Source organism: Urocitellus parryii, chromosome 5 (assembly GCF_045843805.1).
Source record: "Urocitellus parryii isolate mUroPar1 chromosome 5, mUroPar1.hap1, whole genome shotgun sequence".
Lineage (NCBI taxonomy): Eukaryota > Metazoa > Chordata > Mammalia > Rodentia > Sciuridae > Urocitellus > Urocitellus parryii.
In genome coordinates, this window is record NC_135535.1 from 42,239,036 (window position 1) to 42,353,787 (window position 114,752).

At 35.8% G+C, this 114,752-nt stretch overlaps 2 protein-coding genes across 2 annotated transcripts; both read right to left on the bottom strand.

The window, feature by feature from the left end:
- Positions 1 to 19,212: 19,212 nt before the first annotated feature.
- Positions 19,213 to 70,094, bottom strand: Glipr1l2 (GLIPR1 like 2). Its single transcript, XM_026409349.1, has 6 exons — positions 69,861 to 70,094; positions 55,120 to 55,365; positions 52,274 to 52,377; positions 26,076 to 26,161; positions 19,604 to 19,630; positions 19,213 to 19,520 (listed from the first exon to the last, which is right to left on the bottom strand). The coding sequence occupies exons 1-6, from the start codon at positions 70,092 to 70,094 to the stop codon at positions 19,213 to 19,215; spliced, it is 1,005 nt and encodes a 334-aa protein (XP_026265134.1).
- A 15,802-nt stretch (positions 70,095 to 85,896) lies between these two features.
- Glipr1l1 (GLIPR1 like 1) lies at positions 85,897 to 108,777 on the bottom strand. Its single transcript, XM_026409348.2, has 5 exons — positions 108,610 to 108,777; positions 99,968 to 100,213; positions 96,354 to 96,454; positions 92,902 to 92,990; positions 85,897 to 85,979 (listed from the first exon to the last, which is right to left on the bottom strand). The coding sequence occupies exons 1-5, from the start codon at positions 108,775 to 108,777 to the stop codon at positions 85,897 to 85,899; spliced, it is 687 nt and encodes a 228-aa protein (XP_026265133.2).
- Positions 108,778 to 114,752: the final 5,975 nt, after the last annotated feature.

The window sequence follows — 114,752 nt, forward strand, 5'->3', positions numbered from 1 at the left end:
TGAGGCGAGTAGTGCTGAACTACATGGTTTCCCAACATGTTATCAGCCACCATAAACTACTGGGAGGGTCATCTGGCATCCCAGGTATTTCCCTGTCTGATTGGTGGCTGCTAGGAGGGTTGCTATGGGTCCCTACCTAGCCTGACTGAGTCAGCAGATCTCTCCTGTTATTTGTAGATAAATAACTCAGCAGGTTGGGTATGTGCCTAGAAGTGCTCTGTGGATCTTTCCAAGGACAAGGGTCATTCCCCCTTCCTTGGACAGGCTTTGCTCTGAGGTAGAGGCTGGTTTTTCAGCAGCATCCAAAGTTATTTGAGACATAAAATCAAAGTCAACCAAGACAAAAGACATTATGTTCTTGTGAACAAGTAAGTTGTTCCTGATACTTGTAACCAAGGAGACTATAACTTATAACTTTACTAACAGATATAGAGGTGTGCAAGTCACATTTTGATTTAAAATATAAATATCAGGAAAAAATTGACCTAAAATATATACTACTTATTATATTTTTTAAAAGGATGCTGTTTCTATTGAGCTTTTAGGATATGCTGATACTAAATCACTAATAAACATGATTGACATAGGCCTGTATAGCAGTGAAGTCTAGAAAGACACTTGAAACAAGGAAGACAGTCTTGAACCATAAGCTATTTCATTTTCAGTTTCACAGTTTTGAGGTTGTTTTCAGAGAGAGAGAGAGAGAAGATAGATTAGTTGCACAAAAACTTATCTACAGTGACTTAATCACAATGAGGAATAGCTGTTCTAAAGATAGTTTCAAAGATAGCAAAAGGAACCCAGACCAGTGAAGCAACAATTTCTGATGTTATCTGTATTTCAAGCTCTCTCACTATTCTTGCTGCATTATCATTAGAATGTGGCCTTCACACTCACGGTTTTTACCTCCTGGTCAGAAGACAGGAGTTTCATCTATGTTTTCACATCCACACTTCAGACATAAAGGAGGAAGGAAGGCACGTTTCTTATATTTGAGTGAGGATACATTGGGGATAGCTACCTTCTGCTTCGTGTAGTAGGTAGAAAAATGGAGTCATTTCAGGAAAAGTTTTTCAGAGAGATATTGGGATCTGTGGCCAAGGGATATATTATAGATTGAACTGTGTTCCTCCAAAAGGTATGTTAAAACCCTAACCCATTGTAACTGGGAATGTTTGGAAATGGGGCCCTTGCAGATGTAATCAAGTGTAGATGTAATCAAGTGAACACATGGTCATTATAATGGACTTTGTCCAGTTTGACTAGTGACCTTATAAAAAGAGGAGTCTAGATACAGAGAAGAGAATGCTGTGTGAAGACATGGAGTCCTCAGCAGGAGAGTGGAGGCAGAGGTTGGAGTTATGCTTCCTTAGGCCAAGGAATTCCTGGGACTACCAGGAGTTGGAAGATTTGAGATGCATTCCTCTTAATGAACATAGTTCAGCAAAGATCTTAATATTGAAGTTCTAGCCTCCAGAAATGGGAGAGAATGAACTTGTTTTTAGCCACTCAATTTATGTTCCTTTGCTACAGTAACCCTAGAAATCGAATACAGTATCTAGCCTGGTATTTGGGGTGTTAATTCCTCAGTGCTATAAGTTTAGAGGACAGCAACAGAACAGAATCTCTTTTTCCTTGGATGTCATCCTGGGAAGTTAGCAAAATAAACATTACTATCACTCTCAAGGAATCAGAGTAGAAATAGTACACCCAAGCATAGAGGTTTTTAAAAAAGATTAAGTGTTTTCTTCATTGTATTTATAAAAATACTATTTTTTTTGCTTTTAAGTTATGCAATCATAAGTTGTATCATATTAAAGCTGAAATTATAAACTACTTTTAAATTATTTAATAAATGTTACATGCTTAAGAAAATTGATTTTTATTGTTTTGTTTTTAAGTATAAACAATAAATTTAGTTTTAAAATAGATGCAGATAGTATACCTTTTATGCAAAGACTCCCTTTAACATTAAATAACCTATTGTTGATACCATTAAGTATTATTTAAGTCCTAATAATTTTATATAAATAAAATTAAGCTGGAATCAAATGTATGCATATGTATGTGCTGTGTGGTTAGAGTACAGGAATGTGTCATGACAAGGGGAGGAGGGGCACGAATAGGAAAGTGGGGGAGAAGGCCTCCAGGAAGAAAAGGAAAAGCAGTGGATGAAAAGAAGCTGAGAGGCAGAGAAAAAATAGGGTCCCACAGAGGAAAGCAATTAGGCTGAGGGTGTAGCTCAGCAGTAGACTGCTTGCTAGCATGCTCAAGGGCCTAGGTTTGATACACACACACACACACACACACACACACACACACACACACACACACGAAAAGAAAGAAAGAAAAGCGACAGTCCATAAATAAATTGAAAAATATAAAGCCAGTTTCCTGAATTGGAGAATTGCATTAAGAAGTGTCAGTTTTGTGAAAGTACAATACCTGTAACAACAGGGCTAATTTAAAATGCTAACAGGGAAACTTGTGGCTTGTGGTTCTGCATGTAAGGAGTGTGGAAGTCGCCACTCCATCCTAATGACAAGGAAAAAGCTGAACAGACTGAAAAATCAGCAGCTCTTTTTGGATCCACAAAAGAGGAAAGGACACAGAGTAATCTGTCTCCCCCAGGTTGAAGAGACAGGCAAATAAAGGGACTGAATTCACTTGTGCAGAGAATCATGAAGAGAAGCTGCAGCAGGAACCAATGCCAGGGTTGGAAAACCTGAATTGTAACTGATAAATTGCTGGAGGCTCATTGTGAACAAATCCAAGTTAAGTTTCAGGGAAAGCCCAGTCCCTGGAGGCACTTCCCGTTTTCTGAGTTTTACCTCCAGGAGATCTACCAGGTCCTCACGGTAAATACCAGAGGAAAATCCCCTCTCATGTTTCTGGCAGGGGGGGAGTAAAACAACTGTTTTAAAATATCCCAGATCACTCAGGTTTTCTTAGTAAGGTCTGCCCTCAGCAGAGACTATTTAACCAAAGCCTTGCCTCCTGTGGTTTTATCACATCCCAGCTGACCTGGGAGAAGGAGAATACCCAATTTGAGCTCACTCTAGCCATTCCTTCCCCTGTGAGAGGGGAGCGGAACCCAAAGGTGCCTGGGAAATTCACAGTACTGACTGAAAGACTGAGACCTAATCAGCTGACAGAACAATTCCCTTCCATTGTCACCTTATTACCCCATTACTAATGGCCTATTTATAGGCTTTCCTTTTACCCAGTACTTAAAGTTATGTCTGGCTATCAGAAAAAAAAAAATTGCAAGGCATACTAATAGGTAAACAAACAACACACACAGGCGCTACACACACACACACACACACACACACACACAAATTTGAAGAGGCAAAACAAGATCAGAACCAGGTATGGAAGGGATATAGGGATTAATGTGCTAAAAGCACTAAAGAATAGACTGCATGTAAGACAGATGAGAAATGGAATCAGAGAGATAGAAATCTATAAAAAGGAGCCAAAACAAAAAGCTAGAGATGAAAAAAACTGTTGCATATATGAAGAATGCCTTGGCTTGACTTATTAGGAGACTGGGTCACAGCTGAGGAAAGACAGTATCAGTAACCTTGAGGGTATATCCAACAGAAATCTCCAAAGCTGGAAAGCAAAGAGAACAAAGACTGTAGAGAACAGAATAGACTATCCAAGGACCATAGGATAACTGCAAAAGTTACAAATATGTGGAAGAAAACCAGGAGAAGAAGAAAAAGATAAACAGAAAAAAATATTTGAAATGATAATGACTGAAAATTTCCTCCAAATTAATGTTAGACATCACATCACAGAGCAAAGTCATAGAGGAGATGGGGATTTCTGACCAGGTGACCAAAAAATAAAATAAAATAAAATAAAAAATAAAAGAAGAAGAAGAAGAAGAAGAAGAAGAAGAAGAAGAAGAAGAAGAAGAAGAAGACGACGACGACGACTAGGCCAAGGATTTAGCAAAGGAAAGCCTTAAATTGGGAAGTTCTACCTTAAGGAGAGGGGAGACTGCACTGAGGGAGAGGGAGATCAGACTGCTCCTGGACATGAAAGGGGACAAATCTTTTTAACAGGTTTTTGGGGTAGGCTAGGATCTGGTTGATCATTATCTCCTGATTTTGATTTTGCCTGATGGCTATAAAGAAGTCCTTATTGCTCAAGGGGGTCATCTGGTTCCCAGGAGCTGATTGCTTTTGCCTAGGCCGCAACCTTAGTTCCTATTAGAGGGTGACTGCTGAGCAATCTCATCAAGGGATGATCTGCCTGCAGCCTCCCCTGTATCTGGAAGCTGAAGGCCAATGGCTGAAGGCTTCCAGGGGTGGCTCCCAGGGCTCTGGAGCAGGACTCTGTAAAAGCAGCAGTCCCTGGAAATGTCCTGCAAATCTTGAAAAATACCTCATTGTACTCTAATTAGTGTCCTCAGTCTCTAAGGGGGATGAGTTAGGTTAGGTATACTGAAGGCTAATAAACCTTGTATTGTAATGCCAGATTCGTGGGACCCCAGCAGACCTCCAGGAGTCGAATCCGATGCAATCACACAAGAGTCTTTATTGCAAGCTTGAGCCTGGACTCACAACGGTTCCTGACGCAGTGGTCCCCGGGAGTGAGTCCTGGTCCTTTGTTCAGCGAGATTTTATAGGTTTTTGGGGATACTCTCTGTGTCACAACATCACACAAGAAATCATTTCACACCATGAGAAAGTCAAACAACAACTCTTAACATTAATTAGCACATTCACTGGCGGGAACAAGTTGGGTAGGGGTGAGTGGTTAGTACAAGAGGGGGATTTGTTTGAACTGATTGGTTTAATCCATGAGGGGTGTAGTGCTAAACTACTATGGTTTCCCAACATGTTATCAACCACCATAAACTACTGGGGGGTCATCTGGCATCCCAGGTATTTTCCCTGTCCCATGCTGATTGGTGGTTTGTAGGGGCTTGCTATGGGTCCTCACCTAGCCTAGCTGCGTCAGGGACACGTGGCACCGCAGATCTCTCCTGTTATTTGCAGACAAACAATTCAGCAGGGTGGTATGTGCCTAGGAGTGCTCTGTGGGTTTTTCCAAGGATAAGGGTCACGCCTCCTTCCTTGGACAGGCTTTGCTCTGAGGTAGAGGCTGGTTTCTCAAAAATGGAGTCACATCAGTTTCTCAGTATTATGTGTTTTAGCTGAACACTCCTTAAATGATTAACATGCCTAAATACAGAGCTGAGCAGTAAACTGACCCAAGGTTTAAGGTAATAAAGGCAACAGATACAAAAAGAAGGCAGAGATGCCAAGCTTTTATCCTGCTTTTAGTTACCCCAGTTGAGTATCTGCAGACTCAAGTGAAGAGGCTGTGCTTTTTAGTAAAGGCAACTTCTTTAAGCCCCTGTTATAATTGGGGGCTTGGGCTAATCCAGCTTTTATGGTACTTTGAATTGGTAATAGGTCATGATTCAACACATCAGGAGTGTACCTACCCTTTGTCCCTGTGGTGGTTCCTGTCCCTGTGGTGGTCCCTGACTATCTCACAGGAAACTCACAAAATACTAAGTAGGATAAATGCCACTAAAACAAAACAGAAAACTACTAAAGTAACTAGATCTAGGCATATCATTCTACACTAAAGAAAATCATAGATAAAACACAAATCCTAAAAGAAACCCTTATAAAAAGTATTTCCTCTATGAAGGAGAAAAGACACAAATATTATCTGACTTCTCAGAAACCATGCAAGCAAGAAGAGAGTAGAGTAAAATAAAATATCAGGAGGAAAAAACACTAGCCTAGATTCTGTACCTTGTAAAATTTTGTTTTCAAAAGTGGAGGAGAAAAAGTCTTGATTAGAGAAATAAGTATTTGTTAAAAATAGATATGTCTTGCAAAAAATGTTTAAAGCTCTTCAGAGAGAAGGAAAATAATATAGGTAAAAATCTCAGGTCTGTTTTGTGGATGTGGCTCAGGGGTGGAGTGTTTTCCCAGCATGCATGAGGCCTTGGGCTCAATCCCCACCACAAAACAAAACCATAAAATACTTTTCAGATCTTCACAAAGGAAAAAAAAACACCTCATTAATGTATTTGGTTATGTATGCTTATATATATATTTCTTATGTGCACATATTACATATGCTTATATGTGAGTGAAATGAATGACAATAATGATCGAAGGTGTGGGAGACAAAAATTAGGATTATTTTGTAATAAGGTAATCATTACCTATGAAGCAATGTAGAATTACTGAAAATGACTTGGGGGGCTGGGGATGTGGCTCAAGCGGTAGCGCGCTCGCCTGGCATGCGTGCGGCCCGGGTTCGATTCTCAGCGCCACATACAAAGATGTTGTGTCCTCCAATGACTAAAAAATAAATATTAAAAATTCTCTCTCTCTCTCTTTCTCTCTCTCCCTCTCTCTTAAAAAAAAAAATAAAATGACTTGGATTAGTGGCAAATGTATATTTCAAACTCTAGGGCAACCAGTAAAAAAGTAAGAATATGTATAATTTATATGCTAAGAAAAGAGAGAAAGTGAAATCACAAAATTGCTCATTTGAAAGCACAAAAGGCAAAAAATTAGTTAAAGACAAAAAACAAGAACAAATGTGTCATATCTAAGCAGGGCTGGTCCTTAGGCATTTTTACCTTTGTATATTCCTTCTGCTATAAAAATATTTAAAAATTATTTAACTGAAAGTTAAAAAAATGAATATAAACCATGATGAATTCATGATTGTGTTTATTATTATATACTCATATTTCTTATTTTAAAATAAATTAAAGCATTTTCATGGGTCCCTAAAGTATTTATGGGCTCTAGGTTCTTGCCTATCCTGCCTATGGCATGGTATAAACACTAGGCTGAATATAGACACTCAGCTTAAGGAGAGAGTAGCCAGTCACAGATAAAACCAAAAAGAGGTGGAGTACACTAGTTATAGTTCTCCAGAAAGACAGAACCAACAGGACACCAATGGATAGATAAAGGATTTATTAGGAGAATCAGTTCATGTGATAATGGATACTGAGAAGTCCCTTGATAAACAGTTTGCAAGTTGGAGAGCCAGAAAATCTGAGAGCCTAGCTAAGCCCAAGTCTAAGGGCCTCAGAACCAGCCAATCTGATGGTGTAATTTTCAGTCCAAGGCTGAAGATCTGAGAAGTGAAAGGACTGCTGGTACAAGTTCTGGAGTGCAACAGCTAGGGAACCTGGAGTTCTAATGTCCTAGCACAGGAAAAGAAGGTGTCCCAGCACCAGGAGAGAAAGAATGGACCTTCCTCTGCATTTTGGTTCTGTTAGGATTCCCAGTTTATTAGATAGTGCCTAATTATGAACATTTGATTACATTTTTCCCAGTATTATCAATATTTCTAGCTAGCCACAGGGATTAGTTCTGTAGGTCGATTGACTAAAAATGTTCAGGTTTAGATTTTCCAAGTTTAGCTCACGACACTGCATCCTCCCACCCTTGGTCAAGATACAAAAACAGAAACTCTTCATAGGCTCTCATTTCGCTGCTCTTTCTTAATTATGTCTTTGATCAGTTTCTTTTTGATCTTTTCTTATGTTTCCTAGATCAATGAACATTACACTTTGTTTTGACAAGATCATAGTTATCATATAGGATTAGAGATCCTCTGCAAAAGCCAGGCCATTTGCCTAGGCTGAAAATGTGGTAATAAAGCAAAATGCTTTCAGATTCTTTCCATGGTGTATAGGACCTTGTTATACATTTCAGTTCTTTGATAACTTCCAAACCATGTCAAGTTTCTTGCATTTATGCCTGGCTATTTTGTCAGCAAACTTTTTTCCCTTGAGTTCTTAGTTGGGGAGGGAATCAAAATATTGATTATATAACCTACAATTCCCACTTTTATTTCTAAATTGCAGATATACCATTTGGAACTGATTAAATTTACAATGCTCATTCATTATTCTCCATATAGGACAGCCTCTTATCCTAGTCCACAGCAATAAACCATGCTACCGTTGAATCATTGCTGGAGTCTTCTAGATCCTTCTTCCTAAAGAAGATGCAGACATATGGAATAAGAATGCTAAAAACACATTCTCATGTTCTCTACTATTTAGGGATAAAATGTAGTTGCCTGATTCTGTCACCACTAACCTTTTTCCCATCTGTACCTTTCTTTATAAATGTTTGCCATATCAGAAAAGACAGCCTGCCATGTCAGAAAAGACATCAGAGATTTATAAATAAAAGGATTGGAAGATCAGAATTAAGAGGGTCTAAAACAATGGCATATGGATGGAGATATGTGAGTGGGGATGATGTATTTTTATAGGTTAGTGCATATTATAATTTAGATGAGGAGTCTTTCAAAGGCTTCTATATTAATGCAGAAATGTGAAACTTATTAGATTGCAAAAGCTATAAGCAAATCAGTGTATTCTAGTTCAAATGGACTGGGTGGCAACAGTGGGCAAGTGGGGCATGGCTGAAGGAGGTGGGTTCATGGTAGCATGACCTGGAAAAGTGCATCTTCCCTGTTCTCCATTCCCTCTTCCCCGGTTCTGTACCCTTCCATGAGTCGAGCAGTTTTTCTTCCACTGGGCCCTTCCTCATGACATGCTGCCTCAGCTTGGGCCCAGAGCAATGGTGTTGTTTATCTGTAAACAATTTTAGAAGTCTGATTTAGAGACTTCTAAAACTGTGAGCCCCAAATAAACTTTTCTTCCTTTAAGTTATTCTTTTTAGGTATGTTGGTCACAGCAATGAAAAGCTAATAAAAACAGAAATTGGTGCTGGTTGGGGCTGTTGAGACTAACCTGATCATGTGGTTCAGAAGCTTTTGGAAATGGTTTTCAAGAGGAATTTAGAAAAGCTTAAAAATTCAGGCTGGAGAGCCTTGAAGTGTTGTAGGTAGAGTTTAATGGATGCTATTGTGGAAGCTCAGAAGATCACAATGATGATGGGAATGTGGACTGTGCTCATGAGGATTCAGAGAAAATTGAGAACTCTGTTGGGAATTGGACTAGAGGTTATTCATGTTATATTCTGGAAAAGCACTTGATTACATTTTGGCCATGTTAAAATGTATGAGTCCCCACAGTTTTCCCCCTGTGAGGCTGAATTTAAAAGTGATGGACTAATTAAAATGGTGGAGGAAATTTCAAGGCAGCAGAGTATTCAGTCAGTGGCACGGATATTGTTGGCAGCTTTTGGGCAGGCTTACTGTGAAAACTGGAGCAAAAAGTAGAGCTAAAGGATTTAAGAATTTTCAGTTTGGCCAAAAAATTACATTTAATTCTGAGGCCAAGGACAGTATGCTTGGATTATAACCCTTAAAGAGATATTAAGTACTTTACAAAGACACAATAGGAAATGCCTTGGAGGCATCTCAGGCATTTCCAAGAACATGCTCACTGAAGCCTAAAAGATGTAAAAGAAAAAGATCTCTTTGAGAAGAGGTCCTGGGGGCCCCTGCTCACCCAGTGTGGGGGGCTGTGCCTAGGAAGTTGTTTCACCATGCTAAGCTATGTGGGCACTTTGAAGCTATTGCAGCCATGATTCTAGAGGGCCCAGGTATTGCATGAACTTGTAGAAGACCTTGGTACCATACACATGATGCCAGTCTTGCAGGAATGCAGGGTGTTCAGGGTGTTCAGTGGTCATGGAGTTTTCCACTGAAATTTGAAAGTAAGGCCTGTGAGGTCAGGCAAAGTATAGTAGTGCAAGAGTCCACACAGATTTCCCCTAAGAGGCTGATGCATGACACTTTGCAGAAGAAGCCAAGGCTGGAATGGAGACCCTAGGAATTAAGAGAGTAATATGAACTGTCTGCCATGAAAAGCTGCTGCCTGTGGAGAAAGCCAGATTAAAAGCAAGCTTATCCATGCTGAAACCAGTAAAGGCAAAATGTTAGGGCTGCTCAAACCCTTTGGAAATAAAATTTCACCACCATATGTCCTGGATGCTGTACAAAGTTACAGTAGGAGCTAAGGGACCAGTTTGCCTGGCTGGGGTTTGGACTTGCTTTGTCCCCATCCCTTCTTTCTCTGCCCCTGTTCCTCCCTTTTGGAATGGAAATGTTTATTCTGTATATTGGACATATGTAACTTGCTTTTGATTTTTAAAGGGGTTCATGGTCAAGAGTTTGCCTTGGGTCTCAGAGGAGACTTTGAACTTGGGCAATGCTAAAACTATTTAAGACTATGGTACTCTTAGAGATGAACTAAATTAATTTTTCTTTGTGATATAGACATGAGATTTTGGGGAACTGGGGCAGAATGTTATAATTTGGATATGAGATATCCCTTTAAAGATCCTGTATTAACAAAGGAGTGTGAAATAATTGGATTGTGAGGATCATCCCATCCTCATTTGAATGGTAACTATAGACAGGTGGGACAAGGCTGAAGGAGGTAAGTTACTGGGGTGTGTGTGCCCTGGAAGGATGCATATTTCCTGAGGCCCCCCTTTCCCTCCTCTGCTTGCTAATCCCACCATGAGCTGAAGCAACTTTTCCTCCACTGGACCCTTTTCCTATGATGTGCTGTCTCATAGGGAAAATACAGATAGGAGTTTGAATTTATACATTCTTCTATAAATTACCCGTCCTTGGTGCCAGAGCAATGGGGTTGGCCTTTAAAACGATGAATGCCAAATAAACTTTTCCTCCTTCAATTTGTTCTTGTAGGGTATTTTTGTCACAGAGATGAAAAGCTAATTAAAACAGTACCCAATAGAAACACTGAACAATCAAGTAGTCAAAATGACACAACCACTTGACACTAGACCAGTCTTTATCCTTTGGTCACTCAGAATTTGTGTGATGGGCATATGAAATGCATGAAAATTAACTACAGGCCCATTTGCATGGACTCCCGGTTATCAAGGCTGAACATGTACAGCCTGTCAACAATGGAGAAGAATGTTGCGTTCCCAAATAGCACTATTCTTTGAGGATACTAACTAGCATTTGTTGGCAAATTTAGTACATTGAGTCCTTTGCATCTGGGAAAAGTCAATACTTCTTTTTTATAGGTATAGACACCTATTCTGGGTATGAATTTGACTTTTCTGCTCTCAGACTCAGGGTCTGATCCAGAGGCGCAGAAGACCACACACTAGCATCCAATCAGACATTTCACTTCACAGTGAAGGCATTTCAGGAGAAGAGCCTGACTGTGGAATCCACCGATTTTATTACACATAATACCATGTAGAGATTCTTGGCCTGATAAAGCTTTGGGGCAGTTTCTTAAGGGGCAGTTAAAATTGTAGAGTAAATGCAATATCCTCATGATATGTCTTCAACAGGAACAATATATGAGAGTAGGAACGGAGGGTTTGAAGCAAGAGTGGCCTGATTACCATCATTCCCACTGACCACCTACTCTGCAGACGTTGTGGTTCTGCTCCCCAAACTAGCATATTCTTGCCAGAAGACATAGAGACATAGTAAGAGTTTCTTTAAACTATAAGTTATAGCTAGATATTAAATATATAATATGTATACATATACATATTATATATAAAACATATCTTTCTGTACTGGTTAATGCTAATCTGAGGAAATTAGTCACCAATGCTGCACTGTTCCAACTTGTGTGAGACAGGTTAGTGATTATGGTTTTCCTCTATTGATTCTATTTATGTAGTCTATCAAGTCTGCTTAATAAAGAGTTATAACATTAGTACTTCCTAGATTTAGTTTTTTTTTTTTTAGACATTCCAATACTTCCCGAATTCCCAGCCAGTTGCCATTTTCAGTTTGTTAGTGGGCTTGTGCTTCTGTAAATTCACTTTTTCAGGACAAATTTGATTTCTGCCATGAAAGGAAAGGAAAAGGTACTATTCAGTGTCCCCACCTCCACAACTCCGCAATGTGCCTCCGCAGATCACCTTGGTATTTCTGAAACGTTATGTTGAACGACAACATAATGGTCATCAGAAGAGGTTCATGGGTGTGCTCAATGAATACAGGTTCTATTCCCTCTAGAGTCAAAGTTTCTCCCCATTTTCTTTGGCCTATTCCATATGAACATTCTGTACTTATGCCTATTCTTCCCTGGCCTTCTGCTGTGTGGTTTCCATTATAACTCAGCACTCTTGCTAATTTTTGTGGAAAATTGAGGTTTCCCATAGCAAACCAAACAAGCTTCACCTTTATATGATTTTAAGAAATTGAGATCAGAGGAGAAGCCGGCGTCGGCCGCTGGGGTGCAGACCGGAGGAGGCACAGAACACAAGGGCTTTGCTTGCAGGTCACCAGATTGAGCTCTGGACAAACACAAGGTCTCCCCAGCACCCCCGACCTCACCAAACACCCTACTAGGGAAACAGACGGAACCCATCTTGGAAAAACCCATCAACCCTTAAAACCCATCAACCGGTGGGCATGGCTACCAGCATGGTTCTGCAGCTGATCAGGTACCCAGTTTCCAAATCCCCCATCCTTAGCTGCGATAACTCAAAATTTTTCCCACAAGCTTTTGGAGGGTGCAGCTATCAATGCAAAACAATAACTGTACAGGCACCTAGTTTCCATCTCAGAGACTAAGAATAGGGAGGCTATAGGTGGAAGCTCAAGTCCTCTCACACTGGCTATATCCACCACCCTGAATGTTGAGACTCAAGCTAGGAATAGACAATGCCACCTACTGGAAGAAAAGAAAACAGAGTTCTGAGAGACTTTTTTTTTTTTTTGCTTTCTTTTCTTCTCTCTCTCTTCTCATCCATTCATCCATTCTCCTCTACCCTTCCCCCTCTGGTCCTCACAACCTCAACATATGTGAAACCAAGAACTTTGCATGAAATAGGACTTCAACAACTGAATCACCAGAATAATATAATATGGAGGAATTGCATATGCCCCACCTCCCCCCTTTTTTTCTTATTTTCTTTTTCCCTCTCTCTTTTTTCTCTTTCTTTCCTTGTTATTTTTTTCCCTTCTTACTCCCTCTATCCCCTTTCAACCCCCTAACTTTTACTATTTATATGTAGGGTAATTTTCTAAATACAGATAGGAGTTTGAATTTATACATTCTTCTATAAATTGCCTGTCTATTGGTTAGAGTTCTCTTCCAAAGTTGCTAAGTTAGACTAACCCCATACCCTCACTCCTTTCATCCTAGGTCAAAAATTCAGTTCTCTATATGCCACCAGAAATGGCATGCCTTTTATGAAACTAATGACTATATTTTTAAATAATAATTGAAGCTAACATCTGTAGACATAGAGTCTAACTATAAATGTATTAGTAATGAAAACTTGTGCTTAGATGATGTACTATTGATATTGGGAACTGTTAACATTGTCTTTTTCCACAAAAGAGAGATTTTGGAACTATACAAGAGCAATATAAATACATAGGGGGAAAATCATTAAAACAACAGTTTCACAAAGCTGGAAAAAAATGTGAGCAGTACGAAAAGACAAGGAAAGAAAGGACCACAAACAATGAAGTCAATTCAACATTAGAAGAGGTAATATCTACAGCAGATGAAATGTCAGATAAAGAGTTCAGGATATACATGCTTCAGATGATCTGGAGTCTCAAGGAAGACATTATATAGCAAATTCAGACAATGAAAGATCACTTTGACAATGAATTACATAAACAAATCCAAGAAGCAAGAGATCAACTCTTCAGGGAGATAGAGGTTATACAAAAAAAAAAAAAAAAAAAAACCACAGAAATCCTGGAAATGAAGGAAATAATAAACCAAATTAAAAACTCAAATGAGAGTATTACCAGCAGAGTAGAACACTTAGAAGATAGAACATCAGACAATGAAGACAAAGTATATCAACTTGAAAAGAATGTAGACAGCTCAGTGAGACTGATAAGAAACCATGAGCAGAACATCCAAGAAATATGGGATAACATAAAGAGACCAAACTTAAGAGTTATTGGGATACAGGAAAGTATAGAGGTCTAAACCAAAGGAAAGAGAAATCTGTTCAATGAAACAATATTAGAAAACTTCCCAGACCTGAAGAATGAAACAGAAATCCAAATCCTAGAAGCCTATAGGACGCCAAATGTGCAAAATTACAAGAGATCCACACCAAGACACATTATAATGAAGATGCCCAACATACAAAATAAGGAGAGAATTTTAAAAGCCACAAGAGAAAGGAAGCAGATTACATTTAGGGGTAAACCAATCAGGTAAATGGCTGGTCTATCAACACAGACTCTGAAAGATAGAAGATCCTGGAACAACATATTTCAAACGCTGAAAGATATTGGGTTCCAACCAAGAATCTTGTATCCAGAGAAATTAAGCTTCATGATTGAAGATAATAAACAAAAGTTAAAAGAATTTGCAGCTAGAAAACCAGCGCTTCAAAACATCTTTGGAAAAACATTACATGAAGAGGAAATGAAAAATAACAATGAAAACCAACAGTAGGAGGTAGTACAGTAAAGGAAAAACTAATCAAAGAGGAAAAACAAATCATGTTAAATAACAAAAATAAACAAATATGGCTGGAAGTACAAACCATATCTCAATAGTAACCCTAAATGTTAATGGCTTAAACTCACCAATCAAAAGACATAGGCTAGTAGACTGGATTAAAAAAAATATCCAACAATATGCTGTCTACAGGAGACTCATCTGATAGGAAAAGACATACACAAACTGAAGGTGAAAGGTTGGGAAAAATCATACCACTCACACGGACCTTGGAAGCAAGCAGGGGTGTCCATACTCATATCAAATAAAATAGACTTCAAGCCAAAGTTAATCAAAAGGGATAAAGAAGGACACTACATACTGCTCAAGGGAACCATACACCAACAAGACTTGACAATCATTAATATATATGCCCCAAACAATAGTGTAGCTACATTCATCAAACAAACTCTTCTCAAGTTCAAGAGTCAAATAGACCACAACACAATAATCATGGAAGATTTTAGCACACCTCTTTCACCACTGGACAGATCTTCCAAACAAAAGTTGAATAAAGAAACTATAGAACTCAATAATACAATTAATAACTTACACTTAATTGACATATATAGAATATACCACCCAATATCAAGCGGATACATTTTTTTTCCTCAGCAGCACATGGATCCTTCTCAAAAATAGACCATACATTATGTCACAGGGCAACTCTTAGCAAATACAATGGATGCATTTTATCTGATCATAATGGAATGAAATTGGAAATCAATTAAAAAAATAAGGAAGAAAAATTCCTATATCACATAGAGAATGTACAATATGGTACTGAATGAACAATGGGTTACAGACGACATCAAAGAGGAAATTAAAAAATTCTTAGAGGTAAATGAAAACTCAGACATAACATATCAAAATCTCTGGGACACTATGAAAGCAGTACTAAGAGGAAAATTCATTTCATGGAGTTCATCCCTTAAAAGAAGAAAAAGCCAACAAATAAATGACCTCACACTGCATCTCAAAGCACTAGAAAAAGAAGAAAAAATCATCAGCAAATGCAGTATAAGGCAAAAAATAATTAAAATCAGAGCTGAAATCAATGAAATCGAAACAAAAGAAACAATTGAAAAAAAGAAATTACATTTTTTTTTGGTGCTGGAGGTGAAACCAGGGTGCTCTGCCATTGAGGTATATGCAGAATCCTTTTTATTTTTTAAGACAAGGTCTCAAAAAATAAGTTGCTGAGGCAGTCCTTGAAATTGCAATCTTCCTGCCTTTGCCTCCCAAGTCACTGAGATTACAGGCATGAACCATTGCACTTGGCTCATATTTGACTATTTAAATGGAAGATTGAAAACATCATTGGATCACTAATATTTTGTCAATATTTATTGGTATACTTGTTTAAGCCCATAGCTAAATCAAAGGCCAGCAGCAAACTAACATGGTAACCCAATATCATCTCTGTACCCTTTATTATACCCAAGTTCTCCCCCATAAACATTTATCCATATTTAGTATGGAGTCCTTGTACCATTTCCATTTTCTGCCACTCTGTACTACTGCCATCTTGACAATATAAATAGACAAGGCACTAATACTCCAGAACATCAGATAGGCTTTACTTATGCAAAGGACACAAAAGAACTTTAGGACATAGACAAATCAGCAACATTATCCAAGACCATGAGAGTACAAACAGGAGTACTAAATGGTAATACTAAACCTCACCAGCAGACATGTGTTTGTAGATGTGAAAGTATAAATGAAAGAATGACTAGAAGCATGTCTGTCTTTCTCTAAGCCTAATCATATGCTAGAACTTTTTTGCCCATAATTTAGTATAGACTCTTGCTAAAGTTGACATCACCTGGTCCAGGAGTACCTCGAAAGTCTCAAGAGTTCTACAATGCAAACTAGAATAGATATTACTTTAAGGCATGAACCAAATGCTCATCCACTATACCATACTATCTGGGCCAGAATAACCTGGTCAATGTACGTTCCTGAACTTAATGCTATGGAAGCAGAATACGGGTTATTTCCCCAAACTCTCTGAGATTCATATTAATAATCTCTTAGGCTCACTGAAGGGGGTCAATGAATAACTTTTATAATAAAAATAAAAATTACAAACTAAAGTTCTAAGTACATGGGCATGTGGGTTTAGAAAGATTTACATATATTATCAGAACACCAACTTGGGAAACAAAACCTAAGAGGACACTCTGTTCCTTTAACCATGTGGTGACATGAAGGATATCCATAAATTGGAGTTTTAGTGCCATTATTTTTCATATTATTTCAGAATAATAAAAAAATTTCATGAAAATAACTATATATTAAGAATGGCCCATCATTTGAGTCAGTTATAGAAATCCAACTCAAAATAATTAAGGAAAAAGGAAAATTTACTGGATGATTAACCTATTAGTGTATTGTTGAAAACAAAATAGTTAGTGTGAAAAGTTATAAAACTAGGTCTTAGGACAACAACCTTTCACTGCTACTCTCTATTTGTATTTTATTCTTTTTTCCATGTGTCATGCTAAATAGCCTCAGAAACTTACATATTAAAACTTCAGGGCTGGGGATGTGGCTCAACTGGTAGCGCGCTCGCCTGGAGTGCGTGCGGCCCGGGTTCGATTCCCAGTACCACATACCAACAAAGATGTTGTGTCCGCCGAGAACTAAAAAATAAATATTAAAAATAAAAAAAATTCTCTTCTCTCTTTCTCTTTTTCTCTCTCTATCTTTAAAAAAAAAAAAAAAAAAAAAAAAAAAAAAAAAAAAAAACTTCAGCTACCAATGAAGACCTGCCTTGAATGTCTGCCTGCATCTCTAAAGACAATAATTGACCTCAACTGTGGTCAGTGAACCATTCCAGAACTAGGAAAAAGCAATCACAATAACAGGATGATTGTATGCATGGAAACCATACGAGAATGGGATGGAGAAGGAAAGGGAATGTGAAATAGGATGGAACAATTTCCTGAAGTTTAAGGAAATGTGACACTATAACCAAAGTATATATAATTTATACATCTTCAGGATGTAAATAAGACTGTAGCAGAACTGTTAACTCAGCACTACTGACATTTTGGACTGACCAATTCTTCATTGTTGGGTAATGTCCTGTGCATTTCAGGATGTTTAGCAGCATTCCTAGTTTTTACCCAGTAGTTACCTGCAACACCTCCCTGGTCATGATAATATAAACATTTTCAGTTATTGACAAATGTCAGGAGTTGTTCCCAGTTAAGAACTATTGACCTATAGCTAAGGGTAGTACTCTACAAAGTTACCTGAAGAATAAGTAGAAAATTAGATACAGAAGGTTTAAATTTAGATAGATAGGGCTGGGGATATGGCTCAAGTGGTAGCGCGCTTGCCTGGCATGCGTGCAGCCGGGGTTTGATCCTCAGCACCACATACAAACAAAGATGTTGTGTCCACCGAAAACTAAAAAAAAAAAAAAAAAAAAAAATATTAAAATTCTCTTTCTCTCTCTCTCTCTCTCTCTCTTTTTTAAAAAAAACAAATTAAGCCCCCTCTTTCCTCATTTAAAAAAAATTTAGATAGATATATAACATATTGGCCATATGTGTGAATCAAACATGGTGTCATAAAAATTTAAACTTATAAAATGGATCAAAATGTTTTAAATTAATTTGTTATTGGTCTTGGGTTAAACAATTTCATGAACCCAAGATTTCTCATTTTAAAAATGGAGGAGATAACAGCTATGCAGAATGGTTCTGAATATTAAATAGTCATGTGAAAGCATTTTGGAAGCTATTAAGTCGAATACAAGTAATAAATAATAATGACAATAATAATAAATACAAACATGATAGAGAACCAGCCCCATTTCTCTATCTAAGAACCTAGGACTTTTTCTCAGGATGCAGTATATGAAAAGAGGTGACTTTACAGAAACAAAATTATTCTAAAATGCAGAGCTCTTGAAAAACAAGCAATGTAAATGTGACAAAAAAAAAAAAAAAGCCCAGAAGCTCTCAAATTTATTAGCATTTCCAGTGGTAAGTAGTTAACTTATTTTAGTTCATAAACTTATGAACTTTTGTTAAACATACTGAATTGATAGAAGTAAATAGTTTAAATGTGTTTATTTTATCATATAAATTTGGAAGCAGTCATATTGCTCAATCACAACTAATTAAAATATTGGTTTTTTTTAGTCTTTGGTGACAAAAATTACAGCAAGTCTTCAATGAAATATTAAACATGAAGTACAAATAATAAATTTATCTCCTAACAGGTTGTGCAGGTACTACTTAAGTTATTCCAAAAAGATACATCACAAAGATAAATGTTTGATGCCTTAATACCACATGGAGAATAACAGTACCACCAATAACAACTATGATAGTAATAATTAAAACAAACAAGCAAATATTTATTAAATAGCTATTCTGAATTTAGAAGGGTCCTGAGAACCTTATTAAATATTGTCTAATACTTGAGAAATTTATTAACCCATTTAAAACAGAGATAGAGACATATTTAGAAAACATAAATTCCCTCCTTTAACAGGACACTGTAGTGAAATCTTAAGATTAATTAGGTTAATCAAATCTCTTCTTAGTTCCTATTATCACATATTTATCTGTACAAAGTATCTAAGAGCTTGTCTTAGTACTTCCTCTACAATACACGTTTTGGGGTTGCTTTTTTGTTGTTGTTTTTCAAATTTAAATTTGTTGAATAGTATAAAAAATATAGCAATAGTGGCTTGTATATTTTCTTTCTTTTTAAATCTCAGGGTTTTAAATTTTCTTTTTTGCTTTTTAAAATGTTATAGTTTTGGCTTATGTTAATTATAATTCATCTCCCTCTTCCTCCTCTTCTTCCTTTTCTTCTTCCTCTTCTTTTTCACCTTCATATTTCATTTTATCTTCTTCTTTCTCTGCCTTTCTTCCTCCTTTTCCTTTCTCTATTATAGATAATTCAGGAGTAAATACCATCTGTTGTTCCAATAAAATATTTGGAAAATAAGGCTGCACTATCAAAACAATTATGACACACATAATAAAAAACAGCAGTCTCAGTAATAAAACAAATATGCAGAGTGGATCACATATAATTGGCCGGGGAACTTCCCAACTTGGATACCAGAATTGGTAATCTGTAAATAGAGAAGCAATTGAAAGCTGTGTTTCAAGTAAAATAGTTGAATTGTTCAAAGAAGTAAAGAACAAAAATACATACATATAGCTCGGTCCCGATCTGCATTACCTAGAAAGAAAAAGAAAGTCTATAAAGAATTACATAAAATTTTTCTTTCTCTATAATGTAAGCATTTCTTCAATAATAGTGCTACCATTCTCTTAGTTTTCAGGCAACATGCCATCATTCTTGATGTTCCCTTTCCAACCAGCAGCCAATCATAAATCACCAATATTCTCATTTACTAAAAGTCACCCTGTTCTGGTAGAGAGTATAGAAATACAGGAGTGAGGAGAAATGAATTCTAGTGTTAACTCTAAATCATTGTTTCACCTTATATAGGTTCCTTCTATGAATTTACTCATTTTTATCACTTAGTTCTTATTTTCAGACACTTTCAGTTGTTCTTTATTTCTGAGAAGGCAAAGTCAACACCACTCTACATCCTGGCATCCTTCTTTTTCCTCTCTCTCTCCTGCTTTCTCCCTCTCTTTTGAATCTATCTACCTCACTAGATCATAATGTTATCAGGAAATAAATTCTTTTTGTTTGCTCACCTCAGCAGAGAGAGTCAAACAATTACTCCTGAATTCCACTAGGAAAAAAAAAGGAAAGATAAATGAGTTCATACATATAAAAAACCCAAAGTCAACTGGACATGGTGGTACATGTCTGTAATACAGTGATTTGGGGGGCTGAGGCACGAGGATTGCAAGTTTCAAGTCAGCCTCAGCAATTTAGCAAGACCCAATCAAAAAACAAAAGTTCAAAATCAATGATATCAACTAGAGCTTCATCTCTACCCCTTGGGGAAAATTTAGAATTTATTTTTTAAGTACCTTAGAGATAAACTGACTTTATGTAGAATCTTTGAAATATTTTAGCATATTTTACTTCATATTTTATGTAATGGTTTTTACATTGATTTCTTTCTATAAAGCATCTTTCACCATATGATCTGTATTTTTTCTTCATTCTGTGTATTAATATTTATTGATACTTTAGTATGACAGTAAAGTAATAGCACATTTCCCTTTGCATCTTATTTCACTTCTCATCATTAATATCTGAATCATAATGTGAATTATAATTACACATAATCATAAGCCTCGCTGTGATATATTCATACCTGTACAGAGTATAAATTTGTCTAATTCATTCTTTTATACTTCCCCTTACCCTCTTTTCTGTCCTCCCCCTAGTCCCCATCCTCTCCATTACTGTTATACCTTTTATTCATTTTTTATTAAATTATTTGTTTATTCTAATTTGTTCTACATGGATGGCAGAATGCAATTCATTTCATATTACACATATACAGCACAATTTTTCAAGTCACTGGTTGTACACAAAGTATTTTCACACCATTCGTATCTTCATACTCATTCCACTGTCATTCCTACTCCCTTGCCCCCTGCTTTCTCTTCCCTCCCCTTTGCCCTATCTAAAGTTCCTCCATTCCTCCCATGCTCCCGCCCCCCATCACCATTATGAGTCAGCATCCTCATTGGCTTACTTCACTCAGCATTATATTCTCCAACTCCATTCATTTACCTGCAAATGCCTATGATTTTATTATCTTTTAATGCTGAGTAATATTCCATTGTGAATATATACCAAAGTTTCCTGGTCTATTCATCTACTGAAGGGCATCTAGGTTGGTTCCACAATTTAGCTATTGTAATTTGTGCCGTTATAAACATTGATGTGGCTGTGACCCTGTAATATGCTGTTTTTAAATCCTTTAGGTATAAACCAAAGAGTGGGATAGCTGGGTCAAAAGGTGGTTCCATTCCCAGCTTTCCAAAGAACCTCCATACTGCTTTCCAGTTTGGCTGCACAAATTTGCAGTCCCATCAGCAAGGTATGAGTGTGCCTTTCCCCCCACATCATCGCCAAAACTTATTGTTGTTTGTATTCTTGATTGCTCCCATTCTGACTGGAATGAGATGAAATCTTAGTTTTGATTTGCATTTCTCTAATTGTTAGAGATATTAAACATTTTTTCATGTTTGTTGACTGATTGTATATACTCTTCTGAGAAGTGTCTGTGCAGTTCCTTGGCCCACTTATTGATTGGGTTATTTGTTTTTTGGGGTGTTAAAGTTTTTGAATGCTTTATATATCCTAGAGATTTGTGCTCTATCTGATGTGCTTGTGGTAAAGAGTTGTTCCCATTCTGTAGGTTCTCTATTCACCTCACAGATTATTTCTTTTGCTGAGAAAAAGCTTCTTAGTTTGAATCCATCCCATTTATTGATTCTTTTTTTTTTTTTAAAGAGAAAGAGAAAGGAGAGAGAGAGAGAGAGGGGAGAGAGAGAATTTTTTTAATATTTTTTTTTTTAGTTTTTGGAGGACACAACATCTTTGTTTGTATGTGGTGCTGAGGATCGAACCCGGGCTGCACGCATGCCAGGCGAGCGCGCTACCGCTTGAGCCACATCCCCAGCCCGCATTTATTGATTCTTTGTTTTAATTCTTGTGCTATAGGAGTCTTATTAAGGAAGTTGGGGCCTAATATGACAGGATGGAGATTTGAGCCTACTTTTTCTTCCATTAGGTGCAAGGTCTCTAGTTTAATTCCTAGGTCCTTGATCCACTTTGAGTTGATTTTTGTGCATGGTGAGAGATAGAGGTTTAATTTCATTTTATTACATGTGGATTTCCAGTTTTCCCAGCACCATTTGTTGAAGAGGCTATCTTTTCTCCAATGTACATTTTTGGCACTTTTGTCTAATATAAGATAACTGTAGATATGTGGGTTAGTCTCTGTGTCCTCTATTCTGTACCATTGGTTTCCCCTACCCTCTCCTCGATTTTGGTGCCAATACCATCTGTTTTTTGTTACTATTGCTCTGTAGTATAGTTTAAGGTCTGCAATAGTAATGCTACCACCTTCACTCTTCTTGCTAAGGATTGCTTTGGCTATTCTGGGTCTCTTATTTTTCCACATGAATTTCATAACTGCTTTTTCTATTTCTGTGAGGAATGTCGTTGGGATTTTGATTGGGATTGCATTGAATCTGGATAGTGCTTTTGGTGGTATGGTTACTTTGACAATATTAATTCTGCCTATCTAAGAACAAGGTAGATCTTTCTATCTTGTAAGGTCTTCTTAAATTTCTTTCTTTAGCATGCTGTAGTTTTCATTGTAGAGGTCTTTTACCTCTTTCGTTGAGTTTATTCCAAAGTATTTTTTTTTGAAGCTATTATAATGGGGTGGTTTTCCTAGTTTCTCTAAGAATTTTTTAATCTCCTCCTTGATGTCTTTTGCAACCCATTGTTCATTCAATAGCATATTATTAGTCTCCAGGTGTAGGAGTAATTTTTATTTTTATTTTGTCATTGATTTCTAATTTTATTCCATTATGATCTGATAAAATGCAGGGTAGTATCTCTACTTCTTTGTATTTGCTAATAGTAGCTTTGTGGCCTAATAGATGGTCTATTTTGGAAAAGGATCCATGTACTGTTGAGAAGAAAGTGTATTTGCTCATTGATGGATAATATACTCTATATGTCAGTTAAGTCTAATTTATTAATTATAGTATTGAGTTCTATAGTTTCTTTGCTTAGCTTTTGTTTAGAAGATCTATCCAGTGGTGAAAGAGGTGTGTTAAATTCACCCAGAATTATTGTGTTGTGGTCTATTTGACTCTTGAATTTGAGAAGAGTTTGATTGATGAAAGTAGATGCTTCATTGTTTGGGGCACATAAATTTATAATTGTTATGTCTTGTTGATGTATAATTCCTTTAAGCAGCATAAAATGTCCATCTTTATCCATTTTGATTAACTTTGGCTTGAAGTCTACTTTATTTGATATGAGGATGGAAACCCCCACTTGTTTACGTAGACCATGTGAATGGTATATTTTATCCCAACCTTTCACCTGCAGTCTGTGGGCATCTTTTCCAATGAAATGAGTCTCTTGAAGGCAGCAGTCTTTTTTAAAAATCCAATCTACCAGCCTAAATCTTTCGATTGGTGAGTTTAGGCCATTAACATTCAGGGTTATTGTTGATACATGATCTATATTACTGGTCATTTTTGTTTATTTTGGTATTTAGCTTGACTTAGTTTCTCCTTTGGTTGTCTTTTCCTTTATTGTAGTTCTTCCCTTTGCAGAATTTCATTGTTGTTTTTCATTTCATTCTCATGGAATATTTTGCCAAGAATATTCTGTAGTGTAGGCTTTCTTGATGTAAATTCTTTTAGCTTTTGTTTATTATGGAAGGTCTTTAGTTCATCATCAAATTTGAACCTTAAATTTTCTGGATATAAAACTATTGGTATGCATCCATTATCATTTAGAGATTGGTATATGTTGTTCCAGGATCTCCTTGCTTTGAGAGTCTGAGTTGAAAAAAATCTGAGATCTGAATTGGTCTTCCTTTATAGGTAATCTGATGTTTCTCTCTTGCAACTTTTAAAATTCTATCCTTATTCTGTATCCTAGGCATTTTCATTATAAATATGTCTTGGTGTTGATCTGTTGTAATTTTGTACAATTGGTGTCCTATAGGCCTCATGTATTTGATTTTCCAATTCATTCTTTATGCTTGGGAAATTTTCTGATATTATTTCATTGAAGAGATTGTGCATTCATTTGGCTTGAATCTCTGAACCTTCATCTATTCCAATAAATCTTAAATTTGGACTTTTGATGGTATCCGATAATTCTTGTATATTCTGTTCATGGTTTCTTACCATTTTCACTGTGAGGTCAACTCTATCTTCAAGATTGTATATTTTGTCTTCATTGTCTAAGGTCCTGTCTTCCAAGTGATCTAATCTGTTGGTGATTCTATCTGTTGAGTTTTTTAATTGGCTTATTGTTTCTTTCATTGCAAGGATTTCTGTTTTTTTTTTTCCCAGTATCTTTCTTTCTTGAAGTAATATCTTGCAACCTTTATTTGCTCTCTTATCTCTTTGTTGGTGTGATTGACGGTCGCCTGTATTTGTTCTCTTATCTCTTGTTGGAGTGATGGATTTTTGCCTGTATCTGCTCACTTAGGTCATTTTTAAATTTCCAAATCATTTTAGTTATGTACATTCTGAACTCCTTCTCTGACATTTCACCTACTGTGCTATCTACTGCTTCTATTGTTATAGTATCTTGGTTTGTTTCGGGCACATTCCTCCCTTGTTTTTTCATGATGTCTATGTGTCTTCCTCTCTTGCAGTATAGATCGGAGGTATTCCAGCTTCTACCTATTGTCTTATAGTGTCCCTATAGGTTACTAATACCTTACTTTTAAGGGAGAGATCAATATTACAGCACTCAATATACCCAATGTGCAGCCATATATCAGTTAGCTTCTATTTTTACATTTACATTTTTTTTTGCATCAAATGAGATGATCATATTTTTTTTGTTTTTCCTTCTATTTTTGTGGTGAACAACATTTCTTATTTTTCATGTTGAAGTATTCTTGCATTCATGGGATGAAATCAATTGATAATGATGTACATTTTTCTTAATGTGTTTTACAATATGAACTGCTAACATTTTATTGAGGAATTTTGCAATGAAAAAGCATTTATGTTCTTCAGAGATGCTGATTGGTAGTTTTCTTTCCTTAAGGTATCCTTATCTGCTTTTGGTATCATGGTGAGACTGGTTTCATTGAATGAATTTGGTAGTCTTTTCCTCTTTTCTATTTTATAGAATAATTTGAGGAGAATTGACATTAGTTCTCCTTTAGTGGTCTAGTAAAATCTGAGAATTCCTTAGGTTTTCTTTGTTGGAAGGCTTTTTATTACTACTTTAATTTCATTGCATTTTATTGGTGATGAAGAGGAAGAGCAAGATTTTCCATCTTGATTCAAGTAAAGCAAAGGCAGAAATATTTGGGTGTGCTCATCCCAATAGTGACAGTGTTGTTACATTAAAACTGCCCTCTAGTTTCTCTTTGTTTTTGCTTTTTTTTTTTTTGCACAAAAGCATAATATGCTCTGAATTTATCCCCACCACTTTATTTTAAGCCTTGTATAATCTAACTATAAATATACCATCGGAATATATGCTTTTATGTTTGAAAAAAACAATAAAAAGTGTAATCAAATACATTTTCTACTTTTTATTCTCTGAACATTTTTGGAATTCCAGGTTTTTTTGTGGGGTGGGACAATGAGAAAAATCTATTAAATATTTATTACTTTACTTTTTTTATGTTGACAAATATTTTGGGATATTCTTTTGTTTAACACAGTCATTGTCAAACTGTGAAGCATTTTCAAGGTTTAGCTTTTATTTATCAGTCCTTATTCCTAACATTCTGGTATGTTCTTAGGGGAAGAAATAGAAGCAAAGCTCTGAAGAAAAGGCTCTACAGTTTAGAAAAATCTAAAGATACTGTTTCAATCCTCCTTTGATAATATGATAATAGCATTAGAATAATAAGAATAATATTAACTTCACAAAAAAACTAGTGTGCAGTCACTTCACTTTTCTTGTCCTAAGCATTATGGATGTTTTTCTTTTCATTTTAAAGTTATTTTCTTTATCTTACTGCATAGAAAATCTGTGCATTTGTCACGGTTGCCACAACGAGTACAAAATACTCCTGGTTCATAAGGCCTTCTTGACAGAGCTCCTCTACAAAAAAGCAGAAAATTGTTAGGAAAAGACTCAATTTTTACATGTTATTTAAATACTATAGTTACCAATTTTAATTAGTCTTAAGCAGTTATTTGATTAAGAAAGTGGACTCAAAGAAGTACTTATATTAGAGATGCAATCTTCCCCTTTTTCCAACCCCACACACAGTCTCTTCTGAAATGAAATCCCATTTCCCTGAAACAGAGTATCCTAATTTAAATATAAGAGTTCAAAAATAAGGATGTTAAAGTTTCTTTCATTTTTGTAGCAAAATACATCCTTTCCAAATGGATGCTATAGAATATTTTACGATTAATTACTTTTTGGTTGGTACAAATGTATATAAAATTCTATAGAAATGATATGTTAATTACATAAAGAGTTTTTAAAAATCCTGAAATGCCTGTTGTCCCAAAGATCCATGTATTACTGCATGTATTACTTTGGAATCCATGTGAAAAATACATATACATAAAATAAACAAGCAAATGAATTTAAGTGGTATTTTACAAAGTTGAATTAATCCATTGTTTACAGCTAAAGAGCCAAGTAAGAATGGTTACATCAATTACCTAGAATTAAAGAAGGAAAAGGGAAGTGTACATAAAATCCTAGGATACAAAAGAAAAACTATATAGGTGAAAGATAACTCTGAGTGGCAGGGGTGGGTCACTAGTACTTGCCATTTAAACAAGATTGCATATATACCTAGAAGGCAATTGGAAGTTATAAAAATAAACATTAGGCATATAGGTTCCTGGTTAGGCACTATAGGTCATCTAGGATAGCCAAACACAACAAACACATATTTAGAAATCTGAATATCAAATCTCAGAACCGTATCTTATTTAATCAAGATGGTTTTGCTTATACCCAGTAAGATATCTGATACCTGAAAATTGCAACTGTTCCATCAAGGACATCCAGAGGTTTGTGATTATTTGCAGGCCTTATATCACTTCTATAATTTCATTGTTCTATTCAAGGAGAATATATATTTTATTTAGAACCTACCCAGAGCACCAGTCTTCCAGAAACTGAAGAATTAATCTAGTCAACTTTACTACACCTTATTCTAGTTTTATTGCTCTAATCCTTTCTCACTGAAGCAGATGCCTCCAACATAACAGCAAAGTTTATCCTCCCCAAGACCTCTGGGATGGGGGACCTCTGCCTTTGTACCTATGAAAAATTCTAGTCACTATAAAGATACACACTACACAATAATACTAGTCCTTTTTTAAATTTTTTACTTTTTGGAGGGAGGTACCAGGGATTGACTCAGGGGCACTCGACCACTGAGACACCTCCCCAGCTCTATTTCATATTTTATTTAGAGACAGGGTCTCACCAAGTTGATTAGTGCCTCACTTTTGTGGCTTTGAACTTGCAATCCTCCTGCCTCAGCCTCCCAAGCCACTGGGCTAGTCCTCTTTTTTAAAGTTCAATTTTCATAATCATTATTTAAGTATATGTCAGGCTAATATTCTTCTATGTCAATCTCCCTCTAGTTCTGAGATTCAAAAAAGTTTCACCTAAATCAATTCAAGTCTGAATATACTATACAACTCTCAACTACAATTGGAATGGCTGGACTGGATTAGGAGGAAACTATAGATAGATCTAAGTATCTGAATCTAGCAAAGTCCACTGAAGTTTCATAGTTGCCTTAATAGTGCTGTAAGAAATATGAAATATTTTGTCTTTGGGCATTTGCCATTTTCAAAGAAGCAGCCAATGGGTCATAGAAAGCAAGTCCAGATGCTGAACATAGCCCACTGGAACTTTTACAAGCCTTCTAGCTTCAATACTTTGCTGCCTATAGGGACATGGGCTTAGGTGACCTAACAAATGTCTAATCCTATTTCTGACCCCAAGTCCATTGAAAGACCACTGTTTAAAACTTTTTAATAGATACACAGTCTTCTGAAAAGATGCAGTCTAGGGGTGGTGGAAACTTTCTTTGCCTTTACTAGATCCATATCTGCTACTACCTTGTTCATCAAGCAGGTAACCCAGGTCTCTATTCAAAGTAAAGAAAGTATGAATTTTGTTGTTTTCTGCTTCAAATTATCCATGCATATGTAAAGCTATTTTACTTTACACACATTTCTGTTAAACTCCCTCATTCACAGTAGCAAAATATGTTACTGCAGTCCATTTACTGAGTGGTATTAAAAGCTGCTAGTTTTGAGTGGCTTAGAACAAGAAAAGATCTATAACAGATCTGGGCTGCCATGCAAGTTGCTCTGCTACTTGGTCTACATATTCCAGCAGGCCTAATAGATACTTGTGGGCTCAAACCCATTGCTAGTACCCAAATATGCATTAGGATCCTCCAGAGAAACATAATTAATAGATTGTGTGTACACACATGAGAGAGAGAGTAGAGGGGGGGAGAGAATTTTAAGGATTTGGCTTCCACAATTGTAGGGGCTGACGAGTCCAAAATCAGAAGGGCAGGCCAGTGGCAGGAGACAAGTACTGATGTTGTAGTCTTGAGTCTGAAGGGGGAACATCTGGATGCAATTTTCATTCTCAGATTTTTCTTTCATAAGCCAATATGGAAAAGTTTATATTGAACTTTAAATAAACTCAGAGTTTAAATTGAACATATGAGGGTCACCCATATTATAAATGATAATCTGGTTTATTTAAAGTCTACTGATTTAAATATTAATCACATCTAAAGTATACCTTTACAGCTATATCTAGACTAGTTTGGACAAACACTGGGCATCATATCCTAGTTTAGTTGATATATAAAATTAATTATCACCTCAGCTTTTTAAAAAAAATGGCGAATTTTACTTTGTCTGGCAGTTGAATTACTGGCAATTACCCTTAATTCAGTTGAGGCCTGGTTTTAGGACTAGATAGTTCTACATCAGTGTTTACCTTATTCCTACCATGGTCTTTACTTTTAGGCAATGGTTCTTAATCCTAGGGCATGGTTTTTCTGAAATAAATGTTCAGAGTTTTAGCCATGATCTCTCCATTTTACCTGGTCTCAATCGCAACTCGGTTTCTCAGCACTGTTCAGCCTCTGCAATCTGTGTGGGTATTCAGCCTCTGAATATCTGTTCCCTAATAATCCTTCCAGAATATTACCTTGGGATGTGTAGGTTAGTATTTGGCCCACAGAGAAATTTTACAGAGACTTCAGGGTTTCTTCTTTGTAGCCCTTTTCTTTTTGGTATCCTGAGTCTAAATATCCAGGCATCAAAGACACTGGTGTTTCTTTTACTCAGAAAAATATATATATTTTGCTTGAAATACATCTCTTTGGTTAAAGGTAAGGTAAATTCTTAGGGAGAAAAAAAAAGAGAAAATATGGAGTTCCCACTGAGTTATTATCTATTTGTAAATATTCTAGTCTTATATTGGTTGTTTTCTAATGCTTGAAAACAGTTTTTTTTTTATGTTTTCTCCAGTCTTTATGGGTTATTTTAAGCAGAATACTGATTTTTATCCAGCTTAAAAAATACTCAGAAAAAAATAGGTCACATATTTAAAAGTTAAAAATTAATTTCTAGAAGAAAATCTAATGTGATTAAAAAGAGTAAAAATATTTTGTGAAAGTATATCTAAGAATGACACAAATCTCAAAACCCATGAAAAATATTGACATATTTTTATCCACAGTAAAATTATTCTATTTGACAAAATAAATTGCATCATAAAGTCAAATGTTAAGCATTATACTGGTAAAATATTCATAAATTATATTACAAAAAGAGGTAATTTTCTTGACCTATAAAGCACTCCTATAATTTAAAAGTATCGGACACCTTCACATAAAAGTATTGATTATACAGGAACAGTCAGGTCTTGGTAAATGAAATCCAAATTTTTTGAAATGTACAAAATGATAACTGAATTCCCCTGAAATAAAGATTGTGAGAGGACAGGTCCTCAGAGGGCCTAGCCAACTCAACTTTCCTTCCCACTTTTGGTTCTCAGAATAACTGCAGAATGTGCAGACAAGGTAGTGTTCCCAGATAAAGAGGAACCGTTTGGAACAGCCCAAGCTAGAATAGATTATTTTGCAATGCTTGAGTTCGGTGAGTCAAGATGCGTCCATAGTATAAACCGGACAGAGTGTTCAGCTGTGGTGTGACATGAGGCATTCACAGATAAGATACCATCCTCCCTAAGTGACTTTCCTGAGTCTTGGGAGACCACCTTACTAGGATCCTAGACTTCTGTTTTTACCTCCTGACTATCTGTAAGTAATACCTTTTCTTTGCTTGACTTCTTGTGTGACAGTTCGGTCTCACTGAATTCATACAAGTGGTAGAGAACCTTCATAGAGATGATAATTAGAAATATAATGAGCCAGGCATGGTGGAGCATGTCTGGAATCCCAGTGACTTGGGAGGCTAAGGCAAAAGGATCTCAAGTTTGAGATTAAAAAAAGGGCTGGGGATTATATTCAGTGGTGAAGTACCCTTGGGTTCAATCTCCAGTAACCTACCCCTCAAAAGTATACTGACTTCCTAATTGTACATAGCTAAATGTGTGAGAATACATTATCTTAACAAGGGAGTTGAGAAATAAGTCCTCTCTTACATGAAATATAAGAAGTATTATAATACAAAAAATGGTGTAACAATAATGAATAGATATTTAGTAATATTTATCAAAATTTAAAATTTTGTTTTTGACCTAGCAATTCCGTGACTGTGAATTACAAATATTTTGCTGAGAATTACATATCTATCTGGATAATTGTAGAAACATCTTTTGTAATAAAAATAATAAAACAGCCTAATTGTTCCTTAAAAGGAAAATATTGCTTAAATACATTTTTGTACATACATTAAAAAAACACTATGCAAATATTAAAAAGAATTCAGAAAGTTTTTGCACTCAAATGACAAAACTTCCAAAGGATATCTTCAAAAAATTAAGTAACCTCAGAGTAAGTGTAGTGTATTCCTGTTTGAATTACTGAAAAGCACACACAGAGACAGATATGATTTGGCATATACAGACAGAATATACCTTTTAGGATGAAATACTGGGGAGGGTAAAAGAAGACAGAATGGGAATGTTACTTCTTTCTTGATACCTTTGAAATTTCCCTCATAAATATATATCTTATATTAGACATATTTTATTAAAATGACTGAAAATTATAATCCACATAAAGCAATGAGAAAGAGGCCATACTGTATGAGATCCTAAAGTCCAGCAAAAATTGTAGTTGGAGGAAAACATGAATCTTTAAATATATTCAATAATTAAAGAATGCTGTATATCTTAAAAAAAAACAGCAACATATAACAGCCTCTTTACACACACACCTCTCCAAGAAAACCATTAGAAAGGCTGAATAGGTCAAAATAATAAAACTGAAACAAAAGAAGAAGGAATGCTGAATACATTCCAAAATATCTTATTCTTAAAGATCAATAAAATAGGTTAAACCTTGATGAGCCCTATTTTAAGAAAAGATGAAAAATATTCATTATTAAGAATTTTTCCACATTTTCATTTTGTATAATTCTTTCCTGCCTCTTTTCAGATAGAACTTGCTCTTTTAATTCTATCCCCTCTCTCAAAATATCAATGGCTTTCTTTAGTTTAAAATGTGCATTAGCAACCAACAAAATAGCTTTTACTCAACTCTTATACATACTTCTTTTCTTTTTCCTCTCCTGGCAAACATCATAGAATGTTTTAAATTGGCCAATTTTTTTTTCAAATTCAAGTTATGAGCCATTAGTAGGTTATAAATCAAATCTAGTGTTTCACAAAAACATTAATTTAAAATACAAAAGAGATTAGAATATTGTACTTAGCCATGAATAAAGTATTATTTCATATAATTTGTTTTATCACACATAATAAGGTTTGTTTCATAAATCTTTTATTTTTTCAGTTATCTACTGTGTTTTTTAAGTTTAAGATGAACATCTTTTCATATTGTAACTTTATTTAAAGTTATCATGTCTTCAAATTACAATTGACTGGACAATGAATGTGATATAGATATCGCTGTCATAGCTCTTCACATAGCCCCTATTTAAATGGGCAATATGAATTGTTTTCAATTTATTTATATTTGAACTATTGTTCAAAATATATAAATGATATGTATTGAATCATAAATTGTCTGTGCAGAAGAGCTTGGAAACAGAACAGCCTATATATCATAAAAGGGACTGACAAGAAAGTGAGTCTGAATGTTATTAAAAACTCTGCTTATATAGTCCTGGTTTCTCTCTTACCACACTAGCCTCTCCTCATACACCTTTGCTGGTGCCTCTAACTGAGGTTGAGATATTGTAGTCATGTAGGGCTAGTTCTTAAGTCTCTTCTGTTTTATTTTTCTTACTTTCTCATAACTGATCTCATTTCCAACTCAGGGTCTTTGTACCTGTAGTACTCTTTACTTAGTAAACTGTCCCAGAATTCGTATGTCTATTTCCTTCTCATGACTAATTTACATTTCTTGCATTTATTTCTCCGTGTAATGGGTTAGAAACAGAATACTTGGTCTTCCTTCAAACTTTGGTCTTCTGAAAGTATTCCCTCTCGTAGTTAATGGCATCATCATTCATCCAGTTGCTAAGACTAATGGCATAAGTTTCCTTCCTTGAATATTCTATTTCACTCAGCCCCCAAATCAAATTCACCAGGAAGTATATTAATTCCATATTTAAAGAATATTCTGAATCTGACCTTTCCTCATCATTTTCATGCTAGGTAAGTAGAATTAATGTCATAGTACAGAATGGGTGTCAGGTAGTAGAAATGTCTGCTATATAGAGTGTCTGCTATGTGCTTTCATTCTGAGGCATGGGGTTGTTTTCATCTTATGGCTTTGTTACCCTCTAGAATATCTGAATTCTCTATCAGATCTGTTGCATCCAGCCAGCAGATGAGGAAAGACCAAGAGAGTGAAAGATCAAGTAGAAAGTTTTTAAAGGCCAGACATGGAAAATGGTCTAGTTTCTATTGAGCCAAAACTCACTGTTTGGCCCTATAGAAAACATATTTTAGGTATGTTCTCAGGAAGTAAATAGAATGGTGTACTTTTAAAAGTGATTTCTTTCATGTGTTGTTTGTTAAGAATGCAAAATTTAGATTTACTGGCCCTACATATTTCTTTTTTTTTCAAATCTATTTTGACTTATTTCCTTCCTCTCTGTGTTATAAAGGAATTTTTCAAGTATCTTTGACTCATATTTTCTGTATGGTTGAATAGGTTTTATTTTTCCATTCTGTATTAATTTTCTGGCTACTTTAAAATATCACTGGGTGATTTAAAACAACAGATATTCATGCTCTTGTAGTTTTGGAGACCTAAAGTCCAAAATCAAGGTGTTAGCATGATTGTGCTCCCTCCAAAGTCTCTACAGAGGAATCTGTGCCTTGACTTTCCAACTTCCAATGGCTTTTGGACCCTCTTTGCTTATGGATCCCTGACATCAATCTTTTCCTCTTGAATCTTTTCCTGTTAACATTGTCTCCTCCTCTTCTGGTTGCTAGTGCTAAATCTCCCTCCCCCTCTCTTTTATAAAGATTCATGTGATGGCATTTATTGCTCACCTGCTTAATCTAGGAAAAGATACTCATCTTAATCATGTCTTTGCTCATAAGAAAGAAGAGAAAATAGAAGTAAAAAGTTAACATAAGAGTATAAGAGAGAACAACAGAGATTGGCTATTAGCAGAGAAAAGAGAGAGAATCAAGGGAAACAGATAAGTGAAAGAAAAATATATCAAGTAAAAATTTTAAAAATTGCAAAATTAAAAATAAAATTAAAAAGCATACAAAACAAAACTGAAAAATACGAATCAAATATTCTATCTATTTGTGAATATTTGTGAGTCCCTATCTATTGAACTATGATCTATGAAAAATAGCTAGCTTCAAAAGTGCTGGAAATGAGAAAAAACAAATATGAATATGTATAAGTGTCCATGAATGATTTAGGTTACAATTAAACAAGAAAAAAGAGAAAAAAAGACAAGAAAAAGAAAGAAAACAAAAAGAAAAATTAAAAGAAAAAAAGATTTTGATGAAAAGTTAAAGAATTGTTGCCTTTGGAGTTCAAAAGATTCTCAGCTTCCCTTCTCAGCAGTGTTAGGTAGGATGATCTGGAGTTTGATGCCTGCCCCACCCTCAGGGTGGAGTTGCTTGAGTGAGAGAGGAAATCCTGTAGGCAGAACTCCTGGAGGTTTACACTTGAGTAGGCTCTAGGTTCTTTGTTGAATGGCAATTGGTCTGGAAATTTTAAATCAGCCCACCTCCAGGGCCCTGCAGTTGCCAGTCCATGCAGGAAGACTGTACTCTAGGGATCTCCCCGATCTCCCCCTGGGGTCCACTTGTGCAGAGGAGGAGCCAATTCTTTGTCTGCTCTTCACCTGTGGACTCCACATTTCCTGTCTCTTGGGTTTAGTCTCCAAACTCAATCTCTTCCACCCCCACTCTTTCAGGTACCTGACCAGCTGGGAGGGTCTCTCTTATGATGGAAAAATCAGACCTGACTATACAATGAAATGATAAGAGCGTTATGATGAAGAACCAATACTTGGGAAAAGGATTGATACCCCTCCCCTTCTGCCAGCCTTTCTTTGGGAAGCCTGTGAGTCCCTATCTATTGAACTATAAATAACTGTCACTAGGATTCCAACTACTCCTTCTTTAAATGAAAACACACCTGTTCCAGGCTTTCAAGGCCAGATATTCAACAGATACCTGTAAAAAGAGTCACTTCTTCTAATACTTTGTAACTTTCTGAACTCTGTAGGAATGTAGCTACATAATTAATTGCTAGGCCAATTAACTGCTGTCTAAACTATAGCCTTATAGGCTTAGTTTTTAGAAATATAGCTCTTAGGGGGATAAAATCAAGTTATCTTGAGTTACTATTGATCATGGTAAAGGCCACTTCATGATAACACTCACAATTGTTTTACTGACTTTGTTCTGCGCCTGTGAACTACTTATTGTAATATTTCTGTACATGGTCTTTGGTCACGTAGGCCAAAAACTTAATCCCATCAATGTTGTAATGGTTAAAAAATTATGTCATTTTCCTATAAAAACCCCATGTGACCTCAGCTTGGGGCCCACAAGTTTAGAACACTATCTCATCTGGGTCCAATTGCATAAATAATACTGAATTCTCTGACCTTCCAAATAAGTGGTGCTTAGTCTCTTTGCTGAGCACGATTTACATAACACTCCCAGCTAGTCCTGCAAGTGGCCAGATTGGAGTGTGAAGAGGAGAGCCAGATGGTTTTCCATGATCACCATTGCTTTTTGTAAACTGCTCTCCACATTTCTCCTGGTCATTAAGTCTTGCAGTGTAGGTTTGATAGGCCTGTATTTTGAGCCAAACTAAGGTTTGCCAGGAAATGGCTCCTCTAGCAGCCAGCCCCAATTCTGTAGCTGCAAAGCGGTTCCTTCCTCTGTCCTCTGCAGGAAGCAGGCAGAGGTGTAGCTTCTTTCCACACAAGGATATTGTGCAGCATTCCTTTCAGTTTAGTTGGGCAACGTCTTTGGTTTCTGATTTCTTGGTAACCAGACATGCCTAAGTCCTTCTAAAAAGGCAGGTTCCCTTATCTCTCCACTTTGCTCTGGTTGGTGACTCTGGCAGCAGCAGTAGCAGTACTGCTCGGGATTTCTTTCTTATTTTATTATATCCAATGTCCTGAGTTCCAGATCTGCTTTGAGTATCCAGTATTAAATCTCTGTAAAGTCTTCTCCCTTTTTTTCATCCACCTTGCTGAGAAGCTGCCTATCTGTTTTCTTGGTTTCACACCATGGAGCAGCAGAGAAAGCAACCTTCCCTATTCCCCAGTTGGTTTTATTAAAAGCTGAGAGTTTACTTTGGCTGGTCACAGAAGGGAAAACATGTCTTTGAAGTATGAAAAAAAAAGAATGCTTTTGCTGAGTTGAAGATGTGTCATGGAATAAAGATTGCCTTTAAAAGATGAGTGCAAGGCCTGGCTGAGAGACAGCAAGGAAATGGGAACAGTATCACATAACCACATAAAACTGAATTCTACTAACAGAGCTTGGAAGCAGATTTTTTTCATGATAGCCTCCAACTTGGAGTTCAGCTGACACACTGATTTTGGCCTTTGAAGTATGAAGTAGAGAATTCAGGTACACTGTGCCTGGATATATGACCTACAGAACTGTAATTATAAGTGAATGCTGTTTTAAACACTGTATTTTTTTATTTATTTTTTATTGGTTGTTCAAAACATTACAAAGCTCTTGACATATCATATTTCATACATTAGATTCAAGTGGGTTATGAACTCCCATTTTTACCCCAAATACAGATTGCAGAATCACATCGGTTACACATCCACATTTTTACATAATGCCATATTAGTAACTGTTGTATTCTGCTACCTTTCCTATCCTCTACTATCCCCCCTCCCCTCCCATCTTCTCTCTCTACCCCATCTACTGTAATTTATTTCTCTCCTTGTTTTTTTCCCATTCCCCTCACAACCTCTTATATGTAATTTTGTATAACAATGAGGGTCTCCTTCCATTTCCATGCAATTTCCCTTCTCTCTCCCTTTCCCTCCCACCTCATGTCTCTGTTAATGTTAATCTTTTTCTCCTGCTCTTCCTCCCTGCTCTGTTCTTAGTTGCTCTCATTATATCAAAGAAGACATTTGGCATTTGTTTTTTAGGGATTGGCTAGCTTCACTTAGCATAATCTGCTCTAATGCCATCCATTTCCCTGCAAATTCCATGATTTTGTCATTTTTTAGTGCTGCATAATACTCCATTGTTAAACACTGTATTTGTGGTAGTCCAATATGCAACAATAGAAAATCAATCCACATGCTGGAACCCTAATCTAAGCTACAGCAGTATTTGTCCTGTAGTATAGAAATAGCCTCCTAATTGTGCTTTTTGTACCCTTATTTCCCTATACTTCATTCTTTATACAACAATCAGGATAATCTTTTTTATTCAGAACATTTTTTTTATTTGAGGCATTAATTAGTATAATGTTCAATGGCATGATGATGATGATGATGATGATGACAATGGCGGCAACAATGAAGATGTCAGTTTTCTAATGGGTATTTTTGTTGAATGTTCATGTAATATCTCCTAATTTCTTAACTAGAAAATCAAATAAATATTGTTTTATGTTCAGATATCTAACTGATTTTAATTTCAATATTTGCATTAGATGATTATAGTTTACTTCTTTATTAATTTAGTGAAAAAAATCACAAAGCATTTTATTCTAATTAAACAATTGCATATTTTTAAACATTTTACTTTGGAGAATTCTGTGAAACTGTTTCCCAATGTAATTTGTGAAGCACTATCTTTTAATTAATTCTTTTTAGTTATACATAGCATTAGGAATCATTTTGACATAATTATAAAATATGGAATATAATTTGTTCTAATTCAGTCCCTAATACTCCTCCTTTCTTTTCCCTTCCCCCTGTTCCCTTCCCTCTATTAACCTTTCTGCTCTTAGAGTTTTTTTTTTAATTAATGTCTTGTGAATATACATAAAAGTGAGATTTACTGTGGCATATTCATATGTATCTTAGGAAAATTATGTCAGATTCATTCCATGTTTTCCCCTTATCCTGTCCATCCTCCTTCCCTGAAATCCCTTTTCACTTTTCCACTTTCTTCTATTTTGATGGAACTCCCCCACCATTTTCTTTTCTTGCCTACCTTATTTTGGATTAGCTTCTACATATAAGAGAAAATATTCAAACTGATTTTCTGGGTCTGGTTTATTTAACTTAACATGATGGTCTCCATCAGCAAATGCCATAATTTCCTTCATCTTTATGGTTAAGTAATACTCCATTATGTAAATATACCACATTTTCTTTATCTATTAATGTTTTGAAGGACACCTTGGTTGGTTCCATAACTTGGCTATTGTGAATTGTACTGCTACAAACATTTCTGTAGCTGTATATTTACAGTATGATGGTTTTAGATAGTTTGGATATATACCAAGGAGCAGGATAGCTGGGTCACATGGTGGTTCCAATACTAATATTTAGAAGAATCTCCATACTCCATCAACAATGTATGAGTGTTCCTTTTCCCCACATCCTCAGCAATATGTATTATTCATATTCTTGCTAATTATCTTTCTGACTGTAATGAGATGAAATCTCAATGTAGTTTTGATTTGCAGTTCCTGGATTGCTAGAGATGTTGAAAATTTTTTCATATTTTATTGATCATTTGTATTTCTTCTTTACAGAAATATGTGTTTAGTTCTTTTGCCCATTTTTTGTTTTTTAAAATTTTTTGGTGTTAAGTGTTTTGAGTTCTAGAAATACACTGCTCCTGAAGATCAGGTGACAATGATTTTCTCCCATTCCATAGGCTCTCTTTTCGTGCTCTTATTTCTTTTGCTGTGCAAAAGTTTTTCATTTGATGCCATCTCACTTATTTTTATTTTTTTCAATTATAGATGGACACAAAACCTTATTTATTTATTTCTATGTGGTTCTGAGGATTGAACCCAGTCCCTGACACATGGCTAAGTAAGTGCTCTACCATTGAGCTACAACCCCCATCCCCACTTATTGATTTTTGGTTTTGTTTCTTGTACTTATTTTAAGTCTTCTTAAGAAAGTCACATTCTGTGCCAACATGTTGGAGTGTTTGTTTGGTCTATATTTTTTTCTAGTAGTTGCAGAGTTTCTGACCTAATTCCTAGGTATCTGATACACTTAGAGTTCAGTTTTGTGCTAGTTGACACATAGGGCTCAAGTATCATTCTTCTACTTATAGATTTCCAGTTTTTCCAGCACCATTTGTTCAAAAGGCTATCTTTTCTCCCATATATATCTGTGGAATCTTTGTCTAGTGTCAGATGACAGTATCCATGTGGGTTTGTCTCTGTGTCTTCTATTCAATTGGTCTTCGTGTCTGTTTTAGTGCCAGTACCATGCTATTTTGTTAACTATAGCTCTATAGAATAATATGAAGTCTGATGTTGTGATGCCTCTAGCATTGCTCATTTTGCACAGGATTGTTCTAGGTATTCTGGGTCTCACTTTTGCAAATGAATTTTACAACTGTTTTTTCTACTACTGAGAAGAATATCATTAGTATTTTGATGGAATTGTACTGAATCTATATACTACTTTTGGTAGTATAGCAATTTTGACAATAGTAAATGCCTATCCACGAATATGAGCTATTTCTGTCTTCTAAGGTCTTCTTCAGGTTCTTTTCCAGAATTCTATGGTTTTCATTGTAGAGTTCCTTCACTTCCTTTGTTAGACTAATTCTCAAGTATTTTATCTTTTGAAGTTATTGTGAATGGGATAGTTTTCCTAATTTCTTTTTCAACAGATTTGTTGTTGGAGTACAGGAAAGCAATTGATTTATGTATGTTGATCTTGTATCTGCTACTTTACTATATTTGTTTATTAGCTCTAGAAGTCCTCTGGTGGAGTTTTTGGGGTCTTCTAAATATAATATCAAGTCGCCAGCAAACAGAGAGACTTTAGTTTTTGTTTTCTTCCTAATTGTATCCCTTTAATCTCCATTTCATGCCTAATTCCTCTGGCTAGATTTTCAAGGACTATGTTGAACAGGAGTTGCAACATTTGTCTTGTTCCTGTTGTTAGAGGAAATGTTTTCAGTTTTGCTCCATTCAGCATGATGTCGATCTTGAGTTTGTCATACGTGGCTTTTACAATATTGAGGTAATTTCCTTCTATCTTAGTTTCTCCAGTGTTTTAAACACAAATGGGCACTGGACTTTGTCAAATGCTTTTTCTGAATTTATTGTGATAATTATGTAATTCTTGTCCTTAATTCTATTAATTTGTCCTAAATTCTATTAAATCTATTGGCTTGGGTATGTTGACCCAATCTTGCATCCCTGGCATAAACCCCACTTGATCATGTTGCACTCTCTTCCTAATGTGTTTTTGAATGCACTTTGTCAAAATTTTATTAAGAAGTTTGCATCTACATTCATCAAGGATATTGGATTGAAGTTTTCTTTACTTCATGTCTTTGGTTTTGGTATTAGAGTGAAACTGGCTTCATAGAATGAATTTGCCAATGTTCCCTCCTTTTATATTTCATAGAATAATTTGATGAGGATTGGCATTTGTTGTTCTTTAAAGGTATGGTAGAATTTGGATGAAAATCTATTTATTTTATTCTAATTTGTTATATATGACAGCAGAATGCATTACAACTCATATTACACATATAGAGCACAATTTTTCATATCTCTGGTTGTATATGAAGTATTTTCACACCATTTGTATCTTCATACATGTACTTAAGGTAATGATGTCCATCTCATTCTACAATCTTTTCTACCCCCATGTGCCCTCTCTTCCCCTCCCACCCCTTTTCCCTATCTAGAATTCATCTAATTCTCCCATGCTCCCCCTGATCGCCATTATGGATCAGCATCCACATATCAGAGAAAACATTCAGCCTTTGGATTTTTAGGATTGTCTTACTTCACTTAGCATTCCATCATTTACCTCCAAACGCCATGATTTTATTCTCTTTTAATGCTTCCATTGTGTATATATACCACATTTTATTTATCCTTTCATCTACTGAAGGGCATCTAGGTTGGTTCTCCAGTTAAGCTATTGTGAATTGTGCTGCTATACACACTGATGTGAGTGTGTTCCTATAGTATGCTGTTTTTAAGTCTTTTGGGTATAAACCAAGGAATGGGATACCTGGGTCAAAAGGTGGTTCCATTCCCAGCTTTCCAAAGAATCTCCATATTGCTTTCCAGTTTGGCTGCACCATTTTGCAGTCTCACCAGCAATGTATAAGTGTGCCTTTCCCCCCACATCCTCAAAAACACTTACTGGTGTTTGTATTCTTAATAGCTGCCATTCTGACTGCAGTTAAATGATATCTTAGAGTAGTTTTGATTTGCATCTCTCTAATTGCTAGAGATGTTGAACATTTTTTCATATATTTGTTGATTGATTGTATATCATCTTCTGAAAAGTGTTGGTCCAGTTCCTTGGCCCATTTATTGATTGGGTTATTTGTTTTTTGTTGTTTAGCTTTTTGAGTTCTTTATATGCTCTAGAGATTAGTGTTCTATCTGACATACGAGTGGTAAAAATTTGCTTCCAAGATGTAGGCTCTTTATTCACCTCACTGACTGTTTATTTTGCTGAGAAAAAATTTTTTAGTTTGAATCCATTTCATTTTTGATTTATTATTTTAATTCTTGCACTGTAGGAGTCTTATTAAGGAAGTCGGAGACTAATCCAACATGATACAGATTTGGGCCTACTTTTTATTCTTTTAGATGCAGGTTCTCTGTTTTAATTCCTAGGTTCTTGATCCACTTTAAGTTGAGTTTTGTGCATGGTGAGAGATAGGGGTTTAGTTTCATTTTGTTGCATATGGATTTCCAGTTTTCCCAGCATGATTTGGTGAAGAGGCTACCTTTTCTCCAATATATGTTTTTAGTGCCTTTGTCTAATATCAGATAACTGTAATTATGTGGGTTAGTCTCTGTGTCTTCTATTCTGTACCTAGCCTACTAGTCTATTTTGGTGCCAATACCATGCTGTTTTTGTCACTATTACTCTGTAGTATAGTTTAAGATCTGGAATAGTAATGCCACCAGTTTTACTCTTCTTGCTAAGGATTACTTTGGCTATCCTTATTATTCCACATGAATTTCAGAACTCTTATTTTTCCACATGAATTTCATAACTGCTTTTTCTATTTCTATGAGGAATGTCATTGGGATTTTGACTGGAATTGCTTAAATCTGTATAATGCTTTTGATAGTATGGTCATTTTGATAATATTAATTCTGCCTATCCAAGAACAAGGTAGATCTTTTCATCTTCTAAGGTCTTCTTAAATTTCTTTCTTTAGTGTGCTGTAGTTTTCATTGTAGAGGTCTTTCACCTCTTTTGTTAGGTATTTTTTTTTTGAGGCTATTGTAAACGTGGTGGTTTTCACTGTTTCCTTTTCAGAGGATTTGTCACTGATATACAGAAATGCCTTTGATTTATGGGTGTTGATTTTATGTCCTGCTACTTTGCTGAATTCATTCATTAGTTCTAGAAGATTTCTGGTGGTATTTTTTGGGTCTTCTAGGTATAGAATCATATTGTCTACAAACAGTGCTAATTTGAGTTCTTCTTTTCCTATCTGTATCCCTTTAATTTTTTTTTTTTTGTCTATCTAATTGCTCTGGCCAGTGTTTCAAGAACTGTTAAATAGAAGTGGTAAAAGAGGGCATCCCTTGTCTTGTTCCAGTTTTTAGAGAATGCTTTAAATTTTTCTCCATATAGAATGTTGGCCTGGGGCTTAGCACAGATAGCTTTTATGATGTTTGGAATATATTCCTGTTATCCCCATTTTTTCTACTGTTTTGAACATGATTGGGTGCTGTATTTTGTCAAATGCTTTCTCTGCATCTATTGATGTAATCATATGATTCTTTAAGTCTATTGATGTGATGAATTACATTTATTTATTTCTGTATGGTGAACCAAAATTTCATTCCTGGGATAAACCACACTTTATCGTGGTACACTATCTTTCTGATATGTTTTTGTATTTGATTTCTCAGAATTTTATTGAGAATTTTTACATCTATATTTATTAGAGATATTGGTCTGAAGTTTGCTTTCTCTGATGTATGTTTGTCTGGTTTTGGAATCAGGTGATAATGGCCTCATATAATGAGTATGAAAATGCTGCCTCTTTTTTTATTTCATGAAATAATTTGAAGAGTATATGTATTAGTTCTTCTTTATAGGTCTTGTAGAACTCAGCTGTATATCTGTCCAGTCCTGGGCTTTTCTTGGTTGGTAGGCTTCTGATGGCATCTTTTATTTCATTGCTTGAAATTGATCTGTTCAAGTTGTGTATATCATCCTGATTCAATATGGGCAAAACATATGACTTTAGAAATTTGCCAATGCCTTCAATATTTTATATTTTATTGAAGTAAAAGTTTCCAAGTAATTTCTAATTATCTTTGGTACTTATGTAATGTCTGTTGTGATATTTCCTTTTTCATCATGGACATTAGTAATTTGAATTTTCTCTCTCCTTCTCTTTGTTATCATGGCTAAGGGTCTGTCAATTTTACTTATTTTTTTTCCAAAGAACTAACTTTTTGTTTTGTCAATTTTTTCAATTGTTTCTTTTGTTTCAATTTCATTGATTTCAGCTCTGATTTTAATTATTTCCTGTATTCTTCTTTTGGTGTTGATTTGTTCTTTTTCTAGGACTTTGAGATGTAATGTTAAGTCATTAATTTGTTGACTTTTTCTTTTTTTAAGGAATGAACTCCATGAAATGAACTTTCCTTTTAGTACTGACTTAATAGTGTCTCAGAGATTTTGATAAGTTGCATCAGAGTTCTCATTTAACTTTAAGAATTTTTCCTCTCCTCCTTGATGTCTTCTGTTATCCATGCATCATTCAATAGCATGTTTTTTAGTCTTCAGGTGTTGGAGTAATTTTTATTTTTTATTTTATCATTGATCTCTAATTTCAATCCATTATGATCTGATAAAATGCAGGGTAGTATCTCTACTTTTTTGTATTTGCTAAGAGTTGCTTTGTGGCATAATATATGGTCTATTTTAGAGAAGGGTCCATGTGCTGCTGAAAAGAAAGTGTATTTGCTTGTTGAAGGATGAATTATTCTATATTTGTCGGTTAAGTCTAAGTTATTGATTGTAGTATTGAGTTCTATATTTTTTTTGTTCATCTTTTGTTTGGAAGATATATCCAGTGGTCAATTTGACTCTTGAACTTGAGAATAATTTGTTTGATGAACACAGATGCTCCATTATTTGGGGCATATATATTTATAATTGTTAGGTCTTGTTGATGTATGGTTCCCTCGAGCAGTATGAGATGTCCTTCTTTATCCCTTTTGATTAACTTTGGCTTGAAGTCTACTTTATTTGATACGTGGATGAAAACCTCTGCTTGCTTCTGCAGTCCATGTGAGTGGTATGATTTTCCCCAATCTTTCACTTTCAGTCTTTGTATGTTTTTTTCCTATGAGATGAGTCTCCTGGAGGCAGCATATTGTTGTGTCTTTTTTTGATCCACTCTGCTAGCCTATGTCTTTTGATTAGTGAGTTTAGGCCATTAATATTCAGGGTTATTATTCAGACATGATTTGTATTCCCAGCAATTTTTGTTATTTAACTTGACTTGGTTTCTCCTTTAATTAGTTTTTCCTTTAGTGTAATATCTCCCTTTGCTTATTTTCATTGTTGTTTTTCATTTCCTCTTTATGGAATATTTTGCCAAGGATTTCTGTAGTATAGGTTTTCTAGCTATAAATTCTTTTAACTTTTGTTTATCATGGAAGGTTTTTATTTCATCTTCAAATCTGAAGCTTAGTTTTGCTGGATACAGATTCTTAGTTGGCATCCATTTTCATTCAGAGCTTAATATATGTTATTCCAGAATCTTCTGTCTTTCAGGATCTGGTTTGAAAAATCTGCGTATAACCTAATTGTTTTCCTCCTATATATAATATGGTTCCTTTCTCTTGTGGCTTTTAATAGTCTCTCCTTATTCTTTACGTTAGGAATTTTCATAATAATATGCCTTGGTGTGGATCTGTTGTGATTTTGTACATTTGGCATCCTGTATGCCTCTTATATTTGGTTTTCCATTCATTTTTCATGTTTAGATAATTTTCTGATATTATTTCATTGAATATATTGTTCATTCCTTCTGTTTGAAACACTGTGCCTTCCTCTATCCCAACAACTCTTAAGTTTGGTCTTTTAATGCTATCCCATATTTGTTGAATGTTCTGCTCATGATTCCTTACTATTTTCACTGTGTGATGTACATTCTTTCAAGAGTATATATTTTACTTATTCTTTCAAGAGTATATATTTTACTTATTCTTTCAAGAGTATATATTTTGTGTTCATTTTCTGAGGTCCTATGTTCCAAGTGGTCTAATCTGTTGGTGATGCTTTCAATTTAGTTTATTTTTTCTTTCATTTCAAGGATTTCCATTTGGTTTTTTTTTTCTTAGAACCTCTATCTCCTTACAGAAGTAATCTTTTGCTTCCTGTATTTGTTTATGTAGCTCTTTGTTGAAATGATCTTTTGCTGCCTGTATTTGCTCTCTTATATCACCCTTTTATTCACAAAATATTTTAATTGTGTACAATTTGAGCTCCTTCTCTGTAATTTCTTCTGCTGTGCCAGCCATAGATTCTAATAATATGGTATCTTTATTTGTTTGGGGCATTTTCCTTCCTTGCCTTTTCATGTTGCTCATGTGTCTTCCCTTTGTGGATCTGAGGCACTACCATTTTTACCCTATAGGCTTACAGTGCCCTTGTAGGGTTCCAATACCTCTCCTTTGAGGGAAAAGACAATGTTAGCAGATCCTAATATAAACAATATACAACCTAAAAAGAAACAGTTGGTAAGACATTTACAGTTTGGTCACAATGTACAGAAATGGTGAATTCAATTATTATCTACAATATAATCAATAGGTTTGTAAAAGGGTTTACAGTTTCTGACAGTGGACAAAGAACTGGGGTGAGGTGTAGGATGATATGCTGAGGAAGTAGGAGGTCAGGATATAGAGTTATTATATCTTAGAAAGTTTGAAAGAGAAATCTAAAGAGAAGGTTAATAGCAGTAGAATACAGAGGAAATAATTTTGGGTAGACAAGTAAGCAGGAAGACAGTAGAGTACATAAAATAAACACACATATATATTAAGAAAAATTTTAAAAAATGTTAAAATAGTAAAAATTGGAGAAAAAAGAACATACAACACATGTGTAATATACTATTCAGATGTCACAATCCTCAAAATCCTAATTCATGCAAAGTACTTGGTTTCACATATGTTGGGAATGTGATGGCAGGAGAATAGAGAGGGAGAAGAAAAAAATCTCAAAGGAAGAAATAAAGACTGCTTTGGTTGGAAATCAGTATCTTTCCTGCTTCCCTTCTCATCTAATAGGTGGGGTCATCTGCTGTTAGCTAGTATTTCTGACCTAAGGATGGTGAAGGTAACCAGGGTGTCACTGTGCTGGGTTAGTGACTGCTGGGGAGAGGGGGGAGTTAGAAACTGGGTACCTAGCCAGCTGGAGTTTCAAACTGGGAGTTGCCCAAACTAAAGATGATGTTGAAGATGACCCAACATGGAGGCAGCTGCTTTCAGCAATGGGGTGTCAATTTGAGTGGGGGAATCAGGAGATGGCATTGGACATGGGAGATGTGCTCAAAGTCAGCTCTGAGGCATGCAGTGTGGGACTGTCGGCTGTCTTGAGAGCCTGTGTGAAGTTTCCAGGTGCAGGTATGCTACTATACACAGGGGACTATCTCTGTTGCTGCAGAGTCTCAAGATGGAGGTGACTGGAGGAGCCCCTATGGGGGTCCACATGGGAGTGGTGACTGGAGTTCTTGCACGTGGGTAGTTGCTGGTGTCCTGTGTGGAGCAGCATCTGGCATTTCTGCTTGGGTGGGTGGGAAAAAGTTCTGCTTGGGTGCTGATGCTGATGGTCCTGCTCGGGCACCTGGTAGTCCTGTGTGGGTGAGTAGCTGGGAGACCTACTCTGACACTCAGGCCTGGAGTTGTTCATGGGCACGGTGGCTATGATTTCTGTGTAGGAGCAGAAATATCACTTGCAGAGAAGCAGTATTCTCTCTACTTGAGTCCCAGGTCAAGGTGCAACATAGAATGCTCCCTCCCTTTGGCCTGGCATCTTGCATCTTACCACAAAGTTTTAATAGCTTCTCTAATTTCATTACTTGATATTGATCTGTTTAAGTTTTCTCTGTCTTCATGGTTCAATTTGGGTATATCATATGTCTCTGGAAATTTGTCAACATCTTAAAATTTTTCTAGTTTATTGAAATACAAATTTTCAAAATAGTTTCTAGTGATCCTCTTGATTTCAGTGGTGTTTGCGATGATATTTCCTTTTTCATCACAAATTTTGTTCATTTGGGTCTTCCTTAAGGTATAATATTGGGTTATTTATTTGGTATCTTTCTGTTTTACATGTATGGACTCAGTGCTTTAACCTTTCTTCTCAGAACTGCCTTCTTATTGTCCCAGAGATTTTGATATGTTGTATCACTATTATGGTTTTTTTCCTAAGAATTTTTAAATTTCTCCCTTGATTTCTTCTGCTATCTATTCACTGTTCAAAAGCGTATTTTTTAAGCTCCAGGTGGTGTTAAATAGTTTCTGTTTTTATCTTGTCAATGATTTGTAACTTAATTCCATCATGATGTAAAATGATGTAAGAAATTATCTCTACTTTTTTGTATTTGCTAAGATTTGTTTTGTGAGCTAAAATATCTATTTTAGAAAATGTTTCATATACTGCTGAGAAGAAAGTGAATTTAGTCATTGAGGATGAAATATTTTTATCCGTCTATTAAATCCATTTGATTAATAGTTTTTTAGCTATAAAAACAGACAGGCAGCTTCTCAGCAAGGTGAGTGAACAAAAAAAGCTTTACTGGAATTTAAAACTGGACATTCAAAGCAGATCAGAGACTCAGAAGGTTAGAGATAGTAAAATAAGAAAAAAATTTCCAGCATTGCAGCTGAAGTCTACTTTGTCTGATATGAGAATATCTACCCATGCTTACTTTCAGCTACAATTTGCATGGTATATCTTTTCCCATCCTTTCACCTTCAGTCTGTAGATGTCTTTGAATTTCTTGCAAATAGCATACTGTTGGGGTATTTACTTAATCCAATCTGCCAATCTATGTCTTTTGGTTGAAGAGTTTTGTCTATTTATATTCAACTTATTATAGAGATGATTTTTATTTCCTGTCCCCACTTTGATTTGTTTGTAATGTTTATTTTCTAATGTTTAAGTCAGACTTCATTTTCCTTTAATTCATTCTTCTACTGCAATTCATCCCTATGCTGGTTTTCATTTTTATTTTTCATTTCTTCCAAATAAAATATTTTATTGAGTATGTTTCGTAGTGCAGGCTGATGAATATGAATTCTTGTAGTTTCTGCATATAATTAAAGACTTTTATTTCATCTTCAATTCTGAATAATTTTGCTGGATATAGTAATTTTATTGGTACCCTTTTTCTTTCAAAGCTTGGTGTATATTATTCCAAGCCTCCTGTATTTTAGGGTTTTGGTTGAAAATTCAGTTGAAATTTGAATTGGTTCACCTCTAATTGTGACCTGCCACTTTCCCTTGCAGCTTTTAAAATTTTATCCTTACTTTGAATATTAGGAATTTTTATTGTAATGTGTCTTGGAGATCTTTTTTGATTCTGCCTATGTGGAATTCTATGTGCTTCCTGTATTTAAATTTCCATGTCTTTCATAAAACATTTTTCCATGTCTTTCATAAGAAATTTTTATAATATTATTTTATTAAAAACATTGTGCATTCTTTTTCTTTGTATTTCAGAACCTTCATGTACCCTAGTAATTCTTAAACTTGGTCTTGCGATGTTATCCCAGATTTTTTGAATATTCAGTTCATGGTCTCTTAACATCTTTTCTTTCTTTCATTTTTTCTTTCTTTCACTATTTTCCCCTATTGCTGCATTATAGTTGTACATATGAGGGGATTTGTTGCTACATATTTGTACATGCACACAATCTAACAATCTAATTTGGTCAATATCAATCCTCAGCATTTCCCCACTCCTTCCATATCTCCCATTCATTGGTCCCTTTTCTCTAATGATCTCCCTGTGATTTTTAGGAGATCCAAGCAACTTTGCTTTCCTTCTTCCTCACTAGCTTCCACATGAGAGAAAACATAAAACCCTTAACCTTCTGAAGTTAATTTATTTTGCTTAACATAATGGTCTCTAGTTTGACCATTTCTCTGCAAATGTCACACTTTGTTTTTTCTCTATGACTGAATAAAACTCCATTGTGTATATATACCATATATACATTTTCCTGAATTGTTAATGATGTTGAGCATTTTTTCATGTATTTGTTGGCCATTTGTGTTTCTTCTTTTTAGATGTGTCTGTTTAGCTCATTTGCCCACTTATTACTTGGGTTATTTGATTTTTTGGTGTAAGGCTTTTGAGCTCTTTATATGTTCCAGAAATTAATCCACTCTCCAAAGAGCAGCTACCAAAGGTTTTCTCCCATTCTGTGGATTCTCTCTTCACATTCCTAATTGTTTCCTTTGCTGTGCAGAAGCTTTTTTATTCAATGCTGTCCCATTTATTAACTCTTGGCATTATTTCCCGAGTTTTAGGGGTCCTATTGAGAATGTCATTGCCTGTGCCCGAGCTGGAGTGTTGACCCTATGTTTTTTCTAGTAGTTGCATAGTTTCTAGTCTAATTGTGAGGTGTTTGATCCATTTTGAATTGATTTTTTGCACAGAGTGAGAGATAAAGGTCTAGTTTCATTCTTCTACATATAGATAACCAATTGTCCCAGCACCATTTTAAAAAGGCTATATTTTCTCTAATGTATGTTTTTGGTACCTTTGTCAAGGATCAAAAGACTTATCTGTGTGAGTTTGTCTTTGTCTTCTAATCTTTACCATCGGTCTATATGTCTGTTTTTATGCCAGTTCCGTGCAGCTTTTATTACTATAGCTCTGTAGTATAGTTTGAAGTCAGGTATTATGAAGCCTCCAGCATTGCTTTTTTGGCTTAAAATTACTTTGGCTATTTTTGGTCTTTATTATTCCAAATAAATTTTAGGACTTTTTTTTTCTAGTTCTGTAAAAAAATGTCATTGGTATTTTGATAGGGACTGCACTAATTCTGTGTATTGCTTTTGATAGTATGGCCATTTTAAGAGTATTAATTCTGCCTATCCATGATCATGTGAGGTCTTTCCATCTTGAGGTCTTCCTCAATGTCTTTCTTCAATGTTCTTTTGTTTTCTAGTTTTCATTGTGGAGGTCTTTCATCTCCTTGATTAGATTTATTCTTAGGTTTATTTTTTTGTTTGTTTTTGAGGCCATTGTGAATAGAATTACTTTCCTAATTTCTTTCTCAGCAGATTGTTTTTGGTATATAAGAAAGCTATTGATGTTTGCATGTTGATTTTATAACCTGTTACTTTGCCAAATTTATTAGCTTTAGCAGTCTTTGGTGGATTTTTTTGCTTTGTTTTATCTTCTTGGTATAGGGTCATATCATTTGCACACAGTGATAATTTGACTTCTTCCTTTCCTATTTTTGTCCCTTTCATTTTCTTCCCTTGCTTAATTTCTCTGGCTAGAATTTATAGCAGTCTGCTTTTCTGATCTCAGGTTTTTCTCTATTAAATCTGTCCATTGTGTTCCTCTGTGTTTTCCCTTCCTCTGTGCTGACCAGCACTGCTACTGCTGCAGCCAAAAATGGCTTGGCTTCAATGTAGTCTTTCTTTGTTTAATATACCCAACTTTCTGAGTCTCTAAAACACTCTGACTGTCCAATATTAAGCTTTAGTGAAATTCCTCTTTCACTCACCTCCCAGAAAAGCAGTACTACTGCTGTTTGAATCCAGAGTCACAGAGCAACTAGGAATAAAGCCTTTCTCTAGCCTGCCAGCTTGAATCCAAGTTTAACATCTTTTCTTTATGATCAACTTCATTTTCAAGATTATATATTTTGTCCTCAATGCCTGAAAAATCTATCTTCAAAGTGGTCTAATCTATTGGTGATGCTTTCCATTGAAATTTTAATTTGGTTTGCTCAGTCTTTCATTTTCAGAATTTCTGTTTGGTTGTTTTTCAGAATCTCCATATCTTTATTGAAATGATATTTTACTTCCTACATTTTCTAATTTCCACAGTATCTTTTTCATAATCATTTTTTCCAAATCCTAAATGTGATTGCTACTCACTGGCTTAAGACTTCCCAAAGACTTTGTCATTATTTAGAATAAATGAGAAAATATTCAATATGGCCTATGTTATTCTATTTGTTCTCTCATCTAACTTTCAACCACATCTCCTACTTCTAACCAGAATTATTCATTCTTCAAAACATACCAAACTCATTCAACCTCAAAGATTTTATGCATTCTCTTCCTTACACTTAGAATATTATTTTGCTATTTACTTTTCATTTGCCACCTCCTTTTGTGACTACTCTCTCTTCCATACCAACCATTCTTTATTTGAATATCCTTTTTTATGTTACACTTTATTATGTAGTTAAAATATTATTTATTTATATGTTTAAATTTTAACAAGGGTTTATCTCCTTGCAAGAATATAAACTAAATGTGGTCATCTCTTTATCAGGAAAGGATTTTCTGAATTTAACTCATTGTTATGTTCTATTGTTTTCTCCATATACTGGAATATCATCAATAATCAATACTTTTTTCATTTTCTTTATGCTTTAGTTCCAAAACATTATATTCAGCAGCACTTCCTTCTCAATCCTATTAAGAAGCCAATTTTTAGTTTTTTTATTGAAGACATTAGTTAGAATATCTTCTCACTTATTTAGAAGTTATAATATTATTTATAGTGTCATAATGGCCTGTAAGAAATCTTGGAAATTTCTAACAGAGCTGCCCAGAGATGGATGTTATTATGAGGGGTAATTAGTCCCATAAATGGCAGATATTCACATACAAGCTAAATAATCACATGATAAGTATAAAGAGTTCAAATTTAATATGGTTAGCTTGATTAGAAGGCTTTCAAAATTTTCTTCTGTCTTAGAGATATTATGGCTCCTTACATATAAGAGACCAGTCCTAATTAATGCAATCCACACTGGGTGATCAGTTGAATGTCTTTCATATTACAAATTGATGTATATGTAAAACAACCCTTACTACATAAATTTTAACATGTTTAATTTTGTTTTCTTTTACCTTTTCTCATAAATATAGGGATAAATTTTTTGAAAAATAATTTTAATTCTAAACTAGTTAGGCTAGATATTGAAAATATACTAAAGTTAGTATTCTTCTAGCATGTAACACAAGGGTAGCATATAAATAAAAATCAATATGTACAAGTTATGGCTTATTTCACTATAGAATTTAAAATATTTCAACATAAATTTTTAATTAATACTTTATACCTAACTTTTTTATAGTTCATAAAACACTTAGAATAATATATTAAAGTTAAGAAAACATATTTTTATGTTTTTATTATCTTAAAGTAACTTACCCTGGTGCGTAATTGCATATAAAAAGTGCTGCATGTCTAATATTTTGAATTCTTTTACATGGAGTAACAGCACAACCAACTTTGTAAGAGTTATCCCAAACAATCTACAATAAAATTTTTAAAGAAAACATAATATAATTCTAAACATTAATATTTTATCTTCTAAACAATAATATATTCCATTAATACAGAATCAATAGCCAAGAAATTCAAGAACTATGAAGTATTTTAATTTAGATACAGTTAAAAGTTATTGTGAATGTAGGACAGCATTTCCAAAACTACATTAAGAGACACATTTTAACAGGTTCTACTAATAGTGTATTAGGAGAAGCAGTTTGACCACACTGATCCAGAGTATTACTTCAGAGCCAAAGGAATTCATACATGATAAATTAATTTTCAATCCATTTGAATTTGAAAGTTCTAGGTCACTGGCAGAGAAAAAGGAGAGAAAACTTTATGCAAAAATGGAAATTGTGAATAAAAAGGAGAAAAAGAGAGACAATAAGATTATAAAAGGGAAACCAAAGAGATAAAAAGAGTAAAGAGTAGTTGACTGAAATTAGCATTTCTCTCTCCTTTTGTTGAGGAAATTACATTATAAGATACAAAGTGTGGTGCCAGGTGTGGTGTTGCATGCTTCTCCTAATCCCAGTGGCTTGAAAGCCTGAGGCAGGAGGACCATGAGTTTAAAGACAGCCTTAGCTACTTGGGGAGGTCCTAAGAAACTCAGCAAGACCATGTCTCTAAATAAAATATTTAAAAAAAAAAAGGGTTGGGGATGTGGCTCAATGGTTAAGTGCTCCTGGGTTCAATCCATAGTACCAAAAGAGGATACACAATGTGGACTTTTCACTCAGAAAAAATAAAGATTTTGAATTTGAGTAAAAAAGATGGGAATAATGAAAGATTCCAAAAATTCTCTGTACAACTCTAATATTTCTAATACCTGGAGTAAAGAAAAAGTACTCATTTTGTTTTATTAACCTCTGCAAAAGAGGAACCATTTCCATTTTAATTTTTTATTTATCTCTAATCTTATTGATATATATATATATATATATATATATATATATATATATATATTTGTTGATGGACCTTTATTTCATTTATTTATTTATATGTGGTACTGAGGATTGAACCCAGTGCCTCACACAGGCTAGGAAAGTGCTCTATCACTAAGCCACAACCCCAGCCCATCTAATCTTAGTACTTTTAAAAGTTTGTTTCTTAGAGAAATTATTCATTAAAAGAACAGAATTATTCATTAAAAGAACAGAAAATAGGACCACGTGTGGTGGCACATTGTAATCCCAATGGCTCAGGAGGTTGAGACAGGAGGATCATGAATTCAAAGCCAGACTCAGCAAAAAAAGAGGTGCTAAGCAATTCAGTGAGACCTTGTCTCTAAATATATATATATATATATATATATATATATATATATATATATATGTATAATGTGGCTCAGTGGTTGAGTGCTCCTGAGTTAAATCCTCAGTACCAAAAAAAAAAAAACACCCCAAAACAAACAAACAAACAAACAAAAAAGCCCAGAAAATATACTGTAAGAATTGAAATGGAGTCAAGCAGGCCAAATTCAGGACAAAAGAATTTCTAGGAACTGGCATTAAGAAGCAGAAAATACTGAGTATAGTAGCAGGTCAGGGAGTAGATTTGATTAGTTTACTGAAGGTATTAAAGACATATTAATGGGTCTAACTTTGATATGAGTAAGACAATGGAGAACAACTATAACTTTCTAGAAGAAGAAGGAGCTAACAAAAAAGAGTTAATCAAGGGGCTGGGGTTGTAGCTCAGTGGGAAAGAGCTTGCCTTGCATGCTTGAGGCACTGGGTTCGATCCCTGGAACCACATAAAAATAAAAACAAATAAAATAAAGGTATTGTGTCCATCTACAACTAAAAAGAAAAAATTGAAATAAAAAAAGTTCAGAAAAAAATTTTGGAGAATGATTCATTTGATGGAAGAGAAAGATGAGATCAATGTGAATAAATTCCAAAGTTTTGAGTTTTATATAAATCATGACACCGGGAAATATTGACTGAAAAATAACCATGTTTTAAATAAACTTGGGAGTTCAATATAGTCTTGATTTCTGATACAAATATTTATTGAAGACCTAAACAATGTCATATTTTTATGTTCACAATATGGTGAATGAGAAACAAGTTCTCCACCCTCAATGTATTATCAGATATATACTTAGATGATTATTAAACAATGTGGTATGTGAAATAATGAATAAATAAAAATTGGTTCAATATTCTTGAAGTATAAAGTATGAGGATGGATTTTTGGATATTAGTAAAATAATATTATTAATTTCCATTGAATACTACTATATTACTGCTTTAATCAGTCAGCTATAATATATATACTGATATATGCAAAACATATCATCTTTTGTTTTTATTCTCAATGATTTGTAAATAGTTTTTATTTACTAGATTCTTACTTCCTTTTCCAGTGTGTACTATTTTAGAAAATTGCCTTTTATCTTTGGGTATCAAGGTTAGGTTTATTATATTTTTAAAAAATGTCCCTTTTTTGTGGTATTGGGGATGAAACACCAGGCTTCATGCATGTTGGGAAAGCATTCTACCACTGAGCTACACCCTGGTGCTCAAAGAATATTTTGATTGTATGATTTACATATGTATGGGACTATGGACATTTGAAGATAGGACTGAATAGAATTTGAATTTTATTAGAAGTAATAATTTTACCATTTGTGTTTACTTATAAATTTAAAACATAAAACTAGTTAGTAAAGCAATTAAGAAGTCTACTGAATTAATAGCAATATAAAAATTAGATACCTGCATATAATTAGAACAGTTTTTAGAGCAAGTTCCATTTTCAAAATTAAAATATTTCTTCTCTGCATACCAACTTTTGATAGCAACAGTTGCAGTAAATTCATTCTCAGGGCCAACCCACATATTTTCACCAATACCATTAAATGTAGGATGGGCCATATGTATTTCTTCTAAATGAATATTAGGCTTAAACACACACTTTTTCCCCCAGGCTCTAGCAGTTCGTGATAAAGCTACATCCCAAGTCTGTAAGGAGAAAACAAAACAAAACAACAACAACAAACACACACACACAAAAAGCAGAGAAAATAGAACAATAATAAATAAGGATTTTTGTGCTCTTGATTATTTTCCAGAAATTCTATAGTTTAAGAATTCTAATTTTGTACTTAGGAGCTTTGTTTGTGTAATTTCTATGAGGAAATTTTTTTTTATAATTGTAAGTGAAATGATTATATCCTTGGACAAAGGACCATTCATATATTTGTAACTGAAGTAGTGGAATGATAGTGCAAATTATAACATTCTTAAGTATAGTCTGTTTAGAACATATATTTTAATCCCATGTTTTTTGTACTTAGTAACATAACAATTTTAAATAGAATTCATCTAATAACTATTTATTGGGCCTTCATTATATACCAAATATTGTGCTATCAGCATTAAAATGAGAAGTCAACATAAATTTTGTATTCAAGTTGCTTATTGTTAGGATAACACACACACATATGTGTATATAAATAAAATGTTTATACACATACATAAAAATCTTTAATACATGTGTTAACTTTATAAAAAAGATACATAAACACTTTTATGCAAGTCCAGAAATGTCACAAGATACCACATGATGTTGCTCCCTTACTATTTGTAAATATACAGAGATGTATGCTTTTATCATTTAACGAATAAATAGGTTTGTTCTTTACTTAACAACAATAAAAACATATTATGAAAATCAATAGAATAATCATTACACCAAAATACTAAGTATGTATGTTACAGTAAACATTTCTGAAAAACATTAAGATAGCTTTAGGTTTCTTAGTTAATTCCACAGATTGTACATAAATTCATTAGAGAAAATAAACAAATCAGCCCTTTAGAATATTTCTTTACTACTTCCCTCCCCCAAGGTAACCACTGTTCAAAAGACTACCTATTCACACATTTCTCTCTGTATGTACACACATATACGCATGCATTCAAATATGTGTTTGGTTGTTTTAAATGGGCGTTTTGTTATTAGTTTTTCTTTGTACTATTGTGATTACAAATTATGGTTGTTTCCCAAAGGCCATATGATAAACACTTGGTCCCCATCTGATGGCACTATTGAGAGGTAGTGGAAACCTGAGGAGGTGGGACTACTTCAAGGAATTAGGTCACTGTGATGTGTCTTTGAAGGGTATATTTTGTCCCCCCGGCTCCTGGATATCTTTCTTTTTTCTGGCTGCCATGAGGTAAACAGCTTTACTCCACCACACCCTCTGTGCCTTGTGTTCTGCCAGACCACAGGTCTATAGCAACAGAATCCGTTGAACATGGACTGATACCTCTGAAATTAAGAGCCCAAATAAACCTTTCCTGTTTTTTTTTCCCTCTGGTATTTTGTCACAGTATTAGAAGCTGACTAACTCAAAAAACTGATGAAAAGTGTAATTGTTACCAAAAGCTCAGTCCTTGTCCCTGATGCCAATTCAATAACAAGAACATGGTTTCAAGAAAAAGGAAAAAGAAGGTTATTACTTTGCTAGCAAAGGAGAAGCACTGGGAGTTCTGTCTCAGAAGCTATGAGACAGAACTCCATCAAGGGGAGCCAGTGGCTTTTAGAAAAGGTGATGCAAAGGCTACATTGCACGTGTTCTGTCTGGAGTTGTAATTCACTTGTTAATTTGGGAGATAGTCATTTCTGAGGTCTTCTGAATTACTTTATTCCTGTGGTGGGTTTGTGGCTAATGGATAGAAAACTCTGCTTAGAATGGGGAAGAAAGGCAATCCTGTTTCCCAAGAATGGGGAGCAGGAAAGATTAGGGAGAAACAGGGAGAGAGAAAGAGAAATAAATAGTTCTTTTTTAAAAAATAATTCACAGTTGCAGAGCATCAATGGCTATATTCAAAGCATAAAGTGGACCATGGTTATAGGATCACTGATATGACTATACCTGACCATGTGTGGTCATAAGCCTTTAGAACTGTTTCTGGGAGAAGTTTGGAAATGTTTTGAGAGACAGCCCAGGGAAAGCTTAGATTGCTGTAAGCAGAGCTCTATGGGCAGTTCTGATTACACCTCAAAGACCAGAATGCTGATAGGAATGCAGACAGTAAAGACTATGCCCATGAGGTTTCAGACGAGACTAAGGACTCTTTTGGGAATTGGACTAGAGGCCACATTCGATTTTGGCAAAGAATTTGTCTACATTTCTCCAGATTCTGAGACTATGTGAAATTGACTATAAATTGAAAAATAATTAATTTGACAGAGGAAATTTCCAGCATAGCATTCAGGCTCTGGTATGAGTATTGCTGACTAATTTATAAAGATTAGTAGCAAGAATCAGCAGTAAAAACCAGGGCAAAAGATGTGAAAACACTGTACAAAATTGGGGCCAAAGAAGATGTGGTTGCTGAAGAGATTAGTGCTAACTAAAGGAAACCAAATACTTTATACAGGGATAGTAGAAAAAGGCCTGGAGGTTATCTGTGAAACTGGTCAGTCTCCCTCACAGGCTCAAGCGATCAAAGCTATAACTTGTTTGAAATGCTTTGAGAAGAGAGCACCAGGGCAACCGGCTTAGAAATCATTTTACCATGCTCATCTATGCAGGCACTCAGCTATGCAGGCTGCTGCAGCCATGGTTCAAGTAGAGCCAGATACTGCTTGAGTTAGCTGTAGACTTTGGCACATCCATGTGATGCTGGTTTTGTAGGTATCCAGTGTGAAAGAGTTGTGGGGTCACAGAGAATTCCAATTAGATTTTAAAAGAAGGCCTGGGAGGCTGGGCAGTGTGTGGCAGGGTTAGAATCCCTATGGATAGTGTCTGAGAGTGTGATACATGAAGTTGTAAGAGCAAAGTCAAAGCAATAATGGAGAACCCTGGAAGTTGGAGATGCCAAAAACATGGGATGTCTGCTAAGGAAAGTTGTAGGCAATGAGTAGAGCCAGCCCCAAGATAGTGGCCATGTGGACAATAACTGGCAGGCAAGGCTATAGGGGAGGGACTGGTCCAAGTTCCTTGGAGCTTGTACCATACCAACATATGTCCCGGATGCTGAACATGGAATTGCAGGGTTTAATATTTGCCTGGTGGGATTTCAGTCTTGCTTTGCTCCAATACCTCCTTGGAATTTTTCCTATTCCTCCCTTTTGGAATGGGAACTTATATTCTGTCCACCATATTACATTGAAAGTATGTAATTTTCTTTTTTCTTTTACAGGGGCTCACAGCTAAGAGATTTTCTAGAATCAGAAAATCTAGGATTTGGTCTTTTGAGTCATATTGGAACTACTGAATTTTTGGAGATGGACTGAAGGCAATTTGCATTATGAGATGGACATGAAACCTTGAGGTCCAGGGTTGGAATGACAGGGCTTGAATCTAAAATGTCTACCTGAGACCATGTGCAAAAGGCTTGGTCCCTCAGCTGATGGTGGTATTGGGAGGTGGTGAAAACTTTAAAAGGTGAGGCCTAGTTTGAGAAATGAGGGTGTGCCCCTGAAATATATATTTTGTTCCTGGGCCCTAGTAGTCTCTCTGATTCCCAACCACCATGAGGAAAACAACTGTGCACTGCTGTGTGCTCCCTACCATCATACTCTGCCTCACCCATAGCAATGGGACCAAATAACTAGAGACTAAATCCTCTAAAATTGTGAGCCAAAATAAATATTTTTTTCCTTTAAGTTGTTTTTCTCAGCTTTTTAGTCACAATAATGAAAGCTAACACATCATTCCATATACAATACTATTGGTTTACAACTAATATTTATCATAGAGAAATTGTTCCACATTAATATGACCAGATCTGCTTAATTTGTACAAACTCTGTATAGCATTCTATAGTATATATACCCTACAATTAATTCCATATTAATAGCTTCTTAGATTATTTCCCTTTGCAAACAATTCCTCTTACCTATCCTTCTTCTGACTTACTTTGAACATAGTTTACAACCTTACCATGTGCCAATCACTATTTTAAGTTTTCTTTAATGTAACATCTCATTTAATTTTTATAATAACCCTATAAGTAATGAATGTATTATTATAAGTAGTAATATGCATTATTATTACTATAGGTATGTATACACTTAACCATGGAGATACATTCTGAAGAATACATCAGGCAGTTTCATTTTTGTATGAATATCATAAAACATATTTACATCAAACTAGATGGTATAACCTACTATACATTTAGACTATGTTGGTATATACCATCATACATGCAACCTGTATTTCTGTTTCAGAGAGGAAGTAACTAAAATAGAAAGAAATTAAGTAGATCACTTAATGACTCATAGTAATCTATATAAAGATTGTAGTTAAGCCCAGGAAACATAATTTTCAACTCCATGTTTGTAAGCATTTCAGTTAATTGCTTCCCATAATTATGTATAAATAAATTATGATACTTTCAAATTCCTTTATTCAACCATGAATCAAATTGTAGTTGGAGATAAAGGCTAAAGTTTCAAAAAGTGGCTGATGAGTAATTAATGAGAAATTTGAGAAAGTAAAGAATTTTATTAGCCTCTAGCCTTTACGTAGAAAAATTGAATCCATATTCTAATTCATGCTTCATTGGAGGCAATATGAAAATTTTAATTTTTTCAATGTTTCCCTAGAATATGTCTAGGTATAAATCTTTTCTCACTAATTTGTCTTAGAATTTGGTGTTTCCATTAAAAAATATTTTTTGTTTCTTTAAAAAATAATATAAAGGGGGCTGGGGATGTGGCTCAAATGGTAGCGTGCTCGCCTGGCATGCATGCGGCCCAGGTTCGATCCTCAGCACCAATACAAACAAAGATGTTGTGTCTGCCGAAAAACTAAGAAATAAATATTAAAATTAAAAAATAATAATAATATAAAAAGTATAATCATAACTATTATATATGGATTGATGATTTCATTTAACTCATTAATTGGTAAGAGATCTTCTAGGAAGTTATAACTTTTTCAAGGAAAATATAAAGAATTCTCAATTTTATGTGCAGGAAATCAATTCACAAGTAAGTGTAAAAACTGGGTCTTATCCATAGTATAATAATCAGTTACACTTCACCAGACACAGCAATTTAACATTTCTATTGCATATCACCAGTATTGTATGGATTTCACAATTGTACATAGCCTATCTCAAAGACAATTATGAAAAATATAACTGGTGTCAATAAAATAAACCAGGCACCCAATGTTCAGGTTTTCACAATTTTTCCTAACATCTCTTTTATCTGAAAATCCATATCTTTCTTCATCTCTGGGAAATTTGCCTCTATTTTTTCTTAACTTCTCCCCTTTATTCTGTTTTCATTTCCACAATATCTATTAGATTTGAGAATGTTTCATTCTCTTTTCTCCATCTTTTTAATATTCCCTTTGTGCCTTTGCACATTCATTTATTTATTCATCTACTGAATAAACATAAATATTTCTACAGATAAATTGATGAATATAAGGTAAGACCTCTAAAATTGAACCAATTGAAGAAAAAATTACCCATGATACTTGCTAACACAGTAAGATTTAGAAGATATTGTGATAAGATATTATAAGAAAGAGGGATGAGGCTCAACTTCAAATACAAGGATAAGTAGAAATTTGGGGCACTGGAGCAAATAAGGGGGTAAGAGAACGGAAATTTACTAAAAGGATAAATCAAAGTGATTCTTGCTCAATTGACCTAACAGGACTCTTGCAGAGGGAAGGCCAGGGTGATCACAGACCAAGAGAGAGGGATGAAGAATTTGATCAGATATTGAATAATCAAATACCAAAGGTAAGGGATTCTCCCTAAACTGGGCTAGGTGGGATTGTTGTTAAAACTAGATAATAGAGGCCTTAGGACAGGGACAAAGGCTGAAGCCTACTTAAAGAAGGCTCAGAGAAGTCTTACTAAAGTTTGCTCAAGAAGAAGATCTCTGTCAGTTCTCTTTGTGGTCAAGAAAAGACCTTTTAACTATAAATCCATTTTTCAATTAGTTGTCTTTTGTTCATTAAGAACCAGCTGAGTGAGAGGATAAGATGGCAGATTAGCAGGAGATGGCTTTTCTCACAGCTCCGGGACATGGGACTCAAACCACCAGAAAACTTCTCTGTGAGGCGAGTCTAAAAAAAGCACTCCACTGATACTCAATATTGAACAGCGAGCCTTGAAGACTGGGAAATTTGGAGTACATCAGATAAGGATAAGAAACAGAATTGGGGCTAAGCTCCTGGTAGGAATGGGGGAAATTAATACACAAGATCGGAAAAGACTAAACAGTGCTGGGAAAAAATTTTCTTGGCATGGAAAATCCCAGGATCGGAGGGGCAGCCTGCCCTGGGCTGACCCAGAGGCTATTCAGCTCATCAACTTAGACTGGGAACTTAGATCTGGGCATGTGGATCTGAGTCCAACATAGAAATCTAGCAGATACCAACTGCAAGATCTAAACTGAGCCTAGAAAATCAGGAGAATCTCTGGCACAAAGAATTTCTGGCATGGAGACCATTTTGCCTGAGGATAATACAGGACAGAGAGGGTAGAGAAAGCTCACCCTTCCCCAATCCCTTGAACTTGGCAGTACCCAGGACCAGTGGCAGGTGGCAGATAGAGGATCTGAACTGGTGGAGTAGATTAAACTCAGAGCTCAGAGGCAGTCCTTGAGAAACCCAAAAGGGCAGTATTCCCTAATAACAGAACCAGCAAAGGACTGACTGCCCTTTCCAATGAGTGGAACCCTGGGGAGAGGAAGTAGGGTACACTCCTAGAAGTACATTGATTCATTTACAGCCTATAACTCTCCACACAATATAACACTTGGACCAATAACACATAATATAATACTTATATTATACTAGACCTAATCCCTTCCCCAGGGAGCTTTGCTTCCAGAAAGTCAGCTAATAGAACCCAGGAGTAACTATACCCTGGAGGTGAAGTTGAAAGCATCTTCTACAGGTCCCCACACCATCCTGCTGAGAAAGGAAGCTGAAAAAGGGAAAAACGTTTTGGCACAGACAGCAAGCATACACTCTCATTGACTATTTTGCTGTTTTTTTGTTAGTTTGTTTGAATTTGTACTGATTGATACATGATGGACATTTATACATTTGTACATACACATGTTTGTTTCTGCTTCCTCATTTCTAGCATATCTTGAAGGTAGTCATTTTTCCTTACTCTGTTTTTTGAGGGTTGGGGTTTTATATTAGTATATTTTAGATTGATTTTGTGTTGTCTATTTCACAACTCTGTTTCCCTTTATTTCTATTTCTCTCTTTTCTCTTGCTAGCAACCAAACTCTATTGCTCTTTCACTCTTCCTTTAATTCTTTTACTTCTATTTTTCTTCTCCCCCCTCATAAAAATACATAGCTTATGTCACCCTATTCACCTGTTGAATCTACAAACCCTTTCTACCCCCCATCTTTTCTTCTTTCCTCTTAAAGAACTCTAACTCCTCCTAATACTAATTGGTTTTTAAAAGACCAGACCCCATAACTAATGCTATAGAAATAATAAATACAATAGTAGTCATAGAAAACACCTATTGTTTGATTTTATGCCAGATATAATTCATGATTACTTACTGCTTTTACTATAAATTGCTGAGCCTACCATAGCTCTCTCTGGTGTCAATTAACTTTGTAAGTGTTAAATAGGAATTTAGTACTTAATTTGATATAATCTACTGTATTCATAGTTGGGTGCAATTGTTTGGCTCCCCCTTAATCGTGAGGCACAGGAAACTGACAGGATCACCAAAAGCACATAGAAAACAAGCCCTGCTGCTTCAGATCCATTTGGATAGATGGGTAGACACACACACACATAAATATATATATATATATATATATATATGAAAAATCAGGAAAAAAACCAACCCAAACAAACCAGAATGACTCAATAGCAGACTCCACTGACACCACAGTGAAGGAAAATATCAGAGTAGAAATTTACAAAGCTTATAGCTAAACTAATCTATGAGATAAAATATACTGTAAGGAGTGAAATCAGAGACAAGATACAAGAATTGAAAGATCACTTCAATAAGGAAATAGAAATTCTGAAGAAAAATCAAATGGAAATTCTCAAAATGAAGGAATCAATACCAAACTAAAAATTCAATGGAAAGCATCACCAATAGAATAGACCATTTAGAAAACATAGTTTAAAGCAACGAAGACAAAGTACATAATCTTTAAAATAAAGTTAATCATGGGGAAAGGATGTTAAGAGACCATGAATAGGATTTTCAAAAAATATGGGATATTATTAAAAGACCAAACCTAAGATTCAGAGAGGTAGTTGAAAGCTCAGAGCTACAAATCAAAGGAATGCACAATCTTTTCAATAAAGCAGTAACAGAAAATTTCCCAAATCTTAAGAAGGAAATGGAAAATCAAATATAGCAAACATACAGGACTCCAAATATACAAAATTACAACAGAGGCACTCCTAAGTAAATTATTATGAAAATGCCAAACAAACAAAATAAGAATAGAAATTTAAAAGCTGCTAGAGGAAAAACAACTGGTCACATTTAGAGATAACCCAATCTGAATCTCAGCTGATTTTTCAACTCAGATCCTAAAAGCTAGGGAATCTTGGGATAATATATACCAAGCTCTGAAAGAAAATGGATGCAAACAAAGAATACTATATGCAGAAAAATTAAGCTTCATATTTTAATATGAGGTAAAAAACCTTCCATGATAAACAAAAGTTAAAAGAATCCACAACTAGAAAGCCAGAACTACAAAACATACTCAGAAAAATATTACATGAAGACGAAATGAAGGATACAAATAAAAAATAGGAGAGGGTGAAACTAAACTGGAATAATAGTGTATCAAAGGAGAATATAACTCAACTAAAAAAACTAAAAATAAATAAAAATGATAGGAAATAAAATCATCTTAATAGTAACACTCAATGTTAATCGACTCAACTTCTCGATCAAAGAACACAGATTCTTTGATTGGATTAAAAAAGACCCAGAAATATGCTATTTCCAAGAGACTCACCTCATAGGCAAAGATATCCATAGACTAAAGTTAAAAGGAGAGGGGGAAAAAACAACAACAACAACTATCATTCATATGGGTCTCATAAACAAGCATAGGTTTCTATTCTCATATTTGAAAAAGTGGACTTCAAACCAAAGTTAATCAGAAGAGATATAGAAGGCCATTTCATACCTCTTTAGGGATTCATAAAACAGAAAGAAATAATAGTCATAAATATCTATGCATCAAACAATGGAGCAACTATGTACATCAAACAAATCTTTCTCAATATCAAGATTCAAACACACCACAACACAATAATTCTGAGTGACTTTAACATAACTCTCTCTTATGTTAAAGATATATCATTCAAACAAAAACAAAATAAAGAATCTATAGAACTAAAATTACAATTATTAACTTAGACTTAACAGACATATATAGAATATTTCATCCATCAGTGACCGAATTAATTTTTTTATAAGCTGCATATTGAACATTTTCCAAAATGGATAATATTTTAGGACACAAAGCAACTCTTATCAAATAAAAAAAGAGATAATACCTTGCATTCTATCAGATCATGATGTAATGAAATTAGAAATCAATGATAAGAAAAAAATAAAAATTACTCTAATACCTGGAGACTAAATAATTCACTACTGAATGATAAATGTATAACAGAATAAAACAAAAATGAAGTAAAAATTATACTTAGAGGTAATGAGAATAATGACATAACATATCAAAATCTCTGGGACACTATTAAGGCAGTTCTAAGAGGAAAGTTCATAGCATTCAGCTCATACATTAAGAGAATGAAAAGATACCAAATAAATAATCTAACATTACACCTCAAAGCCCTAGAAAAAGAAAACAAACCAACACCAAAATCAGCAGAAGACAGGAAAATCAGAGCTGAAATCAATGAAATCAAGATTTTAAAAAAGATAATTCAAAAAATAAATGAATCAAAAAGTTGGTTCTTTGAAAAGAATAAGCAAAATTGACAAATCCTTAGCCAAGCTAACCAAGAGAAAAAGAGAAAAAACGCAGATTATTAAAAGCCAATGAATTACTAAAATCCATTTTCAGTCCATGAAAACCTTGAAGACATTGATAAATTTCTAGAGACATATAACCTACCCAAATTGAACCAGGAATATATAGAAGATTTAAACAGGTTAATTTTATGAGGTTGAAGAAGTCATCAAGCAAGAGCCTGCCAACAAGGTAGATTCTCAGAAAATTTCTACTAAATCTTTAAAGAATAAATAATTCCAATACTCCTCAAATTATTCCATGAACTAGAACAAACTTCCAAAGCCAATTCTACAAAGCCAATATCACCCTGAAATCCAAAACCAGACAAAGACACATCAAGGAAAGAAAACTCCAGACCAATATCCTTGATGAACATAGATGCAAAAATTCTCCATAAAATACTAGCAAATTGCATACAAAAACACACTAAAACTATAGTGCACCATGATCAAGTGGGTTTCATCCCAAAGATGCAAGATAGGTTCAACATAAAGAAGTCAATAAATGTATTTCACCACATCAATAGATTTAAAAGACAAGAATCACATGATAATCTCAATAGATGCAGAAAAAGCATTTGACAAAATTCAGCATCCATTCATGATCTAAACACTAGAAAAAAGAAATAAAAAGACTATATTTCAACATTGTAAAAACTACATATGATAAACCAAATACCAACTCATTCTAAATGGAGAAAAACTGAAAGCATTCCCTCTAAATACTGGAACAAAACAGGAATGCCCATCTCCACCAGTTCTATTCAACATAGTGCTAGAATCTTCAGCCAGATCAAGTAAGCAAAAGAATGAAATAAAAGAAATACAAATAAGAAAAAGGAGCTCAAACAAGATCTGTTTGCCCACAACAGGATCCTATATATAGAAGACCACCCTCCCCAAAAAAATACTCCACCAAAAAAAAAAAACTTTTAGAATTCATAAATGAATTCAGCAAAGCAGCAGGATATAAAATTAAACTTTATTAATCAATTGTGTTCCTACACACCAATGATGAATCAGCTGAAAGAGAAATTAGGAAAACCATCCCATTCACAGTAGCTTCAAAGAAAAACAAAACACTTGGGAATCAATATAAGAAAAAAGGTGAAAGACCTCTACAATAAAAAATACAGAACACTAAAGAAAGAAATTGAGGAAGACCTTAGAAGATGAAAAGACCTCCCATGTTCTTGGATAGGCAGAATTAATATTGTCAAAATGGGTATACTACCACAAGTGCTATGCAGATTCAATGCAATTCCCAACAAAATTCAAATGATGTTCTTCATGGAAATAGAAAATTGCTCCTGATATTTGGAAAACTAAGAGGCCCAGAACAGCCAAAGCAATCCTTAATGAAAAAAAAAAAAAAAAAAAAAGAAGAAGAAGAAGAAGCAGCAGGAGGCATCACAATATTTCATAAATATTTAGTATTTAGTATAATACTAAAATTATACTATAAATCTATAATAACAAAAAAGCATTGTATGGGCATCAAAACAGACATGGAGACGAATGTAGCAGAATATAAAACACAGAAATAAACCCACAAAAATACAGTTACCTCATACCAGACAAAAGTGTCAATAACATATATTGGAGAAAAGATAGCCTCTTCAACAAATGGCACTGGGAGAACTGGAAATGTAAAGCCTCAAATAACTAAAATCAGAAGTGAAAGAGAGGACAATACTACTGATCTTAACAAATAAAAAGTATTATAAGACCACTAGTGCTATTAACATATGTAGGTCAATTAAATGAATGACCTAGATGAAGTTGACAGATTCTTAGAAACATACATCAAGACTAAATCATGAAGAAATACAAAATCTAACGAATTCATAATTTGTAAAGAGATTAAATCTGTAATTCAAATCTGCCAATAAAGGAAGTCCTTCAGCTAGATGGCTTCATTGATGAATTATACCAAAGACTTAAAGATGACTTAACACCAACAGAGGAAGCACTTCTTAATTCTATCAGTACAGCATTATCCTGAAACCAAAGTCAAAGATACTAAAACAAAATAAAACTAAAGATGAATATCTTTTAAGATTATTAATGTAAATGTCCCCAATAAAACTTTAAAAATGAGTTCAACAGCATATCATTTGTCCGTGTGTGTGTGTGTGTGTGTGTGTGTGTTTGTGTATAGTGATTTGTTTCTGGATCCTTTATTCTATTCCATTAGTCTGGGAGATTCTGTGTAAATAGACCTTTCTCCAAAGAAGAAAAACAAGTAGCCAAAAGCACATGAAAAGACGCTCAAAGTCATTAATCATGAAATCACAATGAGCTATCATTTCATACCCATTAGACATTTATTATACAAAAAAACACCTGAAAATAACAAGACTTGACAAAGATATGAAGAAACTAGGATCCTTGTGCATTCCCAGTAAGAACAAAAGTTGGGCAGCCACTATGGAAAACAAAATGCTAGTTCTTTGAAAAGAGGAAAAAAACAACATGAGATTACCAAATGATACAGCAATTCTAGTCTGAGTGCATACCTAGAAGAGAAGCAGGGACTAGAGCAAATATTTGTCTGTTAACATTCACAGTAAAATTAAGCAAAATAGCCAAAGGATGGAAGCAACCCAAGTGTCCTTTTGGCATCAACAGCATGGACATAGAAGAGCAATATACAGAATTTAAGTGTTATAAGAAATTTTAATATTGGAAGGAGGTTAATTACATAGGTGGATTCTTGGGGAAAAAGAGACCCTTAGTAGATGAAGACTGGATCTATGAGCATGACCAGTCATGTTTGTTTCTTTCATTGTATGGACAAAACCTCCAGCATACACTTGTAACTGATCAAGTAGAACAAAAACACAAACAATTTAAATGTAACCAGGTTCAAAATGAAAATAGTATGCCCCAAAGTGATTTATGACTAGACTCCTTAACCCTCCTCCCCAAAAATAATGAACCCCAAATATCAAATGTCTGTCATGGCATTTGTTTTCAAAGGAGGTTTCCTGAGAACCTGCACATTTCTTCCCAGGAAAATCATATACATAATCAGAGAACTCAACCCTGCAGTTGTCAGTTGTCTTTTCTCTAAAAGGTAAGGGGCACCTACACCCTGCCTTTGGGGTGTGTATACCTTTGATGCCCTTAAATAAATCTTTGTGCCTTGATTTGGAGGCATCCTGAAATTCTTTCCAGCAATAAAAGTCAAGAATCCAATCAGGGTGATTTGGGGTTTCATTTTCCTCTTTGGAGAGCCTACTTCTGACCCATGTCTGGTGACAGTGATACTGATAAACTTTGGAATTTGTAAAATGGGGTATATATTTTAAAATGCTAAGAATAACTAGTAAGAGAATAAAAAATAAAACATCTGATCTCCTAACATATTACAGAAAACTTCTAAATAGAATGTACTATTATGATAGAATACAGTATTTATGCTAATTATTTATTTCCTAGAAATAGTTGGGAAACATACACCAACTTTTAGAAGAAACAGGAAAAAATTTAGGGTGGGGTCTTAAGCTATAACCAAAATACTATTTCTGTAAAAATGTTCATATGTTAAATTTCGGATTGTGAGTTCCAGGTTTATTATTCTTTAAACTACTTTTTTATATTTGAAATATCTAATATAATTTTTAGAGATATAAAAACCTATGAAAAGTTGAATTAAAAAGTATTGTGAATTTATTAATTTTCAGGAGGAAGGATAATTCCAATTTTAGAAGGAACAGAAGTGATCCCAAAAGGATAGAAAATATGTAGTTAAAATTCTAAAATATCTCCAAAGTCTATGATTGAATTAAAAAGATAAAAACCTGACTTGGACAAAACTATCTTCAGCAAATGGAACTACCTATAATCTGATGAGAAAATGCTGGCAATATAAAAGTTAAAGAAAATAAACAAGAACAAACTAAAATATGTCTAATCCATATTGTGGGAGGAGACCTTGGGAGCAAAACGTGGAGAGTACACTCAGTAATGAAGACAAACCCTATTTTTTAAAGTCGGAATTAATGTGAAAAACATCCACGAAAAAAAAATCAAAATTTTAAATAAAAACAGACTAACCTTGCAATTGCACTGCCCTAAGAGTGCTTTACTTGCTTCTCTATAGTTCAGTTCCAAGGATCCTTGTCTTTGTTTAAAATTTTGATATTTTCTTGATTATAAGTCAATAAGTTTGATTGACTTTTTAATTAAAAAGTCAAGAAAACTACTACATTAAAGTATCTTCTTGACGTGGTGCCCTCTTAAAATATGCACCTCAGCGGAGTGCCACACTGGCCTTAGACTCGGTCCTATGCAAAATCCTCTTAATAACCATGTCTTAGAGGGCCACTGATTTTACACATTATGTTTGAAACCTAAGGTGTAAGTGTGGTTCTCAGGAATCCAAAGCCTCAGGGCAGTGGCCCAGACTTCCCGAGGCGGAGGGGTGCGTGGTGACTAGAGCGCCGGGAGGTTGGGAAACCGCCCAGGAGTCTCACCATGAAGCGCAGGTTAGACCCTCTGGGGTAAACGTTGCCCCGGAGGTCATTGTGGAGAGTCACGTACTCATTGATGAAGTCTACGTCCTCTTCGTGCGGCAAAAAGTACGCGTTCAAACCGGAACCCAACAGAAGAAGCCACAGCTCGCAGAGCCACAGCTGCAAAACGCCCCCTAGCGCCAGGGGGAAAGACTGATCGCACCACCCGGAGGCGAAGGGCCTGGTGGCCTCCATATTTCACCCGACGCAGATAGGACAGTGCGCAGGCGCCAGCCCGCCCCTGTGACCTGCCAATCTACCGGGCTGCGCAAGCAAGTCTTATCTCAGAAAGCTGGAGAGCAGAACCTGGAAGAGCATTAAGGAGGAAAAAAGAGGTGGGACAGGAAAGCCAGAGCCTTGCGACAGACAAAGCTTAAAATACATGTCTGCGAACTAATGGAAGGGATACTTGAGTGAAATGATTTGAAGCTTTTCACAAGGCAATGTAGCAAATTATTATCCTGAGTTGATTTCTGACCCAGAATGATGTGTCATCTTTCACTGACCAACTACCACTTGATATGATAAATGCCAGTTGCTGATAATTAACATGTTCAAGGGACTTTGTAATTGTGCAAGGGGAAGTGGCCATTCTTTCTATGTTACTGATAAAAATGAATTCCTTTTCATCTTTAACTGTTGAATTGGGAGTTTGGTGTAGCGTGCTCTTTTTATTTATTTATTCTTATTATGGACAGAATATCCTCCTTAAGCCTGACTTCTTCCTTGAGATTTTTCTCTCTTCTTTATGGGAAATTACAAAACAAATAGAGGAATTGAAAGTTCAGGATTGAGGATGAAGTAGTGATTATAAAACTCTCATTAAATGAGAATATTTCTGTTCTCTCATAAGTACTATTGAGGATGGGATATCAGTATTCATCTTCTGCCACTGACTGTCCCATTCATAGAAGGAAAGAACTCACTTTTTGTTTGTTTCCTTTATTTCAGATAAAAATAGCTAGAATCTTGGCAGTGGCCTGATCTAGTTCAAACATTTTGCTCCCCCCCCAAAAAAAAAAAAAAATTGCTCTGAAGAGTTTAAATACTAGGGGTGAAATAAAAGTATGCATTGGTTTTTGGGTATGCATATATTGTACTCAACAACATTAAGGTAATATTAAATATCACTGGTGATACCTCCAGTTATCGGTGACGAGTCCTGCTTCCCCACATGTTGAAGTTTGAACATTAGAGAAGCATGCAGAGGCAAGCATATGAAGCAGGGTTTATTTAAAAAGAGGTAATTTAGCCTTCTCCCAGGATGGAGAAGGGGGCCATAGCTGGTATCCTGGTATCCCAAGAGGTGAGGTGTTCTGCCCTTTCTCTATGTCCTAGCCTTCCTTTGTTCTCCTGCCTTTTCCTCCTTATCTTTCTCCTTTCTGCTTATGTGACTAGGCCCAAGAGCTTGGTGGGATGGCCCAACAGGTGGGCTGAAGGGGTAAGGGCAGGATGGAGCAGCCCTGCACACAAACAACCTGATAGTTCCCTGAAGGGAGGGGCAACTCATTGGGCTAGTAGGAGCAAGGGCAGGTTCTTGATAAGGGGGAAGAAGGGCTCTGAAGGAATTAACATTTCAATCCCTCCGGGGACAGTCTCCAACTTCCCAGACTCACTCAAAATTGGCCTCCTTGACCCAACCTGACTCCATTTACCTAATTATACTGACTGCCTGTCTAATTCTGGCTTCACTGGGACAGTTGGACATAAATTTCCCACAAAGAAAACATTGTAACTGGTTGCCTTAAAAAGTATCTAAAAAAGCAAAGTACTTTTAAAAATACCCCAGCACTGTGGTAAACACTTGTAACTGCAGTAACTGGGATAGCTCAGATAGAAGGATCCCAAGTTGGAGTCCAACCTCAGCCACTTAATGAGGCCCTAAGTAACTTAAGGAGATCCTGTCTCAAAAATTTAAAAAGTGGGTCGGGGCTGGGGTTGCAGCTTAGTGGTAAAGAACCCCTGGGTTCAATCACAGGTATCCCCAATAATGTTTAAAAATGAAAATTATCTTCTGTTCACACTATTGAAAAGTAGCAGACCTTCAAAAGATGGTTTCATTCATGTCTTTATTCTTTTAACATAAATTACCAGGCCGCATGTTAGGTAATTGAAAAAGACCAGTAGACAAAATACAAACCTCATTTTCAAGTAAATAGAATAATAGAATTTTAGATTTGGAAGAAATTTTAGACAATTTCACTAGTGCGACGATTAAACATATTTTCTAATACATCAGTGATTGGTGATCATCACATCCTTTGACCAAATAATTATATTAACAGGGAAGTCAACGTATCCTGGACAGCTCATTTCATTATGAGACGTGGCACTCACCAATTTAATAGATATTTCTTTAATAGCTATTATGTGTCAGAGCCAACTCTAGAAACTAGAGTTAGAAAAGTAAACAAACATGGAGTCTGTCCATAGGAAACTTTTGGTTAAAGATAATACAGGCATGGAACCACCATATGACCCAGCTATACCACTTTTCAGTATTTACCTTGAAAAATTAGAGTCATCTTTATGTTTATAAGTCAATTATAGTCATACAGTTTTATAAATGAATTAAAGTCATACCCATGTTTATAGCAGCACAGTTCACACTAGCCAAACTAGGTGTCCATCAACAGATGAATGGATAAAGAAATGTGGTATATATACACAATGGAGTTTTAATCAACCATAAAGAAAAATTATGACATTTGCAAGAAAATGGGTGGAACTAGAGACCATCATGTTAAGTAATGTAAGTCAAACTCAGTTAATCGGCATATGTTTTATCTCATATACAGAAGCTAGAGAGAAAAAAAGAAAACAAAGGTGAGGGTGGTTCTCCTAAAAATCAAAGGAAAATCAGTAAATAAAAGGGACCAAGGGGTGGGAAGTAAAGAGGGAGTGGGAAAGTGCTGGGGAGTGATATTGGTCAAATTAGAATGTTATGTTGAATGCATGTACAAATATGTAACAACAAATCCTATCAATGTGTACAACTATAATGCACCAATACAAAAATGTGGGGGAAAAAGTAAAAATGATAGATGAATTTTCAAGCAATTATAATATAGGTTTGTCAATATTATTTCAAATTCATTTCATATATTCTTACTATTATGTGTGATTCAGTATTTCAAATGGTTAGCAAGTATCAACTCATTCAGATCATAAAAACCTTAAGATATAATTATCACTAATACCTTCTCAAACAGAAAAATTAAGAAAAAGAGAAATAATTTGTCTAAAGTTATCTTGCAAGTGTTTGTTTTTATTTATTTAACTATTTCCTGTTAATTTTCATTTCATGAACTACTAGCAGATCTAAATATATTTTTAGAAATGCATCCAAATTTATAAATACGTTGTTTGAAAGTTGTTAACCTAGGCTGGACAATGCTGTCCCTTGCTAAGATTATAAAGAGTTATTTCATACATATAACTATACTGAAGCAGGCCACAGACCCCCACCTAGAAGATCTCTTGCCATAATTAAGCTTCCCTAGTCAGAAAGATCTTTACAAAGAATATCAGCAGGCAGGATATCTGCAGAAAGCACTTGCTGTGAAGCTTCCTCTTTCTTATAAATGCCAGGTTTGCACACAAAAGGTGTGATTGATAGAGAATAGTCTGTAAGCTTGTTGTACAAAAAGATATTATCTCTGTTTTCTTGGTAAACTTGTGGAACCTGTGCCTGGTCTAGAGGATGGAAGGAAAAGCACTTGTCATGTGAAGCTCCAACCCTCCCCTCCCCCCACACACACTAGATATAAAGTTCAAAAAATTCTCAAAATCTCTGTCCAGAGAATCTTTCAGGCACAAGCCACACTCTGGACTGGCTGGCTGCAGTCCCGAAAATTCCTCGGGTGTCCAGCCTCCTCTGTTCCTACATCAATTCTAAATATCGATCCCCAAAATACAGAAATAATACATATTTAAGAGTGAGATTTTTATATAAACATTCCCAGAGTATGCTCAATTTCATGGCCTTGACTTTGGAAAGAGACAAATTGTATTTTAGGTGCTGAGACCTGTAAGGGTTTTAGCTATGGAAATATAAAAGACAGCGAATTTCCTCTGATGAACAAACTCCCAGGGAATAATAGGCATGTTGTTTTCCACTGCTGAAACATTCTGCAGTTTATCCCAGGAACTAGTAAGATAACTAATACATACTCCGTGCCTGGAAAGTTTCTGCAAAAGTGCAGAAATGGCTAGCTGCTGTGGTAATGCCTTTCATGAGGAAGCTGTGTGCTAGAGTCTTATCAGCCTCTTGATCTCAGATAGTCAGCTCCTGGGAATAAAGGAACTTTCTTGTTAGACAACTACAATGTTGCACCGAGTTCCGCTGCTCCTAAAGCCTATCCACATAACAATAACTTTAAACAATGGACTTTCTTGAAAGTTACACTAAGCTTCTAACATTGCACATTGCAACATAATTTGTAACTGATTAATAAACTGCATAATGTTACTAACTCTGTAATTTGCCTAATGAGACAATGAATAGTAATGTAGTAATGATGCCAGTGACCTAATGTAATCTGTTGTTTCTGTACCTTGCTTCTGTCTCCTTTTGCTTTCTTTACAGGGACTCTAATTCATTCTGAAATCTGGTTACATACAACACATCATATATGTATATATAGAAAACATTTGTAGCATGAGTATTTTCACTTTATGATTTCTTTTATCAAAATGCTTTGGTTTGTGGAGCATGGTGGCACACACCTGTAATCCCAGCAACTCAAGAGGCTGAGGCAGGAGGATCATGAGTTCAAAGCCAGCCTTAGCAAAAAGCAAGGCACTAAGCAACTCAGTGAGACCCTGTCTCTAAATAAAATGCAAAAAAGGGCTGGGGATGTGGCTCAGTGGTCAAATGTCCCTGAGTTCAATCCCCAGTACCAAAAAAATAAATACATAAAAAATTTTAAAAAAAGGGCTGGGGATGTGGCTCAAGCGGTAGCGCGCTCGTCTGGCATGCGTGCGGCCCGGGTTCGATCCTCAGCACCACATACCAACAAAGATGTTGTGTCCGCCGAGAACTTAAAAATAAAATAAAATTCTCTCTCTCTCTCCTCTCTCTCTCTCTCTCTCTCTCTCTCTCTCTCTCTTTAAAAAAAAAAATTAAAAAAAAAAGCTTTGGTTTTTCTCACATAGATGTTGTATATATTTTTGTTAGATTTATACTTCTTTTTGGGGGGAGGGTGCTAACATAAATAGTATTACGTTGGTTGTTGTTGTTTGTTTGTTTTAGGGGGATATTATGGGGAGCCCGCCTCAGAAAACACTCTAAGTTCGAATTCAAACAAAAAACAGCTTTATTTACCTGACCAGGGACTGTCTCCCACCTGTAGAGACTGAGACTCTGGGAGAATAGCAATTTCCTCACTTGTGTCTTGGGAATTTAAGGATTAAAAAAAAGCCCACAACTCAGTACTCAGTTGCTTTTCTCAGTGTAATGCAAGAAAGCAAGGTACAGAAGCTAAAAAAAAAAAAAAAAAGACTTTAGCTTAATCACATCTCCAGTCCAAACAAGTGTTAGACAACCATATCCTGAGTTTCAGCTGAGCAGGGACGATAACCTATTTTAAAGTCATGTAGACCCATAAATGTACTCAAACTCAGGATGTAGCTCACCATGACCACCACCATATCCTGAGTTTGGTACATTCTGTGGGGTACAAAGAACAGAAAAACAGTTTGTTTTTTTAAGAACACAGCTTTAATTTCTGTTTCTCAGAAATGGGTCATGCAGTTTTCTCTTCACAGGAGCAATAACAGAAAAACTAAGATGGAGTTTGGAACAGCTAAGATGGAGTCCTCTGGCCACACCTTTTTGTTTGTATAGCGACAGTGACTCCATTCCCACTGTCCCAGTACTAGTATCTTATTTGATGCTTGCAGTTATCTCATTTACTCATCATTTTACTACTGATATCTATAAGCCTATGTCTACATGTGTCACGACCCCTTGCCCGCAAGGAAGACGCAACTCAGGAATCTTCTTTCAGCAGTTTATTCAGGCCCTTGTTTTGACATGTCTTTTTGCTTCTACTACTTCTACTCCTACTACTCCTCCTACTGCCACTACTCCTACTGCCACTACTACTGCTACTACTCCCGTGTGCCCCAGCCTTAATAAAGCAGATAAAGCCCCAATGCACAACTGCCACGTGGACTTTTCTCATAGGGTGCCAAGTCACAGCATGCCAACTCATTCTGATAAGGAGTTGTTTGTCACAGACTACAGCGGAGCCAGCGCCATCTTGTAATGGCGGCCACAGTACACAGAAACGGCTCACCACATACATGATCAAGCTAATACAATTGTTTACAATTATATTGATTAACCTTGTCTATATTAACCCCTATCAGCCTATATTTATCTATAACTATACTGGCATACTGACTTGTCACCTTTTACTGTCCCATATCTTTTTCCTGTGGCTTAAATCCTGTGTCTTACAGTTACATGATTTTATTACTATTACTTAGGCTTATTCCTGATGAACTTATCTATGAAGTTATATCTTACTGTTGCTTATCCTTGTTATCTTATTCCTATTATCTAGAACCTATGTCTGTGACTTATTGATTATATTGATCAGTTCACACCACAATGGGGCAGGGATGGGGGGATATTGTTACCAGGGATTGAACTCAGGGGCTCAAAACCACTAAACCACATCCCCATCCCTTTTTCATACTTTATCTAGAGACAGGGTCTCATTGAGTTGCTTAGGACCTTGCTAAGTTGCTGAGGCTGGCTTTGAACTTGTAACCCTCCTGCCCCTGCCTCCTGAGCTGGTGGGATTACAGGTGTGTGCCACCACGCCTGACAATATTGTATTTTTAACTTCAATTCTAGTGAATTTTTAGTATGTAGAAAAGCAATTGACCTTTTCATATTGACCTTGAATCCTGCAACCTTTCTATAATCACTTATTTGATCTGTTAGAGTAGATTGACAGATATGAGCAGGGGGATAGAGAAAGGGAGAATAGCGCTCACTTCATCTTGAAGAACAAAAGATCTTGAGTGACAAAAAACAAACAAACAAACAAACAAAAAACCTTGCCAATAAACCACCTCTCATGGCCAATTACTATCTTCTTAAAACTAAGAAATTAGTGTGTAACCAGCCTGAGGGACTTTCCAACTTTAGAGCACCCACAAAATTCCTGGCACCAAGGCATGGTAGGAAATTGCGGTAACTACTCCCAAATAAATATAGTTCATGGAATGGGAAGATTCCAAGCAGATAATAAAAACTCACAAAGCAAAAAAAGACCACTTCTTCCCTTTGGATGGCCTACCCTATGTTCTCCCTGGAATTTATTTTCACTATGTAACTGTCTATGCTTTTTCTATCTATGTCTCTTGAGTGAAGTTATTCTTTCAAGAAGACAAAAACCAAGGAACCCCTGCCTAGTAACAGTTTCAGGAGTTTTGTTTTGTTTTGTTGTTAATTTTATTTTTTGTTATTGATTCTTTTGGATTTTCTACACAAATGATTGTCATCTGCAAAGAAAATATTTATTTCCAATCTGTATGCCTTTTAGTTTCTTTTCAAGTATGATTGCAATAGCTACAACTTTCAATATGGTGATAAAAAGCAGTGGGGAGAGAAGTCTACCTTGTTCCCGATGTTCGTGGGAAAGCTTTAAAGATTCTTACCATTAAGTGTGAAGTTAATTCTAAGGATTTTTGTGGATATTATTTATCAATATCTTTAGGAAGTCCTCTGTGGGGGGCCGTCATGCTGAGTGACCAGCATTTTCCTTCCCTGATCGGTTGAGGCTCTGTCAGTCACTTCCAGTGATCTGGCCACATTCAAAGTGGCCCCACACAGTTGCCCTGATCCTGGAAGTAGCAGAATGTGTCTTCATGCATAGGTATGGCTTTCTGCAGCCCCGTGGGTTGAGCTATGCTCACCTGTTCCTTTGTGATATTATCCCCTTGTCCTGTTTGGGATAGAATGTTCCATGGAAACACCCTTTGTGTGTCCCCTTCTCTTGCTCTGCCTTTGGGTGTGGCCTTCCTAGATGTCAGTCAAGCTGCTGACAGCAGACATCATGAAGTTAAGACTCAGCCCCCTGAAACCTGACCCCTTGCCTCATTTGAATGGCTTTTCCTCAATAAAAGAGGTCAGCACACACTTGCTCTCCTTTCTGCGGACCCTTAAGGTCAGAGGAGCCATCACAGGACCCCCAAAGAGAAAGGTATCTCTGTCTCTTGTATGGTTATTTTATGCAGCCCAGTTCCCCTGGAGTGACCCTGAGTGTCTCTACTATTCTTAGTTTACTGGGAATTATTATCATGAACGGGTGTTGGATTTTGTCAAATGGTAATAGAATTTACCAGTGAATTAATTCAGGCTTGGAGTTTTCTTTTGGAAGGTTATTAATTACTGGTTTAATTTAATAGCTATATACCTATGCAGATTGTCTATTTATTTATTTTTTTGTGAGTTTTGGCACACTGTGTCTTTCATTGAATTGGTCCATTTCATCTAAGTATATTTGTGGTAGAGTTGCTCATAGTTTTCCTCAATTATCCTTTTCATGTTCATGAGATATTATTTTAGTAACATCCCTCTTTTCATTTCTGGTGTTGGTAATTTATGTTCTTTCTCTCTTTCCCCCCTTAAGTAATAACATATGAATTTTATTGATCTTTTCTGTTTTTTTTCAGTTATTGTCTAAATTGATTCCTTGAGTTTAATTTTTTGATTGCTCAGATTTTTATTATTTTCTTTGGATTTTGTTTGCTCTTCCCCCCCCACCCCCACTAGTTTCCTAAGTGAAAACTTAGATGACTGATTTTAGATTGTATTTTTTAAATATATCAATTCAGTGCTATAAATGTTCCTCTGGGTACTGCTTTTGCTGTATCCCACATATTTTGGTAAGTTGTGTTTTCATTTGTATTTAATTCAAAATATTGCAATTTCTCTTGACATTTCTTCTTTGACATGTGTTATTTAGAAGTTTTGAGCTTTCCATACCTTTTTGTGAAGTCTTAAAAGTTTAATTTTTCTTTTTGCATTTAATCCATTGATTTAATCACTTTTATTAAATCAAGAGTTTCAATCCATCAACTTGTTCCCCAGCCACTTTTCTTCACTATTTTCTTCACTATTCTTCCTGTCCCCATATCCCCTCCTTCCCTTTACTCTCTTCTACCTAAAGTAATCCTATTCTTCCCTAGCACCTGCAACCCTCACCCTTCCTGCGAATTAGCAACTGCATATCAGAGAAAGCATTCAGACTTTGGTTTTTTGGAATTGCTTATTTCTCTTAGCATGATATTCTCCAACTCCATCCATTTACCAGCAAATGCCATAATTTCATTCTTCTTTAAAGCTGAGTAATATTCCATCTAATATATATATACCACATTTTCTTTATCCATTCATCTATTTAAGGGCACCTAGGTTGGTTCCATGTGTGAAATATATTTAATTCCTTATATCTACTGTAACTTAAGTTACAATTCATTCCCATTAGAAAATAAGAAAAGGGACTTTTTCAATACATAGTGATGATTAATCTGAATTCTCAAGTTGATTGGATTTTGAGATGCCTAAAATTAAGAGGCTTTTTGGTGTTTTAGAAACGATTGGCATTTGAGACAGCAAACTGAGGTGGAGACCCACCCTAAGTGTAGGCAGCATAGTTCAATAGATTAGACATTTCCATAGGAAAAAAAGTTTGAAGAACTAGGAAGAAGCAGCAGATACAAGCTTGACTGTTCGTGCAATTGCCTGAGGACATCAGACTCCAGCTCCTTTTTCCAGGTGGACTCTAGTACTAGAGACTCTCCAGGGGGTTTCCAGGTATTTGGTCCCCAGACTGGGGCTGCATCATTGATCCCTTTTGTTCTGCGGCTCCAGATTCTTGACTGAGCAGCTACTGATTCCTCCACAGCTCTCCAGCCTGCAAATGGCCACTGTGGGACTATTTAGCTTCTGGTCCTATGAGCCAATCTAATAAATTCCCATTTTACAATCATATTTATATGGTTGGTTCTGTTGGTTCTGTTGATCTAGAGAACCCTAATGCATACACACACACATACACAAACACACACATACACACACACACTTTTTACTTTTCCCCATTTTCCATACTATAATAAATATATCTTTTGAATTAAAAACACACATTAAATTTGGATACCAGAGAGGAGTACAGAAAGTTTAATACTGAATCAAAATGATGATGAGTTACATTTAAATGAAGATGTTCCTTTATTGTCACACTTCAAAATTTTTTTATGCACGTAAATGACAAAATGTTTTCAAAACAACCAAACTTAGGCTGAATGGATTACATGTTGTTCGCTGAGATGTGCCCTTTTCTGACTGCAAACTTGCATCTTCTGTCAATGAAATAGAAAAATTAAAAGCTTGATTTATCAATTTCAAAGGCAAGAAATAATTGAATCAACACTGAAATATTTTGATACATTCTGTTAGGTACAACAATATCTAGATTTCCTAAAAAAGAGGAAAGTAAAATAAAATGAAAAGAATTCACTTAGTTTTTTCTGAGTTTTAGAATAAGGTAATCAATGTAGAAAATACCTTTTTAAACAAAAAAAAAATTAAAATGTTTCTACCGTAACACTGCTTAAAAATCTTTACAGTGCTTTCTACTGACAATGTCACGTCAACAAATATTTCTACAATGCCTCTTATGTTGAAGACTCAAAAATCGAAAATGGACAAAACTACAAAGTAGGTAACTTTGTTTTTGACATTTATATTATATCCATTTCAAGTCCCTGACAAAATGTAATTCCTTCATGTTGAGTTTTAAACATCACTTTCATTTCTATAGAGGTCCTTGCCCCAAAGTTTGCTCAATGTCTTTGCACATCAAATTTTTCTTCTCAGCTTAGCATTCTGACAGGATGCTAATTTATTAGTAATTCATCAATTTAATTTGCTTTTATTTTTTCATTGATTTCTTCACATTCTTTCATTTTCTACTATGTATTGAGCATGTTTTTGAGCTTTGTACATAATGGTTATCAGAAAAAATAAAGTCCCATTCACTACAGGACAATAAAGAGTGGTAAAATCTATCATTAATTTAAAAATGAAATATATCAATAAAATAAATATAAGTGATTATTTCAGAAAATGATAATGAAGCCAGATTTAAAGATAAGTAGTTAGTGTAGTTAGGTACATAGGGAGTAAGATGAAGATGGAGCCCATCCCAAGGAAATGTTAATGAAGCAGCTCCCAGCAAACATGAAGATGCTAATCCAAAAGCCCTTCCTGCCCAGATTACTCCTGTGGCCCCCGTCCCTCACCCTTTGGGCCTTCCCACCTATATTTCATCACTGCAAGATAACAGAACAAAGGACAGGAATGTGGGAAAGTAGACCTTAGCTATAAAAGAGAGAAGACCTCCCCCTTCCATGGATTCCCCCTCTTGGGTCCCCTTCTTCCTCCCTGAAGTCTTTTCTACTGTCCTTTAATAAAGCTTCTACCTTCTCACTCTAAACATGCCTCAGAGTGTTTCTCTGGTGTTATACTTCAGCATTGGGGAAGCAAGGACTCATCAGTCACCGGTAAACAGCGGTAACAGATTGGCGGTTCCCCACCGAGATCTACACCAAGGTAAGCACCTCTCCACGCACCCCATGTCTGTCTGAGGTGCATCTTTCTCTCTCTTTCTTTCTGGAAGGTGATGTGGGCACCCGACGAATACTTAAATGCAACTAGTGGAGCCGCCACTCTTCAAGACTCGGGTGAGAGGTTTCCCGACCTAGGCAGCTCTCAATCACCTGTTCCATACAGAGCAGGCATGTTGGGTTCTGCCAAAGCCGCTTCCCACTTTTCTGTCTGGGCCTGGAGAGCAGTTGGCGTGAGTACACAGTGTCCCTAATCCTGATGTCCCTAATCCCGATCTGCCTTGGCTGCATGGAGGTGGAGAAGGGAGTTTGGAACAACTGTGGAATTCTGGTCTGGGCTACACTCAGATGTATTCCTAAGGTTCCTTTCTCTTGAACCCCCTCCCGACAGCCCTAAGGGGTATCTAGGGTGATCAGTAGATGAATGGCACTGAGGGAAAGCCCCAATTACATTTGCCTCCGTGTAACACTCCTGAACCCGCATCCATCCCCTCCTGGATGCTCTCCTTTCTTCGCTGGTCAGAAACGCTAGCAATTCAGGTTGGACCGAGAAAGACATGGGATAATTAGTAAAAAGGTGCCCAGGTTCCCTTATGCACATAGGTAACTTTCACTAGTCTGTTTTAAAATCTTCCATTACCACTCCGATGTTTAGAATGTGCTGTGTTCTCTTTAAGCTGCCAGAGGAAGGCATTTTTAGAATCAAGTCTTCCAGTAGTTGCTCCGATAGAAAGCACTATATGCCTTACAACCAGTAAATATCCCTTACCCTCAGGAGATTCCTTTAGTCTATGGAGCAAAAGGCAACAAGAAGAGTGGGTGATTCGCTTTTGCTGTGGGTTTTAGTGGCAGGGAGGAAAGCAGTAAGGCCCTTAAGTCTGAATCCTCCCAGGGTCTCTGGCACAGGGCAAACTGAGACCCTAGCACTTTGCCAAAGGGGACCAGAAACACCCTTGGCAAAGCAAGGTGAGAGACGGGTTTTCTGGACCATAAGGAAGCTCAAACTTAGGGAGACGTCCCTAATGAGAACAGTTTTCTCTGGTGCAGGCCCCCCCCAAGTCCTGTTTTTTTTTTTTTTTTCTTCTTCTCACTCAGATAGGAGCTTCTCTCTCCAATATGCTAGGTACACCACTTACCTGCATATTGAAAAATTGGGATAAATTTGACCCACAGACGCTCAAGAAAAAGTGCCTCATTTTCTTCTGCTGCCAGGCCTGGCCTCAATATGTGCAACGGCGGACATCCTGTCCTCCATACCCTGGCCTCTCTGCATCTGCCCCAATAGACAGATCAAATATATTACCTCTCCAGGAGATGCCAGGAGGAGAATTTGGACCAATCAAAGTACATACTCCCTTCTCCCTTCAAGACCTAAGGCAGATAAAAACAGACTTGGGGAGATTTTTGGAGGACCCAGATAAATATATTGAGGTATTTCAAAACATAGGCCAGGTGTTTGACCTCACCTGGAAAGATATTATGCTATTACTCAACCAGACTTTGACTTTCAATGAGAAGGAAGCAGCCCTAAGAGCAGCTGAGGAATTTGGAGATGGACCTACACCTTGCTCTTGCCCCAGCAGAACAGACTAGGAGCAAACCAAATCGTCCATCTGGAGCACAGGAAGTTCCCAGAAATGATCCTGAGTGGAACTCAAATGATGAGCAAGATGCTTGGAAAATTAGACGTTTCCAAATGTTGGTCCTTGAGGCCCTCAGGAGAATCAAGCAAAAGCCCATTAACTATTCTAAGGCTTCAGAAATTATTCAGGGACCCCAGGAAAGCCCTGCTATTTTCATGGAGAAACTCAGGCAATAAGAAAACACACCACCATGGATCCTGAATCCACAGAGGGCCAATTACTTTTAAAGGACAAATTTATCACTCAGTCAGCCCCAGACATTCGGAGGAAGTTACAAAAATTGGCATATGGCCCTGATCAATCTTTAGATAACATCCTACAGCTTGCCACTTCTGTTTTTTATAACAGAGATCAAGAGGAAAAGAAGGAGAAAGAGCTCAGAGACAGAAAAAGGACTGAAACACTGGTATTTGCTCTTAGAGGAGTAAGCTCCAGGGTGAAAAAGAAGGAAGACAAAATGCTCCTCAATCCACAAAAGGGACTTGTTTCCATTGCGGAGAGGAAGGACATTTCAAATGGGATTGCCCAGTAGCCAAGTGACCACTGAAAAGGCCCTGCCCTAAATGTCAAGGCAATCACTGGAAGAGCAACTGTCCTGAGGGGCGAAGGTCCTAGAGGCCAGACTCCTCCACACAGGCCTGATGGGCCCAGGCTCAATTCTGGCTCCCTCACGTAACTCCTATCACGTATGTTTCTCCGTAGGGAGCGAAGAGGTCAACTTCCTTTTAGATACTGGTGCCAGTTATTCTGTGCTCACCTCTTACCCCGACCTCTTTCCTCTAATACTACAACAGTACAAGGAGCGTCTGGACGGCCTATTACCAGAAAGTTTACTCCCCCACTGAGTTGTGAGTGGGACTGGATGATGTTTTCTCATGCATTTCTGATAGTCCTGGAATGTCCTACTCCTTTATTAGGAAGAGACTTACTTTCAAAACTTCAGACATCCATTACAATGAATTTGGGACCATGAGGGCCATTATGTCTGCCTTTATGAGAATGTGATATAAACCCTGAAGTGTGGGCTACTGAAGGCAAAATTGGACGGGCAAAAAGTGCAGTTCTAATCAAAATAGTCTTAAAAGATCCTTCTGTCTTTCCACATCAGAGACAATATCCTCTAAGCCCAGAGGCAAAAAAGGGCTTATTGAAGATCATTCAGAATCTCAAAAGACAGAAACTTTTAGTGCCCTGCAACAGCCCATGTAACACACCCATTTTAGGAATTCAGAAACCCAATGGGGAATGGGACCAATTCAGGACCTGAGAATAATTAACGAATCATTTGTTCCTCTCCACCCTATGGTTCCTAATCTATACACTCTTGTTATCTGAGATTCCAGCAGCTGCTGCATGGTTTACTGTGTAAGACTTAAAGGATGCCTTTTTCTGTATACACTTAGACTCCTAATCACAATATCTGTTTGCCTTTGAGGAACCAGATAGCGGATCTCAACTAAGTTGGACCGTACTGCCCCAAGGGTTCAGAGATAGCCCTCATTTGTTTGGCCAAACCCTAGCTAAGGATTTAACAGAGATCAGAGATAAAACATCTCTGACTGTCATACAATATGTAGATGACATACTTTTATGTGCCTCCACTCAAAAGAAATGTCAGGAAGCCACTAAAGAACTTTTAAACTTCTTAGCTGATAAGGGTTATAAAGTATCAAAGAAAAAAGCTCAATTGTGCCAAAAACAAGTTCAATATTTAGGATTATAGCTGTCTCAAGGAACCCTCAAACTAGGACCAGAAAGAATAACTCCTATAGGACAGTATCCTCTACCTCAAACCATAAGACAACTTAGAGGCTTCCTAGGGATAACTGGATATTGTAGGCTTTGGATCCCTGGATATGGGGAATTAACTAAGCCTCTTTATAGCCTCCTCAAAGAGACACTATGCCAAGGAACAACTTCCCTGATATGGGAACCAGAACAGATTAAAGCCTTTAAGGCATTGATAGGGGCCTTACTCCAAGCCCCTGCCCTTAGCTTGCCTACTGAACAAAAGTTCAACCTATTTGTCACTGAGAGAGGAGGAACAGCCCCAGGAGTGGTCACACAAAAGAAGGGACCAGCTCAACAGCCAGCAAACCTCCCCAATCTCAAACATAGTTGGAGACGATCTGTGTTTTGTTGGTATGATCACCTAGCTTCACTATTTATCCCACAAATTGGTTTAAAAGATGTAATGTGGCATGTCAAGACTTTAAACAATCGTACTCAAACTGCCCTCCATGATGTTGAGGAAAGTTCTCTCTCTCCTTAACACTGAAATAACACTTACGAGGAAGGCCATCTTACAAAACTGGATGGCTTTATATGTCCTCACTGCAGTTCAAGGCGTTACTTATGGCATTATTAAAATTGAATGTTGTGTTTACATCCCTGACAATTCTGGCAATGTGACAAATATCCTTAAAGATTTACATGCTCAGATAGAAGCCATGTCCTCGCCAACCTTGTCATGGGAACAATATCTTAGCTCCTGGTTCTTCCTGGTGGAAAACATTGTTAGTTTCTGTCATTGTCATCATACTCGTTAAGATATTCCTATGCTGTGGCATTTATTGTTGCGTTAATCTAGTTCCAGTACTAATAACTTCTTGTCTCTTTTATAGACCGCCCATCACTCAAATGGCCCTCCAACCTGTTACTTCTCAATCGGACTTCTATCATGGACCACTGGATAGAGCTGATTTTTAAAAGGGGGACTCCAAAACTGCTTTCTCAACACCACCCCCTTTCAGCTCGAAGAAGCCAGAACGGTCATAGCCCCCTTTCCCTACAGCAGTAAGGAGTTCCCAAAATTACAGGGGGGAATGAAGTCAGATTTAAAGATAGGTAGTTAGTGTAGTTAGGTACATAGGATCTAATATCAAGTAAGATGAAGATGGAGCCCATCCCAAGTAAATGTTAATGAAGCAGCTCCCAGCAAACATGAAGATGCTAATCCAAAAGCCCTTCCTGCCCAGATTACTCCTTTGCCCCCCCCACCCCCTGTCTCCCACCCTTTGGGCCTTTCCACCTACATTCCTTCACTGCAAGATAACCGGAATGTGACAGGAATGCGGGAAAGCAGAAAGTAGACCTTAGCTATAAAAGAGAGAAGACCTCCCCCTTCCATGGATTCCACCTCTTGGGTCCCCTTCTTCCTCCCTGGAGAAGTCTTTTCTACTGTCCTTTAATAAAGCTTCTACCTTCTCACTCTAAACATGCCTCAGAGTGTTTCTCTGGTGTTATACTTCAGCACTGGGGAAGCAAGGACTTGTCACCGGTAAATAGCGGTAACAATAAGTGCCAAGAAAAATATAAACTGGGTCAAATGATAGAAAATAATGAAGGATTTAATTATAATAAGCACTATAATTTTTTTTTCCTTTTATGCTACTAGAGATTAAACTAAGGGTACTCTACCACTGAGATACATACTTAGCCCTTCTCATTTTTAATTTTACTTTATTTTGAGACCTGGTCTTGCTAGGTTCCCAACGCTGACCTCAAACTTGAGATCCTACTCCCTCAATCTCCCAGTTGCAGGGATTACATGGTGCCTCACCACACTCTGGCAATAGCTAAATATATTGAGATTTTAACTTGTTTGGGACTCAAATTGCTTTGTATGATTTATTACATTTAATCCTTTTAATCACCTTTCATCTGACTTCAACACCTTTATATTTAAACATTCTGCCATAACTCTTGTTTCTCAAAAAATGAAGTCAATCAAGCTAATTTTTTTAAAAAATAAACCCTGATCAACAAAAAGAGAAAGAGCACAAATCAAAAGACACAGGACTTAAATGGAACATAACTATAGATATAGCAGAGATGAAAATATAAGAGAATTTGCTTGTTTTTTCCCCGTACCTGGATATCATGTAATCATTAAATGAGTAATTAAAATTTATAAACACATACACATACTCCAAAATAAAGTAGCTTTCTAGAGAAAGTCTCCCAAACTTCCAAAAGTGAAATAATCAGAATGTTGTATAACTATAACCAAAATATTAAAAGAAATAATGTTCCTAGCTTCCTTCCAACTTCCTTTGCAGCTGCTACAACCTTGAAGTTGAAAATCACACAAGGAGAAACAAAGAAGGGAAATTATAGGCCAATTTTAATTCTAAAATTAAATGCAAAAATTCTAAATGAATTTTTACAAAATTTTAACTATCTATAAAGGAAATCTCATACTCAAATTGGATTTATAACAGGAAGGAAAAAATGGTTTAAAGTTGGATTTGTGGGCCACTGCCGTACTCCTACTATCTTTAAAGATTTTAGTGTTGCTGTGTTATGTTAGAAATCATTTGATACAGTTTTAATATTAAGACATTAAAGGGAAAAAATTAGGGTCATTTTGAGGGATGTAGGTAACTTGTTAAAATTGTTAAAATTCAACATTTATTTAAATTTAAATAAGTTTAAATAATTAGCAAAATTAGGAAAAAAGTATACTTCCATAATCTAACTACGAAGCCAAATTAAAAGCAATCTAAAATAAATTTGCATAATGTTCAAACATTGTATTTAAGACCAGTAACAAGAAAATATTATAGCTTATGTTCAACATTGCACTGGAGAAGACAATGTCTATTACTATTAGTAAAATAAATAATGAATGTAAAGATTAGAAGAAAGAACAAAACTTGCTTTTTTCCCTTCATATAATATGACTGTCATAGCTAATCCAAATGAATCAATAAGCTATTAGAAATAATAAGAGAGTTTGGTAAGATTCCTGGAGAGTAGACTAATATGTAAAAACATTTATGTTTCTATAAATTTCAAAATAAATTAGGGAATTTAAAATATTTTTAATAGCAAGTCTGAGAAAATTTCTAACTTAGCTGAAAGACATTTAAAAAAATCAAAATAAGCCAGTTTTCTTAGTGGAAATAATCAGTGTTGTAAAGATGTTAATTCTTTCAAATTTATAACTTCTCCCCAATTTATCTACAAGTTTAAGGCAATTCTAATCAAAATCCGTTCTTCAGAATTGATAACTTTCCCTAAAATTAATTTGCACCATCAAAGGGTCAAGTATAGTCAAATGATTTCTGAATAATTTGCAAAAAAGACATGCCGTGAAAGCACCCCCAACCAGTTATCAAAAAGCTTATCTTGGCCTTTGCAGACTATAAGTGATGTCTTGGAGCCTGTTGTCAGTGGTGGCTGACATCTCCCGGATAAAGTACTTTGTGATATAAAAGCTCTCATTAAGCCAGACTTAAGTCAAAGGTTGAAAGTTTTCTGTCATAAGCAGAAGCAAAAGCAAAATAAGGGACAAAAAAAGTGGGGGTGGGGTATGTATGGATCCCATGAAAATAGAAGGTAGATCAGGGGAGTAGAGAAAGGAAATAGGGAAGGAGGAAAGACAGAAAAAGGAAGTTCTTTAGAATGAAGTTGACTAAATTGTGCTATCTACATATATGAATATATCACAGAGAATTTCTCCTATACTTATATCTATAGAGCATCAATTAAAAAAAATGAATAAATAGAAGTAAGACTAGCAGAGTAGAGGACGGGGAACAGGAGAGGGAAGAGAAGAAGGAAAAAGAAAGTTACTAGGACCTGAAATGGAGCAAATTATATTCCCTGCAGGCATGATTATGTCAGAATGAACCACATTATTATTTATTAACTATAAAGCACTAATAAAAAGTACTCATCAAATGCAACTAGAAAATGGAAAAGAAAATACAGGGGCTGGGATCCTGGCTCAGTGGCAGAGCACTTGCCTCCCAAGTATGAGGCACTGGGTTCGATCCTCAGCACCACATAAAAATAAATAGATAAAATAAAGGTAGTTGTGTCCATTTACAACTAAAAAAAATAGAAAGAAAGAAAGAAAGAAAGAAAGAAAGAAAGAAAGAAAATACAACAAAACACGGTTTAAGAGCATCAGAAATTTATTGTAGCAACAGGCCTGAAATTTCAGAGTAGGAGATCTATACAGAGATGAGATGGTATGATGAAAGCAACTTTCTCCTTGGGACCCTCTTGATTCTGGGCCTAGGTTTAAGGCTGAAAATCTGAACTTTGTGTGGGTGGAGGCCAATTTTTGGAGACAGAGAAACTAGCAGTATTTTGGGTTTCTGCTTGCAGGCCTAAATAGATAAAAGCTCAGAGAACTGAGGGGTCAAGGGCCAGATGGGAAGAGGAGATGAGGGAAATGAGCCAAAGGGATACCCATTTGTACTTATTTGTTTAATTTGGAGGGTGTGAGGAGCAAGAGGCTGAAAGAGTCTGGAAAGCAAAGCAGAGTTTTCAGCAATAGGATTAGAGTCCAGAACCCACTGGAGAGGGAGCATGGGTGAAACCCACCAGCTGGTTGTCAGAAATGAGTGGAAGTTTACACTCCTGGAGCAGGGACAGCAGAGGCAGTCTAAATTAAGCCTTCCATAAATTCTAACTGGGCAGTAACTAAATTTCCTTTGGACCAAGACAACCCTGAATCTTGTCTACTCAGCAAATAAAAATGTAGAAACTTCTATATTTTTGTCATGTGTTATATGCTTAATGAAAAAAAATCACAAGGTGTGGACAATGTTTGTTATCGACTTTTGTCAAACACATGTCTCCAAAACTTAATGTCTTAGAACCAAAACAATTTATTATCGTTTCTCACAATCATTTGGATTGGTTGGTTCACTCTGCTAGGTATTTCTTTTGCTATGCTGTGCATGATCAGGGGCCAACATGGGGGCTGTGTTTACATATAGCACAGCTGGGGTTGAAACAGCAATATAGCCTCTCCTCCTCTGAGACCTTTCTCAAAATTGCCTTTCCAGCAAGAGAACACCCATTTCTTTACATGTTTGGGAGTGTGTGTGGGGGGGGGAGACCATGTGCTACAGAAGTAGATTTTTCTTTCATTGTAATGAGGGATTTAATACAAGAACTAATTTGATTTGATTTTCTTTATATAAAACAGGGTAAGGGGTGGGCTTCTAGTGCAGGAACAGCCAAATCTGTCAGATCTCTTAAAGGCTAGGCTCAGAGCTGATACAGGTCCTTATTCCAGAGGACAAAAAAAAGCTTCTGCTTTGGAGGTAAAGGATTATTGATGATCATCTCCAAAGACAGTTTGCCGCCAGGAGAAAACCATACAATCTGGCCATAAGAAACAGATCTACAGTGATCTGGATAATGGAGTTTTATATAGAAGTTGGTGTAGCCCCCTGCCCAGCACTGGCTACTGAACCGGGGTCACTCCAGTGAATTTGGTGTGACATGAAATGACCACGCAGACACACAAAATACCTTTCAGTGGGTGTTCAGGACGGCTTCCCCGCCCCCAGCCGCAAGCTCCCACAAGGGGAGGGGGGCAAGAGAACCCCTTCCCAGGAGGCTGGTGCCAGAGAGGGAGTAAGCCCTGAAGCTTGGCTTTTATGGGGGGAACTATTCAATGGAACATTCTGTCCAAATTAGGCGGAGGGGTAGTATTACAAAGGAACAAGGAGGCAGCCCACTTCCACTGTGTAACTCCCATTCCCGAAGCGGCACCTTTCTGAGCAGAGATAAGTCCACATGCATTGCAATAGGTGGAATGCCACTCCAGTACCTCCTTGCTCAAGACTTAAAGGTGTGTGCATAGATCCTGTTCAGGGTGGCTCCCAGCAATCTGGAATATTTGAGGGTGGTGATAATGGAGCTTAGTGTCTGTTTCAAGGAGAAGATAATATATATATATATATATATATATATAAACAGAGAAGAGGCACGGGCCAGATCACGCTTGGACTTGTTGGTCATGTGGTACAAAATTAGATTTTTCTTTCATTGTAATGAGGGATTTAAGACAAGAACTAATTTGATTTGATTTTCTTTGTATAAAACAGTTTGAGGTAAAGGAAGAAGTGGGTGACTACGTTAGTTTTAGCAAGAAACAACAGTGACTTGAATACTGGGCAGGAAATGGGAGTGAATAAATGCATGTATCTAGTCCACATTCCATCAACTAGGAAGCATTAGTTTGCAAACAGGAAGTAAACAGTCAATTTATTTTAAAAATGGCTTCCAATTAAATCTGAAATTAGAAGGAACTCACTTCTAGTACATTCTTTAATTGAAGTATGATTTTAATGTAAAAAAAACCTCATATCTTATGATAGGAAAGACTGATGTATCATTAAAAGTGCACTTTCCTAGGTAACCACAGCATAGGTCCAAGGAAATCTTTTTGATGTCCTCTTCCAATCACTAATTCTTTCCTCTCCAAATGTGTATGTACCCTCTATACCAACTTTAAAATAGATTAATTTTGCCTGATTTTAGATTTCATATGGAATAATATGCATTCCTTGTGTTTGTCTTCTTTCATATATATATATACATAATATATATTACATATATAAAATAAATATAGAAGATACTATATATAATATCTACATATTACATATCTATGTTTTATATATTATAAATAATCTCTTTATATATGTTAAATATATATATCTTTATATTTATCTCTTTCTCCACCAAGAACTTACATATATACCCTTAAAAGGATATTTGTTTTGAGAATCAAAAACTTCACGATGGAAGAGAAACACATGATTTTTAAGTCAAAATTAAGGACATTGATTAGTGTTTACTTCTGAATGAGTCACTATTCTGATAAGTTAGAGAAGGGGTATGAAAGCAAATGCAAATAAACGTTTTAGCCAATACTTGAGTGCAGTAGAAAACCAGATCACAGTAGTAACTCATTTCTTTCTGTCCATTAGCTTGAGAGGAAGAATAATCAGTGAAGAAGGGAGGGATCATCAGAATTTAAATATAATTTTTTATGATTGATTTCTATTACTTTATAGAAACAATCAAATCTCATCCATGAATTATAAATTGTAAGGATGACATTTGTTTAAATAGAATATGACTGAGACAGGACGACAGACCACACCAGGCAGCCAGGAAATGGGTCTTGGTAAAGAAAAGGAGAAAGAGAAGATTGAGAAATCAAGCACCTGGCCCCAGATGGTCCTATCCACAAGGATGGTCCCTTAATAGCCCCTAACCACAACTAACAGCAAAATATTCCCTAAAAAGTACTTCCTCTTACAAGACCTCCCTCTCTTCTTGTGCTGATTATGCTTAGAAAAGCTTCTCCAGATTTGCTAAGGATGAAAAAAAGAGAAGGGAAGAGAAGGGGAGGAGAGGGTAGGGGAGAGTTTATTGACTTCTTCTTTCCTCCCTTCCTTCCTCTCTTTCTTCTTCCCTTCCTTCTTCCTTTCTTTCTTTGAACTCAGGGTCCTTTAACCACCGAGCTACCTTTTAATTTTTTAAAAAAGTTCAGACACAGTCTAGCTAAGCTGCTTAGGGCCTTGCTAAATGGGAGAGGCTGGCTTTAAACTTTCGATCCTCCTGTCTCAGCCTCCCAAGCCACTGTGATTATAAGCCTGCAGCACAGCACCTGGCTGATTGGCCCCTTTCTAAATTGTATTTGTAGGTATTGTCCTACCAATCAACTATGAGGAAAAATCAAGCCCACAAAAACCCCTAGACAGAAGACAGTGGAACGCTTCCTAGGAACCTCTCCCATGCTTTGGGAGCCCTTCTCTTTTTCTGTTTTAGATAAATCTTATTATTCTACCCTTTGCTTATCCCTGGATCTCATTCCTTGAATTCATGAGGCAAAGGACCCATCCTATTGCCCAGGTCCACGTTACATTATGATTTTTATTATTAATGCTTACGGCACAGCTTATTGACGCATTTCTCTCCTTCAGCACACTTGGAGCAGGGTTCTCCTTTGGTGTAAGGGGACGTATTTACATAATTTCCTCTGAAAAAGAGAAAAAAAAATTGTTACCCTAATGGCAATTATTTTTCAAATTTTGTGCATTTGAAAAAGTTGTTCTGGTCACTCACTAAATCATAAATGTTGAAAAGGGAAAAATAGCAACCAACTTTTGTTCCAACTTTTTGCTAATTTCTTTTATAAAAGGAAACTATTAAAACTGTTCTTTACAGGTTATTCCTAAACATAAAACACAAATTGGATTGAACCCAATTGTCAGCATGTTATAGTCACAACTTTTTTAATAGTCACCATGATTACTTCTTCCTTTGTAAATGGAATAAATTTAAATTGCAAATGAGAACACACTATATGGCTTTACTTAAAAGTACAATGGTGGGGGGCTGGGGTTGTGGCTCAGAAGTAGAGCACTCATCTGGTGTGCATGAGGCACTGGGTTTGATCCTCAGTACCATGTAAAGTAAAATAAAGACATTTTGTTTACCTATGACTAAAATACATACATACACATACATATACGTAAAACAATACCATACTCATCTAGTTCTACTTGTTAATGTTATCAAGAAGACTTCACAGCTTTTATGCCTGATTTTTGATAATATAAGCCAATTCATTTTAACAAATGTCTTTTTAAAAAAAATCTTCGAGTACTTTGGAGACTTTGACAAGTATTATTTACCCAGAATACACAAAGAAAAACATAGCAATACAAGTACTTTCCATTAAGGAATATGCCACAATTTATCCTTTCAACCACTGATGGACATTTGGGTTGTTCAAATTTGTGGCTATTTCAAATAAAGTTGCTTTGAACATTTCAATCATTCATGCACAAATCCTTAAATATAATACCCATAAAAAAAGGAGTGAGAATTCTGGGTCCTTCATATCCTCCTCAGTACTTGGAATGTCCCCTCTCTAGCCATTCTAATAGTTGTACCGTAGTATTCGTTGTGATTTTACTTTTCCATAGCGATTAATAGTGTTGAGCATTTTGCAGGTGACTTATATACCACCTGTATGTCTTTTGCTCATTTTTCAAAATTGCATTTTCTTAATATTGGACTATGAGAGTTCTTTTTATGTTATAAATATAAGTCCTTATTTGACACATGTTTTATGGGCTTTCTGTTAGTCTGTTGGTTGTCATTTCATTCCTTTAACAAATGTCTCTGAATAGCAAATATTTTAAACAAATTTAACCAATTGTATAATTTCTGCTTTTTAACTAGAGCAGTTATACCATTAACATTTGAGGTGATTGTTGAGGTAGTTAGGTTTAAGTCTATTACCTTCTTGCTTATTTTATTGTCTCATATGTTCTCTGTTCTCCCATTCTCTTTTTCTGCCTTCCTTTGTGTTAATCAAACACTTAAAAAAATTTTTTTTTTTTGTAGTTGTAGATGGACAGATGTGATGCTGAGGATCAAACCCAGTGCCTCATGCATGCTAGGCAAGCGCTCTGCCACTGAGCTACAGCCCCAGCCCTTAATCAAAATATTTGTAAGACTTCATTTAAACTACTTCCTTGGCTTATCTGCTATTATTCTTTGTTTTGTTTTTCTTTTTCTTTTTTTTTAGTTTTTGTGGTGACTTTAGGGTTTATAGTATATGTCTTTTACTTTTCATAGTCAAGTTAAATTATTCCATTTCATAAGGAGTAGAACTTTAGGGTAGAAAAGAACCTTGTCTTTTCAACTCAGACATGGTAGTTTTCTGTTTTTAGTATCTTATCTGCTTAGTTTTTGAAAATAAGGGATATGATAATAACAATTTTGTTTTATTTCTACTCTAAATCTCTGTTAGTTCTGCGTTCATTTCAATTTCCACTGATTATCCTCCTTGTACTAAGTCTAATTTTCCTGCTTCTTTGCATGCCTGGTGATATTTAATTAGATGCCCCACACTGTTAAGTGTTAGTTTCTGTATATCATGTTTTCTATAAATCATCAATCTTTTTATTCTGGGGTGCACTTTATTGGGAACTTTTGGATTCTTTCAGGTTTTATTGTGAATTGATAGGGAGATTGGAGCAGTCTGCTTTGCTCCCTGTATGAGTGCCAGAATGGTTCCCTCTAATTATTTACTGGGTTCTTCATCAGTTTCTTCACAAACATATGCTAATCAGTATATGCTGAGTGTTCAGTGTGTGTGTTCTCTTTTCTCTAATATGTTTACCCATGAACTCTAGCAGTATTAACTTCCCTGCACTCTTCGCTGTTTTTTCAACTGGAATCTAACAACCTCTGTCTCTTTCCCCGACTCCATGTGCCAATCTTTTGTTGTATGATAGGCAATGACTTAAAAATTGTCGCTTCATATATTTTGTCGGTTGTTGTTTCAGGGTTAGAGTATAGTTGATTCTATTACTTGGCCAGGAGTAATGTAACAACATCCTCCGAATATTACCACAAGACCAATAAGAAATCTGTTATGAACATGTTTGGATCCAAAAACTTAATTTGTTCAAAGCAAAATTATGCTATTTAGCTTTTTTTAAAAATCAAATACTGAGCATTAATCTCCTATTATTTTTATATTTTTCTTTAAAATTCAGTGATTAGTCTCCTTAAGAGAAAATATTGATTATTATAATTTCTTTGATATCTATAAAATTCTAATTTCTTTGATATCTACAAAATTGTTCTCTGCCCCCAAATTTAACTCAATATACTTATCATTCTTGCTTTTATTTCTAAGTGGGAGGCAGTAGAAGAAAATACAAAAAGAGAGAAACATAATCTTTCCATAGTATTTTTGGCATATCCTACCCCCTTTTTGCCAATCCTGTATGTTTATTCTTTGTCTACACTTTTACCTTTTGTACATTTTGCTTTAAAGGTTTTGTTTGTTGAAGAACTTTGTTATTAACTTTTTATATTCCTTATACAGATCCATATGGATTAAAGTCTAATTTCATTTTTGGAGCTTCCCATTATGTTCATGTTATAATGCCTCTTAGGTAAGGTATTATCAGGAGGGTATTAAAAAGTATGTTGCTCTTTTCTCAGAAAAATGTGCTTTTGCCATTATTCTCAATCATTTTCTCATTCCAATTATGTTAATATTATATTAGAGAATCATCTGCCAACCATTTTGCATTCCAGCATTTAGATATTACTGGGCAACTTATTTCATATTACTTAAGAAATAGTTGCCATTATTCACTCTCAAGCTTAAACATTTCATAACAAACACAGTTCTACTTTATACAAGAGAATGTTCTGCTACTACTTTTTGTTTTCATCTACCTTGTTTTATTAGTATTTTAGAGGGAGACTTTACTTATCAAAAAATACTTGTTTCTAATATAAGATTCTCTTTTTGTAAACACTTATTAACATTTATTTCAATGTAAAGATTTTATATAGAAAAATAACTTACGCAGGTCCATAGTTACACACAAATAGTGAAGTTGAAGATGTGCCAAGATTAGAACACTTTGAAATTCCACAACCAACTTTATATGATTTAGCCCAAACTACCTATAAGGAAAGGAAAATAATTATAAAGTAACATATTCAAAATAATTCTATTCAAACAATGCATTATGGGAGTAGACATATCTTTATTATGCTATTGAAAAGATATACAGGCATATATTTTGACTATATTTTTTCTAATATTTTAAGTGATTATTTTGCTTCTCTGAGGAAAAATGTACTTATTAGTACATTTAGAATTTTGCAGTTTTAAGCATATTCTTTATATGGATTAAAAACATTTAATTAATAATTAATTATTTTGGTGCCAGGGATTGAACTCAGGGGCACTTGACCACTGAGCCATATCCCCAGCTCTATTTTGTATTTTATTTAGAGACAGGGTCTCACATGTGGCGTAGTGCCTCGCCATTGCTGAGGTTGGCTTTGAATTTGCGATCCCCCGGCTCAGCCTCCCGAGCTGCTGGGATTACAGGTGTGCACCATTGCTCCCGGCCATGATCTTATTTTTTAAAAAAGTTTGCCATATGTATGGTGAATCATTTTTATATAGTTGTAAGGAATAGCAAACATTTCTAAATAAGAAGCTATCTATGGAAAACAAACCATGAAGAGTAATAAAAAATGTGAAGAACATCATTATCGTTTCTAACAATGGGAGAGTAGAATTGTCTCCATTTTATAAGTGGAGAAAAAGGAGGAAATGCTTAATTTACTCCACTTGCAAAGCAAAATAATTCCAGGAAAATTTTTGACAAAACAAGTGAGTTTTCCAACTTTGACAATTCCATTAAGAAAATACTATTATTTCATAAAATGATATATCAGCAACCTTTTTTATGACTGCCATATAATCAAAATTTAATTTGAAAAGTACATTTTAGTGGTTCTATATTTTTGGGACATCACAGTGGCATAAAATGCCAGGTGCTCTGAGGATTAAGAGATGAATTATGCTTCTCATTGTGTGTGTAGCTGGAGGTGACTGATCTGAGATTGCCTCACTTAATAAGATTGAGCAGATTATTCAAAAAATGCTTTTGAATATTATGAAAAGCTAATAAACTATACAACTGAAAGTGTACATAATTTTTAAGAAATCATGTTTACAATTTTGCTTCACGGAAAACTGCATCATAAAATTTTATTGGCTTAATATATTTAAATTGTGATTTAAATAGTGATTTTTTTTTTGTTTTTTATCTTTGGCAGGGGTGAAAATAAATATTGGCTTTGTTCAGTTTAAAAATGTATGGCTTTCATGAAATACACTAGATATAACATTAATATATATATTAGATGTAACATCAATATGAATATTAGTGAGTGGTAAATACAAAACATTTTGTTTAGAACATTGCTCAAGATATAGTGGTTCAATCAAGTAGAAGGATGTATATATTCCTAATTTTATTTAAACTATATGTAAATTATCCAATGAAGAATTAGCTTCTATTTTTTATGTAATAATGCTAAGGAAGAAGCAATGCTTGAAAACAGCTCCCTTTTTCCTTACAACAAAAGGCAAAGAACTGATACAGGCCATTTGTATCATGTATCATGACCCATCTTTGATACCATATTCGGGATATTACATCTTACTTGTTATAAGGAAACCTGACCATTCTCTCAGTTTTCCCAGTAGTAGCCAAACCATATTCTTTACCAGCAACATCTGTTCTGATGTCCTGGAGGGTTTCCAGACTTAGAGGAACATCCTGTTGTTGAACAAAGAGTAAACAGAAGGGGAACATGGAAACTGCTAATTTCCTTGTACACTGAACCTCTGATAAATTATTTTCTTGAAAACCCTACATATTAATTCAACCTATACAGATAGGTAAGTTTAGAGATGAACGTTAGCTCTTTCTATTGCTTGAACAGGTCTTCCCGGGAGGTCAATACTATACCTAGAAATTAAGCTTGGCTCAAAAATGCTTCCCACTTCTGATCAAAAAGAAGTAACAGGGAAAAGATTTGCACACCTACCTCAAATCTCCAAAGTAATTGAAAATATTAAATATTGGTTTTCAAGATACTGGACATTAGGCAACAAAAGTAATACACTGAGAGTCTGCAGGAGAAAATGTGACCCATACAGTTGTCTCAGCTTATTGCCTTGAGAGAGTTTCTAGACCATGACTCAGAAAAAGCTTGAAGGATTCTTGAGGAGGTCTGAAGTGAGAATCCAACGAAACCAAATAGGCAGGAGATTAGGGAATATAGTATTGGAGAGACGAGAATTTATACGTTGACACACTGTTGTGGATTGTGAAGGGTCCTCATCATCTATTCAGCAGAATACTAAACAGCATGCATGTCAGGAAGTTGCTCTAAGCCAGGCCAAAAAAAAAATACCTGTAAGAACTAGAAAAAAACAATACCAAGGTTTACCCTGGGCCAGGAACAGGATCCACCTCACTATCCAGACTGGAAAAATGTCATAATTCTCAGGGTGTTATGTAGAGTATTCAGAAGAATACTTCAGTACTGAGATTATATCAGCCCTAGACTAAACACTGCTTTCATTCTACCTAATATATTTTAAAAGTAGGAACCAACAGCTTCAAATAAATTTCAGGTAACTTCACTGTATCCCTGGAGATACCAAAAGAGTATGTACAGGTATACAAATAAATTCAATAACCAACAAGGGAAATTTGCAATTTTCTAAATATAATAGTATCTACACAATGTGATAAGCAAAAGTAAAATCGATCCATCATGAATGGAAAAAGTCAATCCATGGATACTAACATACAGCTAATATGTATATACTAGAAGAATCAGGAGAAACAATCAAATGACAATTATAACTATACTTCATATGCTTAAAAAGCTAGTTGAAAGATAAAATGCAGTAGGTATATTTATTGAACTCATGAGAAACCCACAGTCACACTTCTAGAGATAAAAACTTTAATGTCTAAGATTGAAAAAAAAGCTAAATGGAATTAACTGGAGAATAAATAGTGTTGAAGAAAAGGTTAGCAAATTTAAAGACAGCAGTAAAACTATCTGAAATTAATCAGAGAAATGTCTTCAAGAAATAACAAGAGCACCAAAAAACTGGGACAATTTCAAGCGGTCTTCTACATGGACAACTGGACACTGGGAAAAGAGGAGAGAGTGAGAGAAATATTTTCAAAAACAATGGCCAATACTTTTTCAAATTTGGTTCAAACTATAGACATAGAGCTCCAAGGTCATTGAACTACAACAGAGGAAACACAAAGAAAATTATGTACATTATTATTGGCTGCTCAAGACTTATAATAAAAGCAAAAAAATTTTAAAGCAGACAGCCAGACATTTACATGCAGAAGAAGAGGATTACAGTAGATTTTTTGTTGGAAACAATACAAATAAAATGACAGTGAAGTTTGATTTTTTTTTTAAGTTTAGAAAAAAAAACACACCTTACTCTACACAGAGGTCTATACCCAATTAAAATATGTCCCAAATGAAGGTGAATTTTCCTGAAACTCAAAAAATATTTTTTATGACAATTGTAACACACATAAATAAGAACTAGTCAGTGCTGCCAAATATTACCTGTGTATAATGGCCACAAACTTTAGAACAAGCTTTAGTATCAAAGTCATAAAATGCAGTTTCATTATACCAAGCAGTGATAGCAGATTTTGGTGAAAAGATTTTAAGATCGCCTAACCAAATGTTTTCTCCAAGAAATTGAAAGCCTTCAGTGCATCCAAATGGTTTTGATAAACAACTGTTATGTTGAAATTTACACTCTGCTGACCACTCTTTAGCCACCTTTGCCAAGCTTGCATCCCAAAACTGAAAAACAAAAATGGTGTAAGTTGAATTCTGCATACCTTTTACTTAATTGTTTTGTTTGCAATCAATTACATTTTGTTTACTTTAATACATCTATAGTTTTTCTTTGGTATTTATTATGTTTAAAGTTAGTCACGTCTTTTTAGATCTACTTCAGAAATACACACTTAATACTCACTCTGGCAGTTCATCTTTGTATTTCTGGTACCTGGTGGATGGCCTGGTACTTAGACACACTCAACCAATATTCTGAATGTGATTAAACTAAGTTGTAGTTCAAAATTTAGTAATTCAGAAGGTTATGCAAATTTATTATGAGTAAAGGATAAATTTCTTAATGATTTTTTAAATTCACACATATTAATCGTACATATTAGTGGGATTTCCTTCCTCATTGTTAGCTGTGGAAGTGTGTAGGGCCCTAGTTACCAAACCTTGCTTCCATAGCACCTTCCATACCTGCTGAGTCCTTCTTAGAGTTAACATATGGTTTGTCTTTCTTCCCTACCCTGCAAACTTCTTTTGAATTTGCATTTTATTAACACACAATAATTATACTTGATAATGGGGTACAATATATTTCTATACATGTATACAGCAAGTATGGATATAATCCAACACCCTTTTATTACCCTTGCCCCCAATTTCTCAATCTCTAATAATTAATAACATATTCTGCAGCAGAATACAATAGACACTAGCATTGCTGTATGCATTTACGTGGCTGTATAACCAATGTGATCCTGCAATCTGTACACGTGGAAAATTAAGAATTCATACCCCATTTGAATCAAATGTATGATATGTCAAGATCATTGTATTGTCATGAGCAACTGATAAAAAATAACACATTCTACTATAAATTCAGCTTTTTGCAATCTTCCACATGATACAGAATATGAGGTACTTGTCTATCTGAACATCTCCAGTTCCATTCATTTTTCAGAGTATTTCAACACTTGTCACTTAACATCTCCAGTTCCATTCATTTTTCAGAGTATTTCAAAATTTTGTTCTTCTTTATGACTGAATAATACTCCATGTGTATACCTCCCACATTTTCTTTATCTATTCATATGTTGATGGGCACCTAGGCTGATTCTATTTCTTAGCTATTGTGACTAGTAGCACAATAAACTCAGGTATGCAGTTTTTTTATATGCTGATTTAATTTTCTTTGGATATATACCTAGAAGTGGGATAGCTGGATAATATAGTACATCTATTTTCAGTTTTCTGAGAAAAGTTCATACTGTTCTCCATAATGACTGGAATGATTTACATTTCTACCAACAGTGTATCAGTGTATAAGTGTTCCTTTTCTCCACATTCTTGTCCTCCTTTTTAAAAAAAATAATGCTAATTCTAACTTGGGTGGGATGGTATCTCATTATAGTTTTGATTTGCATTTTCCTGGTGGCTAATGATAATGAGTTTTTTTTACCATTTGTTTGCTGACCATTTGTATTATTATTATTATTATTATTATTTTTTTTTTTTTTGGAGAAGTGTCTATTCAGACCATTAGCCCATTTTTAAATTGGACTATTTTTGTTAAGTTTTTTTTTTGAGTTCTTTATATATTGTGGTTATTAACCCTCTACTTGGTAAATATTTTCTCATATATTGTAGAATGTCTCTTGACTCTGTTGATGATTTCTTTAGATGGATACGAACATTTTAATTTAACCTATCTATACATTTTGTTGTTGTACCTATGCATTTGGAGGTCTATCAGAAAATTCCTGCCTGTACCAAAGTCTTGAAATGTTTCCCTATTGTCTTCTAACAGGCTCAGAATTTAAGATCTCATATTTTAGATGTGTGGTCCATTTTGAGTTGATTTTGCAGAGTGAACATAGTGGTCAAGCTTCAGTCTTCTACGTGTGAATAATCACTTTCCCCAGCACCATTTATTAAAGGTGTCTTTCCTCCAAAGTATGATTTTGGTACCTTTGTTGACAAACAGTTGGCAATAGATGTGTGGGTTTATTTATGGATTCTGTATTTTTGCCCAATTCGCCTTTGTATCTATTTTTTTATGCCAATATCATGCTTGATTTGTCTGTAGAATGTTTTAAAATCAAAATCAAATATTGGGATGCCTCCAGCTTTGCCCTTTTAGTTCAGACTGCTTTGGTTATGTTGGGTCTTTTGTCCTTCCATATATATTTTATGATTGATTTTCTAGTTCTGTGAGGAATGTCACGGTTTTTTTGTTTGTTTGTTGTACCAGGGTTGAACCCAGGGGCACTTAGCCACATCCCCAGCCCTTTTTAAATTTTGAGACAGGATCTTGCAAAGCTGCTTAGGGTCTTGCTAAGTTGCTGAGGCTGGTTTTGAACTTGTGATCCTCCAACTTCAGCCTCCTGAGCTGCTGGGATTATAGGCATGTGCCACTGCGCCTAGCTATCATTATATTTTGGTGGGGATTGCATTGAATCTGTAGATCACTTTGGGTAGATGGACATTTTAACAATATTAATTCTTCCAATCCATGAACATGGAAGATCTTTTCTTTTTAGTGTGTGTGTGTGTGTGTGTTCCCCAATTTCTTTCACCAGTATTTTAGAATTTTCATTGTAGAGGTCTTTTACTTCCTTGGTTAAGTTTCTTGCTAAGTAATTTTTGGATGTGTGGCTATTGTAAATGGGACTGCCTTCATAATTTATTACTGAGCAAATTTGTTATTGGTGTATAGAAAAATCTAATGATTTTTTTTTGTGTTGACTTGAATCCCTGCTACTTTAATGCATTTGTTTAATTATTAGTTCTAATAGCTTTTCAGCGGAGTCCTTAGGTGTTTTTTTTTTTTTATGTATAGAATAGTATCATCTGCAAACAGGAGTAATTTGATTTCTTTCTTTTTACTATCTATATGCCTTGCATTTCTTTCTCTTGCCTAAATGCTCTAGCTAAAGCTTCTAGTACTATACTGAATTAGAGTAGTGAAAGTAGATACCATTGTCTTATACCTAGGCTTAGAGGAAATGCTTTCATTTTATTACAATTCAGTGTGATGTTGGCTGTGGATTTGTCATGTACAGCTTTTATTATGTTGAGGTATGATCCTTCTATAACTAATTCTCAGGAATCTTATGAAGGGATGTTGAATTTTATCGTATGCTCATTTCTGCATCTATTGAGTGAGCATACACTTTTTATCATTCATTTGTTGATGTGATTTACATTTACTGAATTTCAAATACTGACTTGTGTATGTTGCAAAAGATGCAAACCATCTTTGCACCCCTAGATTGAAACAAATTTAATCTTGGTATATGATCTTTTTACGTGCTATTGTACTTGATTTGCTAGTATTTTGGTGAGGAGGCACCTGCCTCTGGGTGCTATGTAGGCCATAAGTTTTCTCCTTCCAATTCCTTCAGGTGCAGTGCTCACAGGAGTGAATTAGGGTGGAACATGGCCAGAGCCAGGCAAAGTTTCTCTTCAGATCCCCTTTGGTCATATGTCCTGGGCCAGGGTAATAACTAAAGCTGTGGTTTTTCTCAAGGCTGCCTTAACTTGGCATGCTAGCAGTGAATCCACAGAGCTCTTTCCCGACCCTGTTCATTACAGGTACCTGTGTTTGGTACTTGTGCAGGGGTGGCAGGAAGCAGGTAGGTGACTCAGTTGTGGCATCAGTATGAATCTGAATGTAACCTGACATGCCCCTAGTCTCAGAGGGCAAGCTCCAGAAGCTCCTGGTTCTTGTGGGTGGCTCCCTTCTCCTCCAAATCCATGTGTTGATTCCATACTGTGCAGGCCACATGGCAGGTTAGGTCAGAGCCCTTCTTGTGAGTGGGCCAAATTTGGTTTGGAAGGCAGCTACAGAGTGCAGTGGAATATCTCTAGGGTCCTGGAAATATGACCAGAGGTTTCTGACTCCTAGTCCAGTCCAAATTCAGACAATAGGTCCCTTCTCAAGATGGGTCCTGGCTTCAGCATCTTGGGGATTTACTGGAGATGATGGGAGATCTTTTTACAAAGCCAGACTTCCGTGAAGATTTCAAGTTATTTACTTAAGAAGGCTGAAAGCCTGTGGGGATTGTGAAGCTTTCCAATAGCTAGGATTGCCAGCAACCATACATACTGACTGGGCTGGCTGAGACTTTCACCCTCACTCCTGCAGAATGAAGACCCATTCCATGCAAGCTCTGGAGCCAGGGTATTTTGTTTTCCCTACTATGCTGTTTTAGTGGGTCTCTGACTCTTAATAAGGCTCAAGTTTCTCTCTCACTCATTTCCAGCATTCTCCCATGGTCACGCACCGTAAAATGGAGCTACATACCTCTTGCTTCAGTTTTTCTTTGTGAAACAATGAGTGAGTTCTGGGTACCTCTATTAAGGCATCTTGAAATTCTTACATTGGCTTTAAATAGTCAACAATATGAAGGCGATATAAAGAAAGCTTACAATATTTAACCCCACATCTAGTCTGTTTGGGACTCTCTCTTAGGTCTGGGTTTCCTTTTGGGATTGTTTTCCTTAAAGCTTAAAATCTTTCTCTAGTTCTTCTTACAGAGCTGTTCTGCTTTTGAATTGAATTTTCATATTCAGTATTTTATTTGCCTGTAAATATCTTTATTTTACTTTTTTTTTTTTTTTTTTGGAACTGGGGATTATTCACTGAACCACATCCCCAGACCCCCTTTTTAAATGTTATCTAGAGACAGAGTCTAGCTGACAACTCAGCTAGAGTTGCTTAGTGCCTAGCTGAGTTGTTTAGTGCCTCCCTAAGTTGCTGAGGCTGGCTTTGAACTTGCAATCCTTCCACCTCAGCCTCTGGAGCCCCTGGGATTACAGGTATGCGCCACTGTTACCTGCTTTTGTTTTTGAAGAATACTTTCAGTGGGCAAGTAATCATATGTTGAAAATGTTTTTAGCCTTCTATTTTTTTTTCAGTCCCTTCTGACCTTTATAGGCTAAAATTCTATTATCTTTTGAGTTCAATTTTGCAGGAAGAGAATTCAGCCTTATATTTAAATTTTACAAAATGAAATATTTATTTTATGCCATTCTGGTTGCTTTCAAGATTTCCTGTCTTTTATTTTCACCAGTTTGACTCTCGTGTGACTAGCTGTTGTGCTTAGATGATTGAGTTTTGAGACACTGGATCTGTGACTTGATGTCTTCCCATAAATTTTGGAAAGTTGTTGCTGATTATTTCTTCAAATACTTCTTCTGTCCCTTTCAAATATGTGTATGTTAAATCATCTGTATTTGTTCCAGAGGTCTCCAGCATTCTGTTATTTCTACTGTTGCTATTGGGTTGTTTTTTTCTCTGTGCTTCAGTGTGGGTAATTTCTAATAATTTATCTTTGAGTTTACCAATAATTTCTTATGCTATGTCCAGTCTTCTTGTAAACCCACCCAATGAATACTTCATTTCAGGGACTGTGTGTGTGTGTGTGTGTGTGTGTGTGTGTGTGTGTATAACATACTCTGTCTACTAATTAAAAATTCTGGGTAATTTTTTGTTCTAGTTCAATTGGTAGTTTAGCATGATTTACATCTACTGGCTTTTAAATATTTTTTTCTGGATTTTGATTGTATGCCAGAAACTAATAATTTTCCTTTCAAAGTTTTGTCCTTTAGTCTGCCCATGTTAAGAGTAGCTATGGTTAGGAGTTTATTTGCTTAGTCTAATGTGTGATTGTTCTCAGCTGGCACTGAACATTACTTTTAGTTAAGCTCATATTTCAAGAATTTTGAAGGTGCAGTAAGATGCATCCTTTTGGGCTTTAAGTGTAGCAGGGCTTTGTTAAAGCACTCTGCTTTGGATGCCTAAATCCAGCTTTCTTACACTGGCACTTATTTCTCTCTCTCTCTCAAAAAAAAAAAAAAAAAGGCATAAAGAATTGAAGAATTATTGTGGTTGGGTGTCTTCTAGGTTTCAATCCTCCATAATAGCCACATAACCATTACAAGATGCCCAGTTTTCCATTAACTTCACCACCTTGCTTGGCTTATGGCAGGTTTGGTTTTTCTACCTACCAATGCCTCATGCCTCCATAACTTTCCCAGTGACAAAAACAAAGATACATGCTGTATTCTAGTAAGGGCCACCTTTCTCTTAAAGGTAGTTCATTTAATCATTTTTGCATCCGTAGTTCTTCAATGCAGTTAAAGATAATAACTTTTATTTTTCCCTTTTTACTTTCTGTAGTATTCCCTCATTGTTATACTAAGACTAATGGTACTTAGTAAACTTCATCCTAATAAGAGTCCTTTGTCTTTTTACTATGAATCAATTAATCTTTGGGTCTTCCTTTCTTTCTGATAAGTTATTAGTGTTCTGGATTCATCATTTGCATGTTTTCTGCCTCACACTTACATTCAGCCATTTTTTTCCAAGGAAATCATCCGTTATTATGAAAATATTTTGCTATGAATTCTCATTGCTAATGGATATCATTGCTTGTATACTTCTTCGATGATAAGGTTAAGGTATAACTATTTAAGTAAGAAATCATGAATTCATGCTGTGATTTTCACTCTAAAGATTACAGTGTTTTAATTTCTTTGACTATATTCTTGTATCTACTTTTTTATGCAGAAAGTCTTAATTCCTATAAATTATAAAATTTTGCTTCATCATACAATATGCAATAGAATTCTTTCAAAAGACTTCACAAAAATCACACTAGCATTAACATTTCTGAATTCAGGTTTTTTTGTTGCTAATTTTTTCCTCAAAGTTCATTGTACTAGAAATGTACAGTTGAAATAATATATTGCAGAAATGCTTAATTTTTAAAAGTGTAGATTGGAGGCCAATTTTATATATTAGTTTTTTTTTAAGTTTGTGTCTAAGGGATACTTTTCCTTTTGTTTAAAATACAAAAAGGACATAATAATTTTACATATTTACTGAGTCAAATTATAAAACAAGATACATTTAAAGAAGACTCAAATTTTATTCATGTCTCTTCACCCTATTCCTTCTTTTCCTCTCTTCTACCTACACAAATATAAATCACATAGCATTTTTATAGCAAAAAATAGTCTTTTAGTGAGGGTTGTCTAAATAAACATAGAGGAAATACTACAAGCAAATAACATACTCCTGACTACCCCAATCAGTTGGAGATTAAACTAAACATTACACATGAAAATACTTTAAAAATGTTGCATTCTTAAAGTGGTCAGTTTGTTTTTGTCTGACTTTCAAAAATCTATTTAAAATTTCCTTCACTCAAAAAAAAAAAAAACCTCTCACTCTCCTATATAGTTTAATATTATAGTTCTGAACTTTAGTGCTTGAGCTATGATTTTATAATAGCATCCATTGTATTTTCTTTTTTGAAAAATTTTTAATTTTACTTTTTTCCGGATAGAAAGAAAGAAAACTGGCTGCACATTTTGGTGGATGCTCATAATGCTAATGGCTGAGGAGGAGATTGAGGCAGAAGGGCAGAGTACGTGGCTCACTTGTTGAACACCACTGGGTTCAGTCCTTGGTACCAAAAAACAACAAAGCAAAACCCCTGGAATAAATTTGAGTTACAATTTACATAGCATGGTAAGAGAGATTAATACTAACAACACTTATACATTTATGTTCATTGTGGTGGTATTAAGCAAGAAAAAGTTACAATGCAAAGGAAATTCCAAGTAATACATAGTCAAAAATTTGTTAAAAATGGGTAAAATCTATGATTATTTTAACAACATAATGTTCTCTTTGCTTTTTCTTCCATACAGAACTCTTTTTCCCTTTGTTGGCCCTACTGTGGAGGTCTAAGAAAGATACAACCAGTGCAAAGTTTGGGGGATTAAATTTCACAAATATATTTATTTTTTTTCATGAAAATCACCATCTGATACTGTTCAAGAGCTGATTTTCACATCCTTGTAGAACATTTTATTTTTCAAGTGAATACTACACCACTGTGTTGTTTTAAACTTGGGTTTCTAAAACATAAAATTATGAGAGAATTCCCACCACTCTACTGTATGTATCTTTTATATGTAGAATCTTGAATGTGCAGGATGGGAGGCACCATCCAATAGAAGAGAGAAAAACAAAAGAACCAAACAAAAACACCCTTGCAAAATACGGACGAACCTTAGCGGTGAAGGCCATGCAACTTCCAAACACCATCTGCTCCCCCCCCCCCCGCCTCCCCCCCGCCCCCCCCCCCCGCCTCCCCCGCCTCCCCCCCGCCCCCCCCCCCCAGGGAGCTTATGTCTAGGCAAAAGGAACAGAAAGAACAGCTCCCATCTCCTCCACTCCATCACAACCCTAGAGGAGACAGCCCAGCCAAGGTGTGAGTTTTCTATAAACCACAAGTGGAGTCCTGGCTGTATTGAGATAAGTCCAAGAAACGTATGGCCCCGATACCTTGGGATGAACAAGAAGAATAGGAGACCAGCTCTGGGTCTTTTCTCACCATGTGTTTCATGTCGGTCGCCGGGGGGTTGACAATGGCCCTAAATTCGTTGTGGGTCTGGACGCACTCGTCTATAAATTGTGGGTCTGTGTTGGACGGGACTGGAATTTTGCTGGCCACTACACATAGACTTAAGGTCCACAAACTAATAAGATTTTTAAGAGCCATGGAGGGACAAGCACCATGTCCCAACCGCACCAACCAGTAACGGCTGGGGAAGCTGGATTTCTGCCACCCCAGGGGCCACGCTCTCACCGGACTCCATCCTCTGCACCAGCTCGAGCGGGCGCGGGGAAGCCCCGCTCATTGGGCAAAGCCCTCGGGGCAGGGCGGGCTCGCGGCAGGATCCGCCCCCCCCCCCCCCCCCAAGTCAAAGTTTTAACTCTCCCAAGAGCTTTCTGCGGCTCTGATCGTCTTGAGTCACTGCCTGGATTGTAATACAGTTGCAACACGGAGGAGGCGGCACCACATTATACAAAGAACAAGGTGTATTGGACGCTGACAAAGGATCAGTCCTGTGGAAAACCCTAGGCATTAGTTTTACAGACTCAGCTTCTGGGTATAGCATTCGTATTGTTTTAAATAAACTACTGCAGAACTTTGCCCCCTTCCTCAGAGACTGGGGATTAAAGTAGGCGATTTGTAAACTCGCCGTCACACTGTGATCCAAAGTTATTACCTTGCTAAACATTTAAACATTTGATTTGCTGCTGCCTTCTCCTCTTCCTCTTCCTCCTCTTTCCTCTCCGCCCTACCCCCTTTCTTCTTCTCCTTCCTTCCTTCCTTCCTTCCTTCCTTCCTTCCTTCCTTCCTTCCTTCCTTCCTTCCTTCCTTCCTTCCTTCCTTCCTTCCTTTCCTTTCTTTCTTTCTTTCCTTTCTTTCTGTCTTTCTTTTTTTTTTTTCCTACCAAAGAGACTGCCTAGAGACTTCTAGTTATAGAAATAAGTTCTGGTGTTCTATTGCAGGGTGATGAGAGATTGTGATAGAGAAGATGGAAGAGGGGATTGGTAATATTCTCATTGTGGGGAAATGATAAGTGTTTCATGACATAGATTTGTTTATCCTGATTTGAATACTACACAATGTATATGTGCATCAAAACATAACAAATTTCCCCATAAATATGTACAAATTTTTGAGTCAATTTAAAAAAAAAGAAAAAGAGAAATGTCTTAACAAAATGTCTGAATTTTATAGGCGTGGTATTTTAAACCATGTTTCTAGTGGCTTAGGGAATTATATTTAGAAATACTGAAACAATTGAGGTGTACTAAGCCTAAGTGCCAAGAATAGGCAAGATTGTGTCTTAAAGATGTTTTCTTGATCTGTTTGTGGAATGACTAAGATTACTTGACAACTAGAGTTTTTCAGTCATTTTTTAAAAGTTTAGTTTTTTGTTTCTGTTTAATTTTTTAACAGTTGATTTTTGCTTTTCTTTCTTTCGGGGTAATGGGTGGATGAATTTTATGGAGTGTAGAGAAGAAATGGAGTGATTATGTTATATCCATCAATTTTACTATTTTAATGTTTTCAAAATATATGTATATTTTTACTCTAAAAATGCCTTCAATTTGTAAATTTGGATACATATTTTGAGGGGTGCTAATTTTGAAAAGATACTAAAGATTACAAAAAAAAAACAAACAAACCAACAACATGATTTTTTGCGAAGGGAATTAGATTAGGCTTCATAACATCTTAATTCTAATTTGGGTATCTGACATTTGGCTGTGTAATTTAGGAAAGCTGTCGTACATTATATTGGAGTGGAACCTTAATAATATATGAAACCAGTTTTTCACCTTATGAGTAAGGAGTTGATGCTCAAAGACATTGTGTACAGAGTGAGGCTAAAATTTTAGTACGGTAAAAAAATAAAACGAGGTTTCCTGATTTCTAGGCCTGTACCCTTTCGGTTACACCAACATTTTAAAATGCAGTTTTACATATTATATAGAATATATGTATGTATATATATATATATATATATATATATATATATACACACACACACACACACACACACATGCAACATATATGTGATAATGTAAATGTACATACGTGCATACTTATTTAAATTAATATCCAAATCTGTTTAATATCTATACTTCTCTATAATGTTATTCTGAAATATTGTCTTTTTGAATAATTGCAAGCTCCTTGACAGCAGATCTGGGCGCTGAGCATAAAATGTAGTTACCTAAGAAATATATTAAATATAATTCTATTCAATTAATCGCACAACTGCGGCGGATCCATGCCGGGCCATGGCGCTCTCCCTGCGCTGGGAGTGAGTCCGTTCCAGCTCCCCGCCTGGGTTTAAGGGCTCCCGGAGCTGGTTCCTGGTGTGGCGCTGGCGGGGCCTGAGAAGATTTCCAGCCAGTGCACTTCGTACTGCGGGGTAAGGTTGCCCAGCGGAATTTCGGGGCGCAGGCCCGCGGGGCGAAGGTACCGCAGACACATTTGGGGGGCGACAGTTGGCATGCAAGGAGCTAAAGAGGCGGGCTGAAAAATAAAACGTCTTTTGCTTTCCGCTTGGAAGCAAAAGACGACAGTTAGAGGCCCCAGCGGAGGCGCCTGTTGCCGGGCAACCTGCAGACGCTGGCCTGCTGTGTCGCCTCTCCAGGGACCTGCCCCTTCCAGCCAGTGCTGTTTGACACCGCCGTCTGAATGGGTTCTGGAGGAATCTCCCTAGTTTATGCCTTTTCCAGCCCTCCTGGTCCGGATCTGGGCTTTACTGAACTTGTTAGGTCAAGTCAGGTTGGCTGTTCCCTGTGGCCCTAGCCTCTTCATGATTCCCAGATGGAACTGGATGAGGAATTTCTTATGGTTCACAGCAGGTGCTCTGAAGTATAATTTAACTGTGGGGAGAGGGCAGTGATGTTGGGGAAAGGAAGATTGCTGTACTTTGTTTCACATTAACAATGACCTCAGGTTCAATTTCAGATACCAGCGTCAGTTATCACCTGGGATCCAAGAAAGACTTAGTTCTACCCACCTGGAGCTGAAATACTGAATTGTATTGACGAATCTCTTCCTTCTCTCCTGGAGTAGATCAGTTTTTTATTTCCTTTCTATTGTGTTCTGATTTTGCATATGCAACTTAATAGCCACCAATAACCAAGAGAGAAATGATGATAATTGGAATTGGAAATAATCGTTGTTAAAAGTGAGGGAAGTGGGAGATGAGTTCAATTCTTTGGGGCTGCATCAAAGACACTAGTCAACAGCACTATTACATGCTAGCAAAAACATAACTTGTAGCAATTTGAGTGGGGACCAAAGCCATTCAAAAGTACTCTTCCCTCTTCCTGCCAACTCCCATTCAGTCCCCACCCATCTTCGTCAGTATGCATTCCAAAGATGGATTCCCAGCCATTTGTTTGAAATGCTGATTCTTGGGTCCCCAAGTTTAGGTTTTTGGTGTTCTGTAGTCCCAGCAGCAAAATTCCTCTCTGATGCAACTAGTATCTGTATGTACCAGCATAGTTTAGTACTGTGAAGAAGTCTGAAACCTTCTTACGAATTCAGGCTCTGCAATAACTGGCAAACAATTTGGCAAAGTAAGATTCACTTTTCCAGGTATCAGTTTGCTCAGTTTGAAAATCAGAAGGTTAGGCTGTTTTACCTTTGAAGCCCTGGTCAAATCTTAAGAGTCTCCAGACAGGGTGTTGGTGACCTGACCGCTTTAATTTTGTAGATGCCAGTGTTCCATGTGTGAAGGCACTGCCTTTTGAACACTCTTAACTGTATCTGAATTAATTATTTTTAAGTTATGTAACTCTGAATTAACTTGTATCTGAATTGACTGAATTAACTTATTCAACAAATACTAAGTTCTTACTATTTTCTAGGCTTTCTGCTAGGTCCTGAGATAAGGTTAAATAAAACCAGTAGTAGTCCTTGCCTTTATGAGGCTTACAGTTTGATATTGAGTAATAATTGCTATGAATAATAGCTTCTATTCAATGCTTTAAACACCTTATCCAGTTGCTTGAAGACAGGATTTATATGTTGGCATTATGATTGTCATAACTGGGTTCGGAGAAGTGCAACTAACCTAAGAATATCTTTAAAGTATGTACAGGTATTTGGTGGTGCACTAACTTATTTATTAACTAAGTAGATATTTGTTAGGTGCCTAAGTTATACTAAGGGCAAGAGATATCAAACTTTTTGGTCGTGACAGTTTATTAGAGAAATGAAATAAGCTAATTACAATGAAGAGTAATGACTGTGGTTTCTGGGAAAGCACAGGGACTGGGAGAAACAGGATATTTGAAGGTTTAAATTTTGTCAGTTTTATTACTATGCAAATGAATTGTAGGAGATTTAAGATGACCAAAAGTGATTTGAACTGGCTGTAATAATTATTAAGGTACAAAGTTGAGAGGCTGGGAGAAAAATAAGAAAATGTGTGGAGAAAATTGTTTAGCTGACTGCTCAGTATAGTCTCAACTTGGATTTGTTAGCTGGTAATCATCATAGCAAATAGGATAACTTTTGTGATGCTATTAAACAAACTACCTATGGGGGTGGGGAGCACCCACACAACACAAACAAATAACAACTTAAAAAAGTTGATTCTTCTTGAAAGATAATTCTGAAAAGAAAGCCATTTGCAGGATTATAGGAGAAAATACTCCTATAATCAGATGATTTGTGATATTTTTAGGATATGTGCACTCTTGGTTGATCAATTTTGAATTTATTCTTTTTTTTTTTTGGCTCTAGGAATTTAACCCATGGGTGTTTTACCACTCAGTTACATCCCTAGTGAGCCCCTCCCATTTCTTTTTTATTTTGTTTTAATTTTTTGGAGCACGTCTCACTAAGTTGCTTAGGAATTCTCTAAGTTGCTGAAACTAACCATGAACTTATGATCCTCCTGCTTCAGTCTTCTGAGCCACTGGGATTGCAGGCATGAGCCAAGATGCCCGGCTTGAATTTACTTTTTTTAAAAAAATTTTTATTTGTTTTAACTAGTTATACATGACAGTAGAATGCATTTATGTACTTTGATATATCATACATAGATGGTATGTAATTTCTCATTTTTCTGAGTGTACATGTTGTAGAATCACATTGGTCATGGAGTCATATATATACATAAAGTAATAATGTCTGTTTTGTTCTACTATCCTTCCTATCCCCACATCCCCTCCCCTCCCCTCCCTTCACTTCCCTCTACCTAATCTAAGGTAACTCTATTCTATAGTGTTCCCCACCCCCTTATTGTGAATTAGCATCTTCATATTAGAGAAAATATTTGGTCTTTGTTGTTTTGGGATTGGCTTATTTTGCTTAGCATGATATTCTCCTACTCCATCCATTTACTGGTAAATGCCATAATTTCATTCTTCTTTAAAGCTGAGTAATATTCCATTGAATATATATACCACATTTTCTTTATCCATTCATCTATTGTACTCTCAAGAGTAGAATTGCAGGGGGGTTGTGGCTCAGTGGTAGTGTGCTCACCTAGCATGTGCAAGGTGCTGGGTTTGATTCTCAGCACTGCATAAAAATAAATAAATAAAGGTATTGTGTCCAACTACAACTAAAAAAAAAAAAGTAAAATTTCAAGCTTAAGGCAACAGTTTTTTAGGAGTGAAAGAAAACCACACAGATGAGTTAGAAAGGAACTGAGATTTTAGATAAGAAAAATGTAGTGGGCCTGAAATAAAATTACAATTTTAATAATAACCATAGTTTTCATCTATTGAATGTTACTTTATTCCATCAAAATGAGAAAGATGCTAATGAGTAAGTTGTAAATTTATTTTATACATTAGGAACATTGGCTTAGAAATTAAGTTCTTACCCAAGCTTAAATTATGTGAAAGTAGCAAAAATCAGGATTTTAATACAATTTATCTAACTCAAGCTGGCACTATGCCATACTACGTTTCTCAAAAAAAAAAAAAAAAAAAAACCACAAATAAAAATAGTTTGCTATAAAAATAAATCCAAGTTTAATGATAAAAAAGTATGAATGAATTCTTAAACTGGTAATATAAAGGTGAATTATAAACTAAAATACAAACAATTTTGTTGACAGATATATTAATCTGATTTTATTTTGTATGTATTTGAAAGTTGATTATTTTCAATGGTCTTTTGAAAACATAGTTACCACATAG

Bases quoted from the DNA above. Each gene is read 5' to 3' on its own strand.
- Glipr1l2 (XM_026409349.1), bottom strand. From the start codon at position 70,094: ATGGAGGCCACCAGGCCCTTCGCCTCCGGGTGGTGCGATCAGTCTTTC. The intron at 55,366-69,860 runs GTGAGACTCCTG...TTCTCCTTACAG, and splicing joins GGTCTAACCTGCGCTTCATG to ACTTGGGATGTAGCTTTATC. The intron at 52,378-55,119 runs GTATCTAATTTT...ATTTTATTGTAG, and splicing joins ACTGTTCTAATTATATGCAG to ATTGTTTGGGATAACTCTTA.
- Glipr1l1 (XM_026409348.2), bottom strand. From the start codon at position 108,777: ATGGCTCTTAAAAATCTTATTAGTTTGTGGACCTTAAGTCTATGTGTA. The intron at 96,455-99,967 runs GTAATATTTGGC...CTTTCCTTATAG, and splicing joins TTTGTGGCCATTATACACAG to GTAGTTTGGGCTAAATCATA. The intron at 92,991-96,353 runs GTAAGTTATTTT...TCTCTTTTTCAG, and splicing joins GTGTGTAACTATGGACCTGC to AGGAAATTATGTAAATACGT.